The sequence below is a fragment of the Prunus mume genome, linkage group LG5 (assembly GCF_029339155.1).
Source record: "Prunus mume cultivar Tortuosa linkage group LG5, ASM2933915v1, whole genome shotgun sequence".
Taxonomy (NCBI): domain Eukaryota; kingdom Viridiplantae; phylum Streptophyta; class Magnoliopsida; order Rosales; family Rosaceae; genus Prunus; species Prunus mume.
The window spans coordinates 5,360,624-5,465,088 of NC_142702.1; the positions used below are offsets into that span (position 1 = coordinate 5,360,624).

At 37.3% G+C, this 104,465-nt stretch overlaps 9 protein-coding genes and 1 long non-coding RNA gene across 12 annotated transcripts; 8 read left to right on the top strand and 2 right to left on the bottom strand.

Moving 5' to 3' along the window:
* The first annotated feature begins 15,481 nt into the window (after positions 1-15,481).
* Positions 15,482-26,389, top strand: LOC103330831 (uncharacterized). Its single transcript, XM_008233442.3, is given in 18 exon segments — positions 15,482-15,747; positions 16,631-16,870; positions 17,803-17,949; positions 18,390-18,468; positions 19,458-19,641; positions 20,042-20,107; positions 20,543-20,782; positions 21,775-21,981; positions 22,084-22,387; positions 22,971-23,130; positions 23,552-23,660; positions 23,981-24,116; positions 24,238-24,293; positions 24,373-24,672; positions 24,769-24,891; positions 25,181-25,453; positions 25,455-25,856; positions 25,992-26,389. Coding segments are annotated over 18 exon segments (3,330 nt in total). The 5' UTR covers positions 15,482-15,614; the 3' UTR covers positions 26,163-26,389.
* Positions 26,390-31,054: 4,665 nt separating this feature from the next.
* On the top strand, positions 31,055-34,119 carry LOC103330832 (Ribosomal protein L4/L1 family). The gene is made up of 8 exons (XM_008233443.2): positions 31,055-31,293; positions 31,433-31,470; positions 31,600-31,726; positions 32,099-32,247; positions 32,716-32,823; positions 32,925-33,044; positions 33,185-33,355; positions 33,730-34,119. The coding sequence occupies exons 1-8, from the start codon at positions 31,185-31,187 to the stop codon at positions 33,829-33,831; spliced, it is 924 nt and encodes a 307-aa protein (XP_008231665.2). The 5' UTR covers positions 31,055-31,184; the 3' UTR covers positions 33,832-34,119.
* A 1,395-nt stretch (positions 34,120-35,514) lies between these two features.
* LOC148916713 (uncharacterized) lies at positions 35,515-38,044 on the top strand. The gene is made up of 3 exons (XR_016127171.1): positions 35,515-35,989; positions 36,548-36,625; positions 36,701-38,044. It is a non-coding gene; the product is annotated as an uncharacterized LOC148916713 (long non-coding RNA).
* A 489-nt stretch (positions 38,045-38,533) lies between these two features.
* LAF3 (Amidohydrolase family) lies at positions 38,534-48,342 on the top strand. 2 transcript variants are annotated; one of them, XM_016794829.2, is made up of 15 exons: positions 38,534-38,792; positions 39,965-40,110; positions 41,144-41,245; positions 42,237-42,309; positions 42,975-43,081; positions 43,166-43,289; positions 44,080-44,274; positions 44,636-44,721; positions 45,210-45,317; positions 45,604-45,699; positions 45,782-45,880; positions 45,996-46,070; positions 46,632-46,763; positions 46,881-46,996; positions 47,937-48,342. In XM_016794829.2, exons 2-15 carry the CDS (start codon positions 39,988-39,990, stop codon positions 48,109-48,111), a joined length of 1,611 nt encoding a protein of 536 aa, XP_016650315.2. In that variant the 5' UTR covers positions 38,534-38,792; positions 39,965-39,987; the 3' UTR covers positions 48,112-48,342. The 2 variants fall into 2 exon arrangements, with proteins under 2 accessions (XP_016650315.2, XP_008231666.2); XM_008233444.3 differs by lacking the exon at positions 38,534-38,792 and adding an exon at positions 39,550-39,874.
* Positions 48,343-48,701: 359 nt separating this feature from the next.
* TAF13 (TBP-associated factor 13) lies at positions 48,702-51,393 on the top strand. The gene is made up of 6 exons (XM_008233446.3): positions 48,702-48,842; positions 49,167-49,279; positions 49,380-49,417; positions 49,626-49,685; positions 49,774-49,848; positions 50,877-51,393. The coding sequence occupies exons 2-6, from the start codon at positions 49,177-49,179 to the stop codon at positions 51,051-51,053; spliced, it is 453 nt and encodes a 150-aa protein (XP_008231668.1). The 5' UTR covers positions 48,702-48,842; positions 49,167-49,176; the 3' UTR covers positions 51,054-51,393.
* Positions 51,394-64,579: 13,186 nt separating this feature from the next.
* LOC103330835 (uncharacterized) lies at positions 64,580-69,912 on the top strand. Its single transcript, XM_008233447.2, has 8 exons — positions 64,580-65,290; positions 65,831-66,115; positions 66,439-66,498; positions 66,602-66,811; positions 67,479-67,597; positions 67,728-67,825; positions 69,316-69,440; positions 69,519-69,912. The coding sequence occupies exons 1-8, from the start codon at positions 65,072-65,074 to the stop codon at positions 69,678-69,680; spliced, it is 1,278 nt and encodes a 425-aa protein (XP_008231669.1). The 5' UTR covers positions 64,580-65,071; the 3' UTR covers positions 69,681-69,912.
* Positions 69,913-70,802: 890 nt separating this feature from the next.
* Positions 70,803-71,802, top strand: LOC107881092 (putative disease resistance RPP13-like protein 1). The gene is made up of 4 exons (XM_089052265.1): positions 70,803-71,043; positions 71,239-71,458; positions 71,541-71,573; positions 71,646-71,802. The coding sequence occupies exons 1-4, from the start codon at positions 70,803-70,805 to the stop codon at positions 71,800-71,802; spliced, it is 651 nt and encodes a 216-aa protein (XP_088908391.1).
* A 5,960-nt stretch (positions 71,803-77,762) lies between these two features.
* LOC103330836 (protein LATERAL ROOT PRIMORDIUM 1-like) lies at positions 77,763-80,752 on the top strand. 2 transcript variants are annotated; one of them, XM_008233448.2, is made up of 4 exons: positions 77,766-78,616; positions 78,818-78,880; positions 79,232-79,537; positions 80,357-80,752. In XM_008233448.2, exons 1-3 carry the CDS (start codon positions 78,055-78,057, stop codon positions 79,522-79,524), a joined length of 918 nt encoding a protein of 305 aa, XP_008231670.2. In that variant the 5' UTR covers positions 77,766-78,054; the 3' UTR covers positions 79,525-79,537; positions 80,357-80,752. The 2 variants fall into 2 exon arrangements, with proteins under 2 accessions (XP_088909121.1, XP_008231670.2); XM_089052995.1 differs by lacking the exon at positions 78,818-78,880 and having other exon boundaries at positions 77,763-78,616.
* A 3,408-nt stretch (positions 80,753-84,160) lies between these two features.
* On the bottom strand, positions 84,161-85,943 carry LOC103330837 (uncharacterized). Its single transcript, XM_008233449.3, has one exon. It carries the CDS (start codon positions 85,534-85,536, stop codon positions 84,346-84,348), a length of 1,191 nt encoding a protein of 396 aa, XP_008231671.2. The 5' UTR covers positions 85,537-85,943; the 3' UTR covers positions 84,161-84,345.
* Positions 85,944-94,130: 8,187 nt separating this feature from the next.
* Positions 94,131-95,942, bottom strand: LOC103330838 (uncharacterized). Its single transcript, XM_008233450.2, has one exon. It carries the CDS (start codon positions 95,518-95,520, stop codon positions 94,330-94,332), a length of 1,191 nt encoding a protein of 396 aa, XP_008231672.2. The 5' UTR covers positions 95,521-95,942; the 3' UTR covers positions 94,131-94,329.
* Positions 95,943-104,465: the final 8,523 nt, after the last annotated feature.

Here is a 104,465-nt window from a genome sequence, read left to right on the forward strand (position 1 = left end):
TACTCTTTTAATTTAAAAGCATGCCAAGTCAGTTCTTAACAATGAGAAAAATATAATTGAACTCATCAAAAGATAATAGCACTTAACATCAATCAAAATAAAAGGATATGAAAATATTGAACAACCAAAAATATAAGAATTTAGCAATTCATACCGTATATTGGATTAAAGAACAATTCACAAACTTACTCAAAGAACATTCCCTTTAGCCTTAGCTAGAGTTCTAGCAACTCATTGCAAAGGAAAACATAACCTAAATGGATAAAGAAATTTGTCATAGGGGTGCCCTTGCCAAATAAGTTGATGGGTGATTTATAGTAGTCAATGAGGTGAGTGGGATGTTAATACATTCGTGGTGGGTGATGAAGGGTTTAATTGAGGGATTAATTGGATTAAACATGTGTTGATGGTGGAGAGTTAGTGGAAAAGAAATAACGGTGAGGTAAGTAGGCGTTAAATGGCTATGAGTGACATGAAATAGGCTCTTTAGCTTCAACGGTTTTGTCTTCTCTTATCTCTCTTTACTTCTCTTTATAATCACAATAATCCCACAATCAATTCTTCAATTAAATCCGCTAGCAATTCTCTTCACACCTAGCTTGAACTTGGACAAATGTATGTCTTCACCTTTTGGCTTTCCAACTTCCTACATAAGATAAATTCACCTAATAAGTTCACCAAATTAATATAGAAAATTCATAAATCCAGTTGGTGAGAATAAAATGTGACAAGTTATATTCATTAAGCCAAAATTATATCATAAAGTCTCCAAAATAATAGTAAAAAGATGTAATTTGAGACTCTCATCAAAAATTTTACTCTAAGACATTGGTTGAGGATGTGGCCTCTCTTTGTCATAGTAAATATCCTTCTGACATTGATTATCCCTCTGCGAATATGGACTAGTTCAAAGCTATTTTTTTCATGGGTTAGATCCATATGAGGCGATAGTTCACTCCATTGCTACATGAGAAGTGATTGTTCGGTCCTCAAGAGGATTCTCTGAATCTGGGACTCTATTTAAAAATTTAATGGCCATTCTTCGCGATGTTGTTATTTGCTATGATGGCACCGTCAGAAATGTCTGTAGCAACTCAATAATCCAATTTGAGTATGGAGTCAATACTGGATCTAGGCACCAATATTTATTCCTTGCTGGTGAACCTGTTGGTGTGTTAGCTGCAATTGCAATGTCAAATCCTGCGTATAAGGCGTTCGATTCTACCCCAAAGCAAACTCTTCATGGGAGCTGATGAAGGTAGTTAGTTTTGGCTATTGATTATGACTGTTTCTTTCTTTTCAAAGCTTGAATTTTATCTATTATGTTTTCTTTCGCAGTGCATACATAAAGGCTTGTTGATGCTCTTTTTGGAAGGTCAACTTAGAGAGAAGTGGATAGTCTTCAGCGGGGGAGAAGGTAAGGACCTTCGGTAAGGGAAGAGCCTACAGATGACAAAGTAGGAGAATCGGTCGTCAAGCTTCGGGCACCAATGCGGTGCCGGCCGAAGGCTCTCTGATGCTTAAGTCAGCTATGAGTGGTAAATTTGGCAGAGTAACAGTAAAGGTAAGAAAATAGTTTCCCTTTGTACTTGGGTACTGTTCCCTATTTATAGGGAAGTGAAAGTGGGTGGTTTGCACAAAGTTTCGATGTGGGACTTTGTGCAAGTTCACGATCAAGAAGTAACTTCTAGGTTGGGAACTAGTGTGTTTTTTGTGTAATCATGATCGAACATTCCAAATTCAATGGGAGCCGTAGGGCATTCCCTAGTCCCCCAAGTTAGCAAGCTAGAAGTTGCGTCAATACTTGGAAGGTATGGTAGAAGCTGTGTGAGCCTCTGGAACTGTTGGTAGCTGGGTACCTGGGCATTTGGCAAGGAGAAGCTAGGTGACCCCTTGGGTTTATGGTGTGAGCAAAACTCTCCAGCAGGTCACCTTTGAGAAAAGTAGACTAGGGCCCCTCAAGCTTCGGCCAGAGGTGATTTGCGAGCCCCATACATTCTGCACTATGCTTGCTGCTCAGCAGGATTTCCCTTTTTGGGCTCTTAAAGGTCCCCACTGGGCTCTTGCCGTCGGCAAGGTACAAGGAAGGGCCTAGAGAGTGGGTCGCCTTAGGGTGGTTCTTTAGGGTGGGCTTCGGTAGGATTTTGCTTCACTAAAAGTCTTTTGGTTGGCTAAGTGCCGTTCAGAAGGTTTTAAGGTCCTTCCCTCTTCAACATAGGGACGATTTGCACGCTTTGAGAGTTACCTCCGTGATTCCTCGCTTTGGCAAGGCTCTGTGACCTCTTGTCTCGGCAAGGCCGAGTATCGGCCAGGGTTTGTACCTTTGGTGTGGGCGGATCTTGCAATCATGCTTCGGTGTCGGTAGGGTCAAAAGAGGCTGACATCATTTGTCATTTTGGCAAGGATTTGGGTCCTTGGGTCTGTGCAATCGACTTTAGTCAGCTCGTTAGCCCTTCGGCAAGTGTCCTCGTGAGTGCGTTTACATGTGCTCAACCTTCACTGTTCGACAAGGGTAGATTGAAAGGTGGAGGTCTTGGAGGAGAGTTCGTCAAGGTGATCCTCTTGTGTACTGTGCACACTGTTCGGCAAGGGTTTGGGGGAATTTTGGTGACGCCTCGTGAGAGGTGGGTGGTTCGAGCCAGAGTGATTTACAGGAGCGTCCGCTCCTTTTGATGATTCTTGTCATTCGGTAAGGAGCCGGGCCTCAGTAATTTTCGAAGCATTTCCCATGTACAACACGGTTTAACTTTGGAAGAAGGTTCTTGCCGATCAACAAGGAAGCAAGAAGTTGGTTCTTGTAGCTTGATGTCGGAACAGGAGGTTGGGACTTGTGAAATTTTGGGCATGGGCCTTGTGACTATAGTGTAGTTGGCTGGATCCTTTTGGATTCGCCAAGGGATTATTTAGAAATTCGGCAAGGTATGTTGTTTGTGGCCTTGAAATAATTTTTTCATGGGCCTTGCTGTTTGGTAAGGCCAGTTTGAGTTGTACTCCGCTTGGCAATTTCAATCTTAATCGAGTGTATGTCCGGCAGGTTCTAAAAAATAGGAGATTGGAGGCTGGGCTCCTAAATTGGAGCTGGGGTTTAGCTTTGGTACCTAAGCTGCGGCATCCTTCTTTGCGTGCCGTTCGGAAAGTGTCTCAGGAGAGAGAGGTGAGGCCTTGTGGCCTTGGCATAGCTGCAATTTGGACTATAAGATTTTCCGTGAGCCTCGTATCTTCAGCACATCCCTTGCCGTTCGGCAAAGGTGGTCAGGTATCGATCGTTTGTTATTTTGATAGCCCCAAAAATGATTAATTTCAATGTGTGCACCGAAATGCAACTCAAGTGCCAATATGGGTTCAATCTTGAACTTGGTTTCAGGTCTTTGGTGTCAGGCCATTGGGCTTTGGAAGAGTAGAGATTCGACAATTGAGTGGAGCTGGGCTCTTGGATTTTGGTCAAGAGCTTCGGCAAGTAGATCGAGTTCTACTCGGTAAGACTTTGCGAGGCCCCCCTGTTGCTTCTCCACGGTGCCTTCCGTTCAACAAGGCCTTTTCCATTCCTTTCTCTGTTTGTCTTTTTGTTAATGTGAAATTTGAAATTCAAATTGTGGAGCAGAGTACAAGGAATTTAAAAAGGAAGATGAAAGGGTGCTAGGGTTTTCTCGTGAATCGAAGGCGTTGGTATCCTTGAGGCTTTATAAATAGGAACTTGGGGCCCCATGAAGGCATCATACTTGAGTCTTTGAGAAAAAAAATTTAGAAAGTGAGAAGGAGAAAAGGAGATTTCCGGCGAGATTTTGGTGGTGGTGCTTGTGGCCAAGGTGATTTCCAGGCATCTTATTCGTGGTGGTGCAAACAAGATTAGACCTCATTTCCCTTGAACTTTTAAATTGAAATGTCCTTTTTGGTATGAACATGTTGAAGACTAGGATGAACACTTTGAATATGAGTATGAACTTGATGAACACCTTGAACATTGATATGAACTTGTTGAATGTATGCTTTCTAGAGCAAAGAGCATGTAGGTGTGTCCATCCTTTTTGTGTTCTTGTGTTTTCGATCCTTCTTGCATGTGCATTAGTTCCTTTTCTTTGTTTCTACATATTGTATATGTCTAAAAGTTCTGGTAGAGAAAGTCATGACTCCCTTGCCTTTGGTGAGGGAGATACTGAAAGTGAGGAGGCCAGCCTATATGTTTGTTCCGAAGATGAGAGTTTCGAGACAGAGGGTGTGGTAGAGGGTGTTATAGAAAGTAGGATGATAGTGCATGAGGGTGATGGGGGTGAGCCATTAGTAGACTTTGGGTCAGCTGCATATAAGGAGATACAAGGAATTACAAAGTGTTAGAGGCTATAGCTGATTGAGTTCTAGCCTCACCTCATACACCAGAGGTGGGCTCGAGTAATCAGGCATCACCCTCGGGTCCGTGAGTGTAGCTGTGGCTTTAGCTTCAGAGGGAGTAGACATACAGGTTGGTGTCTCGATGGCGAGGTGGAATACACTTACAAAAGTAAAGTTGGTGAGCTTCGGACAGATTTTAGTGTTCCACCCTATGTGGGCTTGAGGTTACCTACTGTGGCTAATGTGGTTAGATATCCTCTGGAGGGCTCTGTGTTGATTTTTACAGATATGTACTAGCATGGCTTCAGATTACCGTTTCATCCCTAGGTGCAGATGATGTTGGCCAAGCTAGGGTATGTGCCGGGGCAATATAATCCCAACTTTTGGATTCTTCTGCATGAGGTTTACATCGCTTGGTGGTTGGCTGGGTTGGGGGAGCCAACATTTGAGCAGTTCATGTACTTGTACTCAATTTTGAAGCAATAAGGAAATTTTGGCTGGGTACAAGCCAATTGTCGAAAGGAAAATGAGAGGGGTTATTTTATTAGTCACAAGCCTTCTACTCAGAAGTCCTGGAGGAACAGGTGGTATTTGGCCTACGGTGACTGGGAGTGTTCGTCAGGGAAGACCATCACCAAACACGTTCCTACCCACTTTCAGTCTATATGTCTTTGGCCCATACTTTAAGACTGATTGTTGTTGTTTTGTGTTTTACCTGCTTTCAATCTTGGTTCACCATTTTTGCTTGTGCAAGTGTAAATGGTTGAGTAGTATCTAACCTTTGGTGCAAGTTCGGTGAAGTAGGGGCCCATTTCCAAGGAGAAGGAAGACGAGGTTGAGAGGGTGAGGTCGCTGTTGTCAGAGACCGAGCGTGAGTACTAAAACCTAGTCACCTAGAAGAATTTGTTTGAGTCCAGACTTTTGCAAGGAAGTAAGTACTTAGGTCACCTTTGTTATTTGTCTTCTGATTCCTTTTTGTAGTGGTGACTAACTTAGGTTTTGATGTGCAGTGGCCGGTGTTATAAAGGGAAGCACGAAGGTGGTGGTGGATATTGATGAGGTGGAGATGCAGAAGCGAGTGAGGGAGTCTCGGGCTAAGAAGGCGGAGATGGGCGGTGCCCAACAGGTGACTAGGAAGCGCCCTAGAGATGACGATGAGGGGCGGGTTGTCGACGTGATGGGAAAGAGGAAGGCGTTGGAGGAAGCTCGCCAGAGTGTGATGGGGATAGAGCCGAGGCTTCCTCCTTTTGATCTGCAAGCACCACCAAAGCTCCACTTCGGTATTGAGGATGTTTTTGCTGAAGGGGTAGAGAAGGTGGACTTCTCCAGGTGCGTCGGTAGAAGAAGGAGGTGAACCTGGCCATGCATCGGCGGGAGGTTCCCTTGGTGAACGTCTTCTTAGAATGCGTGAAGAGTGACCTCGAGGCTCTGGCGAGGACACATGCCTCTTCCTTTGCAAATCGGGCTCAGAAGACGATCCTTACCCATGCCTATGTAAGTTATATCTATGTGTGAATTTGTTATTATCATTCTGGTTTGCTCTGACTGATAATGCTTTATTTTTGCAGGCTTTTGGCGAGATGTATGTCAATATGGCTAAGGCAAATAAAAAGATCTAGAGGCTGAAGAAGCTCGATTGGCGGGCAAGGTAGCGGAGGCCATCCAAGAGAGGAACACCTGCTGTTGCGAAGGCGGCGATGGCTAAGGAGATGAGGTAGTCGAAGGTGATGAGATAGCTACTACCCAAGTCGAAGTGGTCGAGTCGTTTCAAAGTTCGAGGAGCTGCGCAGCTATATCATGGACCGATTTGTGGATGAGCAGCTTCGTTTGGGAGGATAGACTAGCGAGGTTCAACCCTTGATTGAGATCAACCGTCACGAGGGCACCAGTCGAGCCCGCCACCGCGGATGCCCCTTCCATCGAGTCCTGAAGGCGTTGCCTTCCTTATATATTCTAGTTATTTTTGGAACACTTAATGTTTATTTCTGCGTTGTATGAACATTTTGCCTTGCTTGGGGTAACATAACTTTGATTTGTTATGATATTAAATTTGTTGTCATTTGATATCAGTTGTGCAAGCAAAATGATAACCATGTGATTAATAGGAATTAGCCAAGGTCAGACTTTTCATTAGATAAGTGCTGAAAGGCAGAAGGTACAAGAGATGGTCGAGTCAAGGCTCAATACCAAAGTCTAAGAAAACATAATGTCCTAGGGTGTGTTTACTTATAGTAGTACTTGAAGTGATCAGCGTTCCAAGAATGAGACAAAGTCTTGCCTTTGGTATCACGAAGCTGATAAGTGACGAGGCGGTAGACCTTTGTAATCTTATAAAGACCTTCCCATGTAGGACTCAAGTTACCTTCAGTTGGGTTTTTGGTGGCCAAGGAAACCTTGCGTATGACCCAGACCCCAATCTTGAAAGCATGGAGTTTGACTCGGAAGTCATAGTACTTGGAGATACGATGTTTGTACGTGACATTGCGCGTGTTGGATTGGTCATGAAGCTCGTCAATGAAGTCGAGGTTCAGTGCTAACTGCTCATCATTGGCTTCGGCATCATAAGTGGAGGTTCGATAGGTAGGCTTGTCAATCTCCACTGGTGCCACGACTTCAATACCAAAGGAAAGGGAGAACGGTATCTCTCATGTTGAGGTACGAAAGATGGTGTGATAGGACTAGAGAACCTCTGGGTGTAGCTCGGCCAGCAACCCTTGGCTTTGTCAAGCTTGGTTTTCAGGTCTTCTTAGGCTTAGTTTGGGATTGCTTCACTTTTAAAAAGTTGCTTCTGTGCTTTAAAAATAATTAGCTATAAAATAAAGCAGCTCCATGTTTGGTAAACACTATTTTTAAAGTGCTGTTAGTACAAAAAGCAGTGTTAAAACCGTTTGGTAAATTTTAATATAAAATTATTGTAACTGTGAATAATTACTAAAATAGACATGATGTTAAAAGTGTTATGCACTAATCATGTGGTGGTAGTGGTAGTGATAGTGATGGAGTGGAGTTGATGGTGGAGATGAAGGCGAAGTTGATGGTTGTGGTGGTGGGGATGACAGTTGTGGAGGTGGTGGTGGTGGTGGTGGTGGTGGCGGCGGCGGCGGTGGTGGTGAATGAGGAGGAGGTGATGTTGGAGGTGGTGGTGGTGGAGGATGAGGAGGAGTAGGATGCGGTGGTTGTGGTGGTGGTGGTGGTGGCGGTGGTAAATGTGGTGGTGCAAGTAGTGGAGTTGGATGTAAAAGTGGAGGTGGTGTTATTTTTTAAAATAAATGATGATATTTTGAGAATTAAAAATTCATTAAATGTTCATCTTTGCTTCTTTTGAAAGCTTTGAAAAGCAACCTAAGTCGACTTTAAAAGTCAAAACTTTAAAATAATCGGATATTTTAATTTTACTAAACATTAAATCGCTTAACTTTAAAGTTAAGCGAAAAAGCAACCCCAAACGGGCCTTAATGATTTTGTTTACTTGTGAGGATGGGAAGGCAAAGCAAAGACGTATCTTAAGGTTGGAACAAAATTGCTTGAACTTTGCATTGTCAAATTGTCGGCCGTTATGTGACGATTGTGTGGGGATGCTGACATACGATATTCGCGCATTTAACGCTTTGATTCGAGCGCAGTGATGGTAGCTAAGGCTTCAGCCCACTTGGTGAAGTAGTCCACAGCTACAATTGCATACTTGACATGACCCTTTCCTTTAGGCATAGGTCCAATGAGGTCAAGTCCCCATTGGGCGAATGACCAATGACTCATGGTCACAACGGTTCATGTGAAGTGATGGCGAAGTATTCTTGGCGAATGGCCATATGCCCTCATGAATCTCCCGAATGACATAATTACCTTTATCCGAGTCGACACCAAGGTAGGGAAGGCTGCTTGTATAGATCGCCGCTGATGATCAAGTATCGAGCGGAATGATAGCGAACAAGCCGCGTTTCAGCAAGATCGCAGTAGTGTCCGATTCTGAAAAACTAAAGGATGAGGTCCATCTATGTGGGGCTGTGATCAATGGTACAAATGATTGGTGCTTGTGTGCTGGGCTGATCTAAGAACTCCATGTGGATGTTGCGACCGATGCCTTACTCTATGGTGAGGCTAGCTCGCCAAAGCATCAACATGATCGCTCAAAGCTCGCACCGCTTATGAGATAAGAATCAAAAGTTGCAAGCAGGTGACGGGTATGCTAAAGATATGCCATCATAGAGATGTCATTGGCAGTGAAGTTCTGATTGACTTGATGAACAACGAGTTGGGAGTCGCTAAATATCTGGATTTGCCTAGCGCCCATCTTTTTGTCTAGCCAAAGGCCAGCTAAGAGTGCTTTGTACTCAGCGACATTGTTGGAGGCGTGGAATTTGAAGCGAAGGCGTACTCAAGGACAACTTTATTTGGGGAGATAAGAATGAGGCCAACCCCATATCCCTAGACATTGGATGAGCCATCCACATATAAGGTCCACAAGGGTGGGCCAAGTCTAGGGTGTTGTTCTGGCGACGTGGACCAGCTTAAAGGAAGAGTGGGTTGGTTACGATCCGGGAACGGCCAAAGCTAGGGTTCTGTAAATTCGGAGATGAAGTCCGCAACACTCACCAATAGCCCACTTAACCAATCTACCAAAAGTCTCTGGCTTTACAATACCGCCTTAGTGGTTGGTTGGTTAAGACATGGATGGTGTGTGCTTGGAAGTATGGCTCGAGGCGTCTGGTGACACCACTAGAGTAAAGGCCGTCGATATCTCTGAACCTCGACATCTTGTAAGGCATTACTAACATAGTGCACCGGATGATCAGCACCTTCATGTGGTTAGATGAGTATTAAGCTAATGGTTGTGGTAGAGACGGAGAGGTAAATCGTGAGGTGTCTCCAGGCTTGGGTGTTAACAATAAAGGGGCCCGACTCATGTACTCCTTGAGCTCGTTGAAAGCCTTGTCACATTCGGCAGTCCAGGTGATGTTTCGTTTGTTGCCCTTAAGTGCCTTAAAGAAGGGGGCGCAGCGATTAGTGACCTTTGAGATAAACTTGGTCAGGGCCGTGACATGCCCGAAGGCTCTAGATGTCCTTGACTGTTTTGGGTATCTTCATGTCTAAGATGGCCTTGATTTTTTTTAGATTGGCTTCAATACCTCGCTAGGTGATCATGAAGCCAAGGAATTTCCCTGAAGCCACACCGAAGGCACACTTTGTGAGGTTGAGTCTCATTTTATACTGTTTCGGATGATGACCTTGATAGATAGGTTAGGGATATACTTCAATAGTGCGACTTTTGACTAGCATGTCATCGACATATGCCTCCATGGTGCTTGCCAACTAGTGGGGCAAAGAGGCTATTGACCAGACGCTGATAAGTAGCCCCGACGTTCTCGAGACCGAAGGGCATCACCTTGTAGCAGAGAGGCCACGATCAATGATGAATGATGTATAGGCTTCGTCATCATGGTGCATAAAGATCTGGTTATATCTAGAGTAAGCATCCATGAAGCTAAGAAGGGCATGGCTCTGTAGCGTTAACAAGCTGGTCGATTCGGGTAGAAGGAAGCTATCATTTGGACAAGCTCGATTAAGGTTGGTGTAGTCTACACACATGCTGGCAGTGGTTTGCGGACCATCATCACATTAGCTAGCTAGGTGGGATAGTCCACCTCCTTGACGAATCCAATCTGCTCAACTTGTCCACCTTCGCCTTCATGGCTTCGTACCTCTATGGGTCATAAGCACGACGCTTTTGAACGGGTCGGATGACAGGATTAATGCTTAGTTGATGAGAAATAACATCAGTGATATGCCGCATATCGCTGTAAGACCAGGCGAAACCTCTCGCTAAGGCGAAGGAAGGCCACAAGGTCGAGCGAAGCTCATGGGAGAGGGAGGTGCGGATCCGACCGCCGATCCGGGATGTCATCGTGGAGGCAAACAAGCTCGGGGTCTTCCGGTTTGGCATGTAATCGATTCCTCCCTAGGGTCCTCGTGTCGCTGAGTGCCGCTGAGGAGGGGCCTTGGTTCTTGTAAGGGCCTCACCCTATATGGCGATTGGTGGACTTGACCACTAAAGCATGGCAATTTGGGTACCAAGTTGGTCGCCACGCCGTGGCCGTGCCATGGGAGGTGGGGAACTTCAGCATAGGATATGCGTGAAAATAAAACCTTCATTTGCGCCAAGGCGGGTGTCCGAGGATGACATTGTAAGTTGTGGGGTTGTTAACGATAAGGAAGGGAGTGGTGACTGCCGTTGGGGTGCCGAACCAATAGAGATAGAAATGTGGATGCTTGTCAAGGGGTGAACAATATCGCCAGAGAAGCTTGACAAATGAGCGAGGACACGGAGCTCGTTGAAAGCATCAACAAACATCACACCGACCAAGTTGCGGTGTCCACCGAATACGCCCAACGTTAAAGTTAGAAATGTCTGCACGGATAATGAGTGGGTTATCATATGGGAGAATGACGCCACGTTCTTCCTCCTTACAAAAGGAGATAGGGGCCCAGCCTAATTTTTGCATCTAAGGCAGGCGTCCCTACTTAGTGTTGAAGACCTAGTGCTCATAGGAAGAACGGACATAATGTTTGATAGAGTTGTTGGAGGTTCCTGCCATTGTAGGACCACCACTAATGATGGAGATTATTGATTTGCCTTTGGTGAGGGTTAGATGGGGGTAGGAGGTTATGCACATATTTATCTAGCTTCCCTCACGAATAAGTCCTTCAATAATGTTGCACAAGGAAACACAAGATTCGGTATCGTGGCCGCTGAACTGATGGAAATGGCAGAAGACACATGTGTTTGGCATAAGCTTGTTGGTCGATCTCTTGGGGGAGGCTTAGGTATCATGGGTGCCTCGTGCACCAGGACATTCTCATAGGTCGTGTTGAGGGTGGTGAAGACCTCAAAACTAGGCTTGGGTGTAAAGGGGAGTAGAGCTCGATCACTTGTCCTGGGAGGGTTGCCTCCACTAGGCTGGTGGTGGTTGTCATGTCTGCCACGCTTGCTACTATTGAAGGTGTCTTTGTAGCTATCCTTCCTTTTGGGGTGCTTTGGGTATTTGGTGTAGGGGCAGAATGTTGAGGTGGGGCAGGTGGAGGATCACCAAAAGTACTACGTGTCGGGTAGCGAGGCCACGCTTGAAATTGAAGTACTCACCTTGGCGTGAATCGATTGCTTCATTAGCTCGCATATGTGATCCAAGGGTTGCTTTGTGAACTAGGTACCGGAAGTTGGACTCGCGGAGGCCATTGAAAGCACCAAGGCGCGCGATCGTCGATCTCGGGAAGCGAGTACTCGTGGTGGCGGGCTGCATGCTCTCGAATGGGTTCATCCTCACCTTGCCGAAACATGTACAAGTCATTTGCGAGTACTGCAATCGATGGATCATGAAATAGTCAAGGAAGGTGCGCTTGATAGTCAAATGAGTTGATGGTGCGGGGTTCACCGTAGAACCAATTCAGGCCCGCGCCGTTGAGGTTGGAAGAGAATATGAGGCACATGCCTTCATCACCAAGGCACATCCGATGGTAGACTGGAAGGAGTGGATATGGGTGAGAGGATCCTCCGTGCCCGTGTAAAAGGCGTCTGAGTGGCTGAATGTCCTTCTCTTGGGGTAATTGAGGATACGTTGGTAAAGGGCCCATGTCCATAAGGGCTAGTGGCGTGCTGCTCACTCTTTTTCAAAGAAAGCCTCATGGTCGGGTAGGCATGAGGAGAGTGTCGGTGTTGAAGGCCTGAGGTGTGGGTGGGTGAGGTTCCTACTCTTTATACGCCTCGATGTGATAAGACTCCCAATCGTCTGGATGGTAAGGCTCCCAGTTATCCGAGTCTTCTGCACCTTCTCTAGCGGGTAGGTGGATAGGCTTCGGTGGGGGCCTAAGTGTGCCACTCTTGTGTCTTGGAGATTAATAAGAATAGGGATAGGGTCTGGTTGATGGTCCAAGAGACGGTCCCTGCAATCTCTATAGATTTTGGCCGGTTCATGGGTGGTCCTTCGATGGCGAGATGTGAAGGAGCCGCAATTTGGTCGTCTCGGTGGAGGGGTCTTTACCCTTGCTGAGCCTAGACTAGGTGGGGTACTATGGCGAAAGTGCACCCGCTCGTTCGGTTGGGTATGCTCAACATCCTGAGTAAAGTCATGTTAAGAGCCCGAGGATGAGTCCTCTCCCAATTATGCTTCAGACGGAAGTCATGCTCCGACTCAATGTTCTTGGTATGAAGATGTTCGTATTTCTCGGACATCTTGGCAATGCTTGGCGCGAAGGCGCTCGACCTCTACCTAGAGGTTGACATCTGTCGAAGGTTTCTTTCAGGAGGTATCCTTGAGGGGTATGGTCTGAGTATCGTGGCTATCATTGATCGATAGCGGAGTGTGGGTAAAGAAGAGGCGGCAGGACTGATGGGAGAAGGAGCGAGTTGTCTTTGGTAGAGAAAGCGGGATTCAAAGTTGATTTCCACATACGGCGCCAAACTGTTAATGGTCATTTTGGGAGGTCAACTTAGAAAGAAGTGGATAGTCTTCAAGGAGAAGGTGAGGACCTTCGGTAAGGGAAGAGCTGCAGATGACAAAGTATGAGAAGCGATCGTCAAGCTTGGGCACCAGTGTGGTGCCGAAGGCTCTCCGATGCTTAAGTCGGCTATGAGTGGTAAATTTGGCGAGTAACAGTAAATGTGAGAAAATAGTTACCCTTCTTATTTGGGTACGCCCCTATTTATAGGGAAGTGAAAGTGGGTGGTTTGCACAAAGTTTCGATGTGGGACTTTATGCAAGTTGCTGTGGTGGTGACACGTGTCCTTGGAGATTAGGTTTAGTAGTTGGGAGCTTTGGCAGTCGAGAGCTTCGGCAAGTGTTTGGCACCTCGGAAGGGTGTCTTTCTTCGGCAGGGGAGAAGGCTTGTCTGCCTTGGTGCTAGTCATTTTGATGCTAGATATGCTTGGTTGATTATGGTGTAAACATTAATGTAGATCATCCCTGTTGTTACCATACCATGTAAATGCTTTCTTATTCGATCTGGAACTCTGCATGCCTTATGGATTTAAGAGCCCTAGAGATCGTGAAAATTTCCAAGTCAAAAGAATTCATAAATCAAAATTAAGTTGTTTACATGGCATAATCATATACAATGTTTACTTTGTTGACATCCATTTCCCTTATTATGTTTGAAATTTTACCTGTGGCTCCACATTAGAACTATAAGGATAGCCTACTTAACAATTGAAGCTTCCTTGTTTGCAGTGAACATTGCTCCTTTCATCATTCCTCTGCAGAAAAAAGATTCGACTCCTTATGCTTGATGTTCTTCCTTCAAGCAATTGATGATTTGGAGACCACTACCACTTTGCAATACTATGCGGACTTGATTTGCCCTATTCTTTAAGAAACAATAATAAAATGTAGCTTTAGAGTTATGTGGGAGTGATTTTTCCTATGAGAATATTCGATTAGAAAGATTCTCATTTCTTCTTAGCCACTTCTTTCTCTCTGCAAAATAGATCGAATAAGAGGACCACACTCGGGGGTGTTGGCCAAAGGCCCTCTGATACCTAAATTAGTTCAATTGATTCGTAGAGAAAACAATAGCTAATAGGATACAGAGATGTGTTTATGGTGTAAACTAGGCGGCCGGAGCCTTATATAAAAGAAAGAGAGAGATGAGGTGGCTAGGGTTTGTGAGGGGAAGATCTCTATAGAGTTTTAGTAGTAATTCTGACGTACCTCAATCCTTGTGTGTAGTCAAGTATTTATAAGGGGCCTCGACGAGGTTGGTGAGGTTGGTGTATTTAGAGATTTGATTTAATCAAATCCCTAATTAAGGCAAGAATCAAATACACCCAACCTGAATCAAATAATCTCCCAATTAATTCAGGTAACTCCCAATTAATTGAGAATTGTGGTAGGAATCAAATTAATTCTCAGCCTAATTAGGTAATGTTCAATTTAATTGGGCAATCCCCAATTAAATTGAGTAACTCCCAATTAAGTTGAATAATTCCCAATTAGGTCAAATAATCCCCAAATAGAAGGAATTATTTGACATAGGGTTCTGATTTAATTCGGTTTCCACAAATGCCCCTCCAGCTTCTACATGGCGCGTGGTGGCATGTAGGAGATGTGAATCATCTATTGGGAATACTTGTAGTTTAGTGTGACAAGAAACTAATGATTTGAATAATTATTTATTAGTGTGCAATGTTCTTTTGGTGATTTGGATGGAAAGGAACAGTTTAACTCAAAGCCAAAGTTGGGCAGTTTGTGGACTATTTATGAGATATGGCTAGACTTTGGGCCTCTCTATGGGCTTCAGTCTCATCTGTATCATGATTGCCCATTCTTTCTCTTAAATTTGGAAAGGGAAGCAAGCTGCTATATCGTAGTTGTCCTGATTGTACTTTGGGGGTTTTCTGCATTGTTGGACGCTGTACTGTCATACTTTTCTTTTGGTTTCTTATAAATTGTAGGCTTCGTGCACTTTGATTGTACTTCCCATTCATATTAATTTGCTGGTTGAAGTCTGAAGTCTATTTTTACATAAAATTAATTATAACAACTATAAAAGAAAGATATCTAATAAAGTGATGAATTTTACATATTACATTGGACTACCCAGTTCTTGCTTAACTACGTTTTATTTAGAATTATATTTCTGTACACATTTGATGCATTGGATTAAGAATCTGTGACTGATGATTTTATTGTTATACTGATTATTCTGATATTCATTTTATTTGTTATGGAAGCTGGACATTTATACAGATTGTCCATTGAGTTTAAACTCCATGTGTATTGTTGCATACCTCTGTTTTTTGATTTGTATATATTAGGCAGTTGTTAGCAGCTCCTGACAAACTCAGTTTGTTTTCTTTTTTCTTTTTCTGGGTTTGATCTTAGAGCATTTTAGTTAACCTGTTGGTAACTACTGGATGCGGTTAAACTAAAGAAAAAGAACTAATATAAAAGTAAAGTAAAAAGAAATTAATGTAGGACAAGTGTAGAATAGGAAAGAGAACGAACAAAATTAATTAAAAAATATAAAAAAGTAAAAGGGAATGTAAGTGAAAAAAAAAGGAGTGGGAAAATCAGATCCCTAAAACTAAACTAAAACCAAAATCCAATTTTCCTCAATAAAAAAAACCCCCATTATCCATATCTTTTTCTCGTGAAGCAAATACAATAATATATTATCAGTCACCACCGTCTTGATGTTTTACTGCTTTAAAGTAATTTTGAGTCTGATTGATCCACAAGATCAGCTACCAGTCCACTGATATGTGGTGGAAGTGATCGGTTTACTACTAAGAATCAGCCATGGCTTCTTCTTTACCGGGTCAACTCGTTTTTCTCTTAGAGAATGGACATCATGTGTGGGAGGACCAATCTCTCATCAAGTGGAGGAAGAGAGATGCACATGTCCCTTTACGTTGCCATGATTCAATTGAAGGTGAGAAACTAAACCCATTTCAATTTCAGTTTCGTATTTGGATTAAGAGTGTTTTCATGTTGCTGGAAGTTTTGCTTTGTCTCACGTTGCCTTGTTAAATTTTGGTTAATGGAGTTTTTTGTTGCTGGAATTTTGTAAATGTTTGGGATATAATTCTGTTTGATTCAGAATCACATTCAATCTTCAGACGAATGAAGAGTTCTATGAAGTGGGTTTATGATCGTGAATTAGGGGATTTCATGTGATAAAAATAATATGAAGTACTCATGTAATGCGAGTATATTATAAATGCATTTAGCTATTTTCTTTATTATAAATTTCAGGTTCTACATGCAATATTTATTGGAAATGATTTAGCAATGTCATTTAGATGTTTCGACTTTGCAAATTATACAAACACACATTGAATATATATAATAATTATGTATAAGCAAGCTCATCGATTGGCCTGACACATTTTGAATTTTTGTTGGAGTTTTGTTGCATTGGTTTTTGGTAAAAATGCATTTTCTTAAATATGAAGAGTGAATAGGGAAACATGTTATGCAGTTGTGAATATGTGTAGAATCTCACATTGTTCAGAAACTGCATCATGGTATGGTATATGAGCTTGAGCTTGACGTTGCATCTTGCCATCAAGATGAGCTTTTGGTATAGGAACATGGGACAGGAATCTTGTACCTATTCCCAAGCCTTGAAATCACGAAACATGGTCTACGTTATAGGCACATAGAGGGATTCTAATTGGTATAATGGTTTGGGTCCATGATGCGGAACCCCCCCTCTCTAAGTTCTGTGTGTTATTTTATCTTATCATTGGCTTGGAATCTTACTTCTTTTCTATTTCTTTTAGAAGATATCTGACGTTCGTTATGTGGTGTAGGATCTCTTAAATACTGGTATGAGCGCAACAAAGTGAATTTTCTGGTATCCAACTCTGCTGTTTGGGATGATGATGCTGTTCCTGGAGCTCTTGATAGCGCGGCCCTTTGGGTCAAGGACTTGCCTTTTGTGAAGTCTTTGTCAGGCTATTGGAAATTCTTCTTGGCTTCCAGTCCTAGAAATGTTCCTGTAAATTTTTATGACACTGCATTTCAGGATTCTGAGTGGGAAACCTTGCCAGGTAAGCATATATGTATCTTTCACTTTTTCTTGCCTTAAAATCTGACAAACCTACACATATATATTTGGTATGCTGTGTTAGAATATAGCAGTGATAGTTGTTTCATAAAATCATTAATGAAATTTGTTTCATTGCAAAATATGTATCTATACCTGCATGCCAGAAACTTATTGCATCGTTTTACTTCAACTACGATTTTTCTCTATGCTGTTTCTTTATATATTCTTATTTGCAACAGTGTAGTATTGCATTCGAGGTAATTTTATGGCTAAGTGAGAGAATTTGAAAGGCATGTTTAGTAACGTGTATGAAATGTTTGGGTTATAATGAGGGGAATTTTTTATTTTTTATTTTTAGTTTTTTCTGTATTTCAGTTAGCTTATGTAAGAGTCAGCTTCACATGAGAGTTGGGATCCAATCTTAACTTCACTGTGGATTAGCTTCAAGGAAAGAAAGGGAAAAACTTCCATTTTATTGCTTATTGGCTACTGGTTATTCTCATAGAGGATTTTCACTATCATAAATTGGCCTTTTATTTTACTATTCGTTTTCTTTAAAGAGAGATACGCATATGCGTTAGCGAAACTGTTCAGTAAGTGCCGCTCACAAATAAGTCAGTTCTTTCCAGATAATAAATTGTGCTTTGAACTATAGGCGCTAACTGAAGCTTGTATAATTGTGAAAATTCTTTTCTAAGTGCTTGTACTATGATTTCATGATTCCGTATTTATTTTATTTTGTTCTCCAAAATAGACAATTTAAGAATACTTTGATAACCTTATTCCTTGTAGTGTTTTGAGCTTTAGCAATAGCATATGGAACAAATTTATGAATGATTTATGTTATAAATTTATCATGATTTTTCATATCTAACACATGCAATTATTATCCAACGACCGTGTCTCATTATTTTGTGTTCTCTCATGGAACAGTTCCTTCAAACTGGCAGATGCATGGATTTGATCGGCCTATTTATACAAACGTTGTTTATCCATTTCCACTTGATCCACCTTCTGTTCCTGTGGACAACCCTACTGGCTGCTATAGGACATACTTTCACATTCCTAAAGAATGGAAGGGTATGATCCATTTGATTGCCTTGCTGATTGTAGCTGATTACTATTTATTGGAGCTTTTTTATTCTTTTGTTTTTATTTTTCTTTGTTGTTCCCTTTTACATTATGCTTACTGATCAGTATTCTATCAAACCTGTGCTACTTATATCTCGTATACATCGAAGTAAGTTTTATTTTCCACTTTGTAATGTAACCATTTTGAAATGTAATATGTAGCGCAATTTGACCTGAATTTGTGTTAATGATTTGAAATGTGGCTAATAGAAGTATTGCCTCACAGATTGGATTTTCTGCTATATGTACGTACGAATGCATGCATGCACCTATATTACAGTCACAGACACACAGACACACACAAAAATGACATTTCCATGACATCCCTCAACTCTGTTGATCATTCTTTCTGTGGGAAAAATTTATATGACATGTTTACCATTTGACAGGTCGCAGGATTTTGTTGCATTTTGAAGCTGTTGATTCTGCATTCTGTGCATGGCTAAATGGGGTCCTGATAGGATATAGGTAATAAATACTTGTAAGAACTTTTGTGAATTATCATAATTATCCTGTAGGTGGATGCTTTTATGCTATACCCTATGTCATACTTCCATTCATGGAGTCTTCTCAGCGTGTGTTACTGTTTTCTGAACATATGCATTTTACATGGAATTTATCTCAGTCAGGTATATGTTGACAGATTAAGATTGCGCACATTTGTGAATAAGAGATACAGGGAGTGAGTTTAAGATGCTCATGGAGGATCTTCTTTTGCAATCTACTATTTTTCACTTTTCTCTTTCGCAACATACAAATTAAAAGTTAAATATAAAATGCAAAAAGAGAGAGTAACCCACATGGAATATAAAGAACATAAAGTCCCCAACTCTTAAAGCTGAGTATGGATACTGTTTTGTTGCTGATAAATAATTTATCAAGTAAATAGAATAATGTATATCGTGCTGAGAGTCTTTTGCTACCATATGGTTTAGCAAGAAAAGGGGCATTTAATTGTTAATAACTTAAAAATGAAGCATGGTGAGTATGACATGACTGAGTTATACTAATTACCAATCTTTGAACATAGCTTCCTTTTTTTTTTCTTTCCCTTTTTTCTGTTAATGTATTGTTTATCATACCAAGAATATGTATTAGCCTTGAAAGGAACTTTGTTTAATAAATGGTCCAGCCGCTGAATGATCTGACTTAAATATTTTGTTTCTTTTTGGTGGTGGGGAAATTCTTGGGAAGTTTCATTTTGAATTATTTGATGGTTGTTTAATCAGTTAGGAATTCGGATGTTAGTAGAGTCTTGTTTACTTTTTCACAAGTAGAAAATGAATCCTAAGCATTTGAGATGGTCATATGTGCACTTGTCGGTTTTGTAACCGTATCACCGAGTACATACAACTATATCAAATTGAAGATTGTTTTCCACTTATAAGGGATGCATGGTTTGGTAGGAATCCCCTGTGAGATACGTTAACAAACTTTTCAATATCGTGCTAGGTCAGTCAGGACAGTAGACTTCCTGCTGAATTTGAAATCACTGATTATTGTTATCCATCTGATATGGACAAGAAAAATGTACTAGCTGTTCAAGTATTCAGATGGAGTGATGGCTCCTACCTTGAAGATCAAGATCATTGGTGGTTATCTGGCATTCATCGTGACGTGCTTCTTCTTTCCAAGCCACAGGTCTTTATTGTCTTCTTTCTTGCCTTTGTATCCTCTCTTTTAATTACAATTGGTACTTCTTGGAATTAGTACATAGTTGGTGACTGGGGACAAGCATGTATACATTGATGATTTGCATGGCTACTTTTCTATCATAAGATCACTCCATCTCTTTGCAAGTCATTATTGTTCTTCCTTTCCCATTTTGCAAAATCGACACATTGGAGGCAAAGAATTAGGACAGTTAATGCTATATGGAAATCTGACCTAGTTCTTCAATGTTCTAAGCCATATTTTATTTTGATTACACATATAGATTATCTAAATTATTTCCTTATTCTTTAACGTAAACTGGTAATGTGCTGCTACCTGTACTGGAGCATTGCATAATATTAAATCCTAAAAAATAACTGATGTGCAGGTATTCATTGCAGACTACTTTTTCAAATCAACTCTGGCTGAGGATTTTTCGTATGCAGACATACAGGCAAGTATTTATCAATCGAGGATGGATCTTTTTGTTTTTACAAAGTATTAAGTACAAACAATATTTTGCAGTTTTGTCTAGATGGTTGACCTCTTGCACATAACTGGACAATAATTTGTAACCCATTGAATCATATGATAAACTCCAAAAACAATAAAGGATACAGGAAATGTCTAATGTGCTTAGGTTAGAGAAATTCCTGTCTGTTAATGGTTTTTATTCATACTATCTGATTATATGTGCATGTGCTCACTTTTTTTCTTCTTTTGAGTATCGCAGTGTCTGTTAATGTAGACTGTCATTGATTTATCAGTCAAGATTTTGGAATCTACCCTTGTATCAATGTGCAATATGATGAGATTATGTTCTCTTCTCAGTGCTATTGCCCTACATTGAAAACATTTTAAAATATTGTTGTCTTGCACTTTTGACCAGGTTGAAGTGAAAATAGATAACTCCAGAGAAACATCTAAAGATAGCGTTCTTGCAAACTATGTTATAGAAGCTGCATTATTTGACACTGCGTGCTGGTACAGCATTGATAGATATGCTGACCTGCACTTGTCCAATGTGGCTAGTATAAAGCTTAATCTCTCATCCAGCACGAGTCTGGGGTTTCATGGTTATTGGCTGGTAGGGAGACTGGACATGCCGAGGCTTTGGTCTGCAGAGCAAGTGAGGAATTATTATTTTTTGTTTCTTCCTAGTTTGTTCCTAAGCTAAAACCCTTTTAAGCAATATATACTTTCTTGCTTATTGATATTCTCAACTTTGTTGAGTCATTGGAGTTACCAAAAATGTCTGTCAAGTGCTGGAAGTACCCTGGCACTGGGAATTTTTTAGGGTGCTGCACCGTTTAACCTAATGTGTATGTTTGTGTGTGCTGCACCGTTCTGTTTATATAACTTAGTTTGCTTTTCTCTTCTAGACATGTGGGAAAAATTGGTCAACTGTAAATATCATATCTTGTTAAATTATAACAGTCTAAGAGTAATTAGATTTTTCTCATTCATATGACTCCAGAGTTTGTGAAAATTTCTTTTAACTTAAATTTAATGCCTTAAAAGACCATGGTTGAGTCTTCTTTCTACCTTGAGCTTCAATGGGGTGATATTGTGAATACTACGTAGGTGACTACAAACTTTCCCCCTTACCTAAGCATTAGCTAGGGTTAAGGGTTAGTCACGTCATGTTGAAAGTATGGCTTTGGTACTTTCTTGCTCCATTTAAGCATAAAGTAGATGGATGACTCAAGCATAATAGTAAGAAAAGATGTTTTGAGAAAAACAAAAAATATACATTAGATAAATCATGATATGAAACTAAAAGTTTTGTAGCCCCAATAACAAGAAGTATCTAAAACCTTGCATTGTACATTTGGTGGTATTTTTTTTTTTCTTTTTCCTTCTTATGGGCAAACGCTAAAGCATTGTACATTAGCTTAGGAAAAGAATATTAAAGTATTCAATCATATGGTTTATTATCACTATGTAACACAGTGTTCTCGGTTATTAATTAGATGTTTTTATCTTCTCATCTTTCATATAAGATCAAACGGTTTCATGATGATGATTCGTTTCCCAGAGTTTGTGTTACAGTATTTGCTTTTGAACTCTTTTCCTGTGTCCAACATACATATTTCATAACTGATTGTTTACCGTGTGCAGCCAAGCCTGTACACTCTTGCTGTTTCATTGAAAGATGCATCTGGCAACCTTCTGGACTGTGAATCATGCCTAGTAGGCATACGGCAAGTATCAAAAGCCCCCAAACAGCTGCTTGTTAATGGGCATCCAATAATAATAAGGGGTGTGAACAGGCATGAGCATCATCCACGTCTGGGGAAGACAAACATAGAATCCTGCATGGTTAAGGTAACACATACTTTACTTCTCCTTGTCTGTTCTCTGCTAGCCAAGTTGATTTGCAACTGGAGTTGATGGTTCTTGGAATTTTAATCACTATTCTGTGTACAGGATTTGGTTTTAATGAAGCAATACAATATCAATGCTGTGAGAAACAGTCATTATCCCCAACATCCTCGTTGGTACGAGCTCTGTGATTTGTTTGGCATGTACATGATAGATGAAGCCAACCTTGAAACCCATGGTTTTGATCTTTCTGGGCATGTGAAGCATCCTACTTTGGAACCCAGCTGGGCTACTGCAATGATGGACCGTGTGATAGGCATGGTTGAGAGAGACAAAAATCATGCTTGCATTATCTCTTGGTCCTTAGGGAATGAAGCTGGATATGGACCTAATCATTCTGCTTTAGCTGGTAAACTGCTGTTCTTTTATCATATCCATTTTTTTGTCCAGCTTTGAAGGAACTTTTAGAAAATGTTATTACTTTGTACTTGTTCGAGAATTATTGCTTCACCTCGACATATTTCTCCTAGAAGATATATTCATTTTACAGAAGTAGACAATGGGAATCATTTTATGGCTTTAGTAAGTTACCTTGAAATGATGGTGATGGATTTGGGTTCAAAATTTTGAAAATAAGGAAATGATGGTCAGAACTGGCGTTCATCTGGGAATGGGCCTTACTTTAGGGAAAGTGAATATTTTCGAAAGAAAGAAGCCTGCACTCTAATTTTGAGTAATTGATATATAATTAATTATACTAAAGTTGAGTAAGTAAGTTAACATCACCTTTTTCTATAAGTTGGGCAATATTCTGTCTTTGTATTTTATTTTTCATTTTTTAAAATGTTAGTGTTTCTTATGAAAAATAATTATTATTATTATGATCACCCTCAAAATTTTGAACGGTATAATTGAAGTTGCATGTAAGGCATCTCTTCCCCCCCCGGTTTCATATCACTCATGGTTTTGAAGACTTGTTCACCTGAATTCAGGCTGGGTTCGTGGAAAGGATCCCTCACGGCTGGTACATTACGAAGGGGGTGGATCCAGAACCTCATCCACAGATATTGTATGTCCCATGTATATGCGGGTCTGGGACATGTTGAAGATTTCGAGTGATCCAAATGAAACACGCCCTTTGATATTGTGCGAGTATGTAAATTTTTTCACTCTTCCCTTTTTGTTATAGTTTGAGCATAGTTTGTTGGTTTACCATTATTCCCAATGTTCGAAGATGAGTCAAATGTTATTTATATTCTGGCACTTCTCACCTTTGGGCCCCTCCACCAATAGAGTCCAACATGCGAAATTCAACTTATATAGGAGGTTGCAACCAATCCAAAAAAAAAAAGGGAGGTTGCAGTTTTTGCTCTACACCTTTATCAGGATCTCTTGCTCTTACCATGCAAAAGTTTGTTGCTTTGCCACTGCTCCCAAATTCTTAAGCTATTAGAATTTGGGCCAAATGTATTCTAAACTGCTAATTTATTTTGTAAAGTTATACAAGATACCTCTGTTTATGCTCATGGCAATGCAAATTTCTTCACTTAAAAGTTTGAGAAAATAATGGCAGGTATTCACATGCAATGGGAAACAGCAATGGGAATTTACATGAATATTGGGAAGTAATTGATAGCACATTTGGTCTTCAAGGAGGCTTTATCTGGGAATGGGTTGATCAGGTCAAGTATCCTTGCTGTTCATAAGAAATGCACTGATGATTTATCAACATTACATTAAATATTGAGTTTCAAGCCATCTTACACTCTTGAAACCCCTTTACTTTAATTTATTGGGCATAACCACATAACATCAACATAAAATTGAAACTGGTAAATATCATCATCATTTTCTTCTTCTTATCCCCCAACCACCAACCACCAACCCCTAACCTCTCTCTCTCTCTCTCTCTCTCTCTCTCTCTCTCTCTCTCTCACGAAATCTTTGTTGTTCAGAACCAGAAATTACATCAGGGGGTAATAGATTTTCTCTTTGTATATAGGCCCTGTTGAAGGATAATGCAGATGGTAGTAAGCATTGGGCATATGGGGGTGACTTTGGTGATGTTCCTAATGATTTAAACTTCTGTTTGAATGGCCTTACATGGCCAGATCGAACTCCTCATCCAGCACTGCATGGTAAGTTGATGATTTATGTTATACTTACAAGTACCTCTGTCCTTTGAGTTCTTTAAGATAATATTTGTATGTCATTTTTCAATTTATTTTCATGTCTCATTTCTTCGGTTATTGTTTTCAGAAGTCAAGTATGTGTACCAACCAATCAAGGTTTCATTTAGCGAAGAAACACTAAGGGTAAGTTTCACATAGTATTTGCTTTCATTTTATTTTATTATTTTCCGGAATACTTATTTACCTGAAATATACCTTGCAGATAACAAATACCCACTTTTATAAAACAACACAAGGATTGGAGTTCAGCTGGGATGTTCATGGGGATGGATGCAAACTTGGATCCGGAATTCTACCTTTTCCGTTGATTGAACCTCAGAAGAGTTATGATATTAAGTGGCGGTCAGCTCTGTGGTATCCTCTATGGACTTCGTCATCTGCAGAGGAATATTTTTTAACAATAACAGCTAAGCTTTTGCGTTCCACACGCTGGGTTGAAGCTGGTCATGTTATCTCATCTACCCAAGTCCAGTTGCCTTCCAAAAGAGAGATTGTTCCTCATGTAGTTGCTTTTGCTTAATACCCACTTTGACAATAAGAATGAAGTTTACATGTTTTGTCATATAAAAACATTTTTACAATTGGCCTTGATTTCCAGGTCATCAAGACTGAAGATGCTGTGTTTGTCAGTGAAACTCTTGGGGATAAAATTAGAGTCAGCCGAGATAGCTTTTGGGAGATCATATTTAGTGTTCAAACGGGAACAGTTGACAGCTGGACGGTATTTTACACCATTGTTATTTACATTTTTTTTGTTGATAACAAATTTTTCTTTATAAAACCAAAGTTATTTTAAGAATGATTTCCCTCCAGGTTTTATGATTGTAGTTGCCTGGTTATTGTTCTATTTTCTGTTGGGATAAGCATTGTATGATTTTTCCTTTTTGTTCCTAAGGATGTTCCGTCTCCTGTAGATTGAGGGTTGCTTATTTGTTGACGACCGAACCTCTTTGATTGTACTTCTCAATTTCATTAATACTCATTCTGTTTCCTATTTAAAAAAATGGTAGGTCGAAGGAGTCCCTTTGATGACGAAAGGCATATTTCCATGCTTCTGGCGAGCACCAACAGATAATGACAAAGGAGGAGGTGCCAGTAGTTATTTCTCCTTATGGAAAGCTGCTCATATTGATAACCTTCATTATATTACCCAAAGCTGTTCTATACAGAATAAGACGGACCATCTTGTGAAAATAGCTGTGGCTTTTCTTGGTGTTCCAAAGGAGGAGGGTGCTAAGAGGAAAAAGATAAAAATTGAAGTTGATGTGATTTACACAATTTACCGGTTCAGGAGACGTTGTTGTTGAATGTAATGTAAGACCAAGTTCGAACCTTCGACTTCTGCCACGTGTGGGAGTTGAGTTCCATTTGGATAAGTCAATGGATCAGATTAAGTGGTATGGAAGAGGACCATTTGAATGTTATCCAGACAGAAAAGCAGCTGCTCATGTTGCGGTCTATGAGCAGAAAGTGGATGACATGCATGTCCCTTATATAGTTCCTGGGGAATGTTCAGGTAGGGCAGATGTTAGATGGGTGACATTCCAAAACAAGGATGGTTTCGGAATATATGCATCAGTGTATGGCAGCTCTATGCCTATGCAACTAAATGCAAGTTACTACACCACAGCTGAGCTTGATCGGGCAACGCATAATGAAGATCTTATCAAAGGAGATGACATTGAGGTAATTTCTTCTACATCATCAATCCATATCTTTCATTTCAGTACCAGTAGATTGTTTCTGGACATCCATTATGAGTAATATACAGAGGATGGTTTATGGTTTAGGGTCTAGGGTTTATGGTTTACTGTGTTACAGGTTCATCTTGATCACAAGCACATGGGCCTGGCTGGGGATGATAGTTGGTCGCCCTGCGTCCACGAGGAGTATCTGGTTCATGCTGTTCCATACTCATTTTCAATTAGGCTGTGCCCGATAACCCCTGCAACCTCTGGCCAAGCCGTGTACAAAACTCAACTTCAAAACTAGTAGACATGATGGGCTCAAGAACTTGGTAATGAGTACCGAGTGATTGACAATGTATGTGGCCATGAAATAAGATGTCTAGCTTATTTGCAACGAATAATATAAAGGCAAAACATATCAGTCTGTAATATTCTGATTATGAAACATTTGTATTTAATAGTGCTTTTGTCTGAAGCATTTTAGTGGTGGATCATGCCTACTACAATCAATCTAAGCAATTTAGTACTTTCCCTCCTATTTGTCACTTTACTTAACTAGTATACGCGGCGGGTTCTTATTTTAGTTGAATTCTTCCCATAATAAGAATGCGACCGCATTCCTATGGACGTGGCAACTTCATGAGATTAGCCATCATTGCATATGTGATTTTGTAACTTTTTCCATTTAGAATCGAAGCAAGTTTTGGTATAATTTTAGGGATTCCGAGACTTTGCATTCAGAGGTTGTGCATTTTCCCCATTTCATTAAATCCAAACCATTCTAATAATCAAACATCTTAACATGACACCTCATTTCCCCTCCAAAGCTCACGCGTTAAACTGACCTTTAACGTTAACATCAGTTTTTGAGCGTTGTCCTTCAGTGTTGAAACCGTGATCGATCAGGAGCAAATACCATCAACGAATAATTGTTGAATCCATTCACGATTATCCAGATGCTTGTTTCTTTGGTTTTAGTGAAGCCACTGATGGTGTCAAGTCATTGATTCCAAAACATTAGGTTGTTATAAGCCAAGGTGGAGCAGACATACCTAATATAATCAAAACAAGCCTTGATTATAAAGGACGTATGTCAAATTGGTAGCATGTAATATACATATATATATATATATATATGTGGTTATGATTCTATGAACAAAATATAATGATAATCGTATCTCTGCATATAAGATGGTGCGAATCACAACCATTAAAAATTGAAGGCCCCATATAGCAAGGCAGTGAAGAAAACCCAGAGGAGAAAGTACCCAAAACCATTCAAAATTGAAGATCCCAGATCAGGGCAATACTGAAGCACAAAATTTCAGGGGCCAAGAAAGAAAGAAACATGCTCAAACTGACGTTAACGTGTGTGAGTTTTGGGGAAGAAAAAAAAAACAGTAACTCCAAGTTTAATGACGTGCCATGTTTTAAGACGTTAGATTATTAGAATGGTTTGGACACATGACCCATCCCGAATTCTCCATTAGAACCTGTGACAGGGTGCAAAGAGCAAATATTGGGGTGCCAATAAAATCACCTTTTTTTTTTCTTTGCTTTGTTTCATCGTTCGGAATGGATATGAAATGACTATATGCAATGAATCATTTGAAATTCATTTGATTTTCATTTCATTGTTATTCAAATATTGGCATAGTAATCTAAACAAATGATTTTGACATTGTAATGTCATCTAAATTGGAGATGCCTATCTACCTTAAATCGTGTTCAAGGTGAGACTAGTCTTCTCTTTCTTCCTGTCTGCTGGTTCCACACTAGTGTGAACTTATGAACTCTTGCATGTAGCCTTCCTCTGCGCTAATGGCATATTTCCCTTCATCAAAGTTGTTTATCTATGTCGTGGCTCTAATATGCTAAAATTTAAACTTTATCCAAGAAGTATAGCCATCTTAAGACGTGTCTAAGTGTAACCTCTTCATCCTTGTCTGCTTTGTTAATGTAGGCTCAAATTCTATCTTGCATGTCGATTTCCCTTGCTCATATGAGAAAGTTCATGATGAAAGTTGTTGAGAATTTTGTAGTCTACAACATATCCAAAATTCGTAGTCATCCAGCAAGTTTATCCCTCTTGAAAGTCGTACAAGCTTAAACAAGCTTCTTTGTTGCCAATTGTTGTTTTGGTGGTTGTTCTCCTTGGGAGGTGAATTGAGGATTTCAGACCAATTCAAAGGAGTGAGGTAAATATTTAAGATGTTTGATTTATGGAAATTTGTTTTAGAGGTTATATTTTTGAGGTTTTGTAGATTGTTGAGTTGTTCCAAACTTAAGTAGAATTGTGAATTTTTAGGAATGTCTAGATCGAACTCGTGCGCCACTTTGTGGTAGCCTTTTGAGTTCTAAATACTCACCACATCGTCCTGAGCATGAGGTATGCTCGGATTATTGTTTAATTATCGAACGGATATTGCGCCTACTATGCGATATCTGGATTCGATAGGTTCGGATCATTTGATCGGTTCATTTTCAATTAGGATCGTGTAGGAACTTACAAAGTGAGAATTGAAGTTTCGGATCCTCTGAATCACTAATTTTAGGATTAGGCAAACCGATTGTGCGATTGGTTTAGATTTGACTACTCGATCAAGACCAAATCCTCGGGACATATTTAGTAGCCCTTGCCGGACCCTTAGGAACTTCCTTAAAGGTTGTACACACACTTTGAGTCCCGAATTAGGATTTTAAGTTAAAGTTTATGGTTGGATACTTTTATTGATTAAGTCTCATTGTTCTTTCAAATAGGTACTCAAGCTTCACGTACTCCACAAGAGAGACATTCTCAGGGTTGAGCAGCTCTGGACTTGTTATGAGTAGACATTGTTTTAAATGAGCATTATTTTTCGAATATGGATTTGCATGCATAAATGAGATTTGATTTAGAACTTGATTTATTTGGTTTATTGGGATTATGGAATTTGATATATGTTTTAACTATGACTTTATAGTATCTTATGGGATTACTAGAACTTATTGTTAGTTATAAAGTAAATGGATTTTGGGTTTTGGATTATGATTTTATCGGCATGTGTATGGATTTGATTATTGTGAATTTGAGAATATGGATTTCGGAGATGATTATTGGAAATTGGATATTTTTTTTGTTTTTTGTTTTTTTGGGAATTGGTACATAGTGTTGGGCTATGATTTTGGAATATTGGTTTAGGCATATCATGTATTAATTGCACTATTATATGTACCTCCCATGTTACTGGATACTTGGATACATTCGACACGCGATAACTCTTCATACGTGTGTCGGGATCCGGCACCCTTGCAGGATGTGCTGCAGGCTTTTGGCGGGGCAGTCTACAAGCGTATGACAGGATTTAACCTCACAGTGATGCGATTTTGCTGTGTGTGTTGGGGAGCAATAGTCCCCCGATTGGACTGCTCGTCTGTAGTCATAAGGTAATGCGTTTCTATCCTATATCTAGTCAAAACAGTCCTCGTGTTGGATTGTTTCCCTTGGTACTTGTTGCTGATGTAGTGACATACATACATACATTTTTATACTTATATATTTATAAGGCACTTTCTTTGTATATTGTGTTTTTACAAGCATATGTCTAGGAAAGGGGTTGGCTAAAGGAAAAAGGTCCTGTTTGATGATTATATTCTATGCCATATCAAGTTTATGGGATTACAATGATTTTAAATTCAAGTATACTATAATAATGGATTTTATTGCATGGTTTTATATTTTTTTTCATAAAACGGTGGGGTTAGTACGTTTGATCATAACTATTTTCAAACTTTATTTTTGTCCACTCACAATTTCTACATTGCTCCCCTCAGGCCGTAGTTTGACGTGACTTGTGAATCCAAGTCACTCTTCCCGCACTTCTGACTTCAATCGTAGGACTTTTATGTTGTTTATTTCCTTTGAAAATTACTTTGGTTGTGTAATTAAGAATTTCTTATATTGCTCTGATATTGTCCATGGAGGGTAGAAATTGAGGTCGGATGCCTATTTTATGAACTGTGTGCTTTAGTATTGTGTGTGCTGCTAGTTGAGATATTTAATGTGTTGTTTTTACTAGTGTAAAATTTTAGGATTTATTCGTTTTTCAAGGAGAGACTGCAGAAATTTTAGTAGAAGTCTGGACTCTTTTTCTGTTTTTTGTTGTTGTTGTTCATGGAAGAGAGTTATTTTAGTAAGTGGGCCCGACATTGGTTAGATGTTGGACAGGCAACAGGGTTCGTCACAGGTTCCAATGGAAAATTCGAGAGGGGTCTTGTCACCAAACCATTCTAATAATCTAATGTCTTAAAACATGGCACGTCATTAAACTTGGAGTTATTGTTTTTTTTTTTTTTTTTCCCTAAAACTCAAACACGTTAACGTCAGTTTGAGCATGTTTCTTTCTCTCTTGGCTCCTGAAATTTTGTGCTTCAGGATTGCCCTGATCTGGGATCTTCAAGTTTGAATGGTTTTGGGTGCTCTCTCCTCTGGGTTTGCTTCACTGCCTTGCTATATGGGGCCTTCAATTTTTAATGGTTGTGGTTCGCACCCTCTTATATGCAGAGATACGATTATCATTATATTTTGTTCATAGAATCATAACCACATATATATGTATATTACATTATACCAATTTGACAAACGTCCTTTATAATCAAGCTTGTTTTGATTATATTAGGTTTGTCTGCTCTACCTTGGCCTATAACAACCTAATGTTTTGGAATCAATGACTTGACACCATCAGTGGCTTCACTAAAACCAAAGAAACAATCATCTGGATAATCGTGAATGGATTCAACAATTATTCGTTGATGGTATTTGCTCCTGATCGATAGACAACGCTCAAAAACTGATGTTAACGTTAAAGATCAGTTTAACGCGTGAGCTTTGGAGAAAAAAAAAAAACCCTCCCCTAAAATTATACCAAAACTTGCTTCAATTCTAAATGGAAAAAGTTACAAAATCACATATATGTAATGCACACCAAGTGTTCGACGAAATGTCCAGCAGAGGAAAGAAGAAGAAGCTTACGCAGGCAGCCTGCCTTGCGCGCGTGCGCTGGTTCCTTTTTTGTTTTTAAACTGCCTGGCCAAAATGACGCCGTTTTGGTCCAAGCGTGTTAAATTTTTTTTTAAAAACCTGCCTTCAAAACGACGTCGTTTTGAGCCAGGTTTTTCAAAAAACCAGAAAACCCCATCAGCAGCCCTATCTACCCGATTCTAATCCCCGCCCCAGCAGCAGCAATTCATTGATTTTCTGCGTCCGCCACTGTTTGAGAAAGCTGGTTTGTGGATGTAGATAACCAGTTGAATATAATTCGGCCAAGCCTTGGTGGTGTTTTTAAGTATGGCTTTGTCGGTATCCAGAAGGCTTTTACGCTCATTTGGCTCCGTCTTAGCATCGGGCCGCTGTGACTCTCCAAGTAGTTTATATCCATCACTTCATGCTTCTCTTGGTGAGGACGTGCATACTTTTGTTGTAAGCTTTTTGTTATTTGACTTGTATGATCGGAACATTTTGTGGCATTGCAAAATATTAATTTTTTTTCTACCTTTATTTTGGTCCTTGAACCGATTTGTGCGGCCTTGTTCCAGGGGTTGTCTCTCCTGAAGAATTCTCAGCTGTTTCCAAGGTATTATTGCATCATATCTACTATCAAATGAACCAGTGCAGCATGTTCATGTACATGGTGATTTATTGGATGCTTAGCTTTCTGTGGAAACATAGTAATGAACTCATATTATATTGTATCTCAATATAGGCTGGATCGTCTTTTCTAGCCAATCGAAGGCTTTCAACTTCTATCCCATCTCCAGAATCAAGTGGAGGAGCATTTCCCTCTAATTTATTGTCTGCAAAGCCTGTGGTCGCTTCAGAGCGTAATATAGGTACGAGGAAAGGTCAAAACCATATATATCTTATAATATTGATGAAAAAAAACCCCCAAAACGTCTATCAAATGAGCATAACATTATATAGCTTAAAACCATAACCATATGATCTTATACAATAAGATACAATGGGTAACATTCATTTATGGATGAAACTCATTCGTTAAGACTTAAAACCCATTGAAAATAGTAAGTCAAAACACAGGCCAGGCAAGTGTAGGTATGCAGCAATTGTTAGTTTGTGGTAAAGCTTATTTATTACTTTACTGGGTTTACATTATAAACCAGTTGTCGGGATGTTTTATTAATGTTATCTATAAGAAATAAATGTGTAGGACTGTTTTAATGATTTTGTGTGTTGTGATATAGGACTCTATCAAGACCTTGTAATTCCAGTGACAAATTTTCATAATGAAGATAAAGGCTTCACAGTTTTGGCTGGTGATGTTTTTGATGTACCTATTAGGAAGGATATCATTCATCGGGTTGTACTGTGGCAGCTAGCAAAACGGCAACAGGTATTGACTTATCTATAAATTGAAGCATTAACACTAAATGATGGCTTAGCAATATTGCATTCTGTTCCTGAACATTTATAAAAAAGAGAAAGGCTGCTATGCCACTTGGAAGTTGGAAGTACAGAGTCTTTCATTTAGTGTGATTTTTTGTTTTGGTTGGGGAATGTGGGGGAGCATTTGCTGAAAAAGCTTCTGGATTGCATACATAGTAAATTGGATAAAAAAAGAAAAAGAAAAAGGAAGGGGATAAGTATATGGGTTCTTGCATAAGAGGAACTAAATTGACCAATAACTTTTCTATATTTTATTTTCACATGTCATTTGTTTTGAAATTCTTGTCATCCATGTTTAGAATTTTCATACTTTTGGTGGTCTAATGACCACTGAAATAATATTGGTGAGACTCTATGCACAAGTGAATTTGGGAAAGAAGATAAAAAAAGCTTACGCTTGTTGAGTGGTCTACAGGGAACACATTCAACAAAAACTATTAGTGAGGTTAGTGGGACTGGGAGAAAACCATGGAATCAGAAGGGTACTGGTAGAGCGAGGCAGGGATCATTGCGTAGTCCCCAGGTAATGATTTATCATGTTTTGAAATTAGTATGTTTCTAGATTTTCATTCAAAGTCTGCCTTTAAGATGCTTTTGCATAATGAATATAATGGGTGTTAACAGTTCAGAGGAGGTTCCACAATGCATGGTCCTAAGCCACGAAGCCATGCTTTTAAGCTGAATAAGAAGGTCCGGCGTCTAGGGCTAAAGATTGCTCTGACAGCTAGAGCAGCAGAGGGAAAGGCAACTCTCTCTCTCTCTCTCTCTCTCTCTCTCTGCTATGTTTGGATTTTGTTATGAAATAGGTTGAGTTATTTTAATTAAATATTTAAACTTTTATGTTTTATATGGAACTTAACTAGAGAAACTGTATGAAACTACAGCTTCTAATTTTTGATGATTTTGAGGTCCCCACACATAAAACCAAGAATATAGCGAACTACGTCCAGCAAATGGAGGACTCCAAGAAACTTCTGCTGGTGGATGGTATCTTACCTGAAAAGCTCAAGTTGGCTACACAAAATTTACATTATGTGAACGTGCTGCCCGCAGTAGTGAGTTGCTCTTTGTGACCCTTAATAAGTGTTTGTATTATAGCTAGCAAACTATATGCAGCCTGAGATGCCATTCCACATGGACACATTGTTCCGAATCCAGTGAGCTTCTTTATCCATCAGCAATGGGTTAGAGTAGAAATTATTGACAAAAGCTTTTACATTGTCGAGCATGTTTGATTCACAAGAACTAAAACCTCTCTCTTTCTATCTCCTGATATTCGTGATACTGTTGCTCAGCTTTCGCTGTGGTCACCATATATAAGAACTATGACAACCAAAATAACGATTTCAATTTTTGTAGATACATGAACCAGCTACCATGTAAGTTCCGTTTGAAATCAGTACTTATCTGTATTTCACACGTTTTGCAGGGTTTGAACGTCTACAGCATCCTGCAGCATGATACACTAGTGATGTCCCGTACTGCTGTAAATGAAATTGTTGAGCGGATGCACACTCCAATTAAACGTTGAAGTAAAAGAAGGCTTTTGTTTTAACTCGGGATAGATAGGAACCAGCTTTTGCTTTTGATGGAGCTAAAAGAAGGCCAAAGCTTTTAGCCAAAAAATAATGTGTTGTTTTTGTTACGATATGCAAATTCCGGTGTCGATGCTTGAATTTTATTTTGTTAAAAATTGTGGTTGAATATCAGTGAGATTTCGTAGCTTTTAAATTGCTCTACACCTGTATTGTCATGAAGCTAAGTTACTTTATGGGGTCGTCATTATTTTTTTTGGTAATGATTTAACAATTTTCTATAATGCATCAGATATGAATCCGTTGTTTCTTTTTCTCTCCTGTTATACCCGATCTCTCTCCTTGAAATATTTGATTTCTTCCAGTAATTAAGTGGGATACCTTGAGTTCATTTACCTTCAAAACAAAATTATTTCATTTAAGTGTGTCCGCCTAGTACCGTCTACCATGTCTCATTACAAGATGAAGCAAAATTTTGGCAAGCCACAAAATTGCATGAACGAGATTGGTGTTGCAAAGATACAAATGCAAAACAATGGAGCAATTCTTTAGCTTTCTATCAAACTCTCCTTCCATGCTATTGTAAAATTCGTTCATTCACATCCTTAATCACCTCCAACAAATCACTTTCAATGATCACCTATCTACTTCAAATTTAGCATACATACATAAATTGTAGTAGACTAAATCTTACAATTTACTTATATAATGTCATCCATGTTATAAAAATAAAATAATCACAGTATGAAAAGTACTACTGAATATGGGAGTAGAACTCAGATATAACTCACTCTCTTTTGTTTCCTCTCACTTTTCCTTTCTTCTCTTCCTTTCTTTCCTCTCTTCTCATTTGTGTTTTGCTAAGCAATGAGAAGCCTATTTATAGGCAAATTGGATGGCTTCCAACATCATCATTAAGCTTTTTGAATATTATTTCCTTCTTTTCTTTATGTGGGCTCCATCATTTTCTTTACAACAATCCAAAATTTAAGATGGTATTATGAGCATGAAATATCTAACTCCAACCATGAAGGTATCGTGACAGTTAGCACTCTATCTCCCTCTTTCTTTTTTTTCTATAGCAAAAGGAGGGCCTAGGGTTTATGCTACGGGTTGAGTACACTGGTTTACGCCATTGAAGTTGCTTGCTACATTTCTTTAACACCAAGGAAAGGCTTCCTTGATGCTACAGGTTGTCCAAATTTTAGGGCTTTGAGAGTAAACCGGTTTACGCCATTGAAGTTGCTTCAAAGTTGCTTCATTTCTTTAACACCAAGGCAAGGCTTCCTTGAAAATGACCCTCATGACCAAAACTAGACCGGAAGAGAAAGGACTTGGATTCTTACACGATCAGAGGCAACAACAAAGTCGTCAGAGCTAAAGAAAACGAGAAGGAAAACAATAATTTTTGATTTTTTTTATTTTTTGATTTTGCGGGAAGGGAAATGTGTTGAAGAAATGGTGGTTTTGCAGTGGGGGATTGGGTGCTGATGGGCCCATCGGTCACGGTAAGCCCCCATGCTTGGCATGCATCAAGAAGATTGAAGCCTAGGACGACTGGAGCAATGCGAAAGTGAGAGTGAGGTCGTACTATAGGCCAGAGGAGTCGATCGGAGGGTGTAGAAAGTTTCATGGACACCTCCCAAGCTATAAAAGAGGACAAATCCCAAAATAGAGCTCCTTGTCTGACCTCTATGATGATCGGAGAGCGCTGACACCGTTGAAGGCAAGTGCAGGGTCCACTCTCTTAAGAACTACGCAAAGCTGGAGAATGTGGGAGCTGAAAATTACTACTGTAGATTTGAGTACAAAGTTGATCTGGAGAGTTTGCACCAGACATAGTTGCTTGTGTGAGTGTCATTTGCTTTCTGGTTGCTTTGGTTTTTTCTCTTTTTTGGAAGACCTCTCTTATTGAAATGGGCGATAATATATTAAACTCACACACATTACGGACTCGACTTTTCTTGGGGGAGGAAGTGACACTACACTAGTGGGTCCTTGCTGTTGCTTTGATTTTTAATTAGTGGAAATGTGGTGTTTATGTGGATAGAATGTGATGGGTTTGTTTATGTCTGTCTGTTTTGAAGGCATTGCAAGTGTGAGATGCCGTATAATCCGGATGAACTCATGTGAAGTGCGAAGGGTCAGGGAACCGTAATCTTTTTTACTTCTTTACTTTCTTTCTCAATGTGTTGCACATTTTTTGAGATCCGAGTTTTTGAATGTGTTGTGTTACTTGAAAATTGTTCGCAAAAGAAACATTAACTAGGTTATCTATCTGTAATAATGGCTCTAACAATTGCAGTCATGATCTTGAGAGCACTTGTTTAGCAGGCATATGCAAACAACATAAGCACTCCATTTGTGTGTATGTTCAATTTAAACAGGGAAATGCTTGAGAGCTTGTTGATAATTTAGGTCCTGTAGATACTCGAGCAACATCTCCTATTCATAGATCTGTGCCTGCCTTTATACAGTTAGAAAAAAAAAAAAAATTCAAGGGAATTATCTGGTGGCTACTGAATCTTGTTTGGAAGAAAATTTGGGTCCTTTTTGCAACATAATTTGGCTCTACCTTATGTAAATCTTAAATACCCTAATAGACACATGATTTTATTTTACCATTGACGACACATACGTATAGGTATCATCTGCTTGCATTGGCATGACCATTGTAGAAGCAAAAAAAATTTAAAGCTTTGTTTTGTTCAGAATGTTCGTCTAAAGAGGATGTGATTAAGGCCCCAGAGACAGAATGCATTTTCAGCATCACCAGAAGCTGATGCAAAGGTGCGGCTTATCATGATGGAGTTTTGGTTATTTTATGTTATTCTGAGCTCTTTTCTAATTTCAGTCTCTTTCCAGGAGTCTCTGGCTAGTTTTTCGACTGTGGAGGCCATGGTCCAGCCTGTTGTCCCAGAAAACTCTTCAGTCCCAGACTTTAGCAAATTGGATTTAGATTCGCTCTGATCCACAGGAACGAGGAAGTTAGATGTCCTCCTCCAACTGCAGCTGCCGACTAAACCATGTTTTGAGTGAAAAAATGGAGAGACGAAGGGTTTTCTGTTGAACAAGGCTATTAATCCGTCAATCAGCTGATGGAAGATTTGTGTCTGCTAGCCAAAGAACAGGTGCTGCCTCTACCATTTCTGGAAGCTAGTCTAACTTTTACAGAGGACTTCCAGGATCTGGCTGGACAATGGGCAGCCATTGAGAAGAACTACAAGGAGGCCGAAGTTTACAAGAACTTTCAGCACTAGTGTTCGAGACCTGGAGCAAGAGAGGAAAGCTTGTAGTGTCAAGGATCAACAGCTCCAGCAAGTGAGGACTGAAATTGTAGCTCGGCTTCAAAAACAGTTGGCTAGCTAGCAAAGAACAAGAACACAATCAACTCCATGCTTTTCTGAACTCCGTTGGATTCCGCCTGGACTCTGCAGAGCCAGATTGCTAAAGCTAAGCCTGCCTGATGCCGAAGCTACTCTTTTCAAGGGCAATCATCTCAAGGCAGATGTGTACTCAGAGCTCTCTCATTTCAAAACAGTTTTTATCTAGCCTTGAACATTACTATATGCTTGAATTGTAAAATTTGAAACATTTTCAAAAGTGGAACAGATTTCACTGAACTGCAGCAACTTGTTATTTTGTAATTTGATCAATATACAATACTTGGACCGTAGTCTGATATCTGATTGCCCCACAAATTTTTAATAGGAAAGTGAGAACTATTAAATTGGCTTACACTTGAGTAGCTCTTTTAATACACAACTTTCTGACTCAAAACTTGGTAAGATTCTAATAACCGCTAGCCGGTTATGACGTTCAGGTCCATGCTAACACTATAAACATAATCTGCTGCTGTAATTCCAGGAACACCTTGAGTATCCCAAATGGTGGGATATAACTTTTTAAACCATCTGCCATTAATTGGGACCTCCTGCAATGGAACATGTGATTCAAGGGGCAAAGTCATTTCAATTTTCGATCTGAAATTGAGTTAAGGATTATTTACCCCAAAAGGAAATTACATTAGAAATTATAAATTGAGTTTATAGTTGACCAAGAAACTGTTACACAACAAATGTCAAATCACTATCAAGAATGCACACGTGAGTTAAGTTAGTTAGTCAAAGCCCGGTCCCTTGCACTCAAGTTTGAATTTCCATCTCCTAGAGAATTAGTCCTATAAATGAGCTCTTAGACTATCGATTATATAAAAAAATTACTATATAAAATAATAATATTAATATAAAAAAAGTCTTAAGTTCTGCGAAACATTAGTCAATTCTTAAACCCCTTAAAGTTAAAGTGACTAATTTTGCCTCATTGACTAATGTTTTGTGTCTCACTTTGCCCATCACCATTAAATATGTTAAAAATTCCGTAAAAAATGCTGATGTGGCACCAATGAGACCCACTATTTTGCTAAACTAAGTGCCATGTGTGAAGAAAAAAAATTAAAAATTAAAAATTGACTTTTAAAAAACATAATTTAACTATTAAAAATAAAAATTATACTTTAAAATCTGTGTTTTTGGTACCTTGACAACAATCTAGCACAAAACCTTGTTCCCATTTACATCGAATCTTATCAGCGTGCCTAAAATCAGATCTCCAAGCCAAACTTCCATCCATTCTTCTCAAGGAGAAACTCTCCACCATCACATAACAGCCAAACTTCCTCCACCCATTCTCAATTGTAATCTCTTCTACCCTCTCCACTCTCGCATCCATTTCATCCCCATTAACCCATCCTCCTGCCTCTAAAACTCATCTCATATTCTGAACAATTGCTGAACTCAAACCTACACTCACCACTTTCTTGCTATGTGGGTTATAAGCTTTGAACCAGGTGAACCCGGTACGGCCATTCCTATCGTCCTTCACCATTGTTCAGTATATAGGGGTCTGCTTTCAGTACATAGGGGCTTACCACTCTGACAGAAGACTGATCTTAAAGGTGAGTTATTTTAAATCAAACCACTCTGCAACAGTTCTTGAAGGGATTAGGTTTTAACATTTGATTGTTTTGTAGGGATTTTGTAAAGGCCATAGATGATTTTCATGAGAAGTACTGTATTGGAAAAGGAGGGTTTGGAAGAGTATACAAGGCAGAGTTGCTATCAGGTCAAGTTGTCGCAGTTAAGAGGCTTAACTTTGGAGATTGATTGGAGTCTGACAAGCTAAGCCTCTTAACTGCGACAACTAGACCTGATAGCAACTCTACCCGTCCGTTTCGTCGACCTCCAGCGAGGATCCACCACAATTCCTCTTTTCTTTGGAACACTATTTGATGACTCTTGCATATTCTTAGGGATGGGGCTGGGTTTTGGGTCTGCGAGAGAAGAAGAGGGAGGAGCAGTCAGGGGTGGTTGTGGCGGTGGTGATGGCAACTGGGAAGGGATAATGGGGTTGGAGGGGAGTTTGGGATTTTTTGGTTTTAATAATTAAATTAGTTTTTTTTTAAAGATAATTTTTAATTTTTAATTTTTTTTCTTCACACATAGTTTAGTAAAATAGTGAGTTCTATTGGTGCTATGTCAGCATTTTTAACGGAAGTTTTAATAAACTTGACGGTGAGGGAGCAAACTAAGACACAAAACATCGGTCAAATGGACAAGATGAGTCCTTTAACTTTAAGGGGTTTAATGAAAATTTATCACTGTTTTAGGGAGCACCGTAGCATTTGTGCTTGAAAAAAAAGAAAAGAGAAAAGTAGTGGGTGTTAAGTTAACCGAGTTTTACGAGTACACATTTGACTTGACTTCAATCCGTTAAGAAATGGGTCAGCTTGTTATGGATTCGACCAAATGAAATCCGATGCCAAAATCCTAAAAATTTCTTGTACTTTTGACGCGTAGAAATTGTAACCGTACGTTGACAGGGAGAGATTTTACATCAAACACTCCACTGGACTGAAACTTGAGCCACTCTTCCTTCTCCAAATTTCGAAAATGAACAACTTTCTCACCGTCGTCTCTGCTTCTGTAGCTTTCGTCCTCGCCATTATAGCCTCTCTTCCTCTTCTCAAACCCAACCACCGTAAAAATGATAAACTTTCATCATTTCTTTCTTCTTAAAGTTTCAGTTTTGATCTGAAATTTGAATAATTGGATTTTTTTTTTTTTGCAGAGTTGTTAAGTTGGAGGTCTCCAATGGCGGACTTGGTGGTGAAAAATGCCAAGATATACACCAGTGACGAGTCTCTCCCTTTCGCCGATTCCATGGCCGTCCGCAGCGGAAGGGTTCTGCGAGTGGGCAACTACTCCTCTATTAAGGTTCACCATTTGCTTCTTTGCCTCGCTCCTTACCTCCCTCCTTCTTAAGAATTGAATGTATTGGTCGGTTTTTGTGATGCTTGTGAGATTGCAGCTCGGAACCAAATATTTGGGCCATAAATTTTGTTGCATTGAATCCAAATATACACATGGAATCATTTTGAAGCTTATATAGCTAGTGGGTAGGTAGGTACTATTGTTATGAGAAAGAAGTTGTGAGAAAGAAAACCTTTTCAAGTTATTCTTATTGCGTGAAACAGTGGAAGCCATGTAAAAAGATGGTGATATTATGATTGCTAGTAGGAGAGTCAAAATGATCGTTTGAGTGGGTTTTTTAAGATTCTTAAAATGGTAATGTTTTAATTTTGTCCGAAAATTTCTGAAAGTAGGGGTTTGAGGGTGACTATATATGATGAAATGTAACTCTCGGAAAATCCATTTTCATTGATGGTCAACCAGAAACTGAGAAGTTTTGTTTCAGGGGGTTTCACTAAATTCTCATGAGGCTAGAGAAACATAGGTACAATTAGTATGATTGTATAACTTTTCTATGTTATAAGAAGCCACATTCCTTATCTTGGTCTGCAAACTGTAATGATCTGTGGTTCATCTTACTATGATCCTCGACTAATGGCTCCTCTGTGAGAATGGTCCATTTACTCACCTATGAAGTGTATTTTCCCTCCTTACTTTTCCAAGAAACTGCGTAATTTTCTGTATGTTTATCTAAACAGCTTGATTGATATTTTGCTGTTATTGTTGACCACTACATTGTTTTTGTCTAATTTCAAAGTTGCCCGTCCTTAGGTTTTGGATGGCCCATTCAGGTGTTGTCTTTTCTATCTTTCTATGTTTCTTTTATCTACTTATATGGATTTTGTGGTCTCTTATATGTATTGTCTTTTCTGTCATTCTGGCAAACCTTATAACCTCTTCATTGCATCATATGGATTTTGTTGTTAGTTTCCAACAAAGGTACTTAATCCAGTAAATTGTAAAAATACCCTTCCCTTATACATTCATTCAAATGCAGGATATGGTTGGAGATGGGACCAAGGAGTTAGATCTTATGGGAAAAATTGTTGTACCTGGATTTATTGATTCCCACGTGCATCTGATTTCTGGTGGACTCCAGGTATGGCACAAGTGCCATAGTTAAAATTGATCTTGTTTCGAATATTATATGCTCTTTTTGCCCTCGAGAAACTACTGTCTGTAATGAAACAATTAAATTTTTTTTTGGAGGAGAAACATGCTTTATTTCAAGCAAAAGCTATGTAGAATGATGTGGATGGGACATCCACAGACAACTTAGCATAAGAAACAAAACACCAAAACACAATATCTGACAGTAGGAAACACATCATCATAGAACAAACTGAACCACAGCTAACAAATCCAACAGAATAGATGAATAAGGAATCCCCCTGAAGTATACATATACTGATGCCCACAATGCTGACCAACATCCAACTCAACTCAAAAGATCTTCCACTCCCACCCATTTGTAATCCTTAAAATTCTCCTATTCTGCTCCATCCAAATTACCCAAAAGATGGCTAATACCAGACAAATTACCAAAAATATAGCTAACACCAGACTGCCCCACAAGGTTTTGGCTCTCCTCCCCTTCCCCAAAGCCTTGAAATGAATGCTGAACCACTCGAAAACCCCATTACACATCAATTGTTCAAGGCTTGAGTTCCTTGCATCGTGCATCTTCCATTTCAAACCGTTGTTGAAGTGTGTTACATATTTGAATTTTTATTTTTTCTAGATTTCAATTCAATTCTTTGGATATGCCATTACGTGTTTGTGTGTGTGTGTGTGTGTTCATTTATGTGAAAATTTCAATAAATCTGTGAACTACCTGGCTTGAACTAGTTTGAACACTCAGGTTTGTACTGTCGGGAAATCTATAATGTCTGAAACTTTCATTCAACAACTTCAATGCTTCACAAGTATTTAAACTGTGTTTCCAACCTTCCATCTATTTTTTTTTTTGTTTGCAAAATTTGTGTAACATAAACTTTGTACAATAACCAAAAGATTTATTATTTATCTATTTTCCTTTGCTTATTGAAGTTTCTATATATGCATTTGAAATGTTCCTGATTGGAAAACAGATGGCGCGTGTGGAACTACGAGGCGTAAGTCAAAAAGATGAATTTGTGAGGCGGGTCAAAGAAGCAGTGAGAAGTCCGTTCCCTGCCTTTTTATAATTTTCTCAATTTATCGTGCAACTTATAGACACAGGAATGTCATGGCTAGACATGTCTATTCGTATTCTTGTTTGAGTTAGAAAAATGCACAAAGTATGTGCCAAAATCTTTGATTGTTCTTTTTTGAAGGTTTGGCTGTGAAGTCCTAATGTAAAATTGTTACAATTCCAGTTGTTATTCAAGAGTTAGAGACTCTTCTCCCAAGCTTTAGGATGGGCAATATGGAAGCTCCATAAGTTATTGTAAGAACATATATGAAGCAGACAGGAGTTAAATTCAAACAATTAAACTGGCCAAATGTTAAAGGTCATAGAATAAAAGGTAGGGCGTTTCATTTAGTAAGAAATATTAAACCATTAATCACTCTTCTTTATGTGCTTGTTGATCACCATTTAGCCTGCAAAAATAGTTCTGGAGAGGGAGTATTTATTGATGATGACTACGACTAACAATCTGATATAAATCACTTTTAATTATGAAAAGCAGTTGTGCAGACAGCATCATTGGCAATGCCTAAAATTCTTATAAAATGGATGTTCTGAAATAGCCATTGAATGTTTCCAAAATAAATATTATTGTGTTTGTTAAATTGTATAGTCTTTTGAAATCTCGTATTTGAAAGAAAATCAAATGAAAAATCAGATACAAATCAAGGTTCCTGGATTTTGGGTGGTGGATGGAACAATGATCTTTGGGGAGGGGAATTGCCAATGGCCTCTTGGGTTGACGACATCACACCTTACAATCCTGTAAGTCATAACCAAATGAATTTCGGGTGCTTTGATAGTTTTCACAGTAGTGTTTTTATTTCATTAATATACATTATTTTACAGGTTTGGCTGTCGAGGATGGATGGCCATATGGGCTTGGCTAATTCAGTTGCACTCAAGTTGGCTGGGATTACAACTTCATCAGAAGATCCAAATGGTGGAACAATTGTGAGATTCACCAGCGGAGGTATTGTTTAACTGCGTTCATATGTCATAGATGCTTTCAGTGGGCCATCCTGAATCTTTTCAATTCTTTGGATATAACAACCGACATAGAAGTGTTGAGGGTGTTGGATATTTGTGGACATGACATTTTTGTTACCCATGTCCCAATAATTTCCTTGATTTATTCAAGAAGATTGCAAAAGTTTTAAGTCTTTCTGTAAAAATGGTAAATTACAACAAGAATACATAATTATTTACTACTAGTGGCCCTTAATTAAAAAACATGCATGGCTGTGTCCCTTACATGTTTTGGGATTTCCATATTTGACAACCTATATCAAGTTATAAAATGACATGCATATTGTACCAACAAATCATAGTGATTGAATTGACACTGGAGTCACAATTAGGACCTATTTATATGGATTCTGACAACCTTTACATTAGGAAGAAGCCTTGGACAACTGTTGGATAGATTTTATTTTTTTTCTTTCTAAAAAGAAACCTGAAATTTATTAACAACTATGGAAGTAGGATGGATAAGAAGTTCATCATATCCAGATCTACACCTCAAGCTAGCATTTATTACATTCAATTCAAAACTCTCCCGAGAGAGATGAATTGCACTACAAGGGATTATCACTCTAAAATGATGACAAAGACATATGAGAATCTTTTTTTCTTTTTTCTTTTTTAAATCTAAAAGTAGATTGAATTTGTCCGCCTTTTCATCTATTTTCTGGTTGTTTCATCTTTAGATAAGTAACAGCTACCGGGAGAAATTACTTATCATCCAACTCATCGTTATGCAGAACCTACTGGATTGCTGATTGATTCTACAATGAAACTTCTCCTTCTATCCATTCCGGAGGTGTCAGTAGAGGAGCGGAGGGAAGCTTTGAGTAGAGCCAGCAATCATGCCTTGATGAGGGGTGTGACAACAGTTGTTGATGTTGGTAGATACTTTCCTGGGGCATCGGTGAAGCATTCCTGGGAAGATTTTTCAGGTTTGCATTATGTTTCTTAAGGGTTTCTTTGGATGTCTTGTGAGTTGAAACATTATTCTTCTAGTTTATTGGTTCACTTGAATTCACTGGTCATGTTAAGGAATCACCATTGTCCTTACCAAACTGATGACAAAACTTAAGGCAATTCTTAAATGACCTGTTGTGATCAAATATTAAGAATTTAAAACGATATTCTCAAAAAAGATGAGTGTCTAGTTAGATGATTTATTACAACACAAATTTATTACATCCTAAGAACAACAAGATGCACCCATACTGATATTAATATTTTTAATTACTCATGCTGCTTAAAATGTTTTTTTTTTTACTTTTTTTTTTCTCATTTTATTACTTATTGCAGATGTTTATAAATGGGCTGATTCTTCAGGGAAGATGATGATTAGGGTCTGCTTATTTTTTCCATTGGAGACTTGGTTACAGTTACATGTATGAGTTCTTATAGGTTTCTTCTTTGGAGTTTAATATTACTTCAATTTATTCTCAACCTGATAGTGTTAAAGAATGATTGTTCATATGTTTGGCCTTTATGTTGACATATTAACGATTCTCCTTGTCAATGTGTTTTACAGAGAGCAATTATTTTAAACATTTTCAGCAATTGCACTATTATTTATTTATTTAACTTTTTCATATTTTTTCCATATCAGAAATGTGTGTGAGTTAATTATCTATACTCTTCTTTTCCTTCCTGCAATGAAGACTTTTGACATTGCAGCTTTTGTGTTTCATACATAAGTAATTCTGGATTCTTATATATCTTGCTTGAACAAGTGGAGATGTCAAGTTTTTGCATTGGACAACTTACTTTCTAGAATATTCTGTTTTTATCTAACGAATCTAGTTATGAACTTCATTAGATGTTTCAATTTTGTTGTCATTTATTTTTTCTCTTAGAGTTGTATTTTCCTTTTCAGAATCTTATTACCAAAGTTGGCCGTACCATGAGCCAATGGATTTACTTGGGTGGTGTTAAAGCTTTTGCTGATGGGTCGTTGGGTTCTAATAGTGCACTGTTTTATGAGGTGAGAACGATGGTACTTGGGCATCTGCATTTGTTTTTAGTAAATTAAGAATAAAAACTTTGAAATCCATTGACTATGGCCAATTCCATTTATTTTTGTATATCTTTGTTGTGTCTCTTGCTATTGTTGTTGAGAAAGGGGAAGTGTCATTGGAAAGTTAGGAATTTTTTGTAGTGAGCTTATCTAATTTGCTTCATACTGTTGCTTCCTCTGTGATAGGAAGTAGCTTTTTTTGCTTAGCCAGTCAATATATTGTTTTCCTAATATTTCTCTTTTATATCTGTAGCCATATGCTGATGAGCCTCATAATTATGGCTTACAAGTGATAGATAATGAAAGTCTCCTCAACCTGACCTTGGCTTCAGATAGAGTTGGGCTTCAGGTGTTGTCTCATCTCTTTGGAACTGTCCCTACATGACGTAAATGTACTCGTACTACTAAAATTTCCTTTGCATTGTGTTCAGGTTGCTATTCATGCTATAGGTGATAGAGCAAATGACTTGATCCTTGACATGTATGAGTCAGTGTTTTCTACAAATGGAGTGAGGGATCGAAGATTCAGGGTAAAGATTTTGCTCACGCAACGATAATGGCTCAGCAGCAGCATAAATTTTCACAGGTTTTTATTATTTCCTTTTAGTTATTGTTTTGCATGACGAAGGAAAAAATTGCTTTCAGATTGAGCATGCCCAGCATCTGGCACCTGAGACACCAGCCCGATTTGGTAAACTAGGGATTGTTGCTTCAGTACAGGTTTGACCGCACTAGTCTGTTTATATTTATTTATTAATCTTTCTTAGGGTAATGGGGCTGCAAGCACAGTGATTTGTGGGAATTATTTTGTAATGGTTCAAAGTTCATGTTTCAACAACATTCTGATTATTTGCATCCAAGCGGACCTACCTTTTCAGACTGCTACCATGTTTATTTCTGAGTGTGTGTAGGAATTTGGGATAGGGGACTTCTACTGGTTAAATTTTAAATACAAGAGAGAGGTGTAGATTTATACACACTTCGTGTGGGATCACATATTACCATGCTTTCATAATGACACTTGGATCACTTTCTGCATAGGGATGAAGTCTTTTCTTCTTGCATACACAGGCTGCCTGACATTTGGGCAAAGTTTTTATTTTTTATTTATTTTAAAATGTCTTCAGTGAATGAGCTCCCTTTTCCTCTTTTATTTTATTGTCATTTTTCTTTTCCCCTTTTGGCTTAACAGTTCTCAAACCTCTGAGTGATTATCATTATTCTTTGTTCCTGTGCATAAATTTAATTTTAATTACATACTCGAACACCAATTCCCCATAGCCAGAGCACCTATTAGATGATGCTGAGTCTGCAACAAAAAAACTTGGGATAGATAGGGCTCAGAAGGGATCTTATTTGTTCCGGTCTCTCTTGGCTAGCAATGGACAATTGGCATTTGGTTCTGACTGGCCTGTAAGTATAATGACTCTCATGGATATATTTTTTAGGCCTAAGTATCACAAGGCTCTCTGATACTTTTTGTTTAGTGTGATATGTTTTGTAAATTTCAGAATGGTGCTGTTTTTGCAGGTGGCAGATATTAATCCATTAGGTGGCATTAAGACAGCAATGAAAAGGATACCCCCTGGTTGGGATATTGCTTGGATTCCCTCAGAGACCCTTTCATTGAATGACACATTGAAGGCGTAAGCAACATTGAAACATTTGATCCTAGAGATATCATCTATTTTTAGACTGCTATTTAGGTGACTCACATTCTTCGATGTGCGAAGCCCATATCCAAAGTCACTAAGAATGCGCCAAGTTAGCTAACCAGACAGCTGATATACTTGTGGTGAAGGCCCATTCGAATGGGCCTTGTCTGCCTGTGCCAGTTTCTGACATAAAAGTTCACTGGTTTATAATTGTTGAGGGCAAACCCTTTTAATCTCAACCATATTTGGTTGGTAGAATTTTCAGAAATCTTCTGTTACCAGGGCACTCTCAGGTGAAACAAAAATTTAGGTAATCTAGGAGTTGTAATTATTTCTATAACCCCCGGGGAGGGGATCGGGTGTGCTGTGTTCAGCTCAAAGGGATAAGACGCTGTCAAGATTTGACGGATGATGGGGTTGGATATTGGAAAAGAAATTACAAGCTCTCTGGAAAGGGCAAAGAAGTACATGCTGATGGTGGTGAGGAAAGAGCCACCTCTGACCATATCACTTACAACAAAGCCTATATGAGTAGAACTCATATTGTACTTTCTCCTGTCTCCCACCATTTATGTTTGGGTAGTTTTAATTTTCTTGTAATTGTTGTGGCCATCTGACTGGCGTGAAAGAAACGGTCATCATGCTTACCTATTATTTTATTTCATAAAATGATTTGTTCTGATTTACTCTTTTCATGGTAGTGGATGCTAAGCTGATTAGATAGTGTCCAGCGCTAGACAAATAGAGTGAGGAACCAAATTTGTTTCTTTCCAATATGTTTTTTTCATTAGAGGGACGGTCTTTTTCTCTTAATTAGTAGTTCCAGTTCATTTATCGATTTCTTTGTTGCTTTTTCAACTGATCAACGTTGCTTTGTTGTGTTTCAACTCACACTTGCCACTGTGCAACACTTCCACCTGATACATGGCAGGTACACTCTTTCAGCTGCTCGTGCATGCTTTCTTGACAGCGACTTGGGGTCCCTGTCGCCAGGCAAACTAGCAGATTTTGTCATACTGTCCAGGGACTCATGGGATGATGTCGTGGTTGAAGGATCTGCATCCATTGAAGCTACATATGTTGGTGGTGTACAGGCCTATCCCTGAAAGCCTATAATCTTGAAGATAAATTACACTTTCTACAGAAAACATAGGCTTAAGACAAGAGGGAATAGCCCAACATTTTAGGTTTATATAGTGAGCGGAAGTAGTATGCATATGATGTCCTTTGAAAAGTACTCTAGAAGATGATGTAGTCTATATGAGGGATCAAAGGTTTGTATGATTTGCACAATATAACACATTGAGCTAGGAAACGTTTCAGATTCTGCTTGAAAATCAACTTTTATACGCCTGTCTTTCACTTTTTTTCTTCAAAAGAAAATTGATGGGGTAAGTGACTGTTTTTAACAACTTGAATGAAATGTGAAGAAACTTGACAGTAAGCGATAAATTCGCTATTCGTAATAGTTCGAATAATAATTATTCTAAAGAACACAAAATTTAGGGGGTAAATTGAAAGTGACCTACTAGCTAGGTGATCCGACCCCTATCACTTTCCATTTTCCCATCTAGCAAAAGTAAAAAGATAGTAGGTCCTAGTTATTTAAATAAAAACTAAAAATCAAAATTTCTTCCTGGGTGTCCCTAGAATACCCCTGTCAAAATACTTTTGTCTTGTGTCTCGTGTGGCCGTAACGATCGAAAACGGTAAGATATAAAATCGGTCCATTTCAAAACGCTGGTATATAGGCGCCTTTCTGATCTAGCAAAGCAAGTCTCTCTTTCTGTCCTGCTCCTTTTGTAATTGGAATTTAGGGTTCTGAAGATCTGACGAGGTAATTTTCTTCTGCAGTTCTTGTTTTTCCCTCTAATTCTCTCGTTCAAACCAAACAGTGCCCTAGGGTTTCACTTATTTGAATTTCCACGATTTTAGTTTATTCGATTTGATTTTGTCTGAAGTCTGGGTCGGATTTATTCTTGATTACTGTTGTTATCCTCTTTACGTGCTTCGTCAATTTCATCGTTCTTGTAATGGGTTTGTTCTTGGAATTATTAAGTGGAAGAATTGGATTAAGTTCTAATTCAGCTCTGTTATGTTGTTATTAGCATAATTGTTCCGTGGTGTATGATTATAGTGATTTTCGGGAGCATATTTTCAGGGTTTAGAAGATGAACAACCCTGCTGGAGGGCAGTCCTCAAAATCGAAAGCTGGATCCTCGCAGCCATCCGAAACTTCATTTAAGCGAAAACGGGGAGTGTTTCAAAAAGAATGTATGTATGGTCGTTGTGTTTAACAGAAACTCTATGCTAATTTAGCCTTTCTGGGTGTTATTCATAAATGTTTATGTTGTTCCTTTTCTGTATGTTGCAGTGCAGCACATGATGTATGGTTTTGGAGACGATCAAAATGTATGTAGCACTATCAAATTTTGAGAGTTGAGTCTTTTCTCAGTATGTCATGTGATATTTATATAGATGACACTAATTTGGATATTGGCATGTAGCACGTGGTTGTTGTGGTCTCTTTGGAACTGAGCCTCTGGTTCTGTTCTTCTTTGGTTTCTTTGGTTAATAAAATTGACTGATCAGGAAAGAAATTGTTTTCTGTTGCTTTCAGCCTCTTCCAGAAAGTGTGGCACTTATGGAAGATATTGTTGTGGAATATATCACAGATTTGGTAAGCATTTCTCAGAGGTAGTTACTATTTACCATGCTAATGAGATGCTATGCCAGATATTAAACCCAAATATGCAACATTTTTGCAGGTACATAAAGCCCAAGATATTGGATCAAAGAGGGGAAAGTTATCAGTTGAAGATTTTCTGTATCTAATTCGCAAGGTATCATATAAATTTGTTTCCATGCTGCCATGAGACAAAAGATCTTCTTTCTAAAGAGATTCTATTCGGAACTATTATATGTCCAAGGTCCAATATTGAAATAATTTCAGATGTTTTCCTTGACTTTGTCGGTGTCACTGCATAATTTGGTTGTGTGGGAATTTTCTTTTTTGCCACTTGGATTCATGTTCTGGATATTAAAAGTGAGTTAATTTTAACCAATTTGTCAATAGTTTTTGTTTCACTAGCCTCAGCTCACTTTATTGAGGGGTTGCTATTCCTCGTGCTTTTGACTAACACCATAGGAAAAAAAAGGAGATGAACATGACATGATACGATATCGTGTTATCTTGGCATGAGATGACAACACTTTCATTAATTGATAGCTTGAAACTAACTCAGCTCATTTATTACATTACTGTCACGTTGAAGTTATTTTCAGAAGGTTATTTTGTGATTTACATGGTTATTTTGCATTAATTCTTGCCAATTTCACGTTAGTTTCATGCCTTTTTTGTGTTATTTTCATCAAGTTTCAATTTTTTTGTCAATTCTGTGTTGTACATGAATATATCATGATACTATATCGGGTCAAAAAAGTCCTGACACAAAGTTGTTGTCTCATGTCAATTCCATGCCAATTTGTTGTATCTAACAGACTGTTTAGAAAATTGCCCCCTAACCTTCGGGTTGACTATTTAGGAAAAGCACATTCCTGTTGTGATTACATTTTATGGCTGGCCTCATATCAGTATGCTAATAGTAATAAGAATACTCATGTGATGTTTTATAGCCCATCTAACAACTTTATTACACTCCCACTTGTTTTTTGTTTGAAAGTTTATCAGAATAGTCTGCAATGTAACTTCCTAATTTTACAATGTACATTGGAATTACTTGGATAATATGAAAGCCTTACCTGGCATGTTGCTTCTAAAAGCATGGGATAAATGACAGTTAAAATGTGATTTGTTATTACGTTCTTTCAGCTGATGTAAACACTAATGTAAATGTGGTAAACTCTCCAGGACTTTCCGAAACTTAACCGCTGTAGAGAATTGCTGTCTATGAATGAAGAGCTGAAGCAGGCGAGGAAGGCTTTTGAGACAGATGAAGAGAAGCTGAGGAAGGCTTTTGAGACTGATGAAGAGAAGATGAGGAAGGCTTTTGAGGCAGATGAAGATAAACTCGGGTCAACGGAGTGACATGGGAGTATTTCTACTTAAAATTGTCTCCTGGTGATCATTTTCTTTAGGGAAATCGGTCATGTTTCACTTAATCTTAGCCATTTAGCATCCAGGATTAGATAGCAGGATTCAGGGAAGATCCAACACACAACACTTGGCAGCATTCTGATGTTGCAGATTGGCGGTCATCCGGCGTGGTTTTACAAGCTTCCCAAAGCTTTTTTTTCCTCCTTTTTCATCAACCTTTGTAGCAGATTGGCATATTCATCTGGTGTGGTTTTCCTTTTAAATAGTGATGATATAGTGTGGATAAGTTGCATTTTCTATGAACATATGTGATCAGGCTCTTCACATTGAACCTACAAAAAATCAGTTCATTTTACAGAGTCCACTTTCTTCCACAAATGCTGGGTCATATCAAATCATCAAATCATGCTAATTTGATATCATAAAAATAAAAATAAAAGCAGAAAGTGTAGCATAGTCCATATTGTGCACGGCTGTTGTTAAACATTTTCGTACGTACCCACATTATTATTAGGAAAGCGGGGAAAAAAAAAACAAACAAAAACAAAAACAAACGTTTTTAAATTGATGAAATAAACTCTCCAAGCTATTGAAACTTAAACATAACCAAACATATGTACAATTGAAAAGAAAAGAACTCTTAGGTCCCGTTTGGTTCATGGAATGAATTTGAGGGGAAATCATTTCCCATGTCTTTCCCTAAGGAATGGGAATAGAAGATTCATTTCCCACGTTTGGTAATGCTAGGAAAGTAATTGGGAAATATCACTTTATTTCTTTTCCCATGTTTGTTTTGAGTATGAATGGAAAACAAAGTTTGTATAAATTTTCAATTATACCCATATTAAATCAAATAAAAAAAGAATGCATTCAATTATAGGGTTTTTCACAGCAATGGTCCCTCAACTATACCCGGTTTTGCATTTGGGTCACTGAACTCAATTATTAGTTGCAGAAGTCACTCAACTCTGCGTGTCGTTGCCCCAGTAGTCCTTCCGTTAAGTCCGTTAGGTTTTTCCGTTTAAAATGATGACGTGGCAATCATATGTGAGAATCTCTTAGATTCGTCGGGGGCAAATTTGTCTTTTGATGTCTGGCATGTCCAACCTCCCATCTCCCTCCGAAAAAGGTCAAATCTGGCGCCAAATAAATCCCCAATTCCCATTTATATTCGAAGAAAGCCACATAAAAACAGTAGATGTGCTGAAATTTTGGAAATTGGAAGGAAATCTGGGAAGCCATTTAAAGGGAAATCTGGGAAAATGTCGCAGATTTCTTTTTCATTAACAAATCCGAGTCCTAGTGCGAGGAAGCTATGCAGGTGCGGTGGATATATCAAAACTTGGACTTTATGGAATAGTTTAAATGCTGGGAGAAGATTTGAGGCTTGTGAGATGAGTCGAGTAAGTTAATCTGTGAAATTTTATTTTGTTGCTTGATGGGTTTAGCTTTGATGTTATGAAACGTACTTTGTAAAGAAACAGAGGAAATGGGCATCATTGGGAGTGGTTGGACGCACCGACCTGTGCAAGAGGAAAAGAACTAATTCCTGGGTTGCTGAGAAGAATGAGAGCAATGAAAGAGGACCTAAAGTTAATAGAAGAATAGAAGAAAGAAGTGGAAGATAAGCTGAAAATGGTGGAGAGAGAAAAGAAGGAATTGGAGTACGAAGTTGGAGAACTATGTAAGCAGAAAAGACTGTTGGAAGAGAAAAGAACAAGCCAATGACCAAGAGATAATCAGATTTGGGGGGTTTCATTTCTGTCATTGGTTCTTGGGTTTTTGGTGATTATGATGATGCTCTGTGTCTTGAGCAATTGGTTGACATTTCCGGGTGGAAACTATGAAAAGCTTATGATCAATTAGGTGGAAATGTAACCGATATGTAGGTCATTTTGCAATGAAATTTGAGTTCGAGTTTGGTGGACATATTGGTGTTAGTGTATTGAAATTTTGCAATGAAATGTGATGATGCTCTGTACCAAATCAACAGTTATAACACCCAGTTCCAAAATGTACCAAATGAATTACAACACCTTCCAAAATGTACCAAATCAGCATATATAACATCCAGTTACAGCTTCCAAAATGTACCAAATCAGGTTCCAAGTGAAACTGAAGCATAATGTATCAAATGTACCAAATCAGGTTCCAAGTTATAGCTTCCAAAATGTACCAAATGTACCAAATTGTACTAGTTCAAGTTCCAAAATGTACCAAATACAAAACAATGACATCCAGCCCAGAGACACATCTAACAAACCATTCATAAAACACATCTAACTACTTCAAAAAAGACATCCAACATACATCCTCCTAGTTAGCCTTCAAAACATCCCTGGCTTAAGCTTCATGGCAGGACACTTGAATCTCCTGGCAGGACCCTTCACTCTCTTGGCAGGAGACTTGAATCTCTTGGCAGGAGACTTGGGTGGTTGTGATGATGATGATGTAGCTCTAGTGTAAAAGAGTGGCTGTGATGATATAACCAGTGGCTGTGATGATGATGGGAGTGGTTGTGATGATGAGAAATTGTTTGGCATTTCTGTTGTCCCGTTTCCAACCTAAAATAAAATGGAACCATATTAACTAACTAAAGTAAATTAACTAACCAAAGTAGCATGACAGAGTTGTCACTTACATTTCCTCTTCTAGTTAGCATTTCTCCTCTCTCATTTCCTCTCTCTCTTCCTGTAGTAGTTCCTCTACCTCTCCCTCTGCCTCTAGTTGGGTTGGGTTGATTAGGTTGGGCCTAAAAAACAATTTCTCACATGATATAAACTAAACAATAACAAAAAAAAAAAAAGGTCATATGAACTGGTTGGGCCTAAAGACAAAAAAAGAATTAAACTAAAGAGATTTTAACCCAAATACTTAAGATGCCCCTTGAACTGTAGAAGAGGCAACTGATTCTTTCAAACACAGGTTTATTACCCTTCATCTTATTCTTTATAATCACAGTGCTGCCCTTGTTAGCCTTCTTCAATTCTTCTGCATAGTCCCATAGCCTCGCATATTGCTCCACATAGCTACCTTCAATGATCACCTTGGACAAGTTCTTTGCTCTATAAATCTGATGCTTTGAAACATTCATATGGTACTGTTCTAAAACCTCAGCCTCGAATGCCTCTACATCCCACTCAGGATTTTTCCTAATCTTGTCAGCAAACCTTTTGGACAGCCACCTTGAATTAGTATATTTCAGTTTGTCCACTCTAGTACACTCATGCTCTAATGACAGAGTCTTTACGGCAAATGTCTGCTCATCTCTGTCTATCTTGGAAGCCCAAGAATAAAAGGGCATTTCGTGTGACCTGCACACTTTGCTTGAATCCTTCTATTATCATTCTTCACCAATTTAATATTCCTCCCTTGCACAATTGCATACTCCTTAATAGCTTCATTGAGTTCATCCTTATTGGCAAATTGCATTCCAATTCTAAAATCTGGATTTCTCAAATCAGTTTCTTTCCTAAACTGTTTAAAATTTGTCCTCTTCCATTTTTTCTTGCTTGTCTTTTTTTGACCTTCTTCCTCATCACTAGAGCTATTAACATCAGAAGGAAGTTGATCACTATCTTCATCATCATCTGATATCTCCCCTGTAGCTTCATCAAGAGGCATTTCATTCATCTCTTCAAAACATTGTGCATATTCATCATTTGGTGCATCCTTTCTATGCTGACCACTTGATGCAGCCTCTTTATTACCATTTTCTTCTTCTTCACTTATTTCATAATCACTGTCAACAATAACATACTCTTTTCCTCATTTTCCTCTTCTTCCTCCTCATCCCAATTTTCTTCCCACTCATATTCATCTGCATTGCCAACATCTTCACTGTGCTGTTGTTGCCCTTTATCTTCACTCTCTAGCTCGTTGTTATGAGTAGGATCATGGTAATACAACACCAATACCTAATCTGATGAAATGCTCCCAACCAACCCTGGAATACAACTATCATTTACAACCTCATTCACAACATGCTGACCACTTTTTGTAGGCCTCTCATAGTAAACTTTTAAGCTTGTAACCCTTTGTGTTATATCAACTTTGTATCCAAGATCTATCCCAATTTTCTTTAAATCCAATAATGACAAATAGTCATGAATACAATTGTCAACATAGCATACTTTGCCTCCCTTATACACGCCATTCTCCAACATACTAAAGTGGTGGAGTTCAAGAGTACGCAGCTCTTCTTTATCTACCGCATTACACAAAGGTATGCTTACAAACAATTTCAATGACAATGAGAACAAAGTAAACAAGGAAGACAAAGTAAGTGCAGTATACAAGGAAGACAAAGTAAGTGCAGGCATGTGTAAGTGTGAAATCACTTTCATGACAAACCGACAGAAATGGGACCACAGACAATAATAAAGACTCCAACTACATTTTTTCCCACCTTAAAGCCAAAACTTCATTGTCAACAACAGGACCACACATTTGCAGACATAATATATTGCAATATAAAATGCAGAAGGAATATTTAGGTTATAGTAACTTACCATACTTGGGGGGTTTTCCAGACCACCGAAAAATTGTCTCCATTTGAAGAAGCCTCCACACACTGTAGACCCGACACTTTTCTCTGTGCTTTCCACAAAACTGAAATCCTATATCTGTACTTTATCGCTTTTTTAACTCAAAATACTTCGCTACTTAGTCCATTAACACATAATGCTGAGATAATGTTCCAAAATCCCCCAAAAATCGAAGTCCAATGCCTCTCGATTTGAAAACCCTAGAAGCGATTTTCCCTTTTGCACAGATTGCCATTTCGTGCAATCGCTTCTCTTCAAAACCAAATATTCGTTTTCATTAACTAAAAAGTCAGATTTGCCCCTAACAAATCTAAGAGATTCTCACATATGCTTGCCACGTCATCATGTTAAACGGAAAAACTAACAGACTTGACGGAAGGACTACTGGTGCAACGACACGCAGAGTTGAGTGACCTCTGCAACTAATAATTGAGTTCAGTGACCCAAATGCAAAACACGGTATAGTTGAGGGACCATTGCTGCGAAAAACCCTTAATTATATATTGTAATTCTAAATTGTTAATGGGGATAAAATGGTCATAAAAAATATGTGTTTAATGTTAGCTCATTTTCCTAAACTTTTCCATAAGGAGGGAAAACAAAACTCAAGTTGGGAGGATAGCTTTACTTTCTCTCCTACTTTCCCATGAGCCAGACAACCATTTCTCATACCTAGACTTACCAAACATGGGAAAACAATTGATTTCCCATTCCCAAGTCTATTTTCCCATGAACCAAACGAGAGCTTAAGTTTTAGAACAAGCCATGAACAAGGGTCAAGGAAATTTTATATATACTAAATGGCAATCCACAAAACATTGTTCTTAAGTGCAGTGTAATGATGGAAATGCCCCTATTTTAAATGTTGTTTTTAGTTTTGTTTTCTCTTCAGCATAGTGAATTGCTTAAAATGCTCTCCACTTAATCTTTTCTGATCTTCCCCTTTTGCCTCTTTTTTTTTACTAAAATACATAAATGAAAAAATGAAAAAGAGGGAGAAAGGGTTGGAGACAAACGGAAAGAGGAAGAAGGAAAAAGAAAAAGAAAAATAGAGAGACAGGTGGGCCCAACAAAAGGCAAAGTTTTTTTTTTTTTTTTAATTATTATTATTATTTTTTATAACTTCCTATAAATTATTTATTAGGGTTAATGGTTTTATTAGTCCTTGAACTTAGACTCGATTTACATTTGAGTACCTCAATTTCCAAAATGGTTCCCGTGGTCCTTCAACTTCATTTCGTTAAGACAAATGGTCATGTCGTCAATTTTGTTAATTTTTCTGTTAAATACAGGGGTAAAATAGTTTTTTTATATTATTTTAAAATTTAAATTTATTAAAATATAAATAAAATATTTATTAAAAAAAACGTGAACTTCCACGTGGACAAAAAAAGTAATAAAAAATTCTTCTTTTTTTTCAAATATTAATTAAAAAAAACGTGATGTTCTTTTACAATTTTAAAGATATAATTTTGTATTCATTTTTATGGTTTTAATATAAAAATACCATTTTACCCCTGCATTTAACAGAAAAAGTTAACAGAAGTAACGGTGAGACTAGTTGTCTAAACGAAACTAAAGTTAAAGGACCACAGATACCATTTTAGAAATTGAGGTACTCAAATGCAAATCCGGTCCAAGTTAGGGGACTAATAAAACCATTAACGCTTATTTATTACTTATGTATGTTTTAATTAATATATAGAGAGAGAGAGTTTATGTCACATGTAATTAAATGTATCACAAAACATTTTTGAGGTTCACGCGCCAATCACAAATAGTCCTTGGGAAATTTTTTAATTTAAAATTCATAAAATTTTGGTTTTCTTTTTAAAATTATTTTAAAATATATATTGTATTTTAAATATACGTGACAATGTCGCATCAACCAACTAATTGAGTTTTAAAAAAATATTTAAAATTCATAAAACTTAAAAATGAAAAAAAACAAAGGGTTTAGGGTTTATAAATGGTCCTCAAAGTCAAAATCCTTCTACATATAAAACATGTTATTAGTCTTTATTTTGTAACTTAAACTTGCTACATATTTTCATAACTTTATGCACATTTTGGAAGGTTTTAAAACCTGCAGCATCGCACACCTTTGCTAGTACTTTATAAAACAGAAACTGGTAAAAGTCTAAGGCCTAGTTTGGGATTGTCACTTTTTAAAAAGTTGCTTCATGCTTTAAAAATAATTAGTCAGAAGTAAAGCAGCTCCATGTTTGGTAAACACTATTTTTAAAGTGCTTTAGTACAAAAAGCAGTATTAAAACTGTTTGGTAAATTTCAATATAAAATTGTTGTAACTGTGAATAATGACTAAAATAGACATGATGTTGCAAAGGACCCACTAGTATAGCGGTTTGGAGTATTTACTCCCTCAGGCAAGGTCCTGGGTTCAAGTCCTAGCATTCGTGTAGTGTGTGTGAGTTTAATATGCTATTGCCCCTCTCAATAGGAAAGGTCTTAAAAAAAAAAAAAAAAAAGACATGATGTTAAAAGTGTTATGCACTAATCATGTGGTGGTAGTGGTAGCGATGGAGTGGAGTTTGTGGTGGAGATGAAGGTGGAGTTGGTGGTTGTGGTAGTTGTGGTGGTGAGGATGGCGGTTGTGAAGGTGGTGGTGGTGGTGGTAGTGGCACCATGGTGGTGGTGGTGGATGTGGAGGTTTTGGAGGAGGAGGTGGTGGTGGTGGTAGTGGTGGTGGAGGAGGTGGAGGTGGAGGGTGATGGTGGAGGTGGTAGTGGTGGTGGTGGAGGATGAGGAGGAGGAAGATGTGGTGGTTGTGGTGGTGGTGGTGGCGGTGGCGGTGGTTGTAGAGGTAGTGAATGTGGTGGTGCAAGTGGTGAAGTTGGATATGGAAGTGGAGGTGATGTCATTTTTTAAAATGAATGATGATATTTTGGGAATTAAAAAATCATTCATTAAATATTCATCTCTACTTCTTTTGAAAGCAGCTTTGAAAAGCAACCTGTAGTCCGCTTTAAAAGTCAAAAAGTTCACTGCTTTTAAAATAATCGAGATATTTTATTTTTACTAAACACAAACCGCTTAACTTTAAAGTTAAGCAGGTTTTTGGCCAAAAAAAGCAATCCCAAACGGGGCCTAACTATAGCACCAATCTAAGCAAACTCACTTTATGGTATGACGAATGAGAAATTATTAACGCAAATATGAGACACATAACTCTAAATCAAAGACAAACTTTGATGCCACAAACATGCAAATTAGCATGATGGTAAATGGGAGCATGACCCCAAAACGGAAAACAATGTATGAACAAGGCGAGATATGTTTTGCATGACAGTAATTCAAATTTTGACTTTAGAAATGTTATATGTGTGAAAAGCTACATTTTAATTCTTCCTCTAAACTTATTGTGCTCTTTATATTTGTAGGTTAAGCCCATACTTCTTCCGTATCAATAAAGGATGGCATTGAAGTGCTTTCGGATTTGTTCCGGAAACTTTCTCTGGTTTATCCAATTTCTTAGCATTGTGCTCTTTATATTTGTAGGCTAAACCCTATATATATAATTTAAAATATAATTGGGGCAACCATATAAGATGCTGGAGAAAACCAAAGGGCGCAAAGGGGCAGCCTTGGGGTGGTGCAAGTGGCGCCATCGCATGAGTCCCCGATTCTTAAGGGCCCCGAAAAAATATTTATTCATATTATATATATTATAGGAATATATATAGCACAACGTGCTAGACATTTGCACAAAGGCGTGTCTGGTGGAGTTGTCTCCAGTGCTTGTCCATTTAACGAAGCGCCAGAGTTCGATTCTTGCTGAAGTTGATTTATTTGCTACTCCTTAAGTATCGATATTTCTTTTTTTAAATAAAAAACAAAAATAAAAAGTTTTATCCTCTAAGAAAAGTACTTTCTTCATTCAAAACAAAACAAAAAGAAACTTCATCGTTCATCCATCTCTCTTTGGTTTTTTTTCAATCATTTGACAATTTTTGTTATTCTTTCAATTTCAGGAATTTCAACACCAAAAAGAAAAATCTTAATTCCTAAATTCATAAAGACCACCCAAAATCAAATATTCATATTCAAATTTCAGGAATTTGTGTGCTCTTTAATTTGTGATTGCCAATTTTTTTCCCCTATTAAACACATTGCTTATTGGAGGCAACAAGGGGCCTTGTAGGGGCACAAATAGCTTATTTTTGTACCAAACATTTAAATTTTTATGAATTTAATTTCTGATTTTCATTACATATTTATTCATGGTGACTTTTGGTTATAAAAAAATTGTTTATGACATTAAGTTATGGCAAATTTTTATTATAGTATTTTCGTATTAGATTATATGAGGCCCCAATTTAGTTTTGCACAGGGCCCTAAAAATCTCAAGGACGGCCCTGGCGCAAAGTGCAAAATGTAATCCTCTCAAAATTTCGTTGTACACAACTGATATGTTCATAATTTTACATGATTTTATATCATTTTTACTTAGCTTTGTGAATTAATTTGGACTAAAGATGCTAATTCTAATATGACCTCATCAACAATCACCAAAGAAGGAGATAGAAATTCATAAACGTAGAGAAAGTATATTGTAGAGCCAAAGAAGAAGTCGTGCAAGTGTGTCAACAAACAACAAAGCAAATCACTAATCCGTAAGCAGAACATCGAGGAACAAACACGAAAGCAGATCTTGCAGTAACAAAACGAAGAATCGAGAGAGGAACAAAAAAGATCGAAGAAAACATTCATATTTGAAAACGAAAAGCAAGTAGGATCGAAGAGACAATGAGGTGTTCACAGCTCTGATACCATGATCAAATTGTTAAGCTCTTCAAATATCATAAAGTTCATTTTCAATCTTCTTCGATTATCAAAAGGGCTCAACAATTTGTTACATTTCAATATAGAGAACTAGCCTATGGTTGTATAGTTATAGTCCTTACTAATTAACTAATCTTAACAGCTATATGTTCCAAATCAGCAACTATTAATGTTGATGTGGTTAAGACACTAGCCAATAGGATTGAGGCAAACAACATATGGCTGAAAAGAGGACATCCAAAGCTTTCCAAAGAGGGGTCGTTCGCAATTTTCTGAGATCAGGAAAGTGTCCAAATGCCATTCACAAGGGAGTCCACGTATTGTTTCTTGGAAGTTTTAGGAAACTTAGTTGTAATCGCCATTTCCAGTTAGGATTCAACTTGGAAATTAAGTTTTCATGTAAAGCCACTTGTTTAGACCCAGTTCAACGAGGTTATAAGTTGCTTTAAACTAAGAGAGGTCGGCTTTACTCAGGGTATGCCGTAAATTTTCACATATACTCTTTGAGCAAGGAAAGAGTGGCCATCTATTGTAAGGGTTTTTCTATCTCTTTCTCTGTGCTTTATTTTTACTTTGTTACCATGAGTATGGGTAACTAATTTTCTTTTATTGGGACACAACATAGCCCTTTCTAATTATTCAAAGTTTAGTTATGTTATGCTATTAAAGTTTCCTCTTCTTGAAATTTAATCATTATGCTTATTATTTTCTTAACTATTGATCTTGAAGCTTAGCTACCATCTAGGTTTTTAGTTAAGTAATTTGATGCATGTTAGGGTATACGCCATGCCTAATATGAGATTTGCTTCTTGTGATTAAATTCACAAATTTAATTTGCATAAGGTAAAACGCCATATTCTTAGAGGTTTATGTGATTTTGTGAAGTTGCCATTAAGCTTAAGCTCTGTTATCTGTTTACATTTATGCCCCATGCCAAGGATAAATTGCATGTAGTAAGAATTGGTTAGTTGCTATGAAAATAATTAATCATAATTTTGGAGAACTAATCATCAACATAAACTTGGAAATTTTGATAGTATGCATGCTAAGGTTTGGATAAGAGGAATTGTGGTGAAATTGTTGTCTTGAAAAAGCCCCATTAAAATCGTTCACAACCTTATTCAATTCATTTTTTTTTCCGTTATCTTGTCTTTAAATTTTCTTTTTTTCAACGTTCTTTTAAAGAAAACCTCTAGAAACCAATTTCAAAACTTTTTTGTTAAGTTTAAGTTGAGTCATAGCTTTAGGGAGCATAGGATAGGAGTATATTAGTTTAAAGTTTATTGGTTAGGGTGTTTGGAGTAACTTAGGATTTAATTTGTTTGTTCTTGTTTTCCTCATGTTTTCCTTTTATTATTGTTCCATTCACTCAACGTTTTAGTTATTTAACTATAAATAAAGGCTTAAATTAGTTTATAATTCACAAAAACTTGAGAATTATTTCAATTTCTCTGGGATCGACCTTATTCTTACCTTAGCTATATATACATTAACCTTGTGTGCTTACAAGTTTATTTCTTGAATTTAACTATCTAATTTTTAGGAAGTGTTTATACCACAACTAACGGACCAATAAAGGAACGACACATGGACAAAAGAGGGAATCGATAAGACAACATTCGGCACCCCCTGATTGCCCAGTGTGAGATCAAACCCCCAGCATCTACTGGACAAGTGGAGCCCACAACAAATGTCTACAGTCCCACATCGAATTCTACACAACATGCACACCTCTCAAGATTTATAAAAGGGGCACAAGTTTCAAAATGGAGGTAACTGGATTTTTTGGCAAACTTAGCCATTATTCTGTCCAGATTACTATTCACTCCGTACTTACTTACGCATTGGAAAGCCTTCGGTTAGTACCACACCGATTCCTTGAGTCTTATCGAGCGTTTTCATCTTGCAGATCGATTGCTGTACCGAGGCCCAAAACAACTGAATGCCCAGGCATCACTAAATTGGGCCCAAAAGTGTCGAACCATTTTTGAGCATCAACATGAAGTAAAAATCTATATCAACAATGCTCACATATTAGATTCTTTGTTTGAGCATGAAATTTAGGAATGGATAAGTGGATCTAAGAATGGACGAGTCTTTTGACATGTGTTTAAATGGATAAATGCGTCTAAGAGTAGACGAGTCTTTTGACATGTTTTTAAATGGATAAATGCGTCTAAGAGTAGACAAGTCTTTTGACATATATTTAAGAACGTATAAATGGGTTCGAACAAGTCTTTTGACATATGTAGAACGTATAAATAGACCCGGACAAGTCTTTTGTATGTTTCCTTATGTGCGGCTTTTGAAGGTAACCAGAAGGGTATTTCTTGCCAAGTATCAATACCAAAACCTTATATTTATTTTTATTTGTTTTACTTTGAAAATGATCTTACTACTTCCTATAACTAACCCTCTTCCTATAACTAAATTTTTAAATGGGGATACTCTTCAAACTTCAATACTTTAATTTTTTTGTACATGCATGAAAATTGACCCCAATTAAGGAAGTGACTAGGTCCAAAAGGCCAAAACAAGGCCAAAAAAGCCTCTTGTTCGCTCCTAAAGAGACTCTTGGGATGAAAAGGTCGACTATAACCATTTCACTTATGCGGTCATACTTGAAGGTAGGGCTGACAATTGGTCGTGTCGTGTTGGGTTCGTGTCTTGTCGGGATAATAAACGTGTCAAGAATGCTCAACCCCAACCCAACCCATTTAATAAACGTGTCGTGTCGGGTTTGGGTCGTCTTTTATCTTGCGGGTTTCGAGTCGTGTAATAGATTCATAAATAATAACATGCATGTTACAAAACTCACAACTGAAAAAATTTAAATTAAAAAAAACAGAGAGCGTAGAGAAAATATAAGGAAAAGAAAGAAAAAAAATGGAGAGAAGAGAGAAGGAAAAGAAAGGAAAAATATATATATATATATATAGAGAGAGAGAGAGAGAGAGAGAGAGAGAGAGAGAGAGAGAGAGAGAGAGAAGAGAAGATTGAAGGAAAGAAGGAAAGAAAGAAAGAAAAAAGAGAGAGAAGAGGAAAGGAAAAGAGAGAAAAAAAAAGAGAGGAGAAAGAAGAAAGAAGGATATGAAAGGAAAAAAAAAAAAAAAGGAGAAGAGAGATAGAAAAGAAAGGAAAACACAAAAGAAAAAGAAATATTATAAATATCAAAAGGCATACCATAAAATCACAAAGTTGTTTGTAGCATGATCGATAAGACGCTTGAGAGAAATGAGGGTGGTAGGGGTTCGAAACCCTTTGTTTATGTGTTGAAGTCTCCATTTCTCTTCATTTTTTAGCGGGTTAGAAGGTTGTACACGGGTTGACACGATCCGTTTAATAAACGGATTAGACATGTATTATAGCGGGTTGACCTGAAACCCACCCATTTATTAAACGGGTCAGAACGGGTTGACCCGAAATTGACCTTTTTTATCGTGCGAGTTAAACCCGCTAATTTCTTGTGCGGGTTTCGAGTCGTGTATCGGGTTATGTCCGAAATTACTACCCCTACTTGAAGGGACAAAGCGTGGATCACACCGCCTTCAGCGCCTAGTGCACTTGCGTGCTTCGCCTAGAAGCCCAAGTGCTGCTCACTTAAAAGGACCAATCAGTCTATGAATACTCGATTGTCGATTTATTCCCACAAAAGGAGAGACACATGTCAATTCGCAAGTGAACAACCACCCAAAAGGTGCCACGTCACTAACGAACCTTCCATCCAACATTGAAATAACACAAGAAGAGAAGCCCTCTTCTCAAGTATAAAAGAGACATACTTTTCCACCTAAAAAGGTAATATGAATTTTTTTCCATTCTGAGTACAATACTTTTCGTTTTGATTAAAAAAAAAAAAGTACAATACTTTTCTTACCTCTTTTTTTTTTGGTCAACAATACTTTTCTTACCTCCTTGGAGGGAAACGCGGACTTAGGCATCAAAAGTTGTTGATGGCCCTCCCACTACCACTTTTGAGTGACCATTCCTTCTTTTCTTGCAGGAATTGGTGGCTGGAATCCTTACCCTTTACTTGGCCACTCCAAGTAAGATCAAACACACACTTTCGAACACCCAAGTAAGCTCAAATACGCTCTCAAGGGATCACACATCAACCAGTACTAAAACACGTTTTTGTTTTGGGCAATCTCTAAACTTTACTCTCTTTTTTTATAAGTTAACCCATTCTAAAAATGTATTGTAAGTGCGCACCCACTAAAATTTCAAAACTATCCTTAACTAGAAATAAATCAAATCAAGTTAGAAAATTTTGTAAGTGAACCCAACTCACCCATGCCCACACTGAGCCCCACCAGAACTGAGACTTCCTTGTCCACCAAATTCAAGTACCCTCCACTGCTAACCACCAATCCAAAACTGTAAGATTATTGCAACTTATATGTAGGATTTTTGGAGGGAGAGAGATGAGTCTATGCAAGAGCATGAACAAGTTCACTTATAAAGCCATGTGTGTTTTCATATGTTTTTTTAAATGATTTTTTTCCAAAAAAAATTTGTTAATTTGTTTTTATCTTTAAAGGAAAAAGAGAACCCAGCAAGCACAAATGTCCAAACTTAGACAGATATTTCCAGAAGATAAATAAATCTGATAAGAAACCAACTTACTCGTCCTGTTCGTTTTGAAACGACGGTAAAACCATGAGTTTGTTCGGTGCTTCGTCTCCTCCATGGGTTCTAAGGACCTCTCCTCTCACAACACCCTCTTCTTCTTCATCTTCTTCTTCAAAATTCTCAAAATACCAATCATGCCCTTCTCCTCGCCTTTTATGCTGCGCGCAAGCGAACGTAGGCAGTGACTTCAAATTCGTTCTTCACGATGCTCTCGATTCCTCTGGAACCCCCACCTCCCTCGCCAGGGTAATTGTTCTGTTTTTTTATTTATTGAAAATAGAATACATTTAATTTTCCTTATAAATATAAATTGGGTATTTCTGTATTTATTTATTTATTTATTTTTATGTATGAAATGAATGCATTGGCAATTTGTATCAGCTTGATGCAGTCCCTTTTATTACTTTATTCCTAAAGAGAGGAATTTCACATACTCCAAAAGTTGCTTTAGGTTTTTTCTGTAGGTGAAAATGAAGGAAAATAATGAAGCCATGTAAAAAGTAATATGTTGTTGCTGATGTGAGAAGCCTACTTCTTTTATAGTTTTTCCTTATAAATTACATTTATTTAAACATTTCATAATGACAACTGTCAATTTGATAATGTTGTTCATTTACTGGATTAGCTCTTATCAATTACATGATGCAGAATTTTTATTTTATTTATTTTATTTTTTTTTTTTTTGGGGGGGAGAAATTTTGGACTTTGTTACAATACAATGTCTTGATTTTGCAATAGGTTGACTTATTTTGGATTTTGATTAATATGTAATTGATAAACAACCAGGAGGCCAGGGAGGGGTTCTGCTCACAAATTCGCCATCTATCTGGTATAGAGAGGCAAACCAGCATTAGCATCAATAGATGTGTTGATCTGGGGAAAACAGCTCTTTACATTGCAGCAGAGGATGACTCTCTTGTGTCACATTCGTCAGTTCCGCTTCCAGTGGATGCTTTTATCAGTAGATTTGGTGATCTTTCCATGGACTATTGTTCTCACTACAACTCTTCATTCAGATCCTCTCCTGAGAGATTGTTGGAGAGTTTGGAAAATTATTTGTACGTAAACAAGGTATGTTTTGCTGAAAGTTGGATTAGAGTTCTTTTTGAGTTGATTCAAAGCTGAACCAAAAAGCTACCAAGTCATTTTACTTTCAACTAAATTTAAGCTTTTAGGGAGCCTTGGTGTTGCAAAACTGCCAAATTTTAGTGTTGAAGTAATTTGGCATGGAGAAACTAAGATAAAGTTCACTTTGGGAACAATTGTTTTGTCACAGAAAAGTTCGATGCGGCATTTAAAAAAAAATTTAAATCAGAACCTATGTACCTCATTGGCATTTCCCTTTGCTTTTGCAAAATTCTTTGGTTTTGGTGACCTTTTTTCTTTTCTTTCAGGCTTTCCGAAGAACCAATGCAAGGCATCACTCCGAACCACGAGCTCTTTATCTCCACTCGGTATGGAAGTCTGCCTTACATCTTTGTTATTTCAAGCTTGTTTCTGAGAAAACACTACAATATCAGCATTGTTTTAGGAGTTTGATGTTGAAATTGCAAACAGGTTTTGACACATCGTTCAGGATCACCAGCAATGCTTTCACTAATATACTCAGAAATTTTGAAAATGCTTCGCCTATGGGGATTTTTGGATTTTGATGTGGAGATATTCTTTCCTCACGATCGTCATAGTCTTCCCAGAGGTTATCATAAACAGAAAAGCAAGGAATCTGATAATGCACACATATTGACATCACAAGGCCTTTTGGTGGAGGTACTTATCTTATCATGCCAACATCTTTCTTTTTTTTCCCTTTTCTTAATTTGTATTATTGTATGTCACTATGTTGGGCATGCTCAAACTCCTAGTTCTCTAAAGAGTGTCATATTGGATGTGGTATTGCCTGTTGTTAATTGAATAATCTTGTAATTTAGGTATTTATTTGCCTCTTATTTCTAGAGTGAGCAACTTTTCCCTTGAGGCTTCCTCCTAGTTTATCTGTGGTCATGGAAATGTATTCTATGGTACATTCAAATCCAATTGTTTCCATGTGCTTTAGAATATTAACAGGTCGTGCTACTTTGATTGTAACACATATATTTACTTAAGAGTGTAATGAGCCTGCCTATAAGTTGGTGCCATATGAAAAGCACCCCTCTCTCTCTCTCATCATGATATACAATTCAACAACAAGTACAAAAATTGTGCTCACCAACCTTGATCCAGCTGCTGAAAATTGTTGAAAAGTCTCTGTTAGGATTTAGATATCAACCGTTAGATTTCAACTGAACAGTTGTAAGCATGGATTTTGTTTTCACAAAAAGTAGGAGATAAATTTATATATATATATATATATGTATTTATTTATATATATGTTTCTGTGTATGTCGGAGCCTTTAATCCTAGCTTAATGTGGTCTCATAGTTTACTGTATGTGCAGATTTTAAGAAATTTGAAGGATGCATTCTGGCCATTTCAGCATGATCAACCAGGGAATTTATTCTTGAGGGCAGCACGTGCTGCTAACTTCATTGATAGATCAAACATTAATGAAGACAGGTATTTCAGTCTGAATGAATGTAATATCCACTTAAACTAATCTAAGATGTTAAAATAGTTGACTTCCATAGAGCATTTCCTTGTACGTATTATATAAGTCCATATGCATGAGATACTTTGTCTTTTCTAGTGGTTTTCAGCTGGCATCTGCTAAGGCTGCTCAACATAGACTAGATCGTGGTGTTTGGACTAGTGTACATTTTGGGGATATGAGGTGTGCCTTATCTGGTACGTATTCATTGCAGCTCATTTAATCCCAGTGTCAAGAAGGCAATGTCATATTGAATAGATTACTTTTCTTGATGCTGTTGAACTGGTGGTAGCATAAGTTGAGATTGCAACAGGAATATCTTAGGGTTTGCACTATCTAAACTGTGCTTCAATAAGTTCAGGGTCCGTTCCAATCTAGCATTTTAACTATTATCCTTAGTATCTGGCCAAAAAAAAGTCTTATACTTAGTCATCTTTGAATAGCAGTTTTACAAGTAGTTTTGGAGGCTTGTGTGGTTATTATAAGAGAAAGCACCATTGTGGAAGGTGTTGTTTGTAGGCTGCTTATTATATAAAGGCTTGTGGCATTTCTACTCTGTCAGAAGGCCCGTGATTTTATTGGTTCAATTTGAAAATTCCATTTTATCATCTATATTGAGCTTTTAGTAGTTTCCTCCTGAGTCATGGGGCTGTAATAATTTTGGTTCGTTTGATAGGAAGAGAAACTGACTTGAAATTATCACACTATCTTAAGCTTGTGCTCATATTTTTGTTTTTTGTGTGTAAACAAAAAGAGGGCTCTGGTACCAAGATGTTAGGATTATTAATGGGAATTGCAGATAAAATAAAGAGAGCTGCAGGAAAAGTAAAGAAAAGAAAGGGAAAGATTATGCTTTTTCATTCCTGCCTCTTTTGGAGGCTGCACATCCTTACATACAAAAGGAAAATACATGCTCCAATAGTCTGGGTGTGACACATGGCTCACGAAATCCTAACAATATTCTCATAAGATGATAGACACTAGCTAACAGTCCACCCGGTCCACATCTACGCCCCTGAGACAATATGCAATTTGAGCTTCACCGGTAGTACTGTATTTAGGATTTTGAGAGAACCTTGAGTCCAAATTTACAGAATGGAGAGAAAATCATTTGGAATAAATTTACATAGTAAAAAGAAAGAGGTCTCTAGTTTCTTTTGAGATTTTTTCGTATGTGTAAATGAAGCTTAGTTATTTAAAACAGAGATAAAAGCAAAAATTTAGTAAGTATTTGGCAAATACTAAACCCTAAACCCTGAGTATTCCCAACTGTCATGATTAATTTTGGTTTCTTAAGCTAGATATAGTTTGTTGAATTAATGTTTTTTCTCTTGTACTTCTGGTGGATTACTTGTCCACTTTACCATACAGTTATTCTTATGAAATAAAATTTCAACTGTTTGTTCAAAAAAAGTATTCTCAAGTGCTGGCCCTTCACGCCCCTTTGATTCCATAAGTTGAGTACCCGCTTGATGGGGATACTTTCTGGCAAATGTTATCCCATGCAAACACCAGGCCAAAATAGAATTATCTCACTTCTTTTTTTGTGCCTAAATATGACCTTGTGCCTCAAGATCTCTAGCCCTAACAGAAAGGAAATCCTTGTACTTTCTCCATCATTTCATCAAAACTGAAATTTACATTGGAATGCCCCCATATTAACTGAACATTGTTCCTATTGTTACAGCATGTGAACGTCTTATTCTCCTGGAAGCTGATCCAAAGGAATTAAGAGACTACAGCATTCTTCTGTACCATTGTGGATTTTATGAACAATCACTTGAATATTTAAAGCTGTATCAGGACACAAAGGTAAGTTTCCTATGTATGTGTGATAACATGCGACTTCGATAAGCAAATTAATAAAATATCTTTATTTGGATATGGCAGAGTCGCCCACTACGGAGGCAACCATCTGATTCATTAGCCATTCTTGAGGAAGATGCTGTGGAGAAATTGATGATACGCCTTAACCTAATTTTGATGGAGGATGGTTGGAGCAGGCCGTCATATGTTAGAAATTTTCTTGGTAATAACTCTGAACCATGGTAGTGCTTCATGTACATTATTGCCGATAGCAGCACAAATCCCAATCAGGAGGAGGTTCATGTAAAGTGGGAAAAGAGGCACTTAATTGAACTTCATCCCAGAAAAGTTTTGTCAGGTTACATGTCTTATCTTGTGTAAATTGATGTATATAACATGTTATTTTTATTCTCAGTAACAAAATGTTACTTAATTTGTGATGAGTAATAATAGATTATGTGGAATCTTAAAAACAGAAGACTGATCTCTTGTCAAATATGTTGTGAACTTGTGAGATCTTTGTTTACAGAGGACTGTCCATTTAGACATAATCCTGTTCACAGAACTAATGGTTCTGATTCAGTCTAGCAATATCACCTACTGTTATATTTTCAACAAGGTGAAGAACATAGCTATAGAGATAGCGTGGGTGCATGAACCCGTGATAGCTGAGTTTTTCTTTGAGCATGTATGACTGCTGGTTGGCACGAAACGAAAGTAGTGATAGTAACATGATTTCCATGGGGGATCCATGGCACCAAATTTTTTTGACACAAATTTTCAACCGTTAAATTGAAGTACAATGAATGTGAAAGATTAAACAAATTAATTGTTTTATTCTTAGAATTTTAGACACTCGATGGAGCTTGAACATTCATTCAATCGGGGGTTTGAGATTTCAAGTGACTGGTCTTATTGGAAAAAAAAAACGTAGGTTCTACAATGTCCTGCATATTGTGTGATTACAATTGCAGGACAACTGTCAAGAGTTTGGAAATGAGAAATTAAAAAGAGAAAAACATTACTTTTAGAAATTTCCACTCACAAACAAACAAAGCAAAAGAGACCTCTACTGAACTGCATATTGACCAAAACATGTAATCCTATCCCTCACTGAATGAAATTGAGCTTATATAACCTTCACAGGCTTTGGGAGTTCTTAATCTGAATCTATAACAGTTTTAGTTTCCAACTTTTTCGAAATTCATACTTCCCCCTCAAAAAATCAAAAAAAGAGAACAGAAAAATGGCTGGAGGAGCTTTGATTGGAGAGGCTTCCTGTCTGCTTCAATTCAGGCTCTGTGTCACAAGCTTGCTTCCGGTGAGTTGATGGACTTATTCCGAGGAAGAAAACTTGATAATTCACTCATGGAGAAGCTGAAGATGACGTTGCTGACACTTCATGCTCTGCTCAATGATGCGGAGAAGCAGATTGTGAACCCTGCTGTTGGAATGTGGCTTGACGAGCTCAAACATGCAATCTCCGATGCGGATGACCTGCTGGACGAGATCGATACTAGAGCTCTGCAACATCAAACCAAGAAAACCCAGGTGTGGAAATTCATTTCTACTTCTGTCAATCCTTTGTATCAGGGCATGAACATGAATGGTAGGATAGAAGAGTTACTCAAAAGACTAGAACACCTTGCAAAATAGAAGGATATCCTTGGCCTTAGAGAAGGTGTTGGGGGCAATGTTTCACACAGAACTCTCACAACACCCTGCGTTGAGCACGAATGTTGTACTTATGGTAGGGTTGGAGATAAAGAAAAGTTAGAAACACTCTTGTTATCTGATGATCTAGTTAGGAGCAACAATATATCTGTAACTAATCACCATAGTTGGGATGGGCGGGTTGGTAAGACAACGCTTGCTCAACTCCTTTACAATGATGACGAAGTGAAAGGGTATTTTGATATTGAAGCTTGGGCTTGTGTTTCTGAAGATTTTGATGCTATTAGGGTAATCAAAACCCTTCTTGAGTCGGTCACTTCAAATATGAACTTGCTTCAAGTTGAGCTCAGGTAACAAGTGCGGGGAAATAAATTTTTATTTGTGTTGGATGATCTCTGGAGTGACAACTGTAATGATTGGGATCTTCTACAGGCTCCTTTCACTTTTGGAGAAAGAGGAAGTAAGGTAATTGTAACAAGAAGGAACACAAGTGTTGCATCTATCATGCACACTGTTCCTATTCACTACTTAGAACAGTTGTCGGATGAAGATTGCTTGTTACTTACTTGAAAGACATGCATTTAGAAATGAAAACCCCAGTGCACATCTAGACTTGGAAGAAATTGGTAAGAAAATTTCACAAAAGTGCAACGGTTTGCCTTTAGCTGCAAAACCACCTGGGGGTCTCTCTTGAATTGCAACCTAGATTATAAGGAATGGAGTGGCATCTTGAATAGCAATCTTTGGGAGTTAAGTGCATGATAAAAGTATTCTTCCGTGTGTACTCTCTCTCTACAATCTACAAATAAGAAAACTGATTAATTTGCGCCATCTTGATATTAGTGGAACTAACTTAAAAGACATGCCTGTGAAAATTGGTAGACTAAAAAGGTTGAGAACACTGACTACTTTTGTTGTGGGCAAATATACTGGGTCAAGCATCGGAGAATTGACATAGTTGACAAATCTTCAAGGAAAACTTTGTATTTTGAATCTGCAAAATGTACTCGATGCTATGGACGCCTTTCAGGCCAACTTGAAAGAAAAGAAAGATCTTAAGGAGTTAGAGTTGGAATGGGGTGATAAGGATGCCCATGATTCCACAAAAGAGAGAGATGTACTTGACATGCTACAGCCTCTCATAAACTTGGTGAAACTGACCTTGAAATTCTGTGGTGGAATCACCTTCCCAAAATGGTTTGGAGACTCTGCCTCCTCAACATACAGTTTATATGTCTCATTGGTTGTAGTTATCCTTTGTCCTTGCCACCACTTGGGCAACTACCCGTTCTGCAAGAGCTAACTATAGAAAGTATGAAATCTGTCACGACTCACGACTGTTGGTGTTGAGTTCTATAGTTGCAATGGATCTTCTGTATGTCGGCCATTTCAATCATTGAAGAAGCTTAAGTTTGATGAGATGCCATAGTGGGAGGAATGGCTACCAAGTCCAGGTGGAGGTAACTGTGTAGACTTTGCTCGTCTTGAGAAGCTGATTTTAAGAAAGTGTTCAAAGTTGAGAGGAAACTTGCCTAATCACCTTCGTTCCTTGAAGAAACTTTCAGTGTCCAGTTGTGAGGTTTTGCATGAAAGGGTGACCCCTACTATTTGTTCCTTGAAGAAACTTTCGTGCTCACGTCAGACTTAATGATTTTCATATATAGACAAGTTCAACTTGACTTGTTTATTAATTGGGCCGACTCTAAATGGGTCGGATAAACCCAACATGACCTGTTTGACACCTTTAATTTTAATTGAGGACTGACCTGACATGGCTAATTTGACACCTTTAATTTTAATATTGGACTATATATTTGGACATGATTATGTTCACATAACTAATTTTTCTGATTCAATCTAACAATTGCACCTAATAAGAACATCATTTTCATGGGCATGACACTAGGGGTGGGTGTGGTCCAGTTTGGTTTGATTTCCACCTCAAATCAAAATTGGAATTGGAACTATTTAATCGGTTTAGTTCGGTCTAGGTTTTAGCAAAAAAAATTATGAAATTGGCTTATTTGGTTTGAACCAATTTCGTTTCGGTTTCTAATTTTTCTAGTTTTGGACCGGATTTTTTCAAATTATTATTAATTTTATACAAATTACAACTCAAATTTAACATTCTGGACTTGAAAATTTACAAATGATCCAATTCATGTAAAGAGAGATATTTGGCCTAGAAAAGAGAGATGTTTTGAAATTAGGCTTGGGAAAATATTAGTTATGAGATTAAAAATGTAGCATTGGATTTGCAATCTCAGACACCGCCTCCAAGGTACGTCCAGATTTGCAATGCCACCACCATCTCCGCCTCTCTCTCTCAGGGCTGGCCTTGAGATTTTGGTGGCCCAGGGCAAAATGAAAAAGAAGGCCCTATAAATGCAAAACTACTTATAAATAAAAATATTTGTTTTGATTTATACATGTGTATATATAGAGTGTAGACCTTTTACAACTAGTAACAAAAATTAGGCCTTAAAAAAATTTGTTTTACTTGTGGTAAAGTTTAAAAAAATTATATATAAAACAATGATTAAACACAACGAAAAAAATTTGAAAGAGATTGGAAGAAAAATATGACATTTTAAGTAGTAGAATGCACCAAAGGAAGAAAGATATTCCATTTGAACTACAAATTACTCCTTCCAAAGTCAATAACTGTCGTTTTTTTTCTTCCAAAAAATAGTCCATTTGATACATTTATAATAAGAACATCAACTCATCAATCATCATTAATATAAAAAAAAAAATGAAGCCATATTTCTTAATGATAGTGGATTTGAACATATATTTGGTTTGAATAAAATCAAAGAGAACCCATTAATGCAATGGAACTTCAGAAATCTTGATGTTAGCTTCTTATATATACTCTAAACCTAATATACTATTGTATCTCATATTTAAAAACTATTTTAAAAACAGCTTTAAATAAAACAATAAACTAAATAAATATTTTGAGGCCCCCCTTGAGATGGAGCCCATGGCAGTAGCCCTTCTCGCCTTGCCTCAGGGCCGGGCATGCTCTCTCTCCATCTCCTTCATTTCATCCTTTTTATGTTTTTTGCATATAAATTAGGTCCCTTTTGCTTCTTCAATTGTTCTTCTCCTTGTTTTCTACAATCTATGAGTAGTTCGTTGAAATTAATTTTACGAAGCTGCAACCATTTAGGTTTGATTGAACTTAATAAGGTCATTTTCCTTGTTTTTTTGGGTAAGATCAATCCATCAATCAATTCTAATCTCATCTTCACTTTCTCATTTAATTAGGACTTGGGAGTATTTTGTGAGATGCGATATGACAAGGGAAACCACTTGAGATGACATCACTAGTAAATAGCTATGAGAAGAAATGGACTTCTCATAGTTTGATGCGGAAATGAAGTGGAAGATTACGTGAGCTTCGTTTTCCCTCTAACTTCTAAAGGACCTTGGAATTACGATCCTAGTTCATTAGCATTTTGGCTGGTGGCTGTAAACCAACATTAGTGGAAAATATCATTAAATTGTTGCCTGCGGCAACGAAATTGGTGCAAGATGATGACAAGAAGAGGGTTGGCCCAAGGTTTCTAGATCCCCTGTTTCATACCCTAGCCAAGATTTAATCTTGCCTAAACTATAACCTAAGTGGAAAAGCCTGCTAAATTTTACTCCAAGTTTCGGAATTTAATTCGATTCTAATTAGCGAGGCTTTTGTAAAATCTGTCATACGTACCTACATGGTTCTATATTGTATTTACATAATTAGTCATTTTTTGATCATGTAATTAACTATAATAACTTATTTGTTAGTTTACATTCAGGAGAGGTCCTGAGCACAAACAGGCAAGGCGGTTGTCTAAAGTCCCTAAATTGGGAGGGTTCCCAATTTATATAATAACCTATATATACATATCTATATTATTTATAAAAAAAAAAACTATGATATATGAATATTATGTTAGGTCCAAACCAATTATTATAAATATATAAAAAAACTTACCTAGTCATTCAATTCAAAACTAAAAAGAGGAAACTCAATAAAGGCTCACTCATTGTAGAAACAAAAAACTTACCCAATTACTCAATTCAAAATTAGAAAGAGGAAACTCAATAAATACCCAATTATTTTTTAAACTTATCGCTTAAATCAATTAGGAAATTTGATTATGTAAAGTTAATTGATACTTTTGATCCGAAAATGCAAGAAGAGTGATATTTAAGTGATGATTTGTTGTGTTTTTAAAGTTGTTGTGCAAATTACATATTGATTGTTTCTTTTATGTTATAAATGTGAATTTTAGTTCATATAATATATTTTTTTAACTTACTGACGAAAAAAAATATCACATAAATATACATAGAGTAAAAGACCCCATTTAGGATGTTCATCTAGAGCCTCCAAAACGTAGGACCGCTGCTGCTTACAATGATGCATGGAGCAACAATGTTAGCTTAGAAGTCCTTGGAGGGAGCTCTGCCTGTCCGGCACGAGTATGATTCTCTTTTCATGTAAGCTGTAACTCCTGGATGATGTATTTTTTTTCTATCATACTTCTGTGGTTAGAACTTAGAACATGGGTGCCTTGGTTTTTCATCTTCTTTCAATACCATTGCCATCTTCAAGTGGTTGCAGATATGTTTCTCTACAATCACAGCAGTTGAAAAGTGAATCGGTGATTGGTTGCTGCGTTAAAGATTTCACTGCAGGATATTTTTCTGCTTTGAACGCGGCATATTAGCTATAACTTAGCTCTCTCTCTTTCTTTGTTCATCATCCTGATCTCTAACAGATGACTGCCTCGACTGGGCTGCTGTTTGGGGAGTTAGGAAGTTTGGGGAATTGGGCTTCTGTCTGGGGAGTTTAGGAAAATTATTTGGGTTTGGAGTTGGGCTACCCAAATAGTTGGAAGAAGAGTTGGGCCTAAAGGATTGGATAATTGGAAAAAATGTATATACCTGTCTAATATGGTTCGGTTTCGATCGGTTTTTCATGACATAAATGGAACCAGAATCGGACCAAACCGGGCCAATTTGATTTTTGAATCCAGATTGACTTTTTTGGTCAACACAGTACTTTTCAGCTTGTTTTGTTTTGGTTTAATAGTTTCACCGTTCAGATGTCCACCCTTAGAATTCTAGGTGAAATTGGGATTCATGAACTCTAATTTGGTTGGAACCAAAATGTAAGAACCCAACCTACATATTTCTCAAATTTTGAACATTTCACTAAGAAAATGTTGGATATGCGATTCAAGTGATTTTTCGAAATCTAAATTAGGACAAAACAAAATTCAAAATCTGAAATTTTTTTTCTCTTTTACTTTTCTTTTCACTAAACAAATAAAACTTCATAATTGAAGACAGTCACTGGGTGGATAAGAAGAAGCACACAACAAAACAAATTCATTGCGCAATAATTACCCTATTTTTCTAAATATTAAAACAAACAATCACTCTCATGATGCACCAAAAGCCACTCAAAAAGAATTAATTTAAAAGGTAAAAAAAGAAAATCATCATTATCAAGCTAGTCAAGGGTCAAGGGAAGGCCAAACTTTACCCAATCACATATCTGCCCAGGCCCTAGGCTCTAGGCTGCACCTACAACCCTATAGCCCTACTCAAAGCAAAGCATCCTATAGTCTTTAGGCTCTACACTTGACCTATTAATAGACTAGGTTGGTCCACACCCCTATAGGCCTAGACTCTACCTAACACACTCAGGCCTTCTCTGCCATAAAAAATAATAATTAAATAGCGAGGCTGCGCATAATGCGCACTATATCAGAGGCAGGCAGCCCCCACCAAAATGCGCTGTGGCCATCTTAAAAGCTAAACAGTGCATTTGCAGAAAAATGGATTGGAAAGTCATTAGTTAGGCTTCTAGTATCTTCCTACTGCAGCACCAGAGAAGAACTACTTTTTATTTATTATTTTTCTGAAAATTTTGAGATTTTTTTATTTTTTTTAAAGATCCAAGTTCGGACTGTCATTATTAAAGGGGTCTGATGAGAACAATGGGATAACTAACCATACTAAATCATTTCAGTACTATCCTATCTGCACACATTTCTATACTTGTGAGAAGTTTTTTTTTTAAAAAAATTTAAATTTATTTTAGAATTAAAAAAAATAATGAGCAGTTGTGTTTTATAAAAATAATATCTATTATCTGAATTTTTTTTAATTTTAATTTTTTAATATAAAAAAGTGTGAATTTACTATATTATCTTCATTTAATTAATAATTTATATTCTTAATGTTTACATTAATTAAGGGCAGTTTTTTGTATTTTGAATGTTTTACCTTTTTTTACCTTTTGCTTTATATATATAGATTTGGGGAAAGTCATATTTTGTGGCAATCAACAATACAATGTGTTATAACTTATGCTTATGATGGAATGAGGAAATCATGAATTGACGAAGTTGGGAATTGAAGAAAACAAATGAGTTTGGATCATAAGAGAAGGTCGGAAACTAAAATCTAAAATACCCATGTATTAGTAAGCACAAACGGAAATAAGGAATTATAATCCTTCAAATACCCGATTTTAGTAAGCGAACATGTCATAACACTAAATCACTAAAAACAACAACAAAAAAGAAGTGAGGGAGGTAAGAATAAAGCTTACTGTTGTTGTGCCTTTTTCATTTCCCCCTAGTTCTAGGAAAATAGCATATAATTGATTCCGGGTTAAAACTGGCTTTGTATTGTTTACCAAAAATTTCCTCTGTTGTTCTTTTTCAAGAACTTTTTAAGTGGGAGTTCATAGCCTGTTTGCAGAAGCAGAAATCTTCAAAATTCACTCGGTACATATGACAAGACACCTTCTCTCTCTCTCTCTCTCTCTGTCTCTCTCTCTTTCCACAAAACTCAGAATACACAAAGAACAAGCAGAGCAATAATTGGCCCAAAACAACAACACATTTCAAGCTAGTCAATCAAACCCTATGAAACCATGTTGGGTCTCAGAGACATCCTCCTCATTGCTCCAACTCCTTCTTCCATGCACCAACAGAACCAACCCATTTCCTCTGACCTTCCCCTGCCTTCATCCACCACTCTTGGTGTTGGCCTTGGCATTTTCCCTCTTCTTACTGCCACCCCATGTGCTCCACATGCACCTACAACAGCTGAGGTTAATTCTGACAGTTCACATTTTTGGGGCCTCCGGAGATGCCAAGAATTGAACCCTTCTAAGCAAGACATGCTGAATTTTGGCAACCATGGTGCTCAAAATGAACAGGTTGTGGAATGTGAAGGTCATAATAATAATAATGAAAATGAAGGTGGTGGTGGTGGTGGTGAGAGTTCTAAAATGAAGGCTTGCAAGGACTGTGGAAACAAGGCAAAGAAGGGTTGTGAGTACGGGAGGTGCAGGACTTGTTGCAGAGGACGCGGCTATGACTGCTCTACTCACGTGAAGAGCACCTGGGTCCCCGCGGCGAGGCGGCGAGAGCGGCAGATGGGGGTGACGGTTGCTGTTCCTGGTGTTGGTGGTGGTAGTGGTGGTGGTGAAGGTTTTGAAATAACTTTTTTATCATGAATTTCTTAATGGATTCATATCTACACTTCCTGTGCAGTGTTTTAGGAAGATATTACAATAAATCTTCTTTTAATTTATGAAATTAGTTTAAATTTTTTTTATATTAGGAAGCAAAGTTTGATTAGAGGGACAATTTCAGAACGTATGCAAAAGTCATCAATATCCTTGACTGCAGGTTCTTCTGGGTCTTCTTCTGTTGCCAAAAGACCAAGAGTTGTGGTGCCATCACAGAATGCAAGTACAGCCTCTAGTCACCAAGCTGCCCTCTTTTTTATTTTTCTTAATTCTATGTTAGAATTGGTTTTGGTTTTGCTGTTACAGTATAGTTGGAGTCACTCGGCAAAGTAATATAGGTTTTAATCATGTTTAATGCAAGAATGATCTTTTATATCATGTAACCAGAGAATGATTGATCTTTCATTGTTGTCAAAGCTTCAAATTTTTGTGTTTCAAACTAGTAAGAATTATAATCTTTGATGAGAATGAGTTAGGTTTCTTGAGTGGTAATCTATCTTGAGTAATTTTTTTCGAAACGGTTGCTATGTGTAATTGACAGACCTAGTTAACTTGGTTTATTTTAAATTCACAGATGCGAATATCAAACAGTCGTTACCAGATAAAGTTCGTGCACCAGCAGTTTTCAGGTGCCACAGAGTCACTGCCATCAGTAATGGTGCAGCTGAGTTAGCCTATCAAGCGACGGTGAAAATTAGCGGGCATGTATTCCAGGGGTTGCTTTATGATCATGGGGTTGATAAGAACAATGCATTCCCATGTATTTCACCATCGCACTTGGAAACTGATACAAACCAAAGGAATGGAGACTCTGCTTCTACTCCACCTCTTCCTCCAGCAACTGCCTGTCTGACTTCCACCAGCTGAGGATTGCTGACAGGTATGGCCAATGTCTCCCAGAGGATTAAATTTTCTTTCTGAGTTTGTGGATAACTGATACTCTATGTATATTTATCAACTTCTTTAAGAGTAGTAGAGTGGACACACTGATTAACATTCCCTCGATATAACGGATTGTTGCGTATATCATCAATGTCAAACCAATTAGAACTGAGAGAAAAAGATTTGGAAAAGTCTTCTCTTTGATGATGAAATTCCACATTGTTGTGCAACCCCAGCCCATTAGCAGGTTTACACCCTGTTGCGTGTTGCAAAATGGAAGTGTTATCTTTCTTCCTCAAAACTTGTCGACTACGTCTAGCGGGTCTACAACTGCATTAGTTAGTGAAGTATCATCACTCACTCTTTAGTCCATCAAGTGCCGAAGTGAATACAAAAGTTTACAGTTGTGTCTGATCAAGAAATTGAAGCAGGGAAGAAAATTCATCATCTTCTAGAACTACTCTGAAATCAAACAAAGAGTTAGACTGTTTATTAATGAGAAAAGAGAAGGCATGGAATTTGCTTTTCTGTTTTCAACTTTAATATTGTTAAATCAAATGTACAATTTTTCCTTTTGTGCATTTTTCATATAATTCTCCACAATGGTTTTCCTAATGAACACAAATATCATCTATGAATTAAGCATGTGAATATATCCTAAATATGATCACTCAGGTAAAATTATGATGCGGGTGGTTTCTTGTTAACGTATATATGGCACTGCCTCTGCTACAATTTCTGATAAACTTGTGCACCTTTCTTGCTTATTTGTTGGCATACTATTTTGTTTGGATAATTGGTTTTACAAACATTGCAGAAACCATTTGTGCTGCTCTTTGATGCTTGAAGCACCACCAGCTACATCCTTCGTTCTGCTACGATTTAGTATAAATATAGAAGGCACATATGGTTCAGATTTGCTCAAACACCCGGCAGTCCATTTTTTCGGCTGTTAAAACTTTGATAGTGTTGATAGCTTTTATGTAATTACCTAAAAAGAAAGTAGTTTTTAATGTAAATCGCCCACCATTTTGATTTGGCTATCAAACTTGCTAATGTAAGTGTTGGAACAGGATAGGTGTTATCATGTTAGAATGTTGCATTATGCAGCAATCAATATATGGATCTTTTTGTGGCACTTTCAATATGCCCCCTTTTGTAGGCATGTAAATTAATGGTAAGTAGAAATCAAACCCTTGCATCTGTCCCCTCATTGAGATGGGTCTTATTATACGTGATGTTATTTTCTTTAGCAAATATTGTCTTTTGGTTGACGTATGGACATGAAGAAAGAAGATGGATCAGATTCACCAGTGTGGGATGTAGAAAGATCACGTTATTCCCTGTTTTACAGAGGTATGTTGGACTTGAAAGCAACTGCTAGTGACATCTAGAACTTGCACTATTCTTGTTTGTGTGTTACAGTTACAACGGGGGCCTAAATTTTGAGAAGGCGAAGGTGAGAGTCGAACTCTAATTGTGGGTGTAGAGGTAAATGCTCACTTCTAATATGAGGTATAAGAATTATGGATTTAACCTTGGAAAATGACAATTGATAGGGTTTTTTCAAGAAATTTTATAAATATTCGAGTAGGCTCAAACTTATAGTAAGCTGTTTCAGTGACAAGAAGTATAGATGCACCATCATGGAATCGTTTTGTCCAATCTTGACAACAGTTATGAAGCTGCTTTGGTGACAATCTCGACAATTAGTGACAGAATAAACAAGAGGAACAAAGTTTTGTTGATTTACAATCAATGCGTATGTCATACCCGGTGGCATCCCACGTGGTGTTATGTACTAATCAAGTTTTAACATGTGGCTAAATGAACAAGTTAATTTTCTAATTATGACATGGAAACACTCCAACCCACTTTTATCATTTCTCTTTATTGTTTAAGTCGTTGAGATCCATTAAAATCCTAATTGAATACCCATTGTTAGCTTATTATAGTGGGTATGTATCGGTAATCTTTTGCAAGTACTCCACCCCTCATCATTCATTTTTGGAGAGTAAGCATGAAGCATTTCTTATTGAAAGAAATCATACTTCAACAACTATCATCTCTAACATTCCACTTGTAAAATTTGCAGTCATAATTAGGCAAAAAGTCATTTTTGGTCTCTGTAGCTTATTTTTTTTACCATTAAGGTTTCTATAGTTTTAATTTGATCAGTTTTGTCATTGTAATTCCAATTTAAAGCAATTAAAGGACAACAATCAATTTATATCAAATTACTCTAATATGGAAGGGCATTTTGGTCCAATCATACAGCCCATCCTCAACCACACCATAGCTACCCAGCAGCCCCTCCCCAACCACTTGACAACCACCTTCTCCAATCCCTCATCCCCCTCCCGACCCAACCACCTAACTCAACTCGCTCCCCGCTTATAGCCATCCCTCCACATCCACCTTTACTCCTCCTTCATTGCCCAAAGCATCTCCTCATGAATCCGACGTAAGAACTTTGAGACTTGAAAACATAAGGAAAGTCTAAAGTTCTAAGAATAAATAAATAAGGAAAGCTACAGTAGGAGCTGTAGGATTGGACCGAAACACCCCCTCCATACTAAAAAAAAGGGGAGATTCTCCTTGAATTGTGTGGAATTCAGACTATATGCAGGGACAAAATTGGTAAACTACGTGGACCAAAATCACATTTTGCCTAAATAATGTTGGTTTTATACCAAAAATGAGGTTTAAACGTGTCAAATCTGATTGGAAGGTTCCTTTACGAATGAATGGATTCTAATTTCTAGTGGGAATATCACTATTGGCAGCAACGGCACAGGATGCGTTCCTTTCCTTTTCTTTTTTTTTTTAAAAAAATAAATAAATAAATATTATAAATATAATAATTTTTTTATATTTAATTTCTTTTCTTTTCTGTTTGGGCATTGTAAGTGAAAAAGTTAAAAGAAAATAAATAAACATAGAACAAAATATAATAGGGGCATTTACACTGTACCACCACTACATACCAGAAGCAAACCCCTAACCGCTCTCTCCACTCTCCTCCTCCTCCTCCTTCTCTCTCCTCTGCTTTAACCTCCCCTTCTCTCTCTCTCTCTCTCTCTCCTCCACTATCTTTTAGCGATGAGAGTGGGTATGGAAGCTGTGATTTGGGGTAATCTGTTAAGAAGTAAGTTCAAAATGACTGTTGTGGTTTCTGAAGCACAACACCGTGGGGTGATTACGATAAAAATCCCTCCCCACGACCTCGCCACCCTCAGCAAGCAGGTTGTTGCTGCCCCTGCGGTTCACAAACCCAAACTGGGAGCCCTCGACTTCACCGACCAGGACCGCCAAATCCTCTTGAAGATGCACAAGAATTGCAACGAGATGCATTTGGGAAACACCTTGCCTTGATTTTCCTTTTGTGAAGCTCAATATTATGAGCTTAACCAAAAAAATTTCTAAAAGAAAATTATGAAAAGTTGAACCTTGGGCAGTGTTTGAAAGAAGCAAGTGCTGAGTTCAAAGTCCAAGACAATTCAAAATCTACCCAAATTCTGAGGATTTGAATTTCAGCAAAGTGTTTGATAGTATTCTTGCCCTCCATGAATGCTGGGGGAATTGATCCTAAACAATTTCAATAGGGGGAAACTAAACCTACACCCCAACAAATATTGTGTGTTTGAACATTGAGGGCCAAAAATATGTGTTTTAGCTAATAAAAATGCATGGTTTGTGGTAATATTTGGGTTCTTGGTGATTTTTGATTGAATCACACCGACGAACAGGGCACTGAATGTCTAATCTCTTTGACAACTTCGTCGGTGTGATTCATCAAAAATCACCAATAAGTGTCTGCAATAGCCTCAGGAATGATCATTTTTGGGTGCCCCAAGCCATGAGAAAATAAGTGCCTGCAATAACGTTGCTGAATTGCATGTATGCCAAGAATCAATACTAGAAAACTGTCATCCAAGTAAAGAATAAACAATACCTCTTTTTCTATTTTGGTGAACGAAGAGAAGTTCATTGAACAGCAATTTATTCCAAGAAAGAGAAACAAAAAACAGTAAAATTGACCCACAAATCTCCAGAGGCTTTCTCAATAGATTCGTCCTAAAGATATCAATTGCCAAACCACCCTTCTTCGCACATCCATCAGAGCTGGGTTTTATGTCCCCTGAGTTCCCAATTCATCGCGTTCCTAATAATTAAGGTCTTGGAGAAAAAGGTCGACGCAAGAGAAAACAATGAGAAAATTCAGTCCTTTGATGCCATGTTGACATGATTTCATGTAATCTAATCAATCACTGGCACTGAAGTAGTTCCTATAAATCAACCGTGGCCACTTAAGTAGGCTAGCTAGCTGCGTCTCAGAGGACAATTAATCAAAGAGCAGGGGATAAAGGATTGAGAGTCATTCTTATATTTCGAAAATAGACAAAAATTAGTTTCTTCCACTTCTCACCCAAAATAGACTACATTGAACCCCAATGGAAGCAATATACGTGCACATTCAACAAAATCAACTTCAAGGGTAACCAAAAGTCAAGAACCATAAACAGAAGGAGACTGGCCACGTTACGGAGAGTGCTCAGGCATGTGTTCTTCTAATGACAAAGCATATATCAATCTAACTAAAAACAAATAGGCTGCGGAGTAGAAGAACGAAAAATTGAATTTAATTCCTGCAAAATTTTATTAAGATGTTGGATACAAATTAAACCTTACTTTAAAGACAATTTCTAGGGGAGAGGATTGCCAAAAGCAAGCTAATGCATCTGAGTAAGGCAGCATCAGGTGGCTAAAAATAATTACATCCTCATCCCGTTTCAACATACCAGATCAGAGAGCCTCGATATCTACCTTCCCTCGATACACACTTAACAATTGAGGTACTTCGCCGAGATATCTGTTCACAAATACCTTCAAGAACTGCTTCTCTGCAGGTTTCAGCAGAGAACCCAGACTCAAGTTCTCATTTATGAGACCTTTCAACAGCAGAACTTTAACAACAGAGCACCTTGGGATAAGTCTCCTTTCCAAACTGAGACTGAGGACCACAGGGTATTTGGCAATCATTCCTGATGACCATCCCATCTTGTTCACTAAAAGATCCATTGCTTGCATTAGTTTCTTCTCCGAGACAATCATACACTGTGGGTTCTTCCTGAAAGCGGAGAGAACGTCATCCTCAGACCAACCCCACGTCTTAAGAAGTTCGCGACTTCTATTCCATACCAACTTATTCTTACCACACAATGCACGCAGGGCATTCACTGAAGTAGATTTTTCCAGATTAAATCCCATTTCCTTAACCTCATCCACAAGTTGACCAAATTTTCCAGGATTCACCATCAAAGCGGGAGTACAATCAGTTAACAAAAAAGAAATGCATGGTTGAGGCATACCCGATTCTCTCAAAAGCCCAATATTTGGCACAACATGCTTGCAGTGACTTCCCAAGAAAATCCATGAATTGCGTTTGAAAACAGCAACAACATTTTTCTCAGAGAGCATACTCCTGAGGAAGTTATAAGTGGGCAAAATCCGATTTCTCAAGCTGACTGCCAAAAGTTTTGGATTAAAAGCCAGAGTTTTTGCTAGGTCCACTTTTGAAATTCCAAGAGAGCTGAAGAACTCGAGCTTTGGCAAAAGGGTTTTCTCAGGATCAGCTGAAAGAAGTTTTGGATGAGACCTAATAAGCTTTGATATCTGGGTTTGAGATACTCCATGGTTTCTCAGAAGCTCTAAAACGGAGTCTGCTCTTTCTGGGGATTGCAACTCGACCCACTTAGAAGCTAAAATTGCTCCTTCTGGGGACAACCCACAAGAGTTTATGAGGTAAGCGACTGTGAAATTGTGTTGGTTTTCTGAGCTTTCTGAGGTGATGTGTCTGCAGAGCAACTGACTCTGAAGAGAAAAATGTGAGGGTTTTGAATCTCCAACCAACACCCTGTTTGTTTTGGAAGCAAATGTACAAGAAAATATTGAGTGAACCAATCTGAAGGTCTTCAAATTGCAGAGTTGAATCATGTTAGAGGTTGATGATGAACAATTTCTACAGGAAAACTTAAAGCCCTAGCTGATTCTATGCCTTCAGAAAATATGCAGTTCTTGGCATTCTAAAAAGATCTGAACCATCCAAATAAAATTGCCTGGTATAGGATAAACCATTGCAGCTAGGGTAAGTTTTCTTACCATTTTCACAACTGACGGTCACTGGCTTACTGCTGCTATCCACGGTGGTAGGAAATATTCTGCCAGAAAAACCTCTTCAGTCTTCATAGGTACAAATCAAAGCAAAGCAAGTACTCCAATCCCAGGCAATAAGAAAACCCAAAAAAAAAGGTTGAATTTCAAACTTAAAAACAATCGAGGGCATTTGTGTCTTTGGGACAAAGGGCGAAGAACATTTGGGCGATGATGCTTTGGTTTACAGACGCTCGACGTGGTTACCCTCAGGTGCGGCCCACAAGCAATTTGAAAGCCTCTTCTTGCAATTGGAATTTGGATGTATGAGTTATTTACATTTTACTGTGTGTTGTCAAAATCCTAGAGGTTTTGAAAATTACACCAACATCTCCAGAAGTTTCAAATTATTCTCATTAAATCCGATTTTGTTAAATTTTCATCTAAAAGTTAATGATTTCATATATAAAAAAGCTTACGTAAATAACAAGTTTAATCTCGGTTCGATTAAAAGAATAGCTTGTAAGGAGTTTGAAGCTTAAGTGGTTAAGAGGATATATCTCGTCCTAAGTTCAATTCCCTCTTCCTAAGTTTCGCTTGTAAAAATCTAAGTACTAAATTCGTTATTATTTGAAGACCTTTTTTTATATAAAATCATCAATTATAGAAGGAAAAATCAATGGAAAAAGGTTTCAAGAAAACAGTTTAAAACTTTATGGAGTATTTGTGTAATTTCTGGACCTACAAAGGGTTTAGTAAAAGCACAATTTTTAGTGTAAATAACTCTGAAATGTATCCGCATAAAAAAATAAAAATAAAAAAACTCTTAAATGTATAGTATACCTGTCATATTTTATTTTTCTATTTTTGTACATTAAATGTCTGTCTATCCTTTTTATATTTGAGTCTGTTGAGTAAAAAGCCTCATTAATCATTTATCCATTTAATGATTTCTGGATTAACTTTCTTTTATGTGAGCGTGTCATTGTTACATATAATACCCTAATAAATTTGAATGACTTTATATACTTGAGCCCCAACTAATAGACTTTAAACAAACGATTGTGATTTTGGGTGGGGAAACCTCCCAAGAGAGTTCTTTTCTATGCCTCAGATTGGTGAGGAGTTCACAATTTATCTAGACAAAACGGTCAGTAAAGCAAAATACACGAATTTATGGAGAATATAACCGACTAATCCAAGCAGGATTGCCTTAAGCACAAAGCATAAAATGAATTGCTAAATCTAGACAGGCCTCAAATTGTTATACATTGACTTCTGCTTAAAAATACAATCAAAATGATGTTTTAAGGTTAGGCTGGACTGGAATTGCACGTCAATACCTTCAACTAACAAAGATTAGTTGGAAATCAATATCAATGTTGGTATCGGCAGAGCGATAAACAAGTTGAGCCAATATGTATGTTGGAAAAGTGAGTGAAACTGCCGGCAAGTACCTGTTCTGGTTGGTTTTGTATGATGTGGAAGCTTTCTAGACAATTTTAAGGCAGAGGTATCTTTATAAACTTGTTGAGGTTTTAATATGATGAAAGACCTGACTTCTATTTGTGTTATCTAATTTGATGAAAATTTGTAAGAGAATTCAATCTTTTTAAAGTTCTAATTGAAATACCTTGTCTATATTGCAAAAAGAATCTCGTCTTCTTTTTGGCTGTCTGAGTTTTTGTTTGAGATGGGTTGCTTCCTACATATTCGAATTTTTGTTTATATTGCAAAAAGAATCTCGTCTTCTTTTTGGTTGTCTGAGTTTTTGTTTGAGTTTTTGTTTAATTGAAATACCTTGTCTATATTCAAATTTGGCTATCTGGATATTTTTTATATTTTGGACTAACCCCCATTTAATACACAAGTGGCAAAAGTTTTGTCATTCCAATGCATTGATCATTTTTGGCACCTACTCATCAATACTCATGAATGTCTCCTGATCGTTCCTTTTGCAACGACTAGACTGATGATCATATAATAAATAGCCGTGATTCTCAAGCAAGTTTGACTTTTACTTTCTAGCTTTTAAGGTCATCAAATTTTCTTGGAGTTTAGTCACCAACGGTGAGGAAATATCCTGAAAAACTTTAACAGCTACGAAATTGTGAATTTTGGACCGAAACTAATTCAAATAATTTGATTCTTGGATTAAATCACCATTGGTGGTAATTTATTTACCAATTTATCAAAACATCATGAATTAATTAAATCTCCCTTTAGCTGAATAGTATGTGACAGGACCGGCCACGAATTCCTCAGAATGCGTGACGGATCCTGTGGTTTTTCCGACATCCAACTGATGTCGGGCCCACTTACTAATTACAAACATCCTCTTCCCTTAAAACAAAGGAAAAGAGGCCGAGACTCCTACCAAAATTTCTGCAATGTCCCCTAAACCCTAAACCCTAAGAAAGAGAAACTAGTAACTCTAACATTAATAGTTGAAGAAAGATCTGCAAGAGAGTGAGACTCCCCGACAGGAGCCGAACGGTATTTCAACAGGTCAATGAAGACAAACAAGCAGGCTGCCCGTCCTTTACAACTACATATATAATCTAGGTAGGGGTATTGAAAAAGCATCCTTATTCAAGCAAGTAAGAAAAAAATGAGTAATTCCCCTCAAGGGGGATTAACCCAGCTCGACTGAACCTATCAAAAACACAATTTAAAATCACCAAACTTCAACATGCACAAAGTATGTTACACACAACAAACAAACAGGCCTCCGGCCTCATAACCAAACATTTTCTAAAACGCTCTTGCTTTTGAACTCATTTGTAAATCATTTCTTATTTCAAACACCCGTAACTATTATCGTAACAACAATCAGAAAAAACCTTTCTTTTTCTAAAATTTATTTCCACACTTAAAACAATACAAGCACAACTCAAACAGTTTATTTTGCAGCTGCACCTAGGTTAAACCCCCAGGCAACCTACGAACCTCTTTGTGGGAAATCAAGCCACACGTAGTTCTTATGACAAAAGAATCACAATTTAGAAACATACAAATATTGTCCAAGTAAAACCCACAATTTAATTTAGATTAATTCTCAACTTCAATTTCCTACAAGGCATATAACTAAATGTTTTGACAACTCCTTTCTTCCATGACACAACTCAAAACCATTGCCCTGTAGAAACTCATAAGTATTATGCAGACTCTTTTAAAACTAACCAATTACTCTGAAACTCAAGTTACTTTTCCTAAAATCATTTATTTCCCACAACCATACGCTATCCAAGGCGTATGTGGCAAAACAACACTGTCCAAACATCAACACTATGATCACGCCTATGCAGAGCACTCACCATGCACATGCTCAAGAAAATCTCATTGTTGTTCCCATTAAACTTTTATCTTTACATATACACATTTCTTAGACATGCACGACGAAATCCTCGACGTCCGTGTAGCTGAAACTTAATCCCCAAACATGCATGATGGAATCCTTAACGCTCGCGCGGCTGGAACTCAAAACCACTACCCTAAATCCCAAAACACAAGGTCATATAATTATAATAAAAACTCAACCCACAACCAAATTTCGAATAAACCAATAAACATTATTCATTTACTTAATAAATATAATAGACTTAGATGAACATATAAGACATTTATAATAATATCCGATATCTCAATAATGAAATGTCAAAATCCATACATCCCCTGTTCAAATTTCATAAACAAACCCAATATCACCCAAATCTCAAAATCACCAAAGTCCGAGACCCAAATCCATATACTTTGATACTAATAATAATAACAATAATATTAATATTAAAATATTAATCCCTTGAAAATCACCTATTACATTGTAAAAGCTGAAACTAGCCCGATAATATAATCCCATAACCATATTAGCCCAAATGGGGGAAATTGCCACTCTACAACACACACGCTGAAAAATTCAATGCCATGTGTGGCCAATCTAAGTCTTACACACGCAGATTGCCCGTCAAAGCCTATGACACACCCGACCAAAGGTGCCCGGATCTTTACCACATGCCAAAAATTCAACGCTATGTGTGATAATGTAACCAATATCCAAGGAAGCTCACTCGCTGGAAAATCCAACGCCACGTGTGGGTATAGTAACCAGGGAAGGTACATATGATGGTGAGATTCACAACCCATATATATATATATATAGTATAAAGATAATATACCTTCCCTTAATTCAGTTTTTCTAAATTCTCAATATTCCATCATACCCAAATGTTTATCCACAGTATAGAAAATAAACTCTCACAAGCATAAATTCCATAAAGGCCCGAAATATTCATAGTCTCAATAAAAATAATCCAAAGTATATAAATATGCAAGACAATCCATAAAACACTTTCATAATCTAATATATATATATATATATATATGTATATATATAATAAATAGAAAAGTTGATATAGATCCAAATTCTCATCCAAAAGTTGGGTTTAATCCTCGGATTTTGTGACTTTGATACAAGTCCTTTGACTTTTGTGCCACATAAGATTACATTCCTTTTTAAATATTGTATGATGTAATCTTTTGATTTTTATATTTTTAAAATCATTTTTGGTTCCAATATTGCCCATTATCTTAGATTACTTACCTTAATGAGATAATTAGCTAGTATTATATTTCTTTCCTTATCCAATTTACCCTTGAGCACATAAAACGTAAGAAATAATGAAGTTATTAACTGCAGCAAATTTTTATGGTGGTTTTATAATAAATTACTAAATTTATGGTAAGTAAAACACCTAATTAGGAAGACTTTTTTTTTTCTTTTTTAAATGTTGTACATTGACATAAGAAAGAAATAATGGAGTGAGTTTAGTGCTCAAAGGAAGCCAAACACTTGTTAAAATAGGTGAGAAAATAATTGAGATTCAGAGTTGGGGTTCATCCCAAGGCACAAATGACCGTTGAAGCATGGTCTAATATATATTTGCTATGCAGTCATAGTATCGACTTTTTCTTCTTCTTATTCTTCTTCTTTTATTATTATTATTATTATTATTTTATGTTGAATATATGCTCAACTTTGAATCAGGTTTAGTCATTTTGTTCTTTATAGTTGTTCTTTTAAGTATAGTATACCTGAGATATAGGTAATACATTTTTTTGATATATTTTTCTTCATATATTATATATATATATATATATCTAAATTATAGGTAACATATTCCTTTAACCAAAAAAAAGTTATTAATTGACTTGTGTTTGTGTTTTTACATACATGAGATATAGGTACCACACTTTTTTGCCTTTTTGTTTATGAATTTAAGTTATAGGTAACATACGCTTTACCACTTTTTTTTTTTATGTACCAGAGATATAGGTAGCATATACTGTCCGACTTATGTTTTTATGCACCTAAGTTATAGGTAATTTAATATTCTGCTTGTTTATTTTTCCACCTTACTTATAAGGTAAGAAGTTTTGTGGTTTGTTCAGCCTATGATGTAGATATATTATCTCATGGTATAGATATATTGTCCTATTGTCCATCGCATAGGTATAATATGAGGGTCTTACTTTTATTGATTAAATGGTATATATTAGGTAAATATTATCAAGGGAAGAATTCAAAATTCAATTACAAGGGAATTATGCATTAAATTTAGATTTTAAATATGTTTTTCTTATTTACCTCAAAGGGTAAAATCGATACAACAAAAAAAGTAAATAAAGTCAAAGGACCAACATCTAAAACTAAAAATGCGTGGACTAAATCCAATATCAGCTAATTGTTTTGGACCTAGATCGAAGAACCCCTATAATAAAAGATGATATTCTCGAAATCCAATTTTCAAATATTCAAAGGTACCCCAAACCCACATATATAATAGTAGTAATGATGATGATGATGATGATAATAATAATAATAATAATAATACTAACAGTAGTAATCCCTGGAAATCCCATAATCATATTTTCCATAACTCAAAATATTGTAGTATGGTCAACAAACTCTTAAAAGCATGTACTCCAAACCCAACACATTCATAACCTCAAACCAAAATATTAAATACCAACCGATTCGGCTTCCACAATCAAAATTGAATTCCAGATTCACACATGAATTATCGTCATTCAACATCAAATCATGTATCACTCTACACCATCCCCAAAGCTTCATTTATATCAATATAACAGCCAATAACTACGATTAAATAATATTATAATCTCAAAATTAAACCACTATAAACATACCTTACAAATGTTCAGAGAGTAATGTACACTAAATCAAAAGTCCAAACACTACCAAAACTCGTTATACAGCCTCAACCGCGCATTTAAAATCAAACCCTAGTTCACGAGACTTCACATGGACCCACCACCTTAGAGAAGTCTTAAGGTTATTCTAGTTCTTTACAAAGGATGGGGTGGTCTCAAAAACCTCGTGGTCAACAATTTGGTCAAACTTTCCATTTTTGGTCAATAGGGCCCGCGGGGCCACCACCTCCAATTTCAAGACAGAAAGTTCCTAGAGGTCCAACCAGGTCTACTAAACACGTCCTGAAAGTTTGGTTTCGATTGAGTGGTTGGATCACTCTTGATTGAGCGATTGGACGGTCACTGGTTTACCAAACCCTAGAATCATTTATTTGGAGTATCCGGAACTCCGATTATAGATCCGTGAGTTTCTACACGATCATAGAGGCACGAAGAATGAGATAATTGGAATTGGAGCCGATCCAACGATTCGAACATATCGAACCCAGATATTTCTTAATTGGCGTAAACCCGTTCGATTGTCATACGATAATCAAATTCGAATCCCAGCATACCATCGCGCTTAGGACCACATGGAGAATATTTTAGAACACAATGGGCCGCCACACCATGACCCATACTCCGCCATAAACGCCAGCAGCGTGTGGGTGGATTGAGAAAATTTCGACTATCAATTTCACCTGAGTCGAAAACTTCTAAAATCACCCAAACTTCCAATCGTTCCAGTTTAATTTCCTTCGGTTTTTGAGCTCAGAAAATGGGTGGATTAGATAGAGGACGTCGATACGAAACTTTTGCTACCAATTTCACCTTAGTCGAACACTGGACGACGACAAAATCGCCGTCAGAAATTTGCTACTGCGCACGGAGGAGAGAGAGAGAGAGATAGAGAGAGAGAGAGAGAGAGCTGATCTGTTTTTAAAATCCAACTTTGAAAAATTTACAGTTGTGCCATTGCACTTCCGTTGACCACAACTTCTTCATTAAAACTCCAATTTGGGCCTACTACATGTCTACGAACTCGTGAGAGCGAGCTCTACACAACAGTGTCACTTGTTTCCCCTAGATCCTTCTTGATTAAAAAGTGACCCAATTACACCTACTCCTAAGGGTAAAATTGTAATTTCACAAAAGAATTAAATTTGATTAAATCGATTAAATTGGGTCAAGGATGTTATAGTGTGGACTAGTCACCATTTTTGGTAAATAAAGCCCAACGTTTTGTAAAATGAACCTGATAGCCCATTTTGGCTAGTGCGTAGATTGTAGAAATTTGTCTAATCTTATACCAAATGTTTTGGGGGCACTTTTTTATGCCATGTGTTCTCTTATGTGCATTTAGGGCTTAATAAAATAGTCTCACTTTGTCATTTTTTTTATTGCACAAATGCATATTTACGCATCAAAATTCAACACTTCATTATATCTCTTCCAATTTCAACCATAATTATTGTTGTCTCAAAATGGCTTCAAACACGACTCCAAAAATGCGTGGATGCATAGTGGCGTGGAACACAATCCTAAAATGTGTTAGTTGCTTGATCCAAATTCCAATCATCAATTTCATTCAGAGTGACGGTTTTTTATATTTTGGACAACAAAGGGAAGTTCCACACAACTTTGCACATCCATCAGTGCGGGAAAGATTCACCCCAGAGATAACAACTGCCAAACCACCCTACTTTGCACATCCATCAGAGCCGGGTTTTATGTCCCCTGAATTCCCAATTCATCAAGCATTGCAGATATCGCGTTCCTAATCGTTAAGGTCTGGTAAAAAGGCTAACACAAGAGAAAACAATGCGAAAACGATGCTTATCGAGTCCTTCGATGCCATGTTGACATGATTACATATGAATCTAATCAATCATTGACACTGAAGTAGTTCCTATAAACCAACCGTGGCCGCTTAAGTAGGCTAGCTGCATCTCAGAGGACAATTACTCAAAGAGCAGGGGATAAAGGATTGAGAGTCATTCTTATCTTTTGAAAAATGGACAGAAATTAGTTTCTTCCACTCCTCACCCAAAATACAATACATTGTACCCTAATAGAAGCAATACATGCGCACATTGTACAAAATCAACATTCAAGGGTAACCAAAGTCGGGAACCATAAACAGAACAATTTGGGCGACACTACAGCAGGCATTTGTTCTACTAAGAAAGCATTATATAAATCTTATTAAAAACAGGTAGGCTGCCGAGTAGAAGAACGAAAAACTAAAATTACTTCCTGCAAAATTTTAGTAAGATGTGGGATACAATTTAAACCTTACTTTAAAGACAAAATTTCTAGGGCAGAGGACACATTATAGTATTGTGCCAAAAGCAAGCTAATGCATATGAGCGGTGCAGCGTCAGGTGGCTAAAATAATTACATCCTCACCCGTTTCAACATATCAGATCAGACATCCTGGATATCTACCTTCCCTTGATACACACTTAACAGTTCAGGTACTTTGCCAAGATATCTGTTAACAAAAATCTCCAAGAACTGCTTCTCTGCCGGTTTCAGCAAAGAACCCAGATTCAAGTTCTCATTTATGAAACCTTTCAACAACAGAACTTTAACAACAGAGCACCTTGGGATAAGTCTCTTCTCCAAACTGAGACCGAGGACCACAGGATATTTGACAATCATTCCTGACGACCATCCCATCTTGTTCACTAAAAGATCCATTGCTTGCATAAGTTTCTTCTCCGAGACAATCATACACAGCGGGTTCTTCCTGAAAGCGGAGAGAAAATCATCCTCAGACCAACCCCATGTCTTAAGAACTTCACGACTTCTATTCAATACCAACTTATTCTTACCACACAATGCACACAGGGCATTCACTGAAGTTGATTTTTCCAGATTAAATCCCATTTCCTTAACCTCACCCACAAGTTGACCAAATTTTTCAGGATTTACCATCAAAGCGGGAGTACAGTGAGCTAACAACAAAGAAATGCATGGTTGAGGCATACCCGATTCTCTCAAAAGCCCAATATTTGGCACCACATGCTTGCAGTGATTTTCCAAGAAAATCCATGAGTTGCGTTTGAAAACAGCAACAACATTTTTCTCAGAGAGCATACTCCTGAGGAAGTTATAAGTGGGCAAAATCCTATTTCTCAAGCTGACTGCCAAAAGCTGTGGATTAAAAGCCAGAGTTTTTATAAGTTCCACCTTTGAAATTTCGAGAGAGCTAAAAAACTCAAGCTTTGGCAAAAGGGTTTTCTCAGGATCAGCTGAAAGAAGTTTTGGATGTGACCTAATAAGCTTTGATATCTGGGTTTGAGATGCTCCATAGTTTCTCAGAAGCTCTAAAACGGAGTCTGCTCTTTCTGGTGACTTCAACTCGACCCACTTAGAAGCTGAAATCGCTCCTTCTGGGGACAACCCACAAGAGTTTATGAGGTAAGTGACTGTGAAATTGTGTTGGTTTTCTGAGATTTCTGAGGTGATGTGTCTGCAGAGCAACTGACTCTGAAGAGAAAAATGTGAGGGTTTTGGATCTCCAACCAACACTCTGTTTATTTTGGAAGCAAATGTACAAGAAAATATTGAGTGAACCAATCTGAAAGTCTTCAAATTGCAGAGTTGAATCATGTTAGAGGTTGATGATGAACAATTTCTACAGGAAAACTTAAAGCCCTAGCTGATTCTCTGCCTTCAGAAAATATGCAGTTCTTGGCATTCTAAAAAGATCTGAACCATCCAAATAAAATTGCCTGGTATAGGATAAACCATTGCAGCTAGGGTAAGTTTTCTTACCATTTTCACAACTGACGGTCACTGGCTTACTGCTGCTATCCATGGTGGTAGGAAATATTCTGCCAGAAAAACCTCTTCAGTCTTCATAGGTACAAATCAAAGCAAAGCAAGTACTCCAATCCCAGGCAATAAGAAAACCCAAAAAAAAAGGTTGAATTTCAAACTTAAAAACAATCGAGGGCATTTGTGTCTTTGGGACAAAGGGCGAAGAACATTTGGGCGATGATGCTTTGGTTTACAGACGCTCGACGTGGTTACCCTCAGGTGCGGCCCACAAGCAATTTGAAAGCCTCTTCTTGCAATTGGAATTTGGATGTATGAGATATTTACATTTTACTGTGTGTTGTCAAAATCCTTGAGGTTTTGAAAATTATTCTCATTAAATCCGATTTTGTTAATTTTTCATCTAAAAGTTAATGATTTCATATATAAAAAAGCTTATGCAAAGCTTATGCAAATAACAAATTTAATCTCGGTTGGATTAGAAGAATAGCTTGTAAAGGGCTTGAAGCTTAAGTGGTTAAGATGATATATCCCGTCCTAAGTTCAATTCCTTCTTCCTGAATTTCACTTGTAAAAATCTATGTACTAAATTTGTTAGTATTTGAAGACATTTTTTTTTGTATAAAATCATCAATTATGGAAGGAAAAATCAATGGAAAAAGGTTTCAAGAAAATAATTTAAAACTTTATGGAGTATTTGTGTAATTTCTGGGACTACAAAGGATTTAGTAAAAGCACAAATTTTAGTGTAAATAACTCTGAAATGTATCCGCACAAAAAAATAAATAAAATAAAAACTCTGAAATGTATAGTATACCTTTCATATTTTATTTTTCTATTTTTGTACATTAAATGTCTGTTTATCCTTTTATATTTGAGTTTGTTGAGTAAAATGCCTCATTAATGTTTTATCCATTTAATGGTTTCTGAATTAACTTTCTTTTATGTGAGCGTGTCATTGTTACAGATAATACCCTAATAAATTTGAATGACTTTATATACTTGAGCCCCAACTAATAGACTTTAAACAAATGATTGTGATTTTGGGTGGGGAAACCTCCCAAGAGAGTTCTTTTCTATACCTCAGACTAACGAGGAGTTCACAATTTATGTAGACAAAACAGTAAGTAAAGCAAAATACACGAATATATGGAGAATATAACAGACTAATCCAAGCAGAATTGCCTTAAGCATAAAGCATAAAATGAATTGCTAAATCTAGAAAGGCCTCAAATTGTTATACTTTCACTTCTGCTTAAAAATACAATCAAAATGATGTTTTAAGTTCATGCTGGATTGGATGTTTTTGCATTGCAATTGCATGTCAATACCTTCAACTAACAGACATTAGTTGGAAATCAATTCCAATGTTGGTATTGGCAGAGCTATAAAAAAAGTTGAGCCAATATGTAGGCTGGAAAAGTGAGTAGAACTATAGGCAAGTACCTGTTCTGGTTGCTTTTGTATGATGTGGAAGCTTTCTAGACAATTTTAAGACATCGAGGTATCTTTATAAACTTGTTGAGGTTTTCAAATTATGAAATACCTGACTTCTATTTGTGTTATCTGATTTGCTGAACCAAATTTATAGAAGAATTCAATCATTTTTAATTTTTGATTGAAATACCTTTTCTATATTGTAAAAAGAATCTCGTCTTTCTTTTTGGCTGTCTAAGCCTTTTTTTGAGTTGGGTTGCTTCCTACAAAAGATTGCTTGCTTGACTTTATTGCAAGATTGTGTGATCTTTGATTTCTTTTGATCAGTTTGGACTGATTGTTAAGTTTTGTTTCATTGGTTGGTTGGTTTGGGTCCCCTCTCCAGTCCATACATTCTTGTATTTATAAATGTCTCCTGATTGGCAAAAGTTTTGTCATTCCAATGCATTGATCATTTTTGGCACCTGCTCATCAATACTCCTAAATGTCTCCTGATTGTTCCTTTTGCAACAACTAGACTGCCGAGCAATAATTCCCAGATTCGTCCAATGTTGGTACCATAAATATCTAAATCTCTAATAGAAGAAAATATCTGATGATCATATAATAAATAGTCGTGATTCTCAAGCAAGTCTGACTTTAACTTTACAGCTTTTAAGGTCATCAATTTTCCTTGGAGTTTAATGGTGAGGACATATCCTACAAAATTTAACAGATAAGAAATTGTGAATTTTGGACTGAAACTAATTCAAATAATTTGATTCTTGGATTAGATCACCATTGGTGGTAATTTATTTACCAATTTATCCAAAAATCATGAATTAATTAAATTCCCCTTTGGCCCAATAGTATGGACTAGTCACCATTTTTGGTAAACAAAGCCCAACGTTTTGTAAAATGAACCCAATAGCCCATTTTGGCTAGCACTTAGGATTTAAGCCCAAACAATACCTGTTCGGCTATAATTTAAATAAAAAAAAGTTTTGTATTATTATTCTATTTTTGATAAGATTCTAGAAATTTGTCTAATTTTATACCAGATGTTATAGGGGCATTTTTTATGTCATATGTTCTCTTATGTGCATTCAGGGGCTTAATAAAATAGTCTTACTTCATCATCTTTTTATCGCATAAACGTGTATTTATACTTCAGTATTTCTCTTCCAATTTCAACCATAATTATTGTTGTCTCAAAAAGGCTTCAAACACGACTCCAAAAATGCATGGATGCATAGTGGCTTGGAACATAATCCTAAAATGTGTTAGATGTTGGATCCGATCATCAATTTCATTCTGAGTGACGAATTTTTTTTTTTCAACAACTCTTCTACAACATTTGACCAATTTTTTCTTGTTGAAAGTCACAAGTTTTGTCAACTTATAAAAAAATAAAATAAAATAAAATAAAAAACTAGGCCAAAATTGTTATAAAAATGATAGTTTTCCTTTTCCATAAAGCCAAATACAAAACATTTATATTATAAATAACATATAAACAAATTGGAAAACTTTTAAGGTATAATGAAATGAAGAAAAAACAAATTAATAGATAAGTGAAAGCAAAATAAATTATAAGTAAGAAGGTGAGTTTGGTACGTTAAAGCACATTAAAGACGTTGTCCTAAAGCCTTTGTAGCCTCCCTACGTGCAGGTACTGACACCTACAAGACTCCAAAATACGACCCCTTGTACACAAACTTAAGATCCGCTATGAGCACGTTCATAGACTGATATAGGTATCCAAGTCACAGAACCATTGCCAAAATAATAATATAAAATAGAGAATAAAAGTAGAAAAGGAGAGAATTAGTTTGTCATGGTGATTGTGGTATGTGATATTCTAATGGTGTATTGTGTTTTTTTTTTAAATGTGAAGGAGGAGTGGCCTTTTATAAGCATCCAATAATATATAACCTTCACCACATTAAACTAGAAAATTAAGGCATTCAATATAGAAATCATACCTAAAAATTAAATATGTATAACCCCCATAATAAATAAAATAAAACAGCCAAAATAATTAAATAAATAAAAACGGTTAATTTTTAAAACCTTTTTAAAATTTTGACAAAAATAATAATACTAAAGTCCTTATCTAACCTCTGTATCTCTTCAATTGAGAGATATTTGAGGTTGACCCTTGTAGGAAGCAAGTGCTAAGTTCTTCAAAGACTAGGTAGATAGATAATTCGAAATTTTACCCAATTTCTCAGGATTTGGATTTCAGCAAAGTATTTGGTAGCATTCTTGCCCTCCATGAATGTTGGGGGAATTGATTCTAAACATTTTTAATCAGGGGAAAGTAAACCCACACTCCAACAAATATTGTGTGTTCAAACATTGAGGACTAAAAATATGTGTTTTAGCTAAAATATAGAAGAAGCAGAGAAAAAGAATTTGGGAGATTTTATTGGCACCCCATTATCTGCTCTTTGCACCCCACATTCTCTTTACACCCTACTAAAAATTACTCACTATACCCCATTTTTCTTCCTAAATTGCCCTTATTAACCCCATTTTCCAACTTACTGTGTAAACCCCATCCCATATTATACACCACCCATCGAAAACCCCCTTCTCTTTCAGACAACCCATCTCATATCAAACCCCACCTAATTGAAAATTCCCTCCTCTTGCAGACACCCCATCAGAGGTTTGCAACAAACTCCATCGCACACCCCATCCAATTTGAAACAGAGTCATCGCAGCAAACACCAACCCCATCTTACCCCATCACCAACCCGAAATGCCTCACCTCGTCGCAAACCACCATCGCCTCAGCCATCACAAACCCCCATTGTCGATCTATCAAGTTTTCACAATTCCATCTAACCTCAAAATCCTTCAAAAATCCAAGGTTTGATTTCAATTTTGATTTCTATATTTATGTTTCTAAGTGTTGATTAAGCCTATGTTTGATTTCACTCTTGAAAAACCAAAGTTTGATTTTAATATTTGATTTCAACTTTGTGGGTGTATGGTTCAAACCTGGTTTTACGAAACTGAATTTTACTTTCGGTGGGTTACCACCAAATCGTTACATTGTTTCAGTGGTAGTCTGCCAAATTTGAACATGGTCTGTACGAAAATTAATTTTACTTTCGGTGGGTTACCACTTAAATCGTTACCTTGTTTCGGTGGTAGTCCACCGATTTTGTTTACGTTTTGAGCAGTCCACTGAATGTATTTTCGTTTTGTGGTACTCCACCGAATATGTTTATGTTTTACAGTGATTGTCCATAATGTGTTTTCATTTTTCAGTGATCATCTACCGAATCCTTTACTGAATTTGTACTTAATATTGTTTTTTAGATATGAAGAGGACTCGCAGAGGTACTACTGAGACTTCAGATAGACAACGTCTCACAGCCTCAACGAGAAGACAGAGAGTGGCTCCCCAAGATCACTTTGAGGATACTACAGAGGTTGAAGATGTAGCTCCTACTCATGATAGTAATGTTGATGCAGAGGTTGAAGATGTAGATGCTACTCATGATAGTAATGTTGAGATACATGCTGAGCATACTGAGCCATCTTGTGTAGGTCCCATTGATTCATCTTTTCTTACGAGTTTTAAAACTCACATAGCAGCTACAATTTGGAATAGTGGGAGACGATATCTATTAGTCTTATAGGTGCAATCCATGATAAGTACATGTGGAAATGCACGCAAAATCTCAATATTAATGGGGTGTGTCCAAAACAAGGCAGTTACAATATCACCAGATGTCCTATGCCACTCAATATAATTGTGTTCGGGTAACTTAGTAAGCAATTGTTGCATTTATGTTCTCCCATCAAATTATTTGGTTTTATTTTCGGATCCTAGCATTGTATATTGCCTTCATAGTTGAAGCATTCATTGCATCTCTGTCCTTCAGTATGACGAACATATCTCTGGGTTTCACCATACTCTAGACATGTCCACCAACAAAACATTCTCTTCTTTAGAAAGTCTCCCCACAAATGAACGACCTTGAAGATACTTTGAAATAGGATGGTTGTATACCCTACAAACCACCTCCAACTTCCAATCATCCTCATCACAAATATTGACACCTTATAACAAGAATGGTGTTTGGGCCTAATTTGACACACCCAGTCCAAAAGATCAAAAGCCCATGTCAGTTTTAGGCAGTCACCAGCAATACACGCCCAGCTCAACATGGAAAAGCCTAGAACGAAGACGCAGGGCCCAAGCAGTTTGGGCTTTGTGAAATAAACAAGAATCAAGGGCCCAAAATTCAACAAAAGCCCAGCCCAGAACCTATCGCATCATGAGAAAACTTGGGCTTCGAAGAAATCCAAATTGGGTTTGGCAAGTTCAAAATAAATAAGGATGAGCCCAAGAAAGAAACAGACTCACGTGAATCTTTTCTCTCTGAAAAGTCAACAATTTCAACTGGGTTCATAAGGAGTTGATAAAAGCAGACAATTAGGAAGAGACATCTCTGAATCTCTGTCATCAGAAGATCAAATCCCTTTTTATATATTTAGAGATATTGTTTCTACTCTAGAGAAGGCACCATCTTTCAAGAGATAAGCAAACTACAATCTCAAAAAGAGATAAGAAGGAAAACATGGAGTTGTTCAAACTAGAAAATCAAACTAACCATCACGATTTGAGCTCTCATAAGGGGCAGTTGAAATTAAAGAGGGGTTAGGTTCTCTTCCAAAAACAGGGAAGTGATTGTCTTAAGAACTGACCATTGAGGGCTTATCTGCCAGAATTGATAAAACCCTTTTTTCTTTGCATTTAAAAATGAAAGATCTTTGGAGAATTTTATCGCCCATTATTAAAAGAAAGAAACCCTACTCCAAAGCATTTCTTATAAATATAGGAGAGGTTGAACAGAGCAAGTGACACTCAATTCAACAATCAATCAAACAATCAAAAATCAACCAAAGGCAAAAACTCAAAATGATCACTTGATCACTGAGAACCTTCAAAACAAACTGGAGCAACCGAAAGCTCATTTTAGCCACAAAAGAAGCCAGGTATAGATCAGAACTTCCAAGTTTAGACTTAGAGAAATAAGTCATTCAAAACGAGACTTCTCTCGTTACAAATTTGGTTCAGCAAAAGCCAAGAGAAGCAAAGTTTGAGTTTTCACAAATACGAAAACCTTAACAAATTTATGGAGAGCCCTAATCAAGCGAAACAGGTACCACAGGCGATTCGGCTCAAGAAGTCCTCAAATCCACCACTGCGCCGGACTAAAGATGCCGCAGATTCGCTGTTTAAAAGCCTCCTAAGGCTTGAAGTAGATTAAAGCTCTGCCAAAATTGAACTTTGGTATCGATTTACAACTGAAGCTAACCAGATTGAAGTTGTTGATTCAATCTAGCACAAACATACCCAGTCCAGCCCGGATTAGAAGCTTCTATCTAGGCAGAAATTGAATTTTAGCCATCTTTTTGTCTTCCTAGAGTTGATTTTTCCCTTTCTAGTTTTGTAAAAGGCAGTTCTGCCTAAAACAGTCTTTATTATCATTTATTCTGGCCAGAACTACCAATCTTGTATTGAGATAGATTGTGAAATCCTCACCAGTCTGAGGCAAGAAAAGAACTTACTTGGGAGATATTCTTCACCCAAATTCACAATCGCTTGTTTAGAAATCAGTAACTTGGGGCGCAAGTTATCTATTTCAAAGAAGTCTGCTAGAATTTTTCATTACTAGCAGTGGCATGCTCGCACACCAAAGAAAGTTGGCTTGTTGACCAGTCAATGATTTTCAAGGCAATAGGGAACTTTGCCCTTCCATCATAGGAGCAAACAAAAAACGGGTGAATAAATGGGCATCCATATTTCTTAATACCAATGTCCCTAGCACATTTTTTTTGTATCACCATTTGCATCCGACCTTACATCAGTTGTCTCACTAAACTTGTAAGACTTATAGTTATTGCTCATTTCACGAGCAAGTATTACTCGAGGTCTCCTCTTGTCCTCACCTCCATAATCAGGCCTTCTAATTATAATTACAATATTAGTCATTTTTCCTTGTGCACGAGCCCATCTAAATAATGCATCTCTACCATTGAATATCTACACATAAAACTCATGTTATTTAAAGTTAAAATTTGAAACATTAATGCCACATTAATGATACTAAAAAGGATTTTAGACCCAAAAAAAAAAACTCAAATAATTACCAAATAAGTTATGCATTGATTACTATAGTCCATTACACATTATGTTCCCAGATTATTGCATTTAGTAGGGCGTCACCTTGTTTTTGTTCATTCAATGGGAGTAAGGTCAAAATAGCTTGCATTAAATTTATGGTCCACAATAAGTTACTGAAAAAATAAATATATTTTGGTTCGTTGCCACAGAACTGCATGTAAAAGTTCGGTAATACACCACTGAACATCGTTCCATGTTACGGTGGATCTCCACCACATCTTAAGTTAACGGCCGGTTAAACACAACTGAAATAGGTGCAACAGTTCGATGGCATCCCACTGAATGTACCTATCGCATTCAGTACTGATGTGTTGAACTCAACCAACAACCATCATGAAATCCTAAACTTGAAAAATGCCAAAAAATAAGCTCATACCTCATTCAAAGCCTCTCTAACTTCAATCTCACCCTTCATGAATAAATACAAGATATTTTCACTAATATAAACATATAAACCTCGTTAGGGTTGCAGGAACATGATGGTTTGAGAAAAAAAGTCTAACTGGGTTGCAGGAACATATGTGGGGGTGTATTGAGCAATTTTAATTTTAATTTTAAATATTTTTTGTCCTTAACGGTAATTATGTACAAGGGTAAAATAGGTTATTCATATTTAAAATTAGTATGGGGTGCAAAGAGCAAATAATGGGGTTCTAATAAAATCTCCCAAAAAATTTAGCCCAGCCCTATATAAATTCCTTATTATGCCTTGTTTGGGTGGGTTGAGGAAATTTATGTGTGGAATGGGGAATGGAGGAAGGGCCTGTAAAGAGGGAAGAGGGATTGGATTTCAAGGTGGGCGGGGTTGGTTGGAGCCTCTGGTGGTGCACAGATGATGGGGCAAGGTGATATTTTTTTTTTCCAATTTTATTTTTTTTAATGATTTTCTATACCCTTGAAAATGGAAAAACTAAAATACCCTTAAAAATAGATGAAAAATTAGATGGTATTAAATTGAGATGACAAATCATGGATTTTGAAAAATTAAGGTGACATTTTGTCACACCCCAATTTTTTGGGTAAATTACAGAAACCCCTAATCTATAGGGTCATTTACAGTGCATACCCGATTTTGGGGACATTTATGAGACATACTCAATGTCGCGGAAAACTTACAATTTGCTCTCAGTTAAAACCGTTAGTGAATCTG

Bases quoted from the DNA above. Each gene is read 5' to 3' on its own strand.
- LOC103330836 (XM_008233448.2), top strand. From the start codon at position 78,055: ATGTTGGGTCTCAGAGACATCCTCCTCATTGCTCCAACTCCTTCTTCC. The intron at 78,617-78,817 runs GTTTTGAAATAA...CCTTGACTGCAG, and splicing joins TGGTAGTGGTGGTGGTGAAG to GTTCTTCTGGGTCTTCTTCT. The intron at 78,881-79,231 runs GTACAGCCTCTA...TTAAATTCACAG, and splicing joins GGTGCCATCACAGAATGCAA to ATGCGAATATCAAACAGTCG.
- LOC107881092 (XM_089052265.1), top strand. From the start codon at position 70,803: ATGGAGAAGCTGAAGATGACGTTGCTGACACTTCATGCTCTGCTCAAT. The intron at 71,459-71,540 runs GTAACAAGTGCG...GATCTTCTACAG, and splicing joins TTGCTTCAAGTTGAGCTCAG to GCTCCTTTCACTTTTGGAGA. The intron at 71,574-71,645 runs GTAATTGTAACA...TACTTAGAACAG, and splicing joins TTGGAGAAAGAGGAAGTAAG to TTGTCGGATGAAGATTGCTT.
- LOC103330832 (XM_008233443.2), top strand. From the start codon at position 31,185: ATGGCTTTGTCGGTATCCAGAAGGCTTTTACGCTCATTTGGCTCCGTC. The intron at 32,824-32,924 runs GTAATGATTTAT...GGGTGTTAACAG, and splicing joins GATCATTGCGTAGTCCCCAG to TTCAGAGGAGGTTCCACAAT. The intron at 33,356-33,729 runs GTGAGTTGCTCT...CACGTTTTGCAG, and splicing joins TGAACGTGCTGCCCGCAGTA to GGTTTGAACGTCTACAGCAT.
- LOC103330838 (XM_008233450.2), bottom strand. From the start codon at position 95,520: ATGATTCAACTCTGCAATTTGAAGACTTTCAGATTGGTTCACTCAATA.
- TAF13 (XM_008233446.3), top strand. From the start codon at position 49,177: ATGAACAACCCTGCTGGAGGGCAGTCCTCAAAATCGAAAGCTGGATCC. The intron at 49,280-49,379 runs GTATGTATGGTC...TGTATGTTGCAG, and splicing joins GGGAGTGTTTCAAAAAGAAT to TGCAGCACATGATGTATGGT. The intron at 49,418-49,625 runs GTATGTAGCACT...TGTTGCTTTCAG, and splicing joins GTTTTGGAGACGATCAAAAT to CCTCTTCCAGAAAGTGTGGC.
- LOC103330835 (XM_008233447.2), top strand. From the start codon at position 65,072: ATGAGTTTGTTCGGTGCTTCGTCTCCTCCATGGGTTCTAAGGACCTCT. The intron at 66,116-66,438 runs GTATGTTTTGCT...CTTTTCTTTCAG, and splicing joins ATTATTTGTACGTAAACAAG to GCTTTCCGAAGAACCAATGC. The intron at 67,826-69,315 runs GTACGTATTCAT...CTATTGTTACAG, and splicing joins TATGAGGTGTGCCTTATCTG to CATGTGAACGTCTTATTCTC.
- LOC103330837 (XM_008233449.3), bottom strand. From the start codon at position 85,536: ATGATTCAACTCTGCAATTTGAAGACCTTCAGATTGGTTCACTCAATA.
- LAF3 (XM_008233444.3), top strand. From the start codon at position 39,787: ATGAACAACTTTCTCACCGTCGTCTCTGCTTCTGTAGCTTTCGTCCTC. The intron at 42,310-42,974 runs GTCCGTTCCCTG...ATGAAAAATCAG, and splicing joins GGTCAAAGAAGCAGTGAGAA to ATACAAATCAAGGTTCCTGG. The intron at 44,275-44,635 runs GTTTGCATTATG...TACTTATTGCAG, and splicing joins TTCCTGGGAAGATTTTTCAG to ATGTTTATAAATGGGCTGAT.